Genomic DNA, 144,179 nt, shown 5'->3' on the forward strand with positions numbered 1-144,179 from the left:
TCTAAAGTAGTACATGCACTACTTTTGTTGCGATTTGCATAGACATCTGTGTCAGATGTCTTGCAAATCGCACCTCAAATCAGCATCTCACCCGACTTTGAAATCGTGCGACTTCACTGTAAGGCTGACCATACACTATACAATTTTCTGCCGTGTGCAGAATTTAAAAAACGCTTCCCAAACGCCTGTCTGTTGCCTGCTGACAAAGTTAGTGTGAACGGAGCCTTATGCAGGCCAAAAACGGCTCGAAAACCACACGTTTTTTCAAACGATAAACAAAAAATCAGTCGTTCGTTAAACCGACGTTATCACCAACGATTACAAAAATCGACCGACCAAGTCATAAATTTCACCCCATACAACAGCCAAAACTTCTGTTCCTTCCAGGTCACGGCTCATGCGCATTTTTGTTTCATTAAAACGATCGTACGCTTTGGCCATCATTGCCGCAAAAATCCACAAATTTTCCAACATGACTGATAATCCAAAAGTGCAAAAAACCCGAAAACCGGCCGACCAATTAACCCACTAACAGTGCGAAAATCAGCCAATTAATCTTTCAAACGAAAAATCGTCTGATTTTCAAACCATCTATGGCCGGCATTAATTTCAAAGTTGGGTTTGATGCGACCGGGGTGTAAAGTTAGTTTTTTTTTCTGAAAATAGGTTTTTCTAAACAGATGCACAAATATCATACAAAAAAGTGCAACTACCATGATTTTACAAGTGTCAGCTTTCAGAAAACATGCTTTGGCGTTGGAAGGGCATTTTCCATGGAAGAAACAGGCATTTATTATGGGGGGGAAAAAATGGGCCAGGCAGTGAAAGAGTTAAAAGCCAACAACAGGAAGAATTCTGAAGTCAGTAGATATAGATAATAGCGCAGCGCTTCTGATGAATGGAAATGGTGTGATCAGCGTGGACTGTGTGCAGCATTGCCAGCCAAGCACATGCTCAGTACTAGTACCAATACAAAGCACTGAGCAGGCCTGGTGTGTGGATGGAGGGGTTGTCACCATTTCCAGGTCTGCTTTGCCAGCTCTCTCTGCAGATCACCTGTGCGCTCACCTTTTTCCTATCCTTCCACCCACACTGTTGTGTCTGAGTTTTCCTCCTGTGATTGCTCATCACTTCCCTGTTCTCTCCGCCTTCCTCCCCTCCCTCATTTCCTCCCACTTGTATGTGAATAGCTTCCATTCTAGCAGACCTCTCTAGTCCCTCCCTTCCCATGTCCCTCCCTATCTGCCTTACCTTTCTACTTCTTCCCGAGTGTACATGAGTGTACAGCGCCTTCTTCTTCCCCTCCTCCTTCCCTCACCTCTCCCTGATCACTCCCTCTCTGGATGGATGGGACTTGATCCCACACACAGCATACAAGAGCGATCCTACCTCTGGGACCTGTCACTCCATGGAGGATCAAAGGACAGGGGGACTCACCTGCAATGTAAGACCTTTGTAACTTCCTTCATAGCATTGCTACCAAAAGGAAACTTCTCATCCTAAACCGATTCCCCCCCATCCGTTGTGTCTGCTGCACTTTTTATGTGATATTTTATAGAATTCCTTCTTGGTGAAACATTCCGTGGTGCCGGAAATCCAGGATCTGGGACAAGAGAACAGAGTTCTGAGAACCGTCCTGCTTTTAAAGGATCTCCCCTGCTAAGAGACTGCTGCATCCCAGAGGTATTGTAGTCCTAGAAGTCACACACCTGGGGATGACAGGGAGAGAGTGCGATCCGAGAGGGAACCAAGTCCAGCCTGGGTGTGACAGTCGCTGTTCCTGCAGGCAGGGTGCATCTGTGTGTCACATTGTCATCGTGCCGCATTCCGCATAGTTTTCTACTGACTGGAAGTGCCGCCTGTCTTCTACATCTCCGATCGAGCCGTGGTGTCACTGAGATAGCAGTGGTGTCACCGGGACCATGGCGGAGCAAGAGGGGCTACAGTTCGGGAAAGCGGACTTTGTTCTTATGGACTCCGTGACATTACCAGAATTTATGGGAAATTTAAAACTCAGGTAAGTGTCTGCTGCAAAATTCCAAGTGACAACTCCTAGAGAGTACAGGTGTCTGTAGCAGCCAATCAGAACTCATCTTTCACCTGTCTTACTATAGCAGCTGACGTTTAATTGTTTGCTATAGGTCTCTGCACTTTGCTGATTACAAGGCTTATCTCTAACCAGGGGCGGACTGACCATTTGGAAACTCAGGCACTGCCCGACGGCCCGGGATCAGTAGGGGGCCCCCACGAGATGCCCCTGGTACCTTTTTTTTCATAGGCTTTTTTTTTAGTTTGGGCAAGGACACAGGGGCCCCATAATCCCCCTATTGCCCAGGGGCCCCATGAGTTGTCAATCTGCCTCTGTCTCTAACCCTAGGTTCACATCTGGTGGCGCTGTGGATCCGCACAAAAATCTGTGCAGCCACACCACCCGCATAGAGAAATGCGGACCCGCGGCGGTACGCAACCGTACTGGGAACCGAGGCTGCTTTTTCAAAAGAAGTGCAGGGACTTCTTCCCTGCGTGTCACAGGCACGGGAGTCCATTCAAATGAATGGGCTCTCGTGCCCGTGCCAAACGCGGCCCGCACGGCCGCATAGATGTGAACCGGGGGTCAAGTCTGCCATACACGGGTCGAATTCCGAAAGTATTTTCTTTCGAAAATCTTTCCTAAGAATTTACATTCGAATTTCGCACCATTATTGGGTCACAGAAATTGCCAGTTTGCGTGTGACCATTGAATTTGAGTGATCGGGCATGTTGGAAATTTTTTAAAAAATGAACGAATTTCGAATCCCAGATGGGAGAATCGTGTGAGAAATAAGAAACTGTGACCTGGAAAGAAAAGAAAATTCTTGGCCATGAAAATTCTTTTCTGTAGCAACATTAGGTGAAATTAAAGGCTTGGTTGGTGAATTTCAAAATCAATGGTGGCACCATCGCATTACAAAATGGACTAAATTTCCGATTTTTCTAAAGAAAATTTGTTCGGAATTTGACCCGTGTATGAACGGCCTAAGGCTCCGTTCACACCAATGCGGTTTTTTTAGTGCTTTTTGCAGAAACGTACTGCAGTCCATCCTAACATGGTTTCTTATTGAACATGTTCACATCGTACGATTTTCTGATCTGTGTTTTTGGAAAGGGTAAGGAAAAATGTCACCAGCACACCAAGGATCACCAATATGGGTCCAAAGGTTTTAATAAACGGTCACATAGTTACAGCAAGGCAACGTTTCGGAGTCTCGCAGGACACCTTCATCAGGCATGTGACCTCATGAAGGGGTCCTGCGAGACTCCGAAATGTTGCCTTGTTGTAACTATGTGATCGTTTATTAAAACCTTTGGACCCATATTGGTGATCCTCGGTGTGCTTGCTGATTCTTTTCGGTTCCAGCCGATGGTCGCTGCAGCACCCACTTATACACACAGCCATATTTAATGCAGGAACGTGTGCGTTTTGGATTGTACACTTGCATTTTGGAAAGGGTCAGGGACTTCTTTAAAAAGCAAAAAGCAGCATTTTTGCTACAATAGAGTTCAATGGAGAAGCTGCTGAAATGCATGGTAGTGCTTTTTGCCGCATTTTGCATTTTTATTATGTCCAGCATGCAAAAAAATTCCACTTTAACAAAAAAAAAGCGGTAAAAACACAAAACAAACTACATAAAGCACTCTAGAAAGCATCAAACGCAAAATGCACATATGTGAACGTTGCCTAAAGCAGCAAAGTGTTCTCAGTGAGTTGTTTAAAGGGGACCTGTCATATGTACCAATAGGAAGGTAGATATAATTGGGACAGACCTATTAATTAGTAACTTCAGAGAGTTGGTTTCCAAGTAAACTGTGTAAAAGAGATGCCTTCAATGTGATGACAGGTTCACTTGGAAAAAAAAAACTCCATAGGCTTCCAGTATATCTCTTACACCGCATGGGGTACAGTTTCATTTTTGCTAGTTGGGGAAACCGTAGACACAGCTTTCTCAGGGTATTGTGAGAGCATTTCATAGACACAGCTGCAACAAGGAAAAAGAAACTGAGCATTTAATAAATGAATGCTTTAAGAGCCAGTATAGTGAACACGGCAGATAGAAACTGACATTCACAAAGCTGGTGATCTCACAAACCTGTCTTGCAATATCATATGAAGTTTCTTTGATTGGTACAAGAAGATAGTGACTGGAATGTGCTTTGTGAAGTATCAGTCCCTGTTGGGTGTTACAAGCTTTCAGTGCCGGGAGATCTGTCCTGGCAGTTATTGTATCCCAATCGGATGCAGCTGCTGTAAGGGTATTTGACAGCCAGTGAGGCCGGCTGTAAAAATACAGTAGCCACAGCAGGAGAGTCGTCCGGTTGCACTGCATAGTCTGAGGAATTGGTTAGATTTCTATCATTGTATGGTCAACTTAAAGCAGAGCTCCACCCAAAAGGGGAAGTTCCACTTTAATTCTTTGTCCCCCGCTCCCCATTAAGGATTGCCACCTTTGGGGAGCTGGGGGGGTACCCAAATTTGACAGGTACCCACTCCCACTTTTCTTGCGATCGCCTAGAAGTTGTACTCCCTCCCGTAGTCTTCTGGGACACGTGACAGGTCCTAGAAGACTACGGGGCCATTCACAAAGTGCAGCACTTCTCGCACATGCGCAGTGCGCCCCCTGCTGTGAAGCCGCAAGCTGTCACAGCCGGGTGCCCACACTGAAGATGCCGGCGCAAGGGAGAAAAGACGGCCGGTGACACCAGCGGTAGTGAGGACACCGCTGGACCGAGGGACAGGTAAGTGGCTGTATTTTATGAGTCAGCAGTTACAGTTTTTGTAGCTGCTGACTTATAATTTTTTTCAGGTGGAACGCTGCTTTAAAGTGGTTCGAAGGGCTACAGGTTTTTTACCTTTGTGAATTCTATGCATGAAGGTAAAAAACCTTCAGTGTGCAGCTCCCTCCTCAGCCCCCCTTATACTCACCTAAACCCGATTCACTGATGTACACAAGAGCAGAAGCTCTCTGGGGTCTCTCCCTCCTCATTGGCTGAGACACAGAAGCTAGAGCCATCTGCTGACTGCCCGCTGCTGTCAATCAAAAACAGTGAGGAGTGAGTGGGGGTGGAACCGAGCTGCGCTCTGTGTGTCTCATAGAAACCCAGAGGTGGCTCAGGTGCGAGCATGCATGAGTGCCCCTGAGCAAGCAGCTTTCTCTGGGGGCACTCAGCAGGGGGAGGGACCAGAAGCATCAGCTGCTTTGTGCAAAACCATTGCACAGAGCAGGTAAATATAACATGTTTTTTTACAAAAAAAATCTGAACGCTTTAACACTCCTTGTAACCCAAACACTGTCCCTCCCTGTGACCCCACATTACTCTCCATGTTACTCCACAACAGTCCTTGTAATCCTCCCAGTAACCATAGCAACGTCCCTCCCTGTGACCCTAACATTAACCCAAATGCTATCCCTCCCTGTAACCCCAAAACTAACCTTCTCTGTTAAACCACATTACTCTCCATGTCACTCTACATTAACCCTTAATGTTACCTCCACCCTAACCCACCATGTAACCCCAACACTAACCTTCCATGTTACCCCACATTACTTTCCATGTTACTCCACCATGTAACCCTCTCTGTAACCCCAAAACTAACCTCCGTTACCCCACATTACTCTCCATGTCACTCTACATTAACCCTTAATGATACCCCCCATGTAACCCCAACACTAACCCTCCATGTTTCCAAACATTACTCTCCATGTTACCCTCACACTAACCCTCTCTGTATCCCCAAAATTAACATTCTCTGTTACCCCACATTACTCTCCATGTCACTCTATATTAACCCTCAATATTACCCCAACACTAACCCACCATGTAACCTCTGCACCCTGGGCAGCTCCCCCTCCTGCCCACCCCTTATCCGGCCCTGGCAATGTCTAATTGTTGCATTTACTGGACATTTTCTCATTCTATAAAGTAACAATAAGACTGTGTGAGGACACCAGGATAACCTCAGATCCGCTCCACCTGTGAGGACCAGGGAGGTTGGAAAGTTCTTGTAAAGCTGGCCATACACAGGTCGAATTTTGAAAGAATTTTCTTTCAAAAATCTTTTCTAAGAATTTTCGTTTGAATTTCACACCATTAGTGGGTCACAGAGACAACCGATTTTCGTGTGACCAATTTGAGTGATCAGGCATGTTGGAAATTTTTTGCAAAAAAGAATGAATTTCGAATCAATGAGAATGGGATCTTGACAAATAAATCTTGCAGACAGAAACACGGACAGCAATAAGTACCTGACAGAGGTCTTTTAACCCTTAAAAAAAGGTTAGTGCTAGAGTTTTACTGTAACCCTACTTCTGACTCTACCATTGAAGACATAGCTCCAAGCAAAACAAACCAAAAAAAACTATCCAGGGCACTACAACTTGCAATGGTCTGGGCTAGAGTTTTACTGTAACCCTACATCTGACTCTACCATTGAAGAAGCATTAATGTCCATGCAATAGTTGTTAACATACACAAGGACCAATTTCGGATGCATGACAATCTACATAAAGTATAACTGAAGGCAAAACTTTTTTTTTTTTAGATTTCGATAAAGTGTAGAGCAGCCTTTCTCAACCTTTTCAACGCAGAGGAACCCTTTACATAATTTTCCGGTCCCAGGGAACCCCTGCTAAAATGACTTTATCTACAATTCATGATACATTAGTGTGATGGTCAGAGGTAAGAATGTTCCTTACACTTGTGGTCATTGGGAAGAATTACCCCCTTACAGATAGCTAAAAAGATCAATGGTGTCAGTGGGAACTTATCTGAGAGGCAGAAATAACTCATTGCTCAAGGAACCCTTAGAAACGTCTGGAGGAACCCAGTTTGAGAAACCCTAGTGTAGAGGGATTAGAATCCCTGTTTATTGCTGTCTGTGCCCCCGCTAAGGAGATTTGCCCTCTTTGTTTGTCCTGTTTTACCAATATCTTTGGAAGTGAAAGTAAACACTAATCCCAAATTTTGGGGACACTAGTTCTGGTCTCCCGGGGGATCCCCGAGGAATTCCCTTATTTGCAGGGATTTTCTCTCACTTCCTGTTTTGGCTATGGAACAGGAAGTGAAGGGAAATCTCTGCAATGGGAGACAGACAGCAAAAACTAATCCGACGGGTTATAACCCTCCCTCCCTTACAATAGTCTTGCCTGTAGTTCTGCTTTAAGTTTTTTTGATTGTGGGAGGACATTACTGAGGACATGAAAATGCAGTGTAATTGTGTCTTTGATGGGATTTGATGCCAGGACTCTGGTGCTACAATCAAGAGTGCTGATCAATTCATTAATTTGCTGCCCCTTATATGACCTCACATCGGAGCTCCATTCACTTACTGTTGCAAGGTGATCTTACTTTCCTGATGAATATACTGCTGCAGGAAGATTCGGAATCTGTGGTGGTAGGAAAGAATCGTCACTCTAGCCAGGATATAAAATGTGGAGGTGATTAAGATCCCTAGTGTTCACTTGAAGTTAGTATGCATCTGTGGAGAGGGAAGAGGTTAAGGATAAGTTCCCCTTTAAAAAAAATAAATTAATAAAATAACAAATGCACTTTTTTTGCAGGTAAAAAAATGTCCATTTTTTTATTTTTTTCCTAAGGCACCTGCAGAGTAGTGCACCCACAATCAGCAGATTGTGGGTGCAATCTCAGGCTCCTGCAGTCTCTCCGGATAGCTGCCTGCCCATGCCTCAAATGGACCGGCAGTTACCTGACAGCAGGAAGAATCCATGACCTACCAGAGTGTTCTCCAGTGCCCTTGTAGTTCAAGCCGACAGCCGCAATGCCCGCTGACACTTGTAGGCATTCATTCTCAGGAAACTGTAATGGGTGACGTGGCTACGTGGGCAGACCCCTGCACAGCTTTGTTGTTTTTAAATTGTGACAGCGGAGAGAAGAAGATCCCCCTGCCCGCTGTCACTAGAGGGGTTGAAGCAGCAGATTCTGGGACATGTTACATGTTCCACCCTGAAAATGAGTTGAACATGTAACGTGTTCTGAAGGTGAACTTATCTTTTAAGTTAGGTCAGGGGAAACGGCCAAAAGGATACGCGCTTACTGTCGCTTCTCATTGTGTGCCCGAAACAGGAAGTAAAGGGAAATCTCCCCAATGGGATGCTGACCAGGGTTCTAACCCTTCCCTTCTATCCATATAAAAAAAAAATATGGGCTATAAATTCACTTTAACCGAGTTGGTTGCCATGGGCAAGAGGCACTTTCTATTGTTCCATCATTTCTGTAGTGGGCATTCCTCTCCGAAATGAGTTTTCTAGAATACAGTGCAAGCTTTGATCTGGAAGAAGGAGGAACTCTACCTTCTCTTGGATGGTGGACGCTACCTTCTGCAAGCTGTGTTGTTGGGTCTCATCGAGCTGGTCCCAGCCTCCCGACACCTTACAACTCCAACCCTGCCACTGGCTGCAGCTAGAGGTTTTTTTAGGCTGGATACGGGAAATGAACTTGAACCACAAATGAGCTTTTCTTCAATTTATTCTTGTGAGTGCATTTTTCATTTTAGGTCATGTAAAATGATATCACTACATTATCAGTGCTCTCTCTGCCTTATCTTTTGGCTTTTAGATTAGTTTGAATATTGTAATACTCCAGACCAGTCTGCCCCTAGGGTTCCTCCCAGGGGCGGACTGACCATTTGGGAACTTGGGCACTGCCCGAGGGCCTGGGGTCAGAAGGGGGCCCCATGAGATGCCCCTGGTACCTTTCATAGTCTTTTTTTGGGTGTGGTTTGAGTGTGGGCAAGGACACAGGGGCCCATGATCCCCTATTGCCCGGGGGCCCCATGAGTTGTCAGTCCGCTCCTGGTTCCTCCAGAGGTTGCAAGGGGTTCCTTGATAAATTGGCAATTTTTGCCTCTAAGGTAAGTTCCCACTGACACCATTGATCTTTTTAGCGATCTGTAAGGGGGTAATTCTTCCCAATGACCACAAGTGTAAGGAACATTCTTACCTCTGACTATCACACTAAGGTATCATGAATTGTAGATAGTCATTTTTAGCAGATGATCCCTGAGTTATGTCAAGGGTTCCTCTGCATTGAAAAGGTTGAGATGGGCTGCTCTACAGTCTATCCAAAACTAAAAAAAAAGGTTTTGCCTTCAGTTATACTTTAAGCAGATTCCATGCACCCAAAATTGGTCCTTGTGTATGTTAACAACTATTACATGGACATTAATGCTTCTTCAATGGTAGAGTCAGATGTAGGGTTACAGTAAAACTCTAGCCCAGACCATTGAAAGTTGTAGTGCCCTGGATAGGTTGTTTCGGTTTGTTTAGTTTTTTTGTTTTTCTTTTTTGAGCTATGTCTTTCACCCTTTGAAAGATAATTTATTTAAAGGTTTTTCTATTATGCCCTGCATATTTTTTCCTATATTGGATGATTTCTGTGTAATCTCCAGCTACTTTTTGCCTGTTTTGGATTTTTACAGACAGTACTTTTATTCCTCATTCCGATTTTGAACACCCAGAGTAAATACAGACCATGTTCAGAGGGATGTTTCTGCAGCAAACCTCAGTGTTTGGGTTCTGTTTTTAGTAATTATGCACAGGCCTTCCCCTCCCTTTCTCCTCCACCGTCAGCCCACCCCTTCCTCCCCCTCTCCTCTCCTGGCACCGAGTCCTAGGTGAACGCCAGTTGGCATTTTCTTGTGATTTAATGTCTGGGATCTCAGGAACCGGAAAGGAAATGACGACTCCTGAAAACAAACCTCATATTGTCACTGTGAAACATTCATATTTTTTTTGTTTATTTTTGCAAGTTTAAAGGGTGATCCAGTCCAAAGTGTACAGATGTTGGAGAACTATTTAAAGCTCTTGCATTTACTTTGAAACAGTCAGGCCTTTTCTGTCTTTGTAACAAAGTTGACTAATGTCCGTGACATGTATGAGTGATCCGTCTTTCCAAAGTTCATTAATGGTAGCGACACACACATTCTATGGAATGGGAAGCTGGAACAAGGGAGGCATTGTCGAGACGACCACGCTTTTTTTCTTTTTAGAAAAATCCTCTCCGTCATTTGAAAACCACATATGTTCTACAGGGAGGAGGACACTGACACCAAGCACAGGCCCACCTGATCCTCATGACTTTGACACTACTTCTCTGACTCTGAAGTCAAATATTTGCATGAACTGGCTGAATGGTGTACTGTCATGCAACAGTATGATTGTGTATGGAGACCAAACCAAAGCCCTCGGATCAGCTGCCCCTGTCAGGCTAGAAATATCAGATCATTTCATACTAAAGTCTCCTATACTATGAGATAGATTTTTGGCAACAGAGAATTACACTTCTGCTAGTAAAAATAGAATTCGTTCTAAAGTCAAAACTTTTTTTATCTAAATGCATTCCCTGCATTAAGGTAAAAAAAAAAGAGCCCACTACTTGTAAAACCCACACCCCTCCCTAAACACTTACCTCACTCCTTCCACCGCTCCAGCGCTGTCCCGGCTGCAGCACTGTTCCCCCTCAGTTCCTTGTCTCACAGCATACACCTAGGGCAGCCATAGGCTCCTGCTGTTGTCAGTCAGACTCCTGTGAGCGGGAGGCAGGGCTTACCAGCTATGTGTGTGTCTATGGACGCACACAGCCCGGCTTGGGAGTGTTCATGTATGGATGCCCCCTTAGCACCCGGCTTGCTGAGGAGGCACCCAGAGGAAGTAGGAACGGACAGCGCTAGCATGGGAGTGCCAAAGAGGGGACTGCTTTGTGCAATATTGTTGTCACTACCTCCCTCCCCACCCACCCCAAGCTATTTTTTTTAGGGTTTGCTGGGTTATCCTTAAAATACATCCAGTGTTGTCCTGTTGTGACCCACCTCGCTGGGTCCTGTGCCACCATCTTCTTAACTTGCATTAGGGGACCAGTTGATAAAACCCAAGAGAGACAGTTGGCCCACTGATGATGCAACAAATGCACTGTAGAGTACCCTGAGGTCTCCTAAGATGCATGACATGTGTCCCAGCCTGCAGGTGACTAGGACATCATTCTCTTCTAGGCAAAAATCTTGGGAATGCTGGGAAGGTTATGAAAAAATTTAATTTGAAAAGAAAAGAAATGTCCAATTGTGAGAGAGGAGAGGGGCAGACGTGTAGTGAGGGAACGTGGGTGGGGGTGAAGGTCCAGTTTAAAGAGGAGTTTCAGTCCCCCCCCCAAAAAAAAAAATTAAGTCACTCACACTTACCTGTCCAGGGATCCAGCAATGTCCTCACCCAAGGCAGATTCTTCAATCGGCTTCGGGTGCAGGAGCTGGCGTTTTTAGGTAGGGGAAACCGGCAGTGAAGCTTATCTCTGGATGTCTGCTCATGCAATCCGTATTCATGCTGAACAACTTCTGAAATAATAATCAATCAATTTACAGACCACAGAGATGGGATTGTGCACAGAGAATCTCTTAAGGGTCTGAGCTGGATCACAGACATGCGTTGAAATCAGTGGAGCACTATAGGACAATCACTGTGCACTACTAAACATTGTGTGTGTGTGTGTATATGTATGTATGTGTGTGTGTGTGTGTGTGTGTATATGTATGTATGTGTGTGTGTGTGTATATGTATGTATGTGTGTGTGTAATATATATATATGCAAAATACAGCAAATTTCATGTATTAATAAGAGTACAATCCAGACACAGGGACAATTAAAAGCATATCTCTGGCTATTGGTGTGGGGAAGGGTTAGAACCTATGTCAATTTTTTTAATGTTTTATTTTTTTGTGTGTGTCTGGCTAGAAAGATTTTCTCTCCCTTCCTGTTTCAATAGCAAGTTGTCGCAGGCATAGAAAAGAACAGGAAATCTCTCAAATGAGAACAATGAAATTTTTTTTTTTTTTTCTTTGTGTTGACGTTTTTGTGTCTTTCTGTCACAGTGATCTCCATTCCACTCACTTCTTGTCCTGGTGTCACAGGGGCAGGAAGTTAAGGGAAATCCTGCTAATGAAGACATGGGCAGAATTACTGGAGAGGTTCTAACACTTTTCTATATCCAAGCTGGTAAAGAATATGTAAATATTTGAAGGTTGTTCGTCTGGCCACATTTATAATGTAACAATTGCAGGTCATTGAATCCCCCCCAAAAAGAAGGAATATGAATACTGTTATGACATGTACTGGGCTGCATAGTTGACATATGACCGTTTTTACATGTTATGCTGATGAGGTCATTACATTTTTGCTAGGTGTAAGCATACAAGTGATGTAGTGGTTTAGGAATTATATAATTTGGTGAGTTATTTAATGTTAGAAACAGTCATTTTCTTATGTACTTAACAGACAATTTAATTGATTGCAGTCATTCTGCCTTTGACATAATCAAGTCATTAAAGAGCCCATAGAAGAATGTCATAGGTATACCAGGTGTCACAATCCTCCAAATAACACCCTTTGCAAATATATCTTTATGAGAAAAATCCTTAGGACAATAACATGGTGTCTCTGAGTCCCTTGGCTGGGAAGGAATCATTTGAAGGTTGTATTATTAGTAAAAGTTCCAGTCTTTAACAGTGCATTTTCATTTGGCTGCATTAATCCCCATAAAAAGGTGCTCACTGGGAACTGCAGCTAAACTGCAGGATGTTTTCAGTTTAGGATTTAAAGAGTAGTGCAGATTCAGTGTTAAAGTGGACATAAACCTGTGAACTTTGTGCTGCGCATGTGCAATAAAGTGTACTCGCCCAGTACCTGGAAGATGTGAAGAGTGGAGCTGGATGTCGGGATGATGTAACTTCAGCACATATACACAGGAGTTTCATGACCAGTGGCAGCCCAATGGCTGAAGATGCCAAACATGGCAATAGACCAGGTGAAGATGGCAGAAGACAGATGGAATGATGGGGAGTGGTGTTCATCTTGTATCGCTGGATGAGGTCAAACTGGGGGGCAGGTCTGCAATAATGTGAAGGTATCGGTTGTATAGTTGTACATTATGGAAAATGCCCCTGAGAGAGGCCCCCACAGAGGCTTTAGATCCACTTCAAACAGATTAGCAGTTAAAGCCCAACTCCAGGAATTACGAAAAAAAAACCTACCCTTGCAGTGGGATAGCTTTTTTTTTTTATAATTTCCTCCACTGCAAGGGTTTCCTAGGCATTCTGTTCCTCTGCATGTCTTTTCCACCACCCCACACCACTTGTATGAAGGAAGAGGAGGTGCTCCGCCAGCTGCCATCCTGTTCCATGGCAGTTGAATGTAGATCTTGCCACACATCCTAGACGTAGGGTATGGGGCAGTCTGCCCCCCAGCTGTGGCCTGCATGTGAAGTTATCACACACAGGCTTCAGATTTCATTTCCATGGCACAGCACTGTATCCTAGTAGGCACAGCATAGCCTTACGCTTCAGTGCCCATTGGTAACTTCTTTCCAGATGTGCCCAAGGCAGAAGTGGGTGAAGCCTATCACAAGGGCAACCCAGCGCCAAGCAACAGAATACCTGCTTTAAAAATAATGGATAAACCTCCCTGCACCCTTCTGCAACATGATGCTGCCTGTGTGGACTTGGGCTGTGGCCAGGCCACAGAGGCCCCCTCAAGACTCTGTGACTGTCTTCCATGGTCTTCCTCCTCTGCCTGTGTGGACCCAGGAACCTCCACTTCCTCTAGGACCTTGTGACATCCTACTGGATGCTCCCTGCTGCCCTTTGATCTGTGCCCTGTTAGCACCTACCTGAAGTTTTCCAATTTTGAGATGTAGTCCTTGTGTAAACCCTGATTTGAGGTTAGACCATTCAAGAACCCTTTGATCTGCTGCCCTGTGAATATCTTCCTGCTAGGTCCCCCCAACAACCCCCCCCCCCCCTACCACCACCACCACACATTGTGCTACCCGCATGTGGACCTGAGTGGATCCTGTGTTGAGGCCAGGTCACACACTGACCCTCTGATGTACTCACAGGGCAGCACCTTCCTGCTATGTACCTGTGCTGCGATGTCCTACCTGCGTGGACCCTTCTGCGTTTCCCCCTCCTGTGACCTAGAAGCTGCCTATATCCTCCTTGCTATATTTTGTTGATGTTTGCCTCTTGGGGAGTCTGAATCCCTGTTCCATGACACTGGTCTCCATTTGTGCTGTATTCTGTTGCTGCCCACAGTCCTTAGCAGAGAAAGCACCAAAGCCTGCCCGAGTGAGGAGTAGGAACGTGGTACATCTCATTTTAAGATGTTGAGTTCTGTGTTTCTCTTAAGTATTTGCCTGAAAGATCTTTCTTAGAATAATGACACCAGAAAAAATCAGTCTGTAGAACTAGATTTTTTTAGCCGTTTTCAACAAGTGGCCTTCGTTTTGTCACTCTTCTATCTTAATGTGAACTTGTCAGCCTTTTTTTAAATTTAGGAGCAAGAACCACAAATTGTCCACTTTTTATTAGCCTGCAAAACCCTCTTCAAATCTAGTTTTTCTTTGTAACTGGCTGCATGACTTCTGGGCTAACTCCTGCCCACCTGCCATTTCCTGGACAAGGGCACATTGGTTTACGGGTCTTGGGCTGACCACACACACCACACAGTGGGATTGTGCAATTATGTAGTGGAACAGCCTAACCAATTGGATTTTAATTAACTGAATTGTTAAGATAGGCCCTCCTGATTCATAGGTGTTAGTAAATCTTAAAGTTGAATTTCAGTCAAACGCTAACTAAACCTACTACCACCCCTATTCTAAGCCTATTCAATCTACCCTGTAATGGAAAGATGCCTGTACTTGCCTATTCTGGGACCACTCTAGTCCAGTCACATGATCCACTACCAACGCAGACTTCAGTTTAGAGAAGGATCAACCGACAGAGGATACCCCATAGAAAGCCAATGGGTGACGCCATTGCCCAAGCTCCACAGCCATTGTCGGCAATCTTGCCTCCTCACTGAAACTGGCCGCTAGACAGATCATGTGACCGGACTGGAGCACACAAAGAACATGTAATATAGACATCTTTCCTTTACAGGATAGTTAGTATAGGGTTTAGAATGGGGGTGGGAGCAAGTTTAGGCTTGGTTAGTATTTGACTGGACTTCCACTTTAAGGAGACTGCAATCAGTTTGTAGTGTCAGTGGAAAGCTTTGGTCCTGAAGTTCCTTCATAGAGTGATGTATTCTACAAAGTATCGAAAAGTCTATCAAGCATTTGGCCTATGTCCTTAGTTATCCCAACTCACAAATGTGATTCAGTAGAAGAGTTCATAAAGTAACTGCACACGTGGTATGCAGGATCTTTCTGTGAGCACGTTGATTGCCCCAACCTTTCAGTTTCACAATGACAATGCCCTGCCCTGCACTGCACTGGTTCCTACTAATTGCCTAACCCTTATGCAATCAATTAGAGGGCGGTACAACTTGGTAATTCACCAGGTCCTATATACACTTTTAAAATATGATTGTAGAATAAATGGACTTTTCCCAATGAAAGCCACAGACGCTGTTAAAGATTAATGTATTCAAGAATAGTTTTCTAGCATCCTTCTTCAATTTTCTTGTCCCTATGATTGAAAATGAACCGTGATTTACTAACAATTAGAACATTGAACAAACTTTCATAAATTAAAAGGAAAAATTATACCCTGTCGTCTGCCAAAATACAAGAACAGTGGCTGCATCTCACTGAAATGGAATCGCTGTTTGGAAAACAATTCTATGCCCACCACCATCATTTTTTTTCACGTAAAAGATGGGGATGTTAGGGCCACCTACTAAGCAAACTGGACAAAATTCATACAGTGTATGGTCAACTTTACTGAAGGTTGAGGTATGTTTGTATACTTTTCAGTACTGTTCCTTTTATAGCACTATCATCATCTCTGTTACACATTGGCCTAGTTATATTGTATGAACTTGTGAAAGGTTCTTCCTAATAGATCCAAAGGTTGTATTTATTGGTGTTTTATGAGTATCAGGCTTTACATATGGTGACTTGAAAGCATGGCATCATTCTTAACTCTACGCAGTTTAGATAAAGGAAAGCTTTGATGGGAACTATTAGTGCTGTCTAAGGTGTCTAAAACAATTATAGGGTTAGTCCACCTAGAAACCCATCTTTCTGGGGCTTTGGCTGATCTTCCCAGCCTCAGTCACCCCATGAATTATCTGTTCCATTGCTGAAAAAAGCATCTCAGCAGCCTATGTGTGTACAAAATAATAATAAATATATACACACTATATTTCCAAAAGTATTGGGCCAGCCCTCCAAATCATTGGATTCAGGTGTATAAATCAAGTACCTAGGCATGCAGACAACTTCTACAAATATTTGTGAAAGAATGTGTTGCTCACAGGAGCTCAGTGAATTCAAGTGTGGTACCGTGATAGGTTGCCACCCGTGCTATAAGTCCATCTGTGAAATTTCCTTGCCACTATATATTGCACGGTCAACTGTTAATGGGATTATAACAAAGTGGAAGCAACTAGAAACAACAGCAACTCAGCCACGAAGTGGTAAGCCACATAGAATGACAAAGTGGGGTCAGCACATGCTGAAGCGACCAGAGCGCAGAAGTCGCCAACTGTCTGCAGAGTCAATAGCTAAAGACCTCCAAACTTCGTGTGGCCTTCAGATTAGCACAACAACAGTGCGTAGAGAGCTTCATGGAATGGGTTTCCATGGGTGAGCAGCTGCATCCAAGCCTTACATCACCAAGTGCAAAGAAAAGCGTCAAATGCCGTGGTGTAAAGCACGCCGCTACTGGACTCGAGCAGTGGAGACGTGTTCTCTGGAGTGACCAATCGCGCTTCTCTGTCTGGCAATCCAATGTGTCTGGGTTTGGGTTGACAGGAGAATGGTGCTTGCCTGACTACATTGTGCCAAGTGTAAAGTTTGGTGGAGGGGGTTGGTGTGAGGTTGCTTTTCAGGGGTTGGGCTTGGCCTCTTAGTTCTAATGAAGGGAACACTTAAGGCGTCAGCATACCAAGACATTTTGGACAATTTCACGCTCCCAACTTTGTGGAAACAGTTTGGGGATGGCCCCTTCCTGTTCCAACATGACTGCACACCAGTGCACAAAGGAAGGTCCATAAAGACATGGAGGAGCCAGTTTGGGGTAGAGGAACTTGACTGCCCCGCACAGAGTCCTGACCTCAACCCTATAGAACACCTTTTGGAAGACTTGCAATAGAGACTATGAGCCAGGCCTCCTTCCCCGACATCAGTGCCTGACCTACCTCACAAATGTGCTCCTGGAAGAATGGTCAAACCTTCCCATAAACACCCTCCTAAACCTTGTGGACGGCCTTCCCAGAAGAGTTGAAGCTGTTATAGCTGCAAAGGGCGGGGCCAACTCAATATTGAACCCTACGGACTAAGACTGGGATGCCATTAAAGTTCACGTGTGTAAAGGCAGGAGGCCCAATACGTTTTTGTGTGTGTGCGTGTGTGCGTGCGTGCGTGCGTGCGTGCGTGTGTGTGTGTCAGTCAAAATATGGAAAAACCCGAACCCCTTGTTTTGTATTTATTTCCCAATTGGGAGACATCCCCCTTTCTGTTTGCCATGTCACCAGGACAGGAAGTGAAGAGAAAGTGATGCAGCAGGGACACAGACAGCAAAAAGAAAGCTTCGAAATAAAGTAGAGCGGAGAAAAGCAAAATGTCTAGGCAGGCATGTGCTGCTGTTTGTGTCCCTTTTTGGTGCAATGTTCTCTTGCAGTGGAAGGAAGCAATGGCTTCACTCTAGGTATTGTACTTAGAAAATATTTATCCAGTTTCTCCCTTTTTGTAATGACATTTTCTTTCAATAAGCTGAAAGCACACTGTCAGCAACGACATACTAAACAAGGCGGGGGAGTATATATTAAGGAACAGAAGACATGGCACTTTTATAAAAAGTTTGTCCTGTGGTATCCTGTTACTGTTCCATGTTTGGAGTGGTTATAAGTTGCCATGACACATTTTTTGCATATGAAAATTCCCTTATCTCAGTGTTCTGTTCAAATAAATGGCGTACTTGTCTCATTGGCAACAGCAGTGAGGTCATCCTATTTAATAGGTTGTACAGAAGGCTTCTAGGTTAAGCCAATCAAAAGTAACAGTTAGGGCTCGTTCACACCATTTATTAAAATTCAACAAAATGACGTGATAATGCCAGTGTGATGCAATGTAATGCCTCGCAACACACTATGCAGCATAAAAATTAGGCATTTACCTTCTCTTTTTCAGTGCAGCACAGTGGTATGGACTGATCCCTGGGCAGCACAGTGGCTCTGGGCAGCACAGTGGCTAAATGGTTAGCACTTCCACCTAGCAGTACTCGGGTTGTTGGTTCAAATCCCAACCACGGCATCACCTGCCTGGAGTTTGCATGTTCTCCCTGTGCCTGCGTGGGTTTCCTCCGGGTACTCCGTTTTCCTCCCACACTCCAAAGACATGCTGGTAGGTGAATTGGATCCTGTCTAAATTGTCCCTAGTATGTGTATGTATGAATGTGAGTTAGGGACCTTAGATTGTACACCCCTTGAGGGTTAGGGACTGATGTGAATGTACAATATATATGTAAAGCGTTGCGTAAATTGACGGAGCTATATAAGTACCTGAAATAAATAAATAACTCGTAGGACTAAAGGAAAATTGCCTGGTCGATTTACTAAAGTCAAATAGACTTTGCAAGTGCACTTGCTCCAGAGTTTAGTAAATGAGGGAAAGCTCTGCTGACTTCCATCATCCAATCATGTGAAAGCAAAAGTGTTGTGGTTATTTTGGGTGGGGGTTTTTTTTGTTTGTTTTTAATTTTCCTTGCATTAGATTTGGTTTTTGTAAAGTGAAGCTTCATCTCCTTTATTAAACTCTGGGGCAACTGCACATGTGTAGTGAAATTGCACTTGCAAAGTGCACAGTCTGTTTGACTTTAGTTAATACATCTCTGTGTTAGGACTGCATTGGACAAGGCTGTGGTGTGAATGGGCCCTTTTACGTTTTGCTGGACATACGCAAATGAAAGTGGTTCTAAAGTCTAAATGTTTTTTACTTTGACGCACTCACTGCGTTAAGGTAAAAAATGCCCGACTACATATCCTACCCACCATCATCTCCAAACCCCTTCCTGATTCCATCTCACAGCTCCAGTGCTGTCCTGGCTCCAGCACCACTCCTCTCACCTTTTGGTGTCACAGCCTATTAATGTCTTTGGCATGACTTGGAACTGTAGCATGGCTATGTGGTGGCAGCTCTTGCCATAAAAAGCAAGTATGAATGCCCTACTTGCACGTTACGGTAGACTTGTATCCAGGGATTTCCATCCCCCAGTGCTGACATCTTCGCAACCTCATCTTTGTTCTGCTGCTGCCATCTTCTCTGCTGATACTTCTAGCCCAGTGTCTTCTCATATGGTGGCCACTGATGTAACATCTGCACATACTGTACATGCTAGAATTACATCATGCTGGCTCCCGGCTCCATGTGTAAGTTGCTGAAAGTGGTTTGGGAGTCTACACTGTACTGCGCATGTGACGTAGGTGTAAACAAAGAAAAAATTTACCAAGAAAGAGACGAAAATTATTTTTGTTTGCCAGAAGAGACACACATGGAATTGACCACACATTTTGTTAAGCTGGCCAATCAAAATCTTCGTGTCTACATAGCTTTAAGGCAGTATGTTACTCTCTAATGGTAGGTGCATGGATCCATTCAACTGAAACCATTGATTAATATGTAACTTTATCCTAACCAGAATATCTGTACAGTCGGATAATAAACATTTCTTAGATAGTAAAAGTGATTTTGCAATACAGGATGTCCTCCGTGATTCTCACACAGGTTTTCAGGGTTATAAGTATGTAGTGCTACACTCTATGAGAGCCACTGCTTTGGGTTCCCCTTTACTTCCTGCACAGCCAGGCAACATGCTTTTTCCAGATACAAAAAAACAGTCCATGGGCTTGTTTTTTACGGTCTGTTAGGGAATTTAACTTGGATAGGGTAAGAGGGGTTTTGGGATGCCCAACTCGTTCAAAAGAATAACAAATTGAGGACAATTTCCTTTTCTAGACTACCGCAAAAACGACAGATATTTGACCGTGTTCCAGCCAGAACCATGACAGTCTTTAGCAAAATGACAGCTTGCAAGAGCTCTGAGTCACCTTGAGTGGACTTTTAGCAAAGTCCCAAATCGTAGGAGTCCCCTAAGTGAACAAAATACCAGCCCACCTAGCTAATCCCAGGACAAGGAATTGGGTAATCTATAAACTGTCCCCCTGAAGACTTGCCAAGAACTTCTGCATCTAGCAGACTTCTCCCTTATAGACACTGGGGGTGTAGAGGTACTCATACTTTCCTTTCAAGCTTTTGTAGCTGGGATGGTTCCTCTCCAAGCTTTGCATAGAGCCTCTCCTCTCTGGTTTTTGTAAAGGTCTGTAAAAAAAGAACCTTCTTTCTTTTCCATTGACCCCCAATGTAAAGGGGCATCTCTCCCATCTACAAACACCTCGCCTATTGACAATCTATGTATGTGGGAAATCTTCCATTGAGCACCAACATAAGTGGGCACCTCTCTTGTTGGCCACCAATGTAAGGGGCACCTCTCCCATTGACCACCAATGTAAGGTGGACCTATCCCATTGATAACCAATGTAAGAAGGTACTTTTCCCATTTAGCACCAATGTAAGTGGGCACCTATCCCATTGACCACAAATATGAGGGGGGCACCTCTCCCATTGACCACCAGTATAAGAGGGATCTCTCTCAATGGCCATCACTATAAGGTACAATCTCTCCCATTGACCACCAATGTATGGAGACACTTCTTCTATTGACAATTAATACAAGGAGGCACGTTTCCCATTGAGCACCAGTGTAAGTGGGCACCTCTCCTAATGACCACCAATGTAAACATTTAAAAAAAACGATCCACTCTGATTATCAAATACTCTTGGTACACAGCATAAAAATTACTGATCACATAAGCTTTAGATATAATTTAGAATAGGTTCCCTGAGACCTGAAAATGATTTCAAGGATTCCCTCAGAGATTAAGAACAGCTGGTATCAAATTTTGGTTTGTGTAAGCTACCAGAGGAATCCATACTAACAAGATGTGATGACCACTAAGCCACCAGAGGAATTTCGTATTGCTAATGGAGTGATGAGAATCTCAAATACTCATGTGTATGGAATGGGTTACTGTAAAATTTGACCTTCTAAATTTTTGGTTTTCCACTATTATGCATGACCACTGTCCATGGTGTGTATTCAAAGCCCTGTGAACCACAACGCCAACTTACAGTATATCAATGGTCACAAAAAGAACAGTTCATATTTATCTTAAAATGTTGGATGTTACCTGTTGTGGTTGTTGCTTGTGAATTTTTTAGTTCTCTTAGAAGCTATTTGGAGAATACCTGGTCCTTCAAAAAAATAATGTAGACTCCATCTGTGTTTGGTGTCCAGATGTTCAGAACAAAGACCTGTTTTCCTGCTGACAATTCTCAATATGAGTTGCGTCCAGGAGAGCATTTCCTTCTTTTATCTTTCTATCCGATCACACAGCTTGCCTCATAATTGAAAAATGATGGTGCCCGACTGTGAAAACTGCTGACACAAGGGCAGCATGGGCACGCAAAAGGCTTCCCAGCTTCAGGTGTCTTGATTTGCAACATTATTATCGACTGCTGAATCTTGCTGATGTATAGGTTTTTGCTAACCTGCCTTTTTAAATGCAGAGGGTAATGAGCTTAATTGGGGCAGAAGTGTGTGTGTGTGTGTGTGTGTGTGTGTGTGTGTGTGTGTACATTCATTGGAAGATGATGTTCTACTCTAGATGCTAGATATCCAATTGGATATTTTGGCTTGATAATCATGGCATATCCAGGAAAAAAAAAAAAAAAGAATACAAATAATCGTCTTAGAATTTTTTTTTGAAAGTTCCAGATGGTGGTCATGTGGAAGACATCCAAAAAAAAGAGACACCCTTGAAATGCATTACCTTGCCTTCTGGTCCCCCCCATCCGTGGCAGAACATGTATGCCCTCTCTGTAGAGGTGCACACAGGAGACTGTGGATGCCACTATCATTGTGATTGTAGGAGTGGGTCTCCCAATATCTTCTCAGCCCCACCACTGGCCAAATTGTGTGAGCTAATGCTGGACTGTTCATCTCCTGGCCTAATGTAGTTTGTCCTATGTGGGAAATTAGTTGCTGCCTTGTTTTTACTTAATAAAAGATATAAATGCCATTGAACCTGTGCACTCTTCATCTGTTTTGCTCCCAGTCTACACTGTATAAGCTGAAGTAGGTGATTCAAGTTTATAGGGGTCTATGGATACATATATATACCATCACCAGAGAGGTTTCAATGAGATGGCATACAAATGAATTATGTTTTATTCATTGAGTAAGATTAATTGTTTTTGCTCGATGTGCTGTTTCATTGGGCCAAGTTGTATAACTTTTTTTTTTTTATATAACATGATGGAAAAGATTAACCTCTTTTTTTAAATACTGGTCATTGTAATTAGATAATTGGTCCAACTGGGCTTGAAGAGCAATTCCAGGTGATAGATGGCATCAACATAAAACTTCCCAGAATCTCCCAAAATGCCTCACCGAGCATATGACATCATGGACCATAGAAGTGGAAGAAAAGCACCATCATGCATGCCATGGCTGGATCAAGTGGCAAGGAGATACACTACGTGGTTTAGTTCATCTTAACCAAGTTCTTCTTATTTAGTCACAGAATGTGAAGCGCTTTTCTTCCTCTTATATGGTCCATGGCCACATATGCTGTAAGAGGTGTTTTAGGAGACTCCAGGAAGTTTTCTGCTGATGCCATCTACCACTACCTCTGAGATGACCTGTGAGGTCCAAATGCTTGATCAACCTCAGTATCTTAGGGATCATACTGTTTGGTAAGAGGCTTTGTTTGGTCACTGTGGTGGATTGGATATTAAAGTGAACACTGGCGTAGACTTTTTTCATTACTATATTTATTGACTGGACTTTTTTTTTATCACTGCAGTTACATTTTAGCAATTGATGGGGCATGGATTCTATTAAACTGGGTGTTTTCGCCCTAAATCTTGTGTAATGTACCGTCTCCCTTTTGCCTCCTGTATGACCAAGGACATTCAAACTTCCATGGCAGAGGCACCAAGAAACCTGCAGTGAGTTTGTCTGGGAATAACTTGCCTGCATTACAAGCAGGGGTTCCTTGGATCACCAGGGTGGACTAGTACACTACAACTATTCTTAGATAAATACCAAGCAGATTGGTTGTGCTCCCAGTATGCATTTCAATGTTTATATTCAGTTTTAAATGGAGTGTACCTTTTGAGTTCTTGTCCAGGGTCTGTGCCAACTATCGGCTTCAGGTAATAATGGAGAGATACTATTTTTATGTTTTTGGTTTTTTTTTTTTTTCTACAGAGTTTAAAGTTTGTCTTTGAAAGCGATTATTTGGTGCATGCCCCTTGTCTTTGTTGTTTTATGGTTGGTCTAAAAGACTTTCAGCATTGCCTCTGTATAATTACCCCTTCATCCAACTTGTGTTACAAGTTAGGTGGGGGATGATTTGTTGCAGGGCTATTTATGTAGCATTCTATGCAATCCGCTGCTTTCCTAGGAAGATGGCAAACACCTTGAAAAAAAACCTTGTCTGCAGCTACGGACAGTATAGTCTACGTTCAGTTTAACAAAGCATGAGCTTGTCAAGTTGCTAAATACCCGTTTTATATACTGTTCCATTCTACACAGTAGATTTATTGTACTTTGAAAAAAAATGGCATTAAAGTTTATATAAACACTAACAATTAAGTCTTTATTCTTTAGCTTTTGCTGTGTTAAAGCAATGAGGCATTTAGTAATATCTGTCTGAGAAGTGCTAAAAAAAAATAGCTGATTATGGAAGATAATTCAAAGTCCTGTGCAAACTTTGTGTTCTCTTAAGGAGTCAAGTCAGCCCTCAGTTTTTATCTTGGACTACAAAACAGTTCTCCTCTATGCTATGGAAATGAGGAGGGTTTTTGTAGGTTAACAATGGACAGCTGGGCAGGGCTTACACTAATTCTTGCAATTTCAGTCTAGAAAAGGCACTACCGAAAATTAGGAGCCAAATGCATTTCTGGAAGACCAATGGGAATTTTTCTGGAAGAAACTGGCCAGAGTAAGTTAGTGTGCCAATGTAGGGGTTGCCCCCCAAAATTCTTTAAGCTATAGGGTTATTATTGCAACATCCTACATTTTATTTAACCGCTTTCCCCAGGGGTGCGCTAAATCGTGTGTGTGTGTGTGTGTGTGTGTGTGTGTGTGTGTGTGTACTGCTATTCACAGCCTTGGCTGTCAATCACTGGGTCCCAGCCGGCGATTGCTTGCCACCACCCGGTGATCGAGGAGCATTACTGACGGAGGGAGAGAACTGTATGTAAACAATACAGATCTCTCCCCTGTCCGCTCCTGCACACTGCTATGCATAGCTTTGCATAGCAGAGCCATGCAAAGCAGTGTACTTACAGTGAAGCACAGACACACAGTTAACCCTTTGATCACCCCAGATGTTAACCCCTTCCTGCCCAGTGCGATTAGTACAGTATCAGTGCTTTTTACTGACACTGATCACTGTATTGGTGTCACTGGGGATGTCAGTTCCTCCCAGTGTCAGAATGCCCGCCGCAGTCCCGCTGTAAGTTGCTGATCACCGCCATTACTAGTAAAAGCAAAAAATAAAATAAAAATCCCAATATATATACTGCCATTTGTAAACGCTATAACTTTCACATAAACCAATTAATTTACATGTATTGGGATTTTTTTTTTTTAGCAAAGACATGGAGCAGAATACATTTTGACCTACATTTATGATGAAATTTAGATTTTTTTTTTTTTTAACTGGTTATGTTTAATAGCAAAAAGTCAAAAATATATATTTTTTTTTTCTCAAGTGTCGGCCCTTTTTTTTTTTTTTTTTTTTTTTTTTTTTTTTATAGTGCAAAAAATAAAAAACGTACAGGCGATCAAATACCAGTGAAAGAAAGCTCTATTCGTGGGGAAAAAAAGGACATAAATTTCATTTTGAGTGCAGCGTTGCATTACTGCCAGGGGCGGACTGACCATTTAGCCACTCGGCCACTGCCCGAGGGCCCTGGGTCAATAGGGGGCCCCCTGAGATGACCTTGGTACCTTTTCATAGGCTTTTTTGGGTTTGGTTTGAGTATGGGTGAGGACACGGGCCCCATGATTTCCTATTGCCCGGGGGCCCCATGAGTTGTCAGTCCACCCCTGATTACCGCACAAGTGTCAGTTAAAGTAACGCAGCGCCGTAACGCAAAAAATGGCCTGGTCAGGAAGGGGGGTAAATCCTCTGGAGGGCCAGTGCTTAACAAACATAATGACTGTTTGTTTATAGCTTCAGTCATAGGATTGCTGGAGAAGTTTGCATTTTATTATGCTCAATGTTTACTCACTATTGTACTATGACAATGTCTCTGGATACATGATACAATGGGATTAAGTGAGGCTTTTGTGAGTTTTTACACTTGCTTCTGATTCTTATGGATATAATAGGAGAATGGCATGTTCTGTTCTTCTTTAAGGCTGGGTTCACACTTCAGCGGTGTGGTCTATCACATCAACCGCATTCCTGTGCAAATCACATGCAAACTGTGTGCGGTGCGATTGGAGCCATACATTTTGTATGACTCAAATCATACCGCATCCGCACCAAAAAGGTGCAGGACCCTTTTTTTGCTCCGCACTAGAATCGGATCATGTGGGTATTCACCCCTATGCGATCTGATTCTGCACATTGCATTTCTGGGGGTTGTTAACTTAACATACACACCCGCAGCGGTTCTCATGAACGGGGTGCAATTGTGATGCGGTGCGGAATTCACACAGAAAACGCAGCGAATTCCGCACCACATCAGTGTGAACTAGGGCTTAAAGTTAAGGTATCTTGAAAATAAAAGTTAACCTTTCACATAAACATGATAGAGTTTGTCATTTCGTATCAGCTTAGTTAATCTTCAGCTTATTTGATCAATAAGAACAGGTTGGGTCACTGAGAAAGCAGGCACTTTGTACACGATGCGTTGCCGGTGTCCACAGCAAAAATAAAGGGATTGTGGCACCCCTGTTAGTTTCATAGTTAGGTTGAAAAAAAGAGAAAAGTCCAATCTAATTCAACCAATAGAGAGAAAACAAAGAAAAAGAGAGAACCTCTATATACACTATCCTATGTTCACAGTTGATCCAGAGAAAGGCAAAAAACCCCAGTAAAACATGATCCAATTTGCTCCATATATTCCTTCCTGATCCCTCAGGAGGCAATCCAATATTCCCTGGATCAACTACCCCTGCAGTTAATACCTATGTAGTGTGTGTGTGTGTGTGTGTGTGTTTATTTATATATATATATATATATATATATATATATATATATATATATATATATATATATATATATATATATATATATATATATATATATATATATATAGCATTTATCAGCTCTTTGTTTAATGAAAATTTAAAAACTCTACTGAGCTGGCCAGAATTAGTTCTTGAGACAGTTTCTTCCACATTATCACAACTCTTACTGCAAAGAACCCTTTCCATATCTGGAGGTTAAATCTTTTTTTCTCCAGACCTAAAGAGTGCTCCTTTTTGTCCCCTCTATAATGATCTTAAAGTAAATAACTCAACACCAAGTTCTTTCAATGGACCACTTATGTAATAATACATATATAATACATTCTGTTCAGCTATACTTTCCTCATAGCTGAGCTCCTCCTGGCTTCTTATCACTTTGGTTGCCCTTCTCTGCTTTTTACAGTTTTCATTTAATTGTTACTTGCCTTAATATGGCGCCTTAATTTAAAGTGTGGCCAAAGCTCTTATGGCTGTACTTCTGTGGATCACTGGTGTAGTTCGTTCTGCACTACTGTGACCCATTTTCAGCCGACATCAGGCTTTCACTGTCACTCAGCCGGTCCAGACTCAAGAAATCTCTTGATTTTAAGTCGGGATCCTCCCAGATGCCTGGACCTTCAGCTGTTCCAGCCTCTCAGTGAACCGCTAAAAGCTTGAGCCAGCCGTTTCCACAGCCCAGTGCTCCAGTCTCCAGCTCGCTGAAGACTGAGTATTCAGTGGTCTTTGATCGCTCAGTTCTCAGTCTCAGAAGCAGCCGGGGACAGATGCAGCATTGGACCAAAGCTGCATCCACCTAGGTGAGTATACTTTTTTTTTTTTTTTTTGCAACCCCATACTTCTTTTAAAATTGCTAACAAACTGTGTTAGTGCAGCCCCATGTGCTGCTATAACAAGCTCCAATCTTCTAGGAAGACTTTCCAGCAGATTGTGAAGTGTGTCTGTGAGAACTGGTCACTGGTCAGCCAAAAGAGCATTTGTGAGGTCAGGTACTGATGTTGGATGAGAAGACATGACATGAGAAGGATGACAAGACATGACAGGACATGACTTGCCATGACATGACATGACTTGTGTTCCAATTCATCCCAAAATTGTTGAGTAGAGTTGAGCTCAGGGCTCTGTGCAGGCCATGGCCACAGATGATTAGCCTAGTACGGGTTAGGTACTAACAACAACTTACAAAGCCATCTGCAACTCTGCCCCCAGCTGCATCACTAACCTGGTCTCAAAATATCTAACAAACCGCTCTCTTCGATCCTCCCAAGACTCCTGTGGAATTTCCTACCCCAATCTGTCCGACTATCTCCTAATCTATCTACCTTTAGACGATCCCTGAAAACCGTTCTATTTAAAGAAGCCTATCCTGCTTCTACCTAGTAAACTGCCTTTTATTTCCTCCATCAGCTCATTCCCCCCCCCCCCCCCCACAGCTATTACCTTTTGTATCACTCAACCCTTCCTCCTAGATTGTAAACTCTTAACGAGCCGGGCCCTCTGTTTCCTCTTGTACCAAATTGTATTGTAACTGTTATGTCTACCTTCATTTTGTAAAGTGCAGCGCAAACTGTTGGCGCTATATAAATCCTGTAATAATAATAATACAGGTGCCAGCTTCCCAGTGGGAAGGATCCGAACATTCCTAAACTCTTCCCAACTCCTGGCCGTAGGAGTCCTACACTTTCCCCACATGCATGTTGTGGTATAGCAGCTATTGTCATTGTATTTTCCATAAAAGATTGCATCTTTTTTTATAATTTACTTTTATTAATTTTTAAAGAAAGTACAAGTAAAATTGCATAGATTTGTGGAAGAACAATCGGCATGGATGTCACTCCACTTCCTCAAACTCAATCTTTCCCAAACTGAACTCTTAGTGTTCCTTCCAGCCCCCCCCCCCCCCCCCCCCTGACTTCTCAAAATCAACAACACAATCATCAGTCCCTCCCCTCATGCCCGGGTACTCGGTGTAATCCTAGACTCCCATCTATCCTTTCAGCTCCAAATCCAATCACTGTCCAAATCTTGTAGACTTCACCTCCACAACATCTCCAAGATACGCCCGTTCCTAACCTCGGTAACCACTAAGCAACTTATTCACTCCCTTATTATATCTCGCCTTGATTTTTGCAACTCCCTCCTCAATGGCTGACCTCATCGCAGGCCATTCTTCTCTTCAGTCTATCATGAATGCTACTGCCAGACTCATCCACCTTACTAACCGTTCTGTATCAGCCACTCCTCTCTGTCCATCCCTCCACTGGCTTCCCATTGCCCAACGGATAAAATTCAAAACACTAACAATAACGTATAAAGCCATTTATAACTCTGCCCCAAATCACCGATCTTGTCTCCAAATATCACCCAAACCGTACTCTCCGCTCCTCCCACTACCTCCTGCTCTCTAGCTCCCTTGTCTCCTCCTCCAATGCTCGTCTCCAGGACTTCTCCAGAGCTTCCCCCATCCTCTGGAACTCTCTACCCAAATTTATCAGACTATCGCCCACTCTGCCCACTTTTAGGCGATCTCTGAAAACCTATCTCTTCAGGGAAGCCTATCCTGCCCTCAGCTAATAATGCAATCTTCTACCCTTCCTACCAGTCCATCCCCCACAGTTACCTTTTGTACCACTAGCCCCTCCCTCTTAGATTATAAGCTCCAAGGAGCAGGGCCCTCCTATCCCTCTTGTATTGAACTGTATTGTTGCTGTATTGTCTCCCTTTATATTGTAAAGCACTGAGCAAACTGTTAGCGCTATATAAATCCTGTATTATAATAATAACAATGAAAGAACAAAGAAACCGGCTCATCAATTGAGTTGCATATAGGTATATACAATGTCAGTACATTACAGCAAATTAACCATCATTTTTGGACAGTTGAACAGACAAATCGGCAACAGAAAGGTCCCATGGTTCCCAAACTGCTTCAAAGATGGTGACAGAATTGGAATGTAAGGCAGTGAGCTTGTATGGTTCTTTATTGCAGAAGGTTGTGTGTTTCTTCAACATGGCCATGAAAGATCTTTCTAAACTCTAATATAATATGTGATCTCCATACATCATGTGCTACAAAATAATTTAATGGCAGCTTTTGCAACTTAAAATTAGGATCTCAAGCTCACTGAGATAATTTGTGTTTTCAGCCTTCTCTGGGCCTGGTCATCTAACGACGTGACGTAAATCTTGAAGTGATGGTTGTTTTGGCTGGCATTTCCCACTTCAAAGTCAGCATCACCCCAGACGTCTCCCTTCAGGGCACTTGTTGTTTATGGCACGCTGGCATTGTGACCGCACACTTAGCCTGCAATTAGCTGAGTCCCAAAATAGAGAAGGGATACTGTGCTCAAGGATGGGTGTGCCTGGAAAACCATCCTTTCTCCGGAGCGCATTGTAAGAACGTCTGAAGGCCCAGAAATGGCTGAGAGAGAGACAGGGAGGAATCTATAGTAGTTTAGGAAAACAATAGACTAGAAAGAAAAAGGGTTTTCAGGTGAATGGGTTACAAAGAATCGGGTTCCATGCACCTAGTTAGGTGCACTTGTGCAGGGGTGGACTGACAACTCATGGGGCCCCCGGGCAATAGGGAATCATGGGGCCCCTGTGTCCTTGCCCAAACTCAAAAAAGCCTATGAAAAAGGTACCAGGGGCATTTCATGGGGGCCCCCTACTGACCCTAGGCCCTCGGGCAGTGCCCGAGTTTCCAAATGGTCAGTCCGCCCCTGCACTTGTGCACTTAATAACTTTTAATTTCAGTTCTCCAAAGGGACATGTCCAAGAGGTAGAAAGACTTCAATACTTGTTTATACAAAGGAGTAAAGAAAAAACACACACATCTAGAGACCTCACAGCCTCTGGTTAGGTGGTCCACATACAAAACACGACTACCTTCCAATGGGTACCCAGTATTTCACAACCCCTTTAGACCTAGTTCACATTAGCATTGAAATCAGACGTTTGAGGGGCATTTTCTACACTCCTCAACCTCTGCAAATGATACAATGGACAGCACACAGTGCTGTTCACATTATCAAAACAATAAACGTTAGCATCGCGTTGTTTCAAAATTTTAAGTCTCATGTCAAGTCTGGAGGAAGAGAGAGAGAGAATAAACAGGTGGCGCACACACCTAGTGCATTATCCAAGGTTTATTGAAAGGAGTGAAAAATAAAGACATACTCACAGACGAAGCATGTATCTAAAAAGCATTTGAATAATGACGATGGCCACAACGGCAAGCAAGGTGTTCCAACTGTCAGTGCGGTCAAATGGCTGACGCGTTTCGGGGACGAATCCCTTTCCTCAGAGCTACTGACCAGCCTCTGGTGCAGATGTGTAGTGGATGGATGACGGGAGCCTTGCTGGTAATACGATATCAAGTCTGGAGGAGTTTGAAGCCTTTCAACGCCTCCAAGTCTATTGATACGCTCTGCAAACACGCTGGCAGGCGTTTGCAGTGTGGTTGCAGCACTTTGCTAACAGTTTATTATAGGCGTTTCTGGTGCGGTTTTAACGCCTGTGAAACGCTTATAAAACACTTCAAAATCTTTCATGAAGCATTTTTAATGATTGTAAAACACCAGTGTAATGTTCATACTAAAACGTATTAATGCCAATACTAACACTATAGGAGCATTTCTTAAGAGTTCAAAATGTAGTCAAGTGTGAACAAGCCCTTAATGATTCACAAAACAGCAACTGATTTTTGGGAGTCTAAACCATTCCTATAAACAACAAATGAACCCGAAGGGATTGAGTGGCGCTGTTAATAGACATTAATAAGTGACTAATTAATGAAAGTCCATAAATTCATTCCAGCGTGATAATCTTCTATTTGTTTACCAAAACCGGAATCGCCGCGTGTTCAAGAAAAAGCGTTCCCCTTTCGGGTGGACACTCACCAAATTTCCATGCCTCCCACTCTCATGGTCGGCTTATATTGCTTTAAGAAACTCAAAATGAAAAGGAAGTTTGCCAATATCAGTAAATCCACAATCCTCCTTGTTCCTCTTTTGCAGAAAATCGCTCAGTTTCAGATTCCTTTCTCACCCCTATTTTCTGATTTGAGGGACCTGCTTTCATCACCACCCATCTCAGTGCCCATGCCCGGCTCTTGAAGTCCCGAGTCCCGTGTTGAGGTGGAGGGCGCCGCTCTCATTCCTATCCCCTCTTCATCAGGTCTCTAGATAAATCAGATTTTTAACATCTTCCCGCTCGGCCTATAGCAGATTGACGCTGGGTGGGACACTCCTCATTGTGACTGGGCGTCATATGATGTCCTGTCAAAACGAGCCGCTTACGTGGCTGCAGGGCTGTGCAGCGGCGCGATCTGTCACTGGCTGCATCCACGGGACACGGCCAATGACATATCCCTACACCGGCCCATTGCCAGTGTCATGTGACCGCTGTGACCAATCACAGCAGATCACGTCAATTGTATAGAATGGATGGCTTCCTGTCATGCCATCCATGCTATACAATTTTATGTTGTTAGCTGTGACTGGTCAAGGCAGTCACATGATACAGTCATGGCCAATCACAGCCCATCTGTATCATGTGATCAGCTTTGCCCAATTACTTCTAATCACAACAACAGACTGAATTGATCAGTTTCATTCAGTAACAATGATTTCAAATATCAATGAAATACATTGGTATTAGCAATCATAATGTTTCAAAAAAAATCCTGATCACTTGCCCAGAGTAGTTCAATGTTACTATGGTAACGTTGTATTGCTTTGGTCACCGTGTGCTGAAAAATAAAATAGTAAAAAAAAGAAAAAATGTAATAAATAATAGAAACATTTGAAAAAAACAGATTTTAATATTATTATTATTATTTTCATCAAAGAAATGTAGCAGAATACATTGCGTTTTTTTTTTTTTTTTTTTTTTTAATCAAACGTTTCAGGTGTTTTTTTTATTTAGCAAAAAATAAAAAACTCGGTGATTAAATACCACCAAAAGAAAGCTCTATTTGTGTTGAAAAAATGATAATTTCATATGGGTACAGTGTTGCATGACCGCGCTGTTGTCATTAAAAGTGCGACCACACTGAAAGCTGAAAATTGGCCGAGGCAGGAAGGGGGTATAAGTGCCCGGTATTGAAGTGGTTAAATGGACTTGAATGTAGATTTTTTTATATGTACAATATATGTGGATTGAAGTCAGCAGCAGTTAAAGCGGAATTAAACTCAGTTTATATATATATATATACAGGGCTTTTTTTCTCAGAGGAAAGGTGGTGGAACTCCCCCACCCAAACCTGGCCACGCCCCCATCAAACCCTAGGACCACCCCTTTAGAGAACAGGAATGCAAGTAAAATTTGGGAGGGGCTATAAAAGTAAATGTATGGAATTAACACCGCCCCCCCCCCCACATTAGTAAGAATAGCGAGTAACACTGCCCCCCCCCACATTAGCAAGAAAAGCGAGAAAAATTGTATCGCCGCTCCTTACCTGATGCTGACGATCCGCGCTATGGTAGGATCGACGAGCAGAGGGCGTGATGACGTCAGCGCGCACCGCCGGGTGTACTAAGATACACCTTTCCTATGGGGGTGGCCGCGCGCCCCCGATGTTTACACGCTGGCGGTAGAGGGGGGGGGGTGAAGCGTGCATGTCCCCGCTCACCGGCTGTGAGCAGCGGCAGTGACAGGTGCCGGGCACGCGCAAGCATGACATAAACAAGCCGCGTCCGGCACCTGTCACTTTCGCTGCTCTGCATAGCTTGTCAGCTCTGCAGAGGCAGTCGGTGAGCGGGGACAAGAAGAAAAAGGTGGCGGAACGCAGTACCGCCGCGTTCCGGCAGAAAGAAAGCCCTGTATATATATATATATATCTTCTTTTATTGGGCAACCAGGAGGTTTATGACATAATGTAGTAGTATGCACCATATATTAGCACATTATGGCTGTCTTGCCTGTCAACAAAGCCCTCCAGCGCTGCTCTGTCCGCTCCCACTCCCACTGTTCCCAGGTGCTTTCGTGTTCTCCCGCTTCTTCCTTCTGGGTTTGCTGAGTGCTCAGTTCGGCCGCTTGAGTGGCAGGGCCGCAATCACATCACTCCCATGCACATGCAAGAGAGTCATTTCATCATGGCTCAGAGCGATGCTGCAAATATACTCTGAGCTGTGCATACAGTGGCTCAGCGTACATTACTGCTGACAGGCAGCAAGAAGCATTTATGTCAGAGACCACTAAATTCTCTTCTGTCATAAAAATGAAAGCTTAAAGCGGAGCTCCACCCAAAAGGGGAAGTTCCGCTTTAAGCCTTTGTTCCCCACTCCCCATTAAGGATTGGCACCTTTGGGGAGCGGGACCCGAATTTGACAGGTACCTGCTCCCACTTCTGCTGCGATCACCTAGGTGATCGGAAGCGGAAGTTGTCCCCCCGTAGTCTTCTACGGGGCCATTCACAAAGCGCAGCACTTCTCGCACATGCGCAGTGAGAACCTGGCTGTGAAGCCGCAAGCTGTCACAGCCGGGTGCCCACACTGAAGATGCCGGCGCCGGGGAGAGATAACGGCCAGTGAAACCAGCTGTGATAAGGACACCGCTGAACTGAGGGACAGTTAAGTGTCTGTATTTAAAAGTCAGCAGCTACAGGTTTTTGTAGCTGCTGACTTTTATTTATTTATTTTTTTTTCAGGTGGAACGCCGCTTTAATTTCACTTTTAATAGTAGTTAAAAAGAAGTAGGGCTAAAGCTAATTTTGTCCTAATTCTCCTGTAGATCACAGGAATACACTTAGTTCTGCACTCATGTGACCCAAACTCAGCTGACGTCACTGAGCTGGTCCTGGTTCTGAAGAAATTTTGACTTTAAAGTTGGGATCCACCCAGATTCCTGACCGGCAGCTGGGTCAATCTCTCAGCGCATAATCAAGAGCCTGAGCCAGCCAGTGCTGCACCCTCCACAGCCCGGCGCTCCAGTGAGAGCTGGAGGGGCAGAGCAGAGAGCCGGTGACTGACAGTCACCGGCTCTTTACTCACTGAAGACCAAGAACTGAGCGAGCAGTGGTCTTTGATCACTTGGTTCTCGGGCTTAGAGGCAGCAAGTGACAGATGCAACATCAGACCAATGCTGCACCCACCTTTTTAAGTCCCATACTTTTTTTGAATGTTATTGCCACTCATGCTGGCATATTCTGCTGCCGACTCTTATCCTACGTTCGATCCACACAGATACATATAGTAATGCTTACGTTGGAGTATTTGTCTGTAGACTTTCTTTTGTAACATACTTTAAAATAAATGTAAACCTTTTAGCACAATTCATTCTCTGTCATCGCCAGGGATGAATATACATTATCCATCTGTATATACATTCTATCACTATGGTAGAAGTGTGCACCAAACATCCACAGCTGTGGCTGAAAAGCGACTTCCCTCCGCTCTCATGTCCACTCCTGTCCGAGAAGCTGAGCAGCACATAGACTGCTGTCAGAGTTCATTTTCATGATTCTATTTCCAGATTTCACCATGGACTCATTACAATGGAATTTTAGAAGATAAAATTTGAGATAAATTGGCACTGCGCAATGAAATTGGTCTCTTGAGGCTTAGATTACAGCCAGTTCTCTGAAATAGAGATATGACCGCAAAATAAGATCCTAGTTTCGGACAGTTATAATGGAGACAGTTTACCTATAAAATTCTTTTTTTGTATGTGTGTTCCTGTTTTTGATTCATTGTTCCCCAAATTGTGTGGCTGTTTTATCACGAGACATCCACACTCTGAATTTACAATTATTTCTCTAGGGAGGGTCAATTCTGCCTTTTGTCACGTTTGCCTTACCTTTGCAAGCTGTCTATACACGCGTCCCACCCAGCATTACTGCATGCAACATGACATTTTGTTTGTCTTTGTGCTTCAATGTTATTCATTAACATGGAACTCCATTGAAAGTTATTACTTTTAGTTTTGGTGCTTGTGGAAGGCATAGATCCTATGTAAGTGTTTTTTTTTTTGTTTTTTTGTTTTTTGTTTTTTTCTTTTTAGGCTTTATCTATTTATATGTGATGGGAAATCTCTCAAATTTCAACATAAAAGCATTTATTTATTATACTTGAAAAGGTTAACAAACCCGTCAGTTTTTTGTTTTTTCTTTGGCAAATGTGTCTTTGTGTCCTGATGACACCCACTTACTTAGTCTCGGGAACCTGGGCCAGTGAAGGAGCTCTGCATTCTCCTTTTAATTCTGTGGAGAATTTGTACTCTAGAGCAAGGAGACGGAGCAAGGAGATGGATAGTGGCGGGGTGAATACAGGGGCTAGGGCAACCTATAATATTACTGCACCAAAGGTTCAGGTAAAATTTGCAGGATGCTACTGTAAATGCTATCTAGGTTTCTAGTCCTTCCTTTTTTTTTTTTTTTTTCTTTTTTTTTTTTTCATTGATGTTCTAAATATAGTATGGGTAAGATGGAGTTTGACTGCCATGTTGTTTCAAGGTAAAGTTCCCAGTGAATTTTTGCCATTGGTAAATGTGTTTGTGGACACCACAGACAATCTTCCTGGATGTATATTCCAATCTGGAGGCATGGACAATAATGGTGGCATTTCTTGGTGCATGCCCCAGACTCCTAGTGTGCACTGAGAACACCAGTGCTTCTAAACACTCACCCAAGGCAGGCCAGGCGGTTGTATTGTAATTTTACCCAAATTTAGGTTTTAGAATTTTAAAGGGACCTCCAAAATGTTGACCGGAACACTTCAAAGTAGGATATGAATGTTTTTCGTTTTTTTTTTTTTCTTTTTTTGCATTCAGTTGCTTTTACTTGCTTTTTTACTTTTAAAAATGTATGTAAGTGTAGGATGGACCAATCTGTTTTCCCCACTGTAGGTGGTGTCAACTTGAGTGGTACCACAGCCTGGAGAGGAAGTCAAGGGAAACATGGTTTCTTGGGTCACGGAAGCAGTGTTTGTTGGCTATGCTGCATCCAGATGACCCCTGGCGACCTGTTTTGGGTCAGCAGAGCCTTTATAGGTCCCTGCCTCCAGGTTTTGGCACACATTTGAGAAGAGAGTAGTGTAGGGAAAGAGATACCTTCTGACAGGGAAAGTGGTAAGGGGCAGGGAAATGTTCCAGATGAGTAGGGACTCGCTATCCTGCAAAGAAGCCTCCCCTTTGGGTCTAGAGTGTCCGGTCCACCCTCTGAGACAGACTCTGTCGGTGCACTTCCTGCTGACTTTCTGCATTTGAACTGAACTGTGAGTGTTTACCTAAGCAACGTCTGCCTGCTGGAGTGTTTGTACTCTAGCAATCTCTTCAATACAAGTTCCAAGTTTTATTGCAACCGGATTCTATGTCTTTTACTGCTGCTGCACCAAACTGCACCTTCCAATATACTTCCATTATTTCTATTTAGAAAATGTCTGTAGAGCAAGGCAGCATATTAACAGTGCAATAAAGGATATGCTTCTACTTTTAGGTGTTGTAAAGAAATGGGTACAGGATGTACATGAAAATCGTGCCGCAGTGAATGGTGTCACATGGCTCAACAGTAACTCAAACCAGTGTCTTGCATTGTTTATGGAAATGTTCCTCTCATGCGGTTTCCAGAAGTAGCCCTTCCGTTCCACATCCTCTGTGAACTGTTTCCCAGATCAGAACAAGTTCATCCCTGGAGGCACTTTAAAGCACATTACACACCTACACACAAAGAGGTGGCAATATTATGGATCTTCGACAGGTTTCTACCCTTTAACTCTTTAGGAAGTAATTGCATTGATAAAGAATGGGGTTGATTGATCATAACGTGGCTTATTTCACTGTGACGAGCATTCAGTATTTGCCTAGACAGACTTGTTGGCTGGAATGATACTGGAATACCTCCCAACTCCAGTTTGGCAGTACAACCTTGGCTTTGAGACTTCTGAAGTCTCAGACATTAGGGAAATGGGTATGATTTGGCTGAAATACAAGCATGATTGGGGTGGAGTTTGGGTGATCTCAGGTGTAGCATGACAGTGTCCTAAGAAGGTTGTAGAAAGATTCTGGTACTGCTAGGCCATATTTTTGTGGTAGCAACATCATGTTAACCTTTCCTGGAGAATTAACCCTAAACATTTCTCCTGTGAAGGAGTTAAAATCTCACTGCCAAACCTCTGTGCAGGATTTCAAGTCTCTTATGTTTTTTCCCTGTGGAATAAGCCAACTACACCACAAAAATGTCCTTCTAACTGAAAACACATTGCTGGATCAGAGGGGCCGGGTGGAGCTGTGCACGTGGATTGACATAAATAGATTTTACACATGTATAAAGAAAAGGAGAATGTGGGCTTGTTATTTATTATTTAAACCTGTTCAGGTCCAGACGACCAAAACAATGGCCTACTAGATCAGCCAAGCAGATGCTGCCTATTACAGAGAGCCAGTCATTGCCTCATTTGCTTTAGGCTGTTCTTGTGTGGGGATCAGTATTATGATGGATCAGACAAGTACTGGGCCTAATACATGTCATCCAGGAAGGGCAAAACAAATGACCCACAGGCTTTTAGCCCTGGGACTGAGCCCAAGCTCTCTTCATAAGCAAGTGTACATATAGTGGTAAAGGTAAAGAGAAATGTAGTAATATGACTACCTCCACTGCAATACCGCCATTATTTGTCCCTCCTGTACCTATCTGTGTCTGTTTTAGTGGTTTTATTACATGGTTGTAGGCAGGGGCAGACTGACCATTTGGGCCCCATGAGATGCCCTTGGTACCTTTTTTTTTTTTTTTTTTTTTTTTTTTTTTTTTTTTTTTATAGGCTTTTTTGTGTTTGGGCAAGGACACGGGCCCCATGATCCCCTATCGCCCGGGGGCCCCATGAGTTGTCAGTCCGCCCCTGGTTGTAGGTGACTTTTCAAATTGCATCTGTACTATCCAAAGATGGGTAAACTGAGGTATGTTTGAGAAGAACCTTTTTGGCCCGGAATTTAGCTTTAAGGTGATACTATGCCCACAACAGTAAAATCAGTCTGTATATGCAGCAAACTATGCTTGTTCTACTCACTGTGGAACCTAAGGGGTTAATCCTCTGCATTATGTAAAAAAGGCTGTTTGATCCTGTCTTTTTTGATCCTCCCTTTCTTCCACAGTCCCCAATTCACCTGCTGATAGTACAGAGCCCTAGGAGACACTTTGCACATGCTCAGTTTGGTGTGTATTGCTAGAGTGTTTTCTTAGGAGAGTGTATGTGATTGGCACAGGGTCAATCAGCAGTGTCCAGACAGAGTCAAGGGTCATACAGCCTCATAGAACAGTCACAGCAGAATAAAAACTCCTCCTGCAAGATTAACCAGTGCTCAGTCGGACACTAATAGAAGCCACAAGACTGCTGTATGCTGCTGATTAGAAAAGGTATTTTAGCAGTTTATATTTACTGAAATAATTGCTTTTCCATGTTCTGTACACTGTGGAAGACCAGATATAGTAAATTCGAGGTCCAGGGTTTAGTAACACTTTATGGCAGTCAATAATTGTAATGTAGGGGGGTTTGGAATTATAAAGGGATAAAAAAGTGTAAGATTTTGTTTTGAGTTTTAAAGTGCATGTAAAGCCAGATTTTATAGTTTTGGCCAGAGAAGGGAATGCTTAAAGTGGAGCTCCACCCAAAAGGGGAAGTTCTGCTTTAAGGCCTCATCACTTGTGCCTTGTTAAGGATTGGCACCTATGGGGAGCATGTACCTGATTTTTGACAGGTAACTGCTTTCATTTTCAATGAGATCTCCTAGGCAGGGAGGGGAGCATTAAAGCACATGCTCAAAGAATATGTTCACTTAATGTCTGCAGTCAGCTAAACTACTGACATCACTCTTCCAGTACTTTGCATTGTATGTTGGTAACCTCTTTGTCCCAGCCAATAACTAAAAATAATAGAAATCCCTTTTATAGATAACTTTTTACGTGCTATTTGACTCAAGTATTCAACTATATAAGAAGTCACAGGAACCTAGAAGCAGTCTATGGGTTAACTGTCGATGTTATTGGGTGGGAAACCTTAAACTACTGAGAAGGTTTAAAGAGACAATTAAAAGCGTTACAACAAGGGATGTACAGCTTAGGAGTGGTTAGAATTTGAAGGAAGAGTTATAGGATGCATTCGCTTCAGGAACCAACCCAGTCCGGGTTGGGTGTAAATATATCCATATAAATAGAAGAAAAACGAGAACCCTGATCTTATTTGTCAAAGGAGTTTCCCACTTTTGAGCCATAGAATTATAAATTGCACGGTATGCAGAACCTGTTCTGGCAATGTTTTGCACATCAAAATAGGTATACTTGTAGAGACCATGCTGTCAAACCATTTATTTCTGTTTCAGTGGATTTAATTGAGCTTACAAAGTACAAAATTAAATTGACTTTGCAGGTGTAAATTACAAGATGACTACATTTTCCAATAAAGACATTACATTCATAAAAGGTCAATTAGACTCACTGTAGTGCAACTTTATTCTGTTCATCTCCATGGTCACAATTTATGATTAAAGGAGGTTGGAGGAAGATGGACTTTATGGATAGGATGCCCTAGCTCTGCTGTGGATGAAGTAAAGAAACATAGAGGGTCACTTCAGTCATATTGAATGAGCATGTAGCATTAAGAGAATACAGTCCATTGGCAAAGAGAGGAAATGTATTGCCTATAGCATCGTCTAGGTCAGTGGTTGCGAACCTATGGCACGTGTGCCGCAGTGGGCATGCGAGCCAATTAGCCCCAGCATCTCGAGCCAATTCGCCCCCCGCATCTCCCCAGCAGCTGAGCATCAGATAACAGCGCACATAGGGGCCATGCGCATGCAGGAGTAGCGGCGCCAGATGATGACGTTACGAGCCGTGACAGTGCGCTGCCAAGGATATATATATTGGACTGGCTGTGAGTTTTAATACATTCGTTTTTATTAACACAAGATTTTAGCTTGTGCTGGCGGTCGATGGAACTTTGCCCCCTTGTTTTGGTGGTCGATGGAACTTTGCCCCCTTGTTTTGGTGGTCGGTGGGACTTTGCCCCCTTGTTTTGGTGGTCGGTGGAACTTTGCCCCCTTGTTTTGGTGGTCGGTGGAACTTTGCCCCCTTGTGCTGGTGGTCGGTGGAACTTTGCCCCCTTGTGCTGGCGGTCGGTGGAACTTTGCCACCTTGTGCTGGTGGTCGGTGGAACTTTGCCCCCTTGTGCTGGTGGTCGGTGGAACTTTGCCCCCTTGTGCTGGTGGTCGGTGGAACTTTGTCCCCTTGTGCTGGTGGTCGGTGGAACTTTGTCCCCTTGTGCTGGTGGTCGGTGGAACTTTGCCCCCTTGTGCTGGTGGTCGGTGGAACTTTGTCCCCTTGTGCTGCTGGTCGGTGGAACTTTGCCCCCTTGTGCTGCTGGTCGGTGGAACTTTGCCCCCTTGTGCTGGTGGTCGGTGGGTTGTTTTTTCTAAACTAAGACCTCGGTATTCAAGTTTAATTGCAGTGTTGGAAATTTGCCATAAATACGTTTTTTGGGTTGCAGTTTGCGCGCGCTCTCTCCCTCTCTCTCCCCCTCTCTCTCCCCCCTCTCTCCCTCCCTCCCCCCCCTCTCTCCCTCCCCCCCCCTCTCTCCCTCCCTCTCTCCCTCCCTCTCTCCCTCCCTCTCTCCCTCCCTCTCTCCCTCCCTCTCTCCCTCCCTCTCTCCCTCTCCTCTCTCTCCCCTGGTCTAGGTTGTTGCCTTCATGTACAGTTGTGTTCAAAATAATAGCAGTGTGTTGAAAAAAGTAAATAAAGCCCAAAATCCTTCTAATAGCTTTCATTTCCATCCACACAAATGCATTGGGAACACGACACATTCTATTCCAAATCAAAACATGAAGAAAAATATATCAAATTTGTGTTGTTCCTCTGAAGAAAAGTGAATATTAGACGGTTCAAAAAAATAGCAGTGTTTGTATTCTTCTTTACAAACTCAAACATTCACTATATAAACTGAAAATGTTTGAAGATTTTGCTTTCCTTTGAATCACTTAATGAATATTTGGTTGTAGTCGCACTGTTTCTGAGAACTGCTGTACATCTGTGTTGCATGGAGTCGCCCAACTTCTGGCACCTGTGATCAGGTATTCCAGCCCAGGATGTTTGGATGACATTCCACAGTTCTTCTCTATTTCTTGGTTTTGCCTCAGAAACTGCATTTTTGATGTCACCCCACAAGTTTTCTATTGGACTAAGATCCGGGGATTGGGCTGGCCACTCCATAACGTCAATCTTGTTGGTCTGGAACCAAGATGTTGCACGTTTACTGGTGTGTTTGGGGTCGTTGTCTTGTTGGAACACCCATTTCAAGGGCATTTCCTCTTCAGCATAAGGCAGCATGACCTCTTCAAGTACTCTGATGTATTCAAACTGATCCATGATCCCTGGTGTGTGATAAATAGGCCCAACACCGTAGTATGAGAAACATCCCCATATCATGATGCTTGCACCACCATGCTTCACTGTCTTCACAGTGTACTGTGGCTTGAATTCAGTGTTTGAGGGTCATCTGACAAACTGTCTCCGGCCACTAGACCCAAAAAGAACAATCTTACTTTCATCAGTCCACAAAATGTTGCGCCATTTCTCTTTAGGCCAGTCAATGTGCTCTTTGTAACCTCTTCAGCACATCTTTTTTTTTTTTTCTTCAACAGTGGGACTTTGCGGGGGCTTCTTGCAGATAGCTTGGCTTCACATAGGCGTCTTCTAATTGTAACAGTACTCACAGGGAACTTTACACCTTCTTTGATCTTCCTGGAGCTGATTGTTGGCTGAGTCCTTGCCATTTTGGCTATTCTTCTATCCATTCAAATGGTAGTTTTTCGCTTTCTTCCACATCTTTCAGGTTTTGGTTGCCATTGTAAAGCATTTGCGATCATTTTAGCTGAGCAGCCTATCATTTTCTGCACTTCTTTATATGTTTTCCCCTCTCCAATCAACTATTTAATCAAGGTACGCTGTTCTTCTGAACAATGTCTGGAATGACCCATTTTCCTCAGAATTTCAGAGAGAAATGTACTGTAATCAGCATGTACAACATTTGCTGCCTTCCTTCCTCAAATAAGGGCAATAATTGCCACCTGTTTTTCAAAGAATGACCTCACTTATAGAGCTCCACACTGCTATTATTTTGAACATGCCCCTTTCAATGAGTGATTCAATGACACAGAATCAGCAGCATGCATGTCATGACTGTTGGGTCTGTTGGATTTCTATTACTCTACTACACCTGCTAGTAAATTATTTGCCATATAGAAATATCATTTCTACCAAAAACAGTGATTGATCCGGTTAGTGATGTCTGACTGCTATTATTTTGAACACAACTGTAATCTTTCCGGAAAGATACAGGTAGTAGTCGGTGGGCAGAGACTAATGATGCTTGTGGTTCCAAGATAACAGAAGGCTTGCACTGCAGAGAACACCAGGACTCTGCTTCTAGTGTGGCCTCCATGAGGATTAATCTTGGATAAACAAGTTGATTACAGGTCTTGCCTGGTCTTGTCACAGTGGAAAAACTGCTTTTAATAAACAATAACAATGGTGTGTGATACCCATGAGCCATCACCTTGTGTCTAAGATGTTACTGTAGGCTTTGACTGTATTATGTAGCATGGTAATAGTCTACTCATGATTGTCATGTTAACTATGAATCGCGTATAATTATTTACAAATTTCTTTATGGCTCATTTAGAAAGAATGTGCAAAAAGCAGAGCAACTGATCAGCAGTCGTCTCTGTTGGAGATGACTGCGATGTTGTGTAAAATACAACTCAGGCAAAATGTAGCTTATGCATGATTTGACTTCAACTGAACAGAGCAGGGTGGGAGTGAAACAAAAGTAAGTAGAAGTTGTTGGGGTGGGATAAGTTAAAGCTAAGCTATTGCTTTGCCCTGCATGAGCAAAACACATCTTCACTCTCTGCAGGATACACTGAGCAATACAATCTGGTCCAAGATACTCCACGGCGTGTGAATAGACGATGAGGGAGAGGCGTTGCACTGATGGAATCATCACTCCCTTATGTTAGCTATACACACATAGATTATTTTCGGTTCAGCCTGCATTTAGTCATTCCTCCACCCATGCTACATAGATGGACTAATCGTTTCATCAAAATAACACCTGACCCGTCTGATCTACACTATACTGCCAAAAGTATTGGGCCAGCCCTCCAAATCATTGGATTCAGGTGTTCCAATCACCTCCATAGCCACAGGGGTGTATAAAATCAAGCACCTAGGCATGCAGACTGCTTCTACAAACATTGTGAAAGAATGGGCCGCTCTCAGGAGCTCAGTGACACCAAGCGTGGTCCCGTGATAGGTTGCCACCTGTGCAATAAATCCATCCGTGAAATTTCCTTGCTACTAAATATTGGTCAACTGTTCGTGGAACAGCAACTTGGCCACAAAGTTGTTGGCTATGTAAAATGACAGAGCAGGGTCGGCGCATGCTGAAGCAGAAGTCGCCAACTGTCTGTAGAGTCAATAGCTAAAAACCTCCAAACTTCATGTGGCCTTCAGATTAGCACAACAGTGCGTAGAGAGCTTCATGGAATGGGTTTTCATGGCCGAGCAGCTGCATCCAAGCCTTGCATCACCAAGTACAATGCAAATCGTTGGATGCCGTGGTGTAAAGCACGCCGCCACTGGACTCTAGAGCAGTGGAGACGTGTTCTCTCTGGAGTGACCAATCACACTTCTCAGGAAATCTGATGGATGTGTCTGGGTTTGGCAGTTGCCAGAAGATCGGTACTTGCCTGACTGCACTATACCAAGTGTAAAGTTTGCTGGAGGGGGATTATAGTGTGGGGTTGTTTTTCAGGGGTTGGGCTTGGCCCCTTAGTTCCAGTGAAGGGAACTCTTAAGGTGTCAGCATACCAAAATATTTTGGACAATTTCATGCTCCCGACATTGTGGGGACAATTTGGGGATGGCCCCTTCCTGTTCCAACATGACTGCGCACCAGTGCACAAAGCAAGGTCCATAAAGACATGTATAAGCAAGTTTGGGGTTGAGGAACTTGACTGACCTGCACAGTTGGGATGAATTAGAGCGGAGACTGCGAGCCAGGCCTTCTCGTCTGATATCAGTGCCTGACCTCACAAATGTGCTTCTGGAAGAATGGTCCAACCTTCCCATAGACACCCTCCTAAACCTTGTGGACGGCCTTCCCAGAAGAGTTTAAGCTGTTACAGCTGCAAAGGGCGGGGCCAACTCAATATTGAACCCTACGGACTAAGACTGGTATGCCATTGAAGTTCATGTGCGTGTATAGGCAGGCCGACCAATACTTTTTGGCAATATAGTGTATATGGCGCAAACTTTTGTCCTTTTATTAGGGAACATCAGAATTGACCTATGCAATTGTCAATCACTCACACTGACCTGGTATGGGAGGTGCAATGCATTCAATTAATTCCAATCCAATTCCAAATTTGACTATCCTCTCTCAGCTCCTCTACCTTATTCAGACAATTCCTATATACATTCCCCAAGCCTACGTTACTCATCTCTGTGCTTTGATACAATCTTACGCTTGATACCCTCCACAAATGCGATGGAGGTATTGGCCTCCCGGACATTGTTAAATACTACAAAGCCCTACACTTAGCCTGGATAGCTGCATGGTGCACTTACCTGACACTTAAAAATTGGGTACCTGTAATACAAGATTGCTCCTCTGAGCCCCCGCTTGATCTATATACAAGAGTCATGTGTATTCTTACTTGAATCTTGGTGTGAGGATTTATATACTATGTGACTGTTGAGGAATATATTTCGAGTTCAGCTTTTTTTTCCAGTTAATCTATAACTGGAATGTAACTTTTATTGTCTGCCTGGATTTCAATGTTAAATGTTGTCTTCACTTTGAACGGGAGAAAACAAGTCTCTATTCCCTATTATTATTATTATTATTATATTTTTTTATTTATTTTTTTTTGTGGTTCAGCTTAATGTGGTGACCCCCTTTTAGCCCTTACCCCAGAACAATGTATTACCTGTCGATCTATGGTAGTATATTTATAGAATGTTGCAGGTACTCTCTGTGCAATACTCCAAGATGACGTGAATACCCAGTCTATTAGATCAGATGTTGGCATGATCTGCACCCATCGTACAGACTCATTCTAGGGAGGGGAGGGTGTTCAGGTTCTGTTTTGAAATCTGGAGGGGGTTGACATCTTCTCCTGCCACACCCCAGAACCGGATGGGATAGTCTGTGAGCTCAGCATGAGATAGAGATCATATAGTGCTTACACAATCAAGGGTTGCCTGCCTTTTAACCCTCAGTTGCCCATGTGACTGGTAAAGAGGAGTGTTGAATAATAAAACATTGAATAAGGATGCAGATCTCTTATATACTTGGTTAGATATTGGTTACCTGTTTTTTTTTTCTAAAATAAGAAAAATGTATATAGTCCATTGAAGTCTAAAAACAATTATATACATTGTGGATTGACATTTTTTTATGTTTTCACCTATTTCTCATCCTTTGTTTCATCTCAGTGCTGCTGATCTTCTGTAGCCTCTTTGCAGCCACATTCAGTCCGCATATATGTGCAGCAGCAATGTTGGCACAGCATGTTGCGTGTTAGCATGTCAATGGCATACAATGCCAAGCTGCGGTTTCTAAAGTGAGCAAAATCCTCTCTTGTATTAATAGAGGTATAGACTTTAGAGAGAGAGAGAGAGATTTTATCCTGGTAAAAATCATTAGTAAGACCTTATCTGGAATATGCAGTTCAGTTTTGGGCACCAATTCACAAAAAGAACATTGGGGAACTGGAGAAAGTACAGAGAAGGGCAACCAAACTGATACGAGGCATGGAGAAGATCACCTATGAGGAGAGATTAGAGGAACTGAATTTATTCTCTCTTGAGAAGAGGAGATAAAGGGGGGATATGATCACCATGTATAATACATAAGGGGGGATATGATCTCCATGTATAATACATAAGGGGGGATATGATCTCCATGTATAATACATAAGGGGGGATATGATCACCATGTATAATACATAAGGGGGGATATGATCTCCATGTATAATACATAAGGGGGGATATGATCACCATGTATAATACATAAGGGGGGGGATATGATCTCCATGTATAATACATAAGGGAGGATATGATCACCATGTATAATACATAAGGGGGGATATGATCTTCATGTATAATACATAAGGGGGGGATATGATCTCCATGTATAATACATAAGGGGGGATATGATCTCCATGTATAATACATAAGGGGGGATATGATCTCCATGTATAATACATAAGGGGGGATATGATCTCCATGTATAATACATAAGGGGGGATATGATCTCCATGTATAATACATAAGGGAGGATATGATCTCCATGTATAATACATAAGGGGGGATATGATCACCATGTATAGTACATAAGGGGGGATATGATCTCTATGTATAATACATAAGGGGGGGATATGATCTCATGTATAATACATAAGGGAGGATATGATCTCCATGTATAATACATAAGGGGGGATATGATCTCCATGTATAATACATAAGGGGGGATATGATCTCCATGTATAATACATAAGGGGGGATATGATCTCCATGTATAATACATAAGGGGGGATATGATCTCCATGTATAATACATAAGGGGGGATATGATCTCCATGTGTAATACATAAGGGGGGATATGATCTCCATGTGTAATACATAAGGGGGGATATGATCTCCATGTGTAATACATAAGGGGGGATATGATCTCCTTGTATAATACATAAGGGGGGATATGATCTCCTTGTATAATACATAAGGGGGGATATGATCTCCATGTGTAATACATAAGGGGGGATATGATCTCCATGTGTAATACATAAGGGGGGATATGATCTCCATGTGTAATACATAAGGGGGGATATGATCTCCTTGTATAATACATAAGGGGGGATATGATCTTGTATAATACATAAGGGGGGATATGATCTCCATGTATAATACATAAGGGGGGATATGATCTCCATGTATAATACATAAGGGGGGATATGATCACCATGTATAATACATAAGGGGGGATATGATCTCCATGTGTAATACATAAGGGGGGATATGATCTCCATGTGTAATACATAAGGGGGGATATGATCTCCATGTGTAATACATAAGGGGGATATGATCTCCATGTATAATACATAAGGGGGGATATGATCTCCATGTGTAATACATAAGGGGGGATATGATCTCCATGTGTAATACATAAGGGGGATATGATCTCCATGTGTAATACATAAGGGGGGATATGATCTCCATGTATAATATATAAGGGGGATATGATCTCCATGTATAATACATAAGGGGGGATATGATCTCCATGTATAATACATAAGGGGGGATATGATCTCCATGTATAATACATAAGGGGGGATATGATCTCCATGTATAATACATAAGGGGGGGGATATGATCTCCATGTATAATACATAAGGGGGGATATGATCTCCATGTATAATACATCAGTGGTTCATATAGTAAGCTATTCACCCTGAGGTCATCACAGAGGACAAGGGGGCACTCTTCATGTCTGGAGGAAAAGAAATTTAATCTCCAAATACGGAAAGGTTTCTTCACAGTGCGAGCTGTGAAAATGTGGAATAGACTCCCTCAAAAGTTCTGGTTCAAGGTTCTGGCCAGCTCAGTGGATTGCTTTAAACAAGGCCTGGATTCTTTTTAGATGCACAGAATATAACTGGATACTAACATTTATAGGTAAAGTTGATCCAGGGAATATCCGATTGCCTCTCGGGGGATCAGGAAGGAATTTTTTTCCCTGCAGGAGCAAATTGGATCATGCTTCGCTGTTTTGTTTTTTGTTTTTTTTTCTTCCTCTGGATCAACTGTGTGTGTAGAATTATAACTTTTTTTTTTTTTTTGTAATGGTTAACTGGATGGACTTTTGTCTTTTTTCAGCCAGACTAACTATGTAACTATGTTCCATATGTATTGAAATGGCCTCTTATAGTCTCTACTGGGAACCCTTGTGACAGAGTGACAATGCAGGAGCACAATTGGAAGACAGGGACAGATTGTTGTCACCCCATAACAAGAAGTGCCTAAAAAAGGAACTTTTATGGTAGGATCACTAGTATAATGAAAACTGCAGATTTCAAACCATGAACGATGACTTGATGTTAAAACTTATATGAAAAATGTGGTAATGGGGTTAAATGTACTTTAAAGGATAAGTTCACCTTTTCTTTACGAAGAGTTTTATTGGTAATATGCAGTCAACCAGACAGAGACAACAACACCTTTTTAACAAAAAATTGTACATGCACATTTATTTTTTATTTTTTTTTTGCAGGTAAAAAAAAAGATGCATTTATTTTTTGCTTCTTGAGCCTCTAAAACATTACACCAACAATCAGCAGATTGCTGGTGCCGTGCAGGTCTCCTGCAGACCTGTCAGTATATCTGTGTGCCTGTACATCTCATACGGGCAAGCAGATATTTACTGTCAGGAAGACTCAACGAACTAATACGACGCTCCACAGTGCCACGGTAGTTCATTGAGAACTACAAGCTGACAGCCGCTAAGGCTGTTGAGACTTGTAGTTCACTCATTTACAATTTTAAATTGTGGCAGCTAGCAGGAGGAGAAGTACCCCCGCTAGCTGTCACTATGGGGAGTGGGGAGAAGTGGGAGCCGGTGCATTCATAACATGTTACATGTTACACCCTGAATATACGTGTTACATGTTACGAAAGGTGAACTTATCCTTCAGTGCCATTAACATATTAAAAATAGGAAATGTTCAATGATATATTTTCAAAAGAATAATAAATCCCATCAGAAACAACTGGACATTGTTCTTCATAACCCACTGTATCCGTTCTGGTTTTAGACCTAAAAGAATCTGAACCTCTACTCTTGAGTCGTAATAATAGTGCAGCCTTACCTCTCAGGGCTTACTTGGTTTTTGTTCTTTTCCTGTATTCTCTCCTTGTCAGGACAGAAGTATCAGGCTGTTCTTCTGAAACGCTGTCATACGAATTGTAGAGACCAAGACTCACAGATGTCAGATTGGTTCTCTTTGAGGGCAGAAGAAAGATAATGGAATCACTGATTTATCGCTTTCTCTTTAAAGGCCAGTTTGCGGCAGGATCGCACGGGGGGTTAGTTCGCGGCAGGATCGCACGGGGGGTTAGTTCGCGGCAGGATCGCATGGGGGGTTAGTTCGCGGCAGGATCGCACGGGGGGCAGTTTGCGACAGGGTGGCACGGGGGGGCAGTTTGCGACAGGATGGCACGGGGGGGCAGTTTGCGACAGGATGGCGCGGGGGGGCAGTTTGCGACAGGATGGCACGGGGGGGCAGTTTGCGACAGGATGGCACGGGGGGGCAGTTTGCGGCAGGATCGCACGGGGGGCCAGTTTGCGGCAGGATCGCACGGGGGGCCAGTTTGCGGCAGGATCGCACGGGGGGGCAGTTTGCGACAGGATGGCACGGGGGGGCAGTTTGCGACAGGATGGCACGGGGGGGCAGTTTGCGACAGGATGGCACGGGGGGGCAGTTTGCGACAGGATGGCACGGGGGGGCAGTTTGCGACAGGATGGCACGGGGGGGCAGTTTGCGGCAGGATGGCACGGGGGGGCAGTTTGCGGCAGGATGGCACGGGGGGCCAGTTTGCGGCAGGATCGCACGGGGGGCCAGTTTGCGGCAGGATCGCACGGGGGGCAGTTTGCGACAGGATGGCACGGGGGGGCAGTTTGCGGCAGGATGGCACGGGGGGCCAGTTTGCGGCAGGATGGCACGGGGGCCAGTTTGCGGCAGGATGGCACGGGGGCCAGTTTGCGGCAGGATGGCACGGGGGGCCAGTTTGCGGCAGGATGGCACGGGGGGCCAGTTTTGCGGCAGGATGGCACGGGGGAGCCAGTTCACGGCAGGATGGCACGGGGGGCCAGTTCACGGCAGGATGGCACGGGGGGGCCAGTTCACGGCAGGATGGCACGGGGGAGCCCGTTCACGGCAGGATGGCACGGGGGAGCCCGTTCACGGCAGGATGGCATGGGGGAGCCCGTTCACGGCAGGATGGCACGGGGGCCAGTTCACACCAAGGTGTGGTGCATATTGACAGCCTATTCATTTGTATGGGCTGCAAAGAGCAATAGACCTCAGAAAAAGTAGTGGTTGCACTACTTTGAAAATGCACTGCACCAAAATGTGATTTGGTGCCAGTAAACACACTGCATTTGCAATCTGTGTTTGGGGTGCCATCAACAATACATTGGCCCCCCATGAAGATTGCAAGGGCAGCACATTCACCTACAATGCACATGGAAAGAACACCTGTCTCCAAATCCTCAGGAACACGTTACCAGTTCACAACTCACAAGCTGCATTAAAGTTCTGGTTCTGTTCCTGACATTTAATAAAGGAACACCCTGGAGCTATATGTAGCTTATGAATCGTAGAACAGCAGCTTCCACCAGAGGCTTCTATTTCTTAGTGACCAGTTTCATTGACGGTCTCATTTACACAGGCTTTATTGATTTATACAGGATCTTCCTGGCAGCAAATTGTGTAATGTTTACATATGTACAATGTAAATTAAAGGTTTGGTCTTCCATTGCTGCTGAGGGCAGACATGTGAATACCAAAAATATGCAGCCACGGGACACAGCTTTGTTCAATTATTAATTTTTTTTTATGCTTCTAACTGTGGTCCAACATTACGCTGTGTGAATGGACCCATAGCCTTCTACAGTGATGTCTGCAAAATCAAACTATATACTGTGTTTTTGATGCCCATGTCATGAGCCCCGAGAGTATACCTTTTTGAATTCTCGAGCATCATCCGAGCACATTTACCTTCTTTCATAGGCATTGGGATTGCAGCACGAAGTTAGCAGAGACCCAAGAAGTTGTCCGTGCCGGGAGTTAAGTCCTTTTGCTTCCTCCAGCCCTCCCGCTGGCGCTGGGCCTCTCTCTGGATGTTCTCCTGCTGACTTTGAGGTATAAAGAGGCATTATATAAAATTGGGGAAAGGAAACATGACCTATTTATAGTCCGTGCCTCAAGTCCCTTTCCAGCTCTCTTCCTCATAACCAGTCCGCAGTGTACAGACTTAGATGTATTTTATACTGTCATCATTACAAGTTGTTATGACAATTCTATAGTTACACAAATAAATGAGAGAAGAACAGAGGAATTCCCTGATCATGTAAAAATACAAGTCTGCTGTGGGTTTATGCAGATCCTTCATTCTACAACTAAACAGTTCAGTGGCTTGATCCTCAAAAAGATGTTTTCCCATGACTGTCAATGGTAAACAATGATAGTTTTAGAACCTGGGAATGACTCTGTAACATCAGTAATGACCAAATTCCTCCAAATCCAGGGGGCGTTTTCAACTATTCTTTGCTCAGACATTTGAGGCACAAGTAAATAGTCTATAGGACGGGTGTCAAACTGGCTGCCCTCCAGCTGTTGCCAAACTACAAGTCCCATGAGGCATTGCAAGATTGACAGTTACAAGCATGACTCCCAAAGGCAGAGGCATGATGGGACTTGTAGTTCTGCATCAGCTGGAGGGCCGCCAGTTTGACATCCCTGGTCTATAGGATATATTGCTGTTTCCTTTCCCACTACTGTCTCTTTATATTCAAGTAATAACTAAAATATGTTTTGTAACACAACTGTAGCACCCCCCTAGTTCGAGTGTAGGTTACTAGGTAAATTTAGTTTGGCTCCTCTGTAGCCAGTGGAGCAGTTGTTAATTGCTGTTGCCTGCTCGGTGTTTCACAGGCTGCTGGTCTGAATATTTCCCCCTGCATTCTAGAGGGTTCTGGAATTACAGTGGGAGGAAAGGCAGAAGGGCAGTCTGAATATGGAGGCCCAGCCAATACTTTTAGAGGTGTGCCCAGTTAGTGGTGGGAGAGCTCATAAAAAGTCTGAGGCCTGAAGCAGGAGTTGAGTTGGTCCTGAGTCCAGTCTTGCAGGAGGAGCCCCTGGCCTAGGGGGCCTCTGCCCCTAGGGCAGTTCCCTGGAATGCTGTTGGATGCTCATAGAGGTCCCAGCTGTAGCATAGCTGGGCGGGCATGCTTCAAGGGTGTTAGTTTAGGATTTTGGTCTTGAAAGCTTGCTGAAGAGTGCCCAGTGGAAGTTGGAGGAGGGTGTCCAACTGTCCTGTGATATTGTGAGCTTTGTTTCTCACAAGCTGAAGAGTGCCTGGTGGATATCAGAAGGAGACAACTGATAATCCTGTGGTATTGTGAGTACTGACTTAAATTTTGATTCCTGTTGAATGTGTGCTGGTTGTCTTCCTCAGAGGGCTTTGTAATTCCTTAGTCTGCAACGATCCATTTGAGAAGTTAACTTCAGCCACTTCTTCCCTGATGCTTGAAGACTGTTAACCAGAGGACACTTCTATTACTACTTATTCAGTGTTCTTGGGATATCCCATGCCATCCTTGCCCCATCCAAGTTTCTACAAGCAATAAAAAGCATAAAAGGCATACCTTGGACTATTTAGTGAGCCAGAGAGCGAGGAAATGCTGCGTGCCTGGCCACCTCTGGGGAAGGAACCAGATGATTTACAGCGGCTCCTCTGGGGTTGCACTACACAACAAATGTTCAAATTTTTAACGGTGATAATATGAAACAATAATTTTCTGTTCACAATCATTTACTATAAAGAGATCACATCTCATATCATTGGCATAAATACATAGGGGGGCATTCAGTAAAGCAGCTGAAACACATTTCTGGCAGTTTGGATGTAGTCAGAAGGCTTGTGTTAGTACTGACACATGCAACAAATTTGGGTAGTTTTATTAAGAGGTTGAGGTGTGGTGGTTGAGCAAGGCCCAAAATGTGCGGTCCAAAAGAGTTGGCTAGTAATCTAAGGTGTGGCTTGGGGTTTCCATTGGAAAAAGGAAGGGAGGGGAGATGGGATAGCACATATATTGTAGTAAAGTGAAATGTTTCACTCAAAGAATGAAGAGTTCCCAGTGGGAGGAACAGAAAGAAAAAAATAATTTACAGCTGTTGAAGCTGCAGTCACCCAGAAGAACAAGACAACACACAACCTTCCCAATTCACAGGTGGAGAACACCCATCTCCATGTAAGGAAGAGGTGGTTACTCTCTAAGCCAGTGGTTCTCAACCTTCCTAATTCCGTGATCCTTTAATACAGTTCCTCATGTTGTGGTGACCCCCAACCATAAAATTATTTACCCAGTAATTATATATTCATGAAGTGTCGTTTTACCTCCAATACTGCTGCTTTCTACACAGTAGCTGCTTTCAACACAGTAGCTGCTTTCTACACAGTAGCTGCTTTCTACACAGTAGCTGCTTTCTACACAGTAGCTGCTTTCTACACAGTAGCTGCTTTCTACACAGTAGCTGCTCTTTACACATCGGAAATGTGTTTTCCCAGATGGTCTTAGGCGACCCCTGTGAAAGGGTCGTTTGACCCCCAAAGGGATCACGACCCACAGGTTGAGAACCACTGCTCTAAGCCCTGGGTGTTCCCATCCTGGGTCTTCTCTTGGGTTCTAGGCAGGTGCAAGGAGATGGTTGTGTGCAAAAGGAGATTGCGAAAAAGAACCCATTGGTAGTCCAATTGGCCCAAGGTGCTGGGAAGGAAAAATGTAAAATTGGGTAGGAGTCATCAGCTTTACTGAACAAGTAGTTTCTTTATTTCACCAGATATTTGGTGAACTAAAGAAACTATTTGTTCAGTAAAGCTGACGACCCTTTATGAATTCCAGAGACTGTCAGATTTTTTTGTTTCAGTATTTTTTATTGTTTTTTAAAGTAACAATAACCCTAATAGAATGTCTTGAACAATAGCACTTTCAGTGTAATAAATCACAGCTTACATATACACAATGAATAGGTGGTAATACAGGCTACCTTTTGTAGCTCAGGTCATACCACATTTACATAGCTTTCCATATTCAGTCATCTCATGCTTTGTAATTGTACCTAAATAGAGAAAAGACATTCAGTGCATAAAGATAGTCCCATATCATGTATATCTTAATCTGTCAGGTTTTTATTGTTGTATGTGCCCCTGCTGGGAGAATTTCCCCTCACCTTTCTCCTGGTGACTTTGACAGAAGAGGTATCTCCCCCAACAGGGATGAAGACAATGTGAATTAAAACCTGACAGAGGATCAAATTCTTCTTCACTTTAGTAATTGTATTGATGTGTGTGCCCTTATTAGAACTTTCCCTTTTTTCCTGTCTTGGTTACCGTTGTCACTGGGACAGGAAGAGAGTGAAAACCTCCCCAACCAGTATAAAGAGCAATAAAAAAAGAAATGTTTCCACTGTTCACATCATGCTGTATATTTACAGTCCTTTTTAAGTAAATGAAGCTCAAAGGAGATGTTCGATGAATTACACACCAGGGATATGCATGTTATTATCTTGAAGCCATCCACTTAATCTCTTGGCAACAAAACCTAAAAAAAACAAATAATATATATATGTATGCACTTTACCATGCTTTATGAAACCTGTTATGTGCGTTGCATTAAGGCAACCCCTAGAAATGCATGCGCTTCTGATACACAACACTACATTTTTGCTGCAGCATGTTACAATGCATGTATGTTTCCTTGCGTTGGGGTGCTAATAACCTCTTACTGACCAGCAGTAGTACGTGGTGACTTGAGCGGCTGGGGTATCATGTAATCGCTATGACCAATCATAGGGATCACATGATAACATGTAAACAAAATTGTCATGAATGGCAGCCAATTGTGACAGCTTATTGATCACATAGTACAAGGCCATTCACAACGTTCTTGTACCATGTGATAGCTGTAGCTTTATTGATCACATAGTACAAGGCCATTCACAGTGTTCTTGTACCATGTGATAGCTGTAGCCAATCACAGCATCACAATAGTAAGCAAGCTGTATAAGCAATAACAGTTAAAAAAAATAAATAAATCCCCCCCCCCCCCCCCCCCCCAGAGAAGCACAGTGTCACTATGATGACAGTATGTTAAAAAAAAAATAGGAACTGTAACTAAAAAAAAAAAGAGAAAAGTTAAGAAAATTGAATTCAAATATATATATATATATATATATATATATATATATATATATATATATATATATATATATATAAATATAAATATAAATTTTTATTACATTTTCTTAACTTTTCTTTTTTTTTTTTATACATACATTTTTTTTTTTTAACAAACTGTCACCAGTTGGTATCCCTTATCACCACCTCACCAGTCAGATGATTATTCATTTCTTCATTTTCAAAAAATTTTCCACTGTAATAAAATATTTCTAAAAATTGAAAAGAAAAATGTTTATTTTTTTTACATATGGTGACCAGTCAGTGTTCCTGCTCACAGCCACACCGGTTATATGATGATGCTGTAGTGCACTGGTGTCAGTATGTATAAAAATGTTTAAAATTGTGGGGATAATTTTTTTTTTTTTTTTTCATTTTCCAAAAAATTGTGACAAAAAATTACAACTTCAAAGAACTCACCATGCCTCTTACTAAATACCCCAGAATGTCTACTTTCTGAAAAAAGGAGTAATTTGGGGGGTATTTTGTAATTTCTTGGCATTTTGGGGCCTCAAGAAATTAGATAGGCCATCAGTCCATTAGGACTGATCAATGTTCAAATCTATAGTTTGTAGACTCTATAACTTTCACACAGACTAAATACCATACATTGGTTTAGGGTATTTTTACCAAAGAAATGTAGCATAATCAGGGGCGGACTGACAACTCATGGGGCCCCCGGGCAATAGGGGATCATGGGGCCCCTGTGTCCTTGTGCAAACTCAAAAAAGCCTATGAAAAAGGTACCAGGCGCATCTCATGGGGCCCCCTACTGACCCTGGGCCCTCGGGCAGTGCCCGAGTTTCCAAATGGTCAGTCCGCCCCTGAGCAGAATACATTTTGGCCCAAATTTATGAAGAAAGATTGTTTGCAACATTTTATAACAGAAACTAAGAAAGTTGTGTGTTTTTCAGAATTTTCTGTATTATTTTCATTTATCTAATGAGAAAATAAAAAACCCAGTGATGGTTAAAAACCACTAAAAGAAAGCTGTTTTTGTGTGAAAAAAATGCTATAAATTTCATTTGGGTACAGTGTTGCATGAACATGCAACTGCCAGTTAAAGTAGCACAGTTCTGCATAGCAAAAAAAAATGGCCTGGTTATGAAGGGGGTAAAACCTTCTGGAGGTCAAGTGGGTAAAAATGAATAGCACTGCAATGTATTAATGCAAATATTGTGCATGGTCGCAATGCAGACATGTAAATGATCGCTTGATTGGCCATTACATGAAGTAGTTGTCTCAAGGTAAATTCTTTAGACTTCCTCTGTCTAGATGGAGATTTCCAACTCATTTATTTATTCTGTAAATTGCCTCCCTCTAGTGACAGGTTATGGTACTGTACTACATAATCAGCAAGGAAGCTTGTACATGGATGCTATCATTTACTAATGTTTATATGCAGGATCGTGCTGGCTAATTATGTTCCATAAAGACCTCCTGTATACACACGTACAGGCATGTAAATGTGTGTACACATATACACATTTAAAATTCTTCTTCATCTTCTACTTTTTCAATTTAGGTGCAAATGCTTGCATATACCTGAGTATTACTGCACTGAAATGTAGACTTTTATTTATTTATTTTTCTACAGCTTTGAATGCATTACGGATCTTTACACAGCAGTGTGCATTGTTTCATAGACAACAATGCACCTACGTGCATGTGTACACATGCAATGCTTTATTCAGCCATATGCAGGAGGCCTACATGCTGTGGCATTAAAGTTAACTTTACTAGTATTTAAATGGATTTTACACTTTCTGAGAGAATATTACATAACTGTACACCTGCCCCTGTGCTGTGTTTTTTTTTTTTTTTTTTTTTGGTAGGTGTATCCCAGTTTCAATAAAGCAGCCATCCTAAACCAGTTTGAAACAGAAACTAGCGACAAAGGATGTATGACAATGTAGATTCTAACCAATGGGTTTTCGAATGTGGTCTGTGCTACCCAACGACAGCCAGGTCTATATACAAGGCAAAACTTATGCTGCATATTCCCACTGTCCTACTTCAGTCCTGCTCCAAGATCTCCAAGAAAGTCCTACTTCATAGTCCTGTTCCAAGATCTACTTCACGATCTCCAAGATTGTCCTGCTCCAAGATCTCCTACTTCACAATCTCCAAGATAGTCCTGCTGCAAGATCTCCTACTTCACAATCTCCACGATAGTCCTGCTGCAAGATCTCCTACTTCACAATCTCCACGATAGTCCTGCTCCAAGATCTCCTACTTCACAATCTCCACGATAGTCCTGCTCCAAGATCTCCTACTTCACAATCTCCACGATAGTCCTGCTGCAAGATCTCCTACTTCACAATCTCCACGATAGTCCTGCTGCAAGATCTCCTACTTCACAATCTCCACGATAGTCCTGCTCCAAGATCTCCTACTTCACAATCTCCACGATAGTCCTGCTCCAAGATCTCCTACTTCACAATCTCCACGATAGTCCTGCTCCAAGATCTCCTACTTCACAATCTCCACGATAGTCCTGCTCCAAGATCTCCTACTTCACAATCTCCACGATAGTCCTGCTCCAAGATCTCCTGCTTCACAATCTCCACGATAGTCCTGCTCCAAGATCTCCTACTTCACAATCTCCAAGAAGGTCATGCAGAAATCATGAAGAACAGAGATAACTTTTCTGGACAACACCTTACCCATTGTACACAATATGCCTGGGTATCAGCAGTGGCTCTTCCACCCATCCATTTCCTTGTATTAGAAGAGGTTGCTTTCAGCAGTTGGGAAGAGATTCACAGCTTTAGTGCAAATGCTGTTGCAGCTCAGGGGGTTCCAATTAGCCATAATATATTATGTGAGATAGCTGATGATTTCGTTTTCTGACTGGGGATCTGTTTTATTTAAGATGTCCAGTGTTGGTGCTTTTTTTTATTATTATTATTATTTTTTTTTTTTAAAGGTTTTTTTTTGGTTTTCGCAATATGTAGTTTGTACTGATGTTTGCTTTAAAAACTAAAGTTGGCCTGTTGTCTGCTGTTGCAGGTTTGAAAAGGGAAGAATCTACACATTTATTGGGGAAGTGGTGGTCTCGGTGAACCCCTACAAGAACCTTCCAATCTATGGGAAAGATGTGATTGAACAGTATAAAGGGAGGGAGCTGTATGAGAGACCCCCTCACCTCTTCTCTATCGCTGATGCTGCATACAAGGCTATGAAAAGACGATGTAAAGACACCTGTATAGTTATATCAGGTAATATTTTGTGAATTCTCTGTTCTAGCATCACTGTATATCTGTATATTTTACACCTGTAAAGTTATTTAATATGTGGTGCAGTAGCCCGTGACAACCAAATGTCACCTTTTACTAATGTGACTTCAGAAAACTGAATTTTGGACACCACGGTTACTCTCTCTAAATGATTAGCCCACCCAATGCTAATATTTCACTTTATTTTATAGAGAATTGAATCAATTTCTTATATCTCCTGGGGACTCCGGTGGCACGTTGGCTGGACACCTGATATAGAATATCCCTTCTCTCTGCTGAAGCTTTAGTTTTGTTTTATGGTATTGGGAATGCAACAGGAAGAACAGGGACACCACAAGGTGGGGGGTGGAAATCTCAAACCAGGCTAGAGCTGACCAAGGAACTATGCAAGTAAGATTTTGTTGCTGGGGTACCAAGATATTTTGGAGTCAGCAAATGACCTCTAGAGTCTAGAAAGTGTACCGGCTTTCCACTGTAATTTAAAGTATATAGAAATCACATTTTTTTTTATTTTTGGATAGTGTGGAAGAGTTAGAACACCTATTGTGGGCTGTCTGTGCCTCTAGAGAGATTCACCCTCTCTATTCTTCCATGGTAACTATAGCTAAAAAGTCATAGAAAATCCCAAATTTGCAGTTGTAACACTGACAGGAATAGAAGGGGAATTTTCTGAAGGCAACACTTGTTCCTATAACACTTGTTATAAGTGTTCTATCTATGTTAAATCTGTGGAGAGATTTCCTCCTACTTCTTGTTGTATATGTAAAGCTGGCCATATAACAGCAGAATTTTGTTAAAATAAATTTGTTTTAAGAATATTTATCTGATTTTCTAATCACTAGTGGGGTCAAATCAATTTTCATTTTTGGCTGCAGAGATGAGAAAATTCAAATGAGCAGGATGCAAAAATGTTCTAACAAATTTCTAACAGTGAATGCATTTTTTTTGAGAAAATCTATTCTCTTAAAAATCGAAAAGCAAATGAAAGTTGTCATGTTATCAAACATACTGAACACTTTAAAAAAAATGTGTATAAATTAACCCGCGCCTAAAAAAAGTTTTTTTTAATTATTATATACTCCAACTAATTAATGCTGCTGTTCACAAGGTAAAAACTCCAAACATAAAAATATAATATTACAGCACAAAAATCAAACACACAATAGTGATTAAATCAACAGTGATGAAACAATAAAAAGTCCACTGTCCCAAATAAGCGGTGATTCAGTGCTCCAATCAAAAAACGGTGCCAAAATGAAATGTGTTCCTTTTTAAATGATATCTCCACACCATCCGTGATCGCCTTTCGGTACAATCCACACTCACCAGATACAATGGATTCTTAGATTGTATGGCTTAAGAGTCAAAACTGACTGTTTGACTCTTAAGCCATCATGGATGGTGCAGGGATATCCCTTAAAGAACACATTTCGTTTTGGCACCATTGTTTGATTGAATCACCATTTATTTGGGACAGTGGACTTTGTTTATTGTTTCATCACTGTTGATTTAATCACCATTGTTTGTTTGTTTTTTGCGCTGTAATATTATATTTTTATACTGAACACTTTATTGAATTCTGCACCACAAATGTATAGGTGTCCTGGGCCTGAGAGCAAAAAATAAAGGGGAGCGTAGCAATTCTCCACATTGTTGAAAAATCAGTCGATGCTGGTGAAACTGTAAAAGTACAGTAAAAAAGTGAGCGCTCTCTAATCAGCAGCTAAGGCACCAAAGGCAATCAATATAAAACCTCATCCAAAACTAAATAAAATGGGTGCAGCGCTAAAATACTGAAAATATATGTAATGTCCGTAAACATATAAATATGTTAAAATGATATGCCAAAATCAAATAAAAAGTGACAGTCTGTGCAGATCTGGATGCGGAATAACAGTAGAATCCAGTAATGGTGCTCCAAATAGTGTGGTAAAATTACACACTCACCAGATGCGTAATGTATATACGCATTAACTGAATCTATAGAGGTCCCCTTTAGGAGTTGGATATGATCCTGGTCCAGGATAATCCTCCCTCTAGGCAAGGTGGTGCTGTCAGGAGCTCACAGGAAATAAAGGATCCAGCTGGCCAGAGATCCCTTTAAGGCATGGACGGGTGTAGATGACTGCTTTAAGGAACTCCCTTCTCTTGATACTTGTGGATGGCTGGATCGGATGGGCTCTCAGCTTTCTTCCACCTCTATTCTCTCTGTGATTTCCCCCATACACAACACATGGCTGGGGAGACTGCCAACAAGCTGTAAACCCTGCAATTGGGTTGTGTTGTGTACAGAAAAAAGAGCTGCAAGGGTGCCCCTTAGAGTATCAACTTGAATAATGCAATGTGAGACACAAAAAGGCTCACTAGATTATGATCCTGGAAAACAATATATTGTGTACCATGGCATCTGATATCTGCATGGAGTTGGTTCGTTCTCCCTGTGTTTGTGTGAATTTACGCTCAGTGTCACTGCATACTCATAGGTTTTCTATCTGCAATAATTATCCTTACAGTCCAACTCCAAGATTTCGAAAAGAAACTGAAGCCTTGGGGGTGCTTCCTGCAGATATGGTATTGTGAGATTTGGGCCTAGCACTTCATTGCTGCAGGGTATAATTAGTAGCTACTGTACCACCACTCTGCCCATATGCCTTTGTGTATCTTTTTCATTGTCCTATGTACTTATCCTTTTGCTGTGTGTTGCAGGGGAGAGCGGCGCCGGTAAGACTGAAGCCAGTAAATACATTATGCAGTACATAGCTGCCATCACCAATCCTAGCCAGAGGGCAGAGGTTGAGAGGTAAGACACAGAAGACCAGTTCCAAGAACATAAGACTGCCAAATATAAATTCTTTATATACTGCAACTTCAAATAGTAGCATGATGAACTTGGAAAAATATTAGTTTTGCCCAGGAAGGGTTGTGTCACAGCTACCTTCCATCTGTCTTTTATTATATTTTATGTATCTGTCAGCTGTAAACATTGTATGCACTGCAGGCACATGATGTCACTGCAACATTTTATGGGACCCAGTGAACTGATTACCTTCACTCTCTTTGAATGTTTGTTCAGTGTTAGAATGACTGCTATCTGTGCAGGTGAATTGCACCCTTGTATAACGAATGAGCATGTATACATGTGACTGCATTTGTCAAAATTAATGTACCCACATTCCCCTCTGTTACACCTGCATTCTTTTTATTCATGTAACCTTTTTGGTTTTGTTGTTTTTATTATGGTTAGAACTAAAAGTGCAATTGAAAACCATTTTTAGTGGGGTAAATACCGTAATAAATATTACATATACATATTCTGTGTCTTCATATGTATACACTAGGCTCCTTTCCACAAGCTTTTCAGGCTCCCCCTAGCTTCTCTGTTTACAGAATTCAATATCTCAAATTAAAAACCCATAGTTTAAAGAATTCATAATGGACTCCTGTGTCTCTAAACATATATACACTATATTGCCAACAGTATTGGGACGCCTGCCTTTGCACGCACATGAACTTTAATGTCTTAGTCCGTAGGGTTCAATATTGAGTCGTCCACAAGGTTTAGGAGGGTGTCTATGGGAATGTTTAACCATTCTTCCAGAAGCACATTTGTGAGGTCAGGCACTGATGTCAGACAAGAAGGCCTGGATCACAGTCTCCTCTCTAATTCATCCCAAAGGTGTTCTATCAGGATGAGGTCAGGACTCTGTGCAGGACAGTCAAGTTCCTCCACCCCAAACTCGCTCATTCATATCTTTATGGACCTTGCTTTGTGCACTGGTGAGCAGTCATGTTGGAACAGGAAGGGGCCATCTCCAGACTTTCCACATAGTTGGGAGCATGAAAATCTCCAAAATGTCTTGGTATGCTGACGCCTTAAGAGTTCCCTTCACTGGAACTAGGGGGCCAAGCCCAACCCCTGAAAAACAACCCCACACCATAATCCCCCAGCACCAAACTTTACATTTGGCACAATGCAGTCAGGCAAGTACCGTTCTCCTGGCAACCGCCTAACCTGGACATGTCAGAGAAGCATGATTGGTCACTCCAGAGTACACATCTCTACTGCTCTAGAGTCCAGTGGTGGCATGCATCCAACGCTTTGCATTGCACTTGGTGATGTAAGGCTTGGATGCAGCTGCTTAGCTATGGGAACCCATTCCATGAAGCTCTCTACGCACTTTTGTGCTAATCTGAAGGCCACACAAAGTTTGGAGGTCTTTAGCTATAGACTCTGCGGACAGTTGGTGACTTCTGTGCACTGTGTGCTTCAGCATGTGCTGACCCCGCTCTATCACTTGGTGGCTGAGTTGCTGTTGTTCCCAGTTTCTTCCACTTTGTTATAATACCACTATCAGTTGATCGTGGAATATTTAGTAGCCAGGAAATGTCACAGATGGACATATTGCACAGGTGGCAACCTATCACAGGACCACGCTTGATTTCACTGAGCTCCTGAGAGCAACCCATTCTTTCACAAATGTTTGTAGAAGCAGTCTGCATGCCTAGGTGCTTGATTTTATATACCTGTGGCCATGGAGGTGATTGGAACAGCTGAATCCAATTTATAAATAAACTAAAATAATAAACAACCCAAGACCATGGCTTGGAATGTGTGTAAATTGTAAATCTGACAAGCTGACTGTCAGGTGGAAGCAACCGGGCTGCTGTACAGCTTTCATACACAACCACCAACTCCACATGGGCCACGCACCATATTTCCTGCCCCCCCCCCCCTTTCTCCAGAAATATAAATAATATTTTGGTAGTTTTCAGTAATATTCAGGCCTAAAATTATTTTTTAAAGTGTGCAAATGCAAAAAGGGCTGCGAAAAGGGTTAATATTGTAACATGAAAATGGTTGGTTAAGAAATGCATTGATGGTTGAGCAGGTTACATTTTCTGTATAGTAATAATGTGACTGTTTACCAGTATCTAAAGATTAATTTCCACACCTTTCTTTATTTGTATAAAATTTGTTATGTCACCGCTTCAGGGTAAAGAACATGCTGCTCAAGTCCAACTGTGTCTTAGAAGCCTTTGGCAACGCCAAGACTAATAGAAACGACAACTCCAGCCGGTTTGGAAAGTACATGGACATTAACTTTGACTTCAAAGGGGATCCTATTGGTGGCCACATCAATAACTACTTATTAGAGAAGGTGAGATTAGATTGTACCTGTATATTGTTTACGATGTGTATAGAGGGTAAAGTTAGTGTTTGTGAAAAGTCATGCCCTGACCGACTGATATTCACCTCCCCAGTGCTCAGCCGCCCCTGCTTCCAATATTTCCAATATTGTTTTGGGCAATGGGGAGAGCATGTAAACTCCTTGCATGTGACAGTACTGTCACATGATGGAGGGGTGAAGACATGACTTCCTCTAGGCGGCAAAAAGCACTACCATGCATTTCAGCAGCTTCTCCATTGAACTCTATTGTAGCAAAAATGCTGCTTTTTAAAGAAGTCCCTGACCCTTTCCAAAATGCAAGTGTACAATCCAAAACACACACGTTCCTGCATTAAATATGGCTGTGTGTATAAATGGGTGCTGCAGCGACTGTCGGCTGGAACCGAAAAGAATCGGCAAGGGAGAATGTCACCAGCACACCGAGGATTACCAATACGGGTCCAAAGGTTTTAATAAACAATCACATAGTTACAGCAAGGCAACATTTCGGAGTCTCGCAGGACCCCTTCATGAGGTCACATGCCTGATGAAGGGGTCCTGCGAGACTCCGAAACGTTGCCTTGCTGTAACTATGTGATGGTTTATTAAAACCTTTGGACCCATATTAATGATCCTCGGTGTGCTGGTGACATTTTTTCCTTTTTCCTTTCCCTCTAGGTTCTGACACTTCATGTGACGCTCTGAAGTAGTGGTAGGGGATTGCTGGAGAAATGAATGTCCGTGGGTCAAGGACACATGGGTCTTTTCACAGACGCTGTCACCTTTCCCTGAACATAATGATAATTACAGAATTCAATGGATGATTGTTTGGACGTGTTTTTTCTTTCTCTTTTATTTTTTTAGTCCCGTGTCATCATCCAGCAGCTGGGGGAGAGAAACTTCCACTCCTTTTATCAGGTCAGTGTTAGATGGTGCAAGCTTTTTATGTTGTCTTCATGGACTAATAGTTCCTTCTTTTTATGATATCTATTATATTTTGTGCATAAGCCCTAGATTTAATAAATGCTTAGTCTCTGTAACTTTTTTTCATCTACATGCCCATAAAGATGGCATAGACACTGGAAACCATGTCCAGTCACTATTGTCTCCCCAAAGATAAGCCAGCACTGGATCTGTCCGCTTCCTGTGATGTCACACCATCTGTCTACATCACCTTAACTCTTGTTTGGCACATTCATTGCGGTTCATGGCAGAGTTTCTGCTTGCAGACATTGGCAGAAGGTTGAAGTGAGCATGTGTGTCTTCACCATTCTTTGGTGTCTTTGGCTAGCCACGTGGCAGAGAGGCTAGATCCTAGAATTCTTAAGGAAGTGATAGTAGCCAGTTAGATTCCTTCACTTGTTTCCAGAGCACAGCTTGGGTTACAAAAGCCTAAATATACTGTTTAGAGCAGTACCCCACATTTGCCATTCTTTTATTTTTAATTTATAAACCTGGAGTTCACCAGAGGTATGTAGTTTCTAGTTAACATTCTGGGCACACTAGTATGTTAGGATTAATTTTGTTCATATGTCTTTCCATAGTTAATCTTGGGAGCACCAGAGCAGACACTGCGTTCCCTTCATCTCCAGAAGGATATCTCTTCCTACACTTACACCCGCAGCTTGGCAGGGGTCAAGGTGAGTTCTGTTCTATTAAATTAAATATTGCCAGTTAATTCTTCACAGCTAACTAGTATCAGAGGGGCATTTGCCTACAGAACAGCCCTAATTCTTTGTAGCAAGGTCCTGCAAATGTACCTTGACATATGCAGTCTCCCTTTTCTTGCTGAAATATCTTTAATGCAAATTCGTAAAAGAGAGTGAGATCCCCTTGTAATGGCAGCAGATGGGCAGAGCTGGGAACACAGTTGGAGAAGTATTGCTGCTTAACTCATGAAGACATCATAAAATAGTAGAATATCTAGTTTTACATCATCCGTTTCATAGGGAAACTACATTTTAGATCGACGGATTCTTTTAAATAGAACTGAACTCTTGGCTCATATCGCCTCCTTTACCCACCCAACAAGGTCCTGATATATAACATGCTGTAAAAGGTTTACAGATAATCCCCTATCAGTGCTCCTGGCATAGTCCAACTGCAGCTGCTAGAATGGAACCATGTCATCTGTCATCCAATCAACAACCCTGACTGCGCACATTTTCGACCTATTGATTCTGATCCCTGCATATGTACGGAGTCAGCAGTAAATGATTATCTGTAAGTTTTTTTTCTCACAGCGCTGTACATGCTAGGTGAGGTGCCATGAGAGTTTAGGTCCAAGTCAAGTCGAATATTTATATTCTTATTTGATCCTTTCTTTTTCTCCTCCAGCCTTCAATTAATGATACAGCCGAGTTCAAAGAGGTGTCAGAGGCGATGAAAGTGATTGGGTTTAAACCAGAGGAGATCCAGACTGTCCATAAAATCCTGGCTACTATTCTACATCTGGTGAGTAGGTGTTAAACATGCGGCATGTCCATTGACCTGGTAAGAGAGGGTCATAGCACAGACAATCCTGTGTTTTCCACTTTCACCAGCTGTTCGTAGTGGTATTTAAAGGCAGACTTTGCCCAAGAAGCTTGGCAGCCCTCACCTTCAGCTGTGTAAATATCCATATACCTAGTGCAGTAAAAAATATGATGTGCTGGTATTCTCTCTGGGCCAAAACATGTATGCTGATTGTTGTAAGATGTAAAACATCAGACATTCTAGAGCCGTATGTCTGCCTGTCTGGCTCTCATATTCATCCAAACAGGTTAGAATTTCACAGAAGCTTGTCAAGTCTAGGCTGCCCTTTACCGTCATCCTTAACAAGAATTTTTTAGCAGCAAATTAACTCTAAGCTTAAAGGGGAACTGATCTCTAGAAAATGTTCTCACAACAAGCAAGCAGAGGACAAATGACTAGTTCAAAGTGTTGCCTTTAGTATCGTAGTATCCCACTAGTTGATCATTTCCCCAGTACTGGATTCCTATATCTAGTCCCTTAATGTGTCAGTGTGGAGCCAGCCTCTTACTAGAGGCTGGGCTTTGCTTCCTCATAGTTACATAGTTAGTCTGGCTGAAAAAAGACAAAAGTCCATCCAGTTCAACTATTAAAAAAAAAAAAAAGTTATAATCCTACACCCCCAGTTGATCCAGAGAAAGGGAAAAAACCCCCAGCAAAGCATGATCCAATTTGCCTCTCAGGGGATCAGGAAGGAATTTTTTCCCTGCAGGAGCAATCTGATATTTCCTGGATCAACCTTACCTATAAATGTTCGTATCCAGTTCTATGCCAGAGCAGCCGAATATAGCAGAATATAGCAGAGCAGCAGAATATATCCTGCTGGTAGTTGATCCTTACCACAACAGGTATCAGATCACCAGTCATCAGGGGGAATGACTGGTGATCTGATACCTGTTGTGGTAAGGATCAACTACCAGCAGGATATATTCAGAAAACGCAGATCTACAGAATGCTTGATGCAAAAGCAGGGAGATCCTTGCACTGCAGGTTCTCAAGTACAGCTTTCTCTCGAGCAAGGCGAACAGGACATTATAACATCACCAAAAATGACTCGCTCCAAATCTCCTGATACTAGCAGTCAGAGACAGCAATACCTTAGATGATCTCACACTACAGATATACAGCACATCTATGAGACTCAAGGCAAAATATTGGCTAGGCACAGGAAGTGCACGGTTATTTTTCAGGAGGAATCCAAGGCAACTGGTACATTTTCAGACTTTTCAAGTTTTTCCACAATTAACTAGATGTTTCTTATAAACAAATTTTAAGTTTTCAAGTTCAGGCCCAGGTTAAACTCTAAACTTGAAGTAGTAGTGCAGGTTTTGCACAAAAATATATGTGCAGAGTTTGCAAGAAGTCTGCAACCTCCAACCCCATCATTCAAATTCTAAATCTGTCAGGCTAGAAGAATGCAATTTGCTGCAAATTGTTGATTTTGTTTAGTAAAAAGGCAAGCAGAGCAAATGTGAGACAGCTGCCAATTTATCCTTACAATGAACAGTCCAGAAGAAGCAGTCAGAAGTCCCTAGTATCCAGTCATATGAAAAGCAAATTCCTGTTTGTTTCACCTGCACATGATTGAGTATTCAAAGTGCAGACAGCTACAGTTTATTAAGTTAAGATTTTCAACTCTTTTAGTAAATCAGCCTCTTTGTCTGGGCTACTAAATGAGTGTAAAACAGTCAGTTAACAGAGCTTTTGTTTTTTACATGTACCCTGGACAGCCCCTTTCTCATATGACCGGTTTTGTTAGGGGAGGACTGGTAACTAGAAGGAAAGGCCTTTTCTGTTTCAATATATTTATGACAAAAGAGTTGGTCATTCTTTAAGTAAAGAATATATATAGAAGTCCCGCAACTCAGGCGGAAGAGGTTACCAATGTCAACGTACAGAAAAAGCACGAATGGTAGATATCACAGATTTCCATCACTCAAATAGGGAAACCGATCAATACTAAACACCAGAATAATATGGATGTGCTCCAAGCCTATGAGCGGCACACTCAGAATCTGGATTGAGGTATCCCCCCCATTTCAAAGCAAGTATGTAATATTGGCGAGATGGTTATCATGAATCAAAATCTATATCATGTGACAGTACTGTTTTGTCACCAATAAGAGGAGAAAGAGAGATGGAAAAAAAGGAGAAAAGAAGAAGCAAGGCCTGTCCAAAGGCCAAACCCAATCGCCACCTCGTCAGTTATGAAAAAGGACTTTGTAAATAATGGATCCAGGGGTCCCAAACACTCTCAAACTTCAAGGTGGTATCTTGCAGTATGCTGACCATCTTTTCATTGATCATGATCCATGCCAATTAATTTTTCATCACCACCAGGTCTACCACCAGCCTATTCCAGGCACTCGCTATTGCAAGTTTAGATGCTAGGAAAATCCATGTGGCCTTTTCAAGGTATAGACAAATGTCTGTGCATAAAGAAAGTGTAGCATGTGTCATTGTGCCTCAGTGATTGGCAGGTATGGTGATAAAGAACATGGTTTATTGTGATCTTTCAAGATCAGCCTCCTTGGCAGTTCATGGCAATTGGTCAAATGACATCTCAAAGCCAGAAAGGAAATCGGCGATTGAAATTTACCCTTTGTCAAGTGCTGTAATCGCATTGAGTTCCACCATGTGTCACTGCTGTGGGTCCCTCTGTGATCGATGTCTAAAGCACGAATGGTAGATATCACAGATTTCCATCACTCAAATAAGGAAACAGGTCAATACTAAACACTGGAATAATATGGATGTGCTCCAAGCCAATGAGGTGCACACTCAGAAGCTGGATTGAGGTATCCCCCCCCATTTCAAAGCAAGTATGTAATACTGGCAAGGTGGTTATCATGAATCAAAATCTATATCATGTGACAGTACTGTTTTGTCACCAAAAAGAAGAGAACGGGAGACGAAAAAAAGGAGAAAAGAAGAAGCAAGGCCTGTCCAAAGGCCAAACCCAATCGCCACCTCGTCAGTTATGAAGAAGGACTTTGTAAATAATGGATCCAGGGGTCCCAAACGCTCTCAAACTTCAAGGTGGTATCTTGCAGTATGCTGACCATCTTTTCATTGATCATGATCCATGCCAATTAATTTTTCATCACCACCAGGTCTACCACCAGCCTATTCCAGGCACTCGCTATTGCAAGTTTAGATGCTAGGAAAATCCATGTGGCCTTTTCAAGGTATAGACAAATGTCTGTGCATAAAGAAAGTGTACCATGTAGCATGTGTCATTGTGCCTCAGTGATTGGCAGGCATGGTGATAAAGAACATGGTTTATTGTGATCTTTCAAGATCAGCCTCCTTGGCAGTTCATGGCAATTGGTCAAATGACATCTCAAAGCCAGAAAGGAAATCGGCGATTGAAAACTACCCTCAGTCAAGTGCTGTAATCGCATGTGTCACTGCTCTGGGTCCCTCTCTGATCGATGTCTAAATGGGGAAGCCTCCATTGAGGGACACTATCCCAAAATCTCTTACTATTACTAGCTCAAGGGGCAAGACAGCTTGACACTTCTGTTCCAGCAGAGAGTGAATGCAAGTTAAAAAAAAAAATCAAATTGTACAAAACAGGTAAGGATTTACTATTTTAACAGTTTAAGCGTGCAGATTCAGATCATTAGAAATACTCATTGGTAACGCTTTCTTTTTGTATGGTGACATTTTAACTTTAGAACAGTCTGCTGTTTTTACAGTATGCTCCTCATGCTAAGTTGTTCCTGTGGTCTTGAAAGAACTTGAGTTGTGGGATCCAAGAGGTTTTGCACTGATGACTGTTAATGCTAATGCTCTACATAGGTGTTGCTTTTATTTTTGTGATGCAATGAAAAACTGAACATGGAAGAAACCAACTGACAGTGCTTATTCATTTTTCGTCACTGTAAAATACTGCAAAAGACTTTAAAGACTGGTATGTATTTTACTCTAGCATTTATGACCCCTCTCTCTCTCTCTCTTCCAGGGTAATTTGAAGTTTACTGTGGATGGAGATACCCCCGTCATTGAGAATGGTAAAGTTGTCTCTGTAGTGGCGGACCTCCTGGGCTCAAAAGCTGATCTTCTGGAGAAGGCTTTGCTCTTCAGGACAGTGGCCACTGGCAGAGATGTTATTGACAAGCAGCACACCGAGCAGGAGGCTAGTTATGGCCGAGATGCGTTTGCTAAGGTGCCAAATAGCTAACTGAATTATAAAGATGAACTGAACAAAGATTTGTTGTTGGGATGATTGATGGCTATAGCTCTCTTTCTTTCATCTCACAGGCCATCTATGAACGCCTATTCTGCTGGATTGTCAGTCGTATCAACGACGTGATTGATGTGAAAAAACAAGATGCGGCTCTTCATGGGAAAAACACAGTGATTGGTGTGCTGGACATTTACGGGTTTGAGATCTTTGACAATAACAGGTGAAGTGTATTTCTGATGGAGAGCTTGCAGAAAGTTTGTAGTTTTAAGTGATACCATTTATTGGCTAACATGCAGTGACCCTGTCAGCAGAGGGTCACTTGAATGTCACATACGTGCAAAAACAAAGACTGCATATACCTGCCTTTCTGGCAGCCCAAGTCTTGAAAGCTGCTGCTTTACAGCCCAAAGTTCCTCTACAAGTATTTACATACTTACGGGTGTGTGAATAACCTGCTTCCCAATTGCTGTCTGTGGTTTCTCCTGCCAGCTCTTATGTCACTATAGGATGTATGAACTGGTGGGAGAAACCATAGCAGCAAGGAAAGCAAGCATTTGACCCATCCTACTAGGTAAATACTTAGAGAATGGCGAGCAATGAAGCAGCAGCTTTTCAAGAAACAGGCTGCCGAAAAGGTAATATTTACCTTTTCGGCAGCCTGTTTCTAGTCATAATTTTTGCAGGTATATTTTTTTTCAGACAAGTATACTAAGTTAATAAAAATGCAAGCTTTTGAAACCTGTAAAGGTCCTTTCTTCAGTCTGTATACAATTGTATAAAGTCTGATTAATCACCCAGCGGGTCCTGAAAGCTTGGATCTTCTTCACAAGTTATATTTTTATTGAGTTTTATAAAAGTTACAAACATTTAAATGCAGCAGCACTCATAAAAACTTGGAAAGAGAAAAATTAAAAGTTGTGCTTCATAAATCAAACAAGCCATCAATCACGATTATATATGGAGGTAAAGGAATAATAGTCAAATCTACTGATTTCTTGTAAAACTTGCAGTGACCAAACCCCAGTGGGCAGGGTGAAGCATGTCAGTGGGTGTAGCTAGAGTGGCGCTAGCTGAGGCCACATTCATCCATATACTAAGCACTGGGTTGGTGGGTGGCATCCTTTCTTTTCCCTGACGACAAAGTCAAAATTTATTACAGCGATGGGCAGGTACATATAGAGACCCAGGTCTACATCACGAATAAGAGATAGAAGTCCGTAAATGTCATGAGGTCTCAAAACCGCAGAGGGTGCACCCCACATTTTAGGAATATATCCAGGTCAGGGGCCATCTTGTCTGAGTGATTGTTTCAAGGTACATTTGTAGCAGGTTAGACTGCTGTGTTGAGGCTTTCCAGCCATATGGACCAAACTCCATCATATTTGGATGGACACCCCCTACTGCTGTAAGCGTCCTTTTATATAGAGGCTGAAAGCTTGAATCTTTAATAACTTGTGTTAGCCAATAAAAAGCGTCACTTTACTCTAAACTTTTTGCATGGTGGATGGCTAACACACTAAAAGACTGTACTACTGTTATGATAAAGAACAGAACCCAGCAGGAATTTGCCTTTGTAATCATTTGAATCTCCATTTTTTAAACTGTTCTAATAATGCAACCTTCTCAGTGATACTTGTGTCCTGACATTATTATAATATACAGCAATAGAGTAATTTAAAAAAGTAATAGTCTTTGAATTTTAGCAAACTTTGAAAAAAAATGTCAAATGATAATCGCTGTCTTGACCATAGCAACATCTCATGTTCTTTTGCTTGCTGTCCTGCATTAGAAAAGTGACAGTTGATTGATTTTATAGGGGAAACATTGATATTTCTTTCTTCCTTTTATAAACTGCTTCCATCAGAACAAGTTATTTGCAGTTGTAAATCTCACTTTCTGATTCTAGTACTTTTCCTGACTCTTTCAGCTTTGAGCAGTTCTGCATTAATTATTGCAATGAAAAACTACAGCAGCTGTTCATCCAGCTCGTTCTGACGCAGGAGCAGGAAGAATACAAGAGAGAAGGGATTCCCTGGAAACATGTGAGTATTGGGAGAATGTAGTCGGTGAAGCTGCTGTGATGTAATTTTTCATGTCCCGTTGACAAACGTGTGAAATAGCTTATCAGCGTGATAACATCCAATGTTCAACACTTTCTTACAGATAGATTATTTCAACAACCAGATCATTGTGGACCTGGTGGAGCAGCAACATCGTGGGATCATTTCCTTGTTGGATGATGCTTGTATGAATGTGGGAAAAGTGACAGACGCCATGTTCCTGGATGCACTGAATAAGCAGTTGGGAAAGCATGCCCATTACTCCAGTAGGAAGGTAAGAGGGTACTTATTTTTCCAGGTTTCCCTAGTATCCGTTCTTTTCAATGAAATATGGATCATAACATCACACCCAGTACTTGCATAGACAAAGTGTGCAAAGCCAAGGATAACAAGGTCTTTGCTGGACATGCCCATAGGTCTGCAGTGTATAACAAAGGCTATACTTCATTATTCAGTACCTCAGGTAAACTATAAAAATCCTCAGTAAGTTATTCTTTTTAAAGGCATAGTAGACCTTTTGAAAAAATATTTAATGCACCCATGTTGATAAATGAAAATAAACGTGCATTTGTTCATTTTTAATTGCAGGGCATTGCAACGGTGATCCGTGTGTCGCAGGTGCAAAGTACAGGCTCCTACATTGTTTACATCCCAGCCCCAGGTTTGTACAGCGTTACGGACCTACTATTATGGGGCTGGAGGAAGCAAACAATGGTTGCATCTCCGCACAGGATACACCCTGCAGTTCATGTAAATGGAAGGCGGTTTGAGAGTGGGGGGGGGGGGGGGGGGGTTAAAGAATGTGACTGTTTTATGTTGCATCTTAAATATGGATGAAACCTGAAATATGTTCCCAAAGGTAAGCCAAGCCTATAAAACAGACAACTCAGGGGTCTCTTTAAAGCTCACCCACATTATTCTTACTTTTCCATTGTTCCTTAGCTGCTCCTTCATTTGTCAAATCTGGTGCTTCTGTGTATGGGGGACATATGACCTCCTCCCTAATAAAGCTTTTGGGCCAAGTGGCCAACCTCCATGCCCAAACACTGTCACATGATGGAAACAATGACATGATTGACCCTGTGTAAGCTCTGATACCATCCAACATGAACCTTCTACATGGTTAGGATTGTGGTGGAATAAAGCAGCTGGGAAGCACAATCAGAATCAGAAGTGGGTTTTATAGAAATCTGTCACTTTGCGTAAATGGACAACATTATGGAGTCTCTTTTTAAAGCAGAACAAAACTCTCCTCTCCAAGGAAGCTGCCATCTTAGCCTCTGTTTGATCTGCAGTTGCCATGCTGCTGCACATGTGATCAGTTATGACTGCAGCCATTTAATGGCTTGACAGATTGGTTGAGAACATAAGCAACTGTGACAGTTATCATTGATGGCATGCCTTGAATTTAACTATTTTGTGAAGCCGTTAAATTGATGGGTTTAGTTCCGCTCTAAAGTTAACAGATGTTCAGGAATAAAAATATAAATATTCATACTCGCCTAGATGGCTGCAACACCGATCCCTGCTGCAGCTGTCCCCTGCCGCCTCTAAGACTGAGAACTAAGCGATCAAACGCCAGTCTTCAGCCTGCAGGGAGCTGAAGACTGTCCGTCACTAGAGTGCAGGTCAGGGGATGGGAGCGGATGGCTCAGGCTCTTGGCGACATGCTGAGAATCTAAGCCAGCTGCCAGTCCATGCATCTGGGTGGATCCCGACATAAAAGTTCAGATCATTCCAGACCCTGGACTGGCTGAGTGACGTCAGACAACAGCAGGCTTTAGCCCACCGTCGGCCGAAAAGGGGTCACGGGAGTGCAAAACTAAGGGCACTCCTGTAACCCACAGTAGCAGTGTGACATGAAAACTTTGGCTCTACTTCTCCTTTAAACTGATTGTAAAATGTATAGGCAGAGGTTACCTTTAGTGAAAATCATATATCAAAGCAGTCAGTAGAGCTGAGATTTAGATACTTAAAGCTATATGCAAATCTGAATTTTTTTCTACCAAATTTTTTGCCCCACCAAATTTCCAGGCCTTCCTATCAGTCTTTGAAGGTTGGGTGACCTCATTGGTCAATAGGTACACTTGGCAGGTACGGGGGAAGAACTCCGGTTTCCTCCCTCACTCCAAAGACATACTGCTAGGTTAGGTGGTTCCTGTCTAAATTGGCCCTAGTATGTTTATGTATGAATGGGAGCAGGGGCAGACTGACAACTCATGGGGCCCCTGTGTCCTTGCGCAATCTCAAAAAAGCCTATGAAAAAGGTACCAGGGGCATCTCATGGGGCCCCCTACTGACCCCCCGGGCCCACGGGCAGTGCCCGAGTTTCCAAATGGTCAGTCCGCCCCTGAATGGGAGTTAGGGACCTTACATTGTAAAGCTCCTTGAGGGTTAGGGACTGCTGTGAATGTACAAATATATATGTAAATCTCTGCGTAAATTGGCGGCTCTATAGAAGTACCTGTAATAAATAAAATTTAATATATATATATATTCGTGTAGATACATTGCTCCACTGACACGTTGCATCGCCTGCTTGTGATGTGGCTTGTCCAGCAGAGGGAGCCAGGTTCCCTGTGGATTCTCACCACTGCTGTGTACAGATCAGGCTTTCAATGATGATGTCATGTCTAGCCAATGGACATTGGACACAGTTGTCGCCTGATTGAGGCTGTCTGCAGCCCTATTGGTATTCAGGGGTTTGAAGCATTAGTCTTTAGTACCTAGCTGTGGAATTCTTGGGCTCTTTTTTTCCCTCTAAATTCGTCAGTGACAGAATAGTTGTGTGTGGCTCATTACATTTAGTGACCTGGGCTTTGGATATTAAGATTCTACACGTAATGCCTTCAACAATAGTAAGATGACACTATTTTATTCAGTGGACACAAGGCCTGTCTTCAGTGACCTGTGCTTCAGAGCATGCTGGGAATTGTTTTTTTAAAAAAAAACTGGAGATCTGTATGTTGCAAGGATAAACAGAAATAATACAATGTGAATACAAAATTGCAGACTTGTATTTTTTTATGTGATCAATAATGAGTTAAACAGTTTGGAGCTTCTTAGGTTTGCTGAGATTTTTTTTTATTTTAACCTGGATTTTTCTACTTGGCCTATAATGGAAATAGCTTGTCACCCCGATCACCCCAATCCCGACTTTGAAATCGTGCGCCTTACAGTGACATTGCATGATTTCAAAGTCAGATGACATGTCTATTTGAGGTGCGATTTGCAAGACATTTGACACAGATGTCTATGCAAATCGCACCAAAAGTAGTGCATGTACTACTCCGACCAACTCAGAGCCATCCAGCATCATCGGTTTCCTCCCCGGCCTGACTGTCCCTGGCCCAGCCCTTTCACTCATTGGATTTCCGTTTTTCCAATCATGGAAGCTCAGAATGACATGTAAGCATTACCCAGGGCAGTCTAAAGACAAATACAGACTCCCTAGGAATACCCACTCCTGACACACACTCAAGACATTTTGACATTTGCACAGTCCCTCATAAGAGTCACACCACTGCTTGCATCAGGGCTGATGACTCTTGAAAGGATTAATGAGACAGGGTGCTGTGATATTTTCAGGAAGCTACTGTATATACAGCCCCCTGCTGGTCCTTCCCATCAGCCATGATCTCCCTGCATTGGATATAGAAGCACAGAGACCCAGCAATGACATCCCTGGGTCTAAAATAGGGTATGTAAAGAAAACAGGGTTTCATTTAAAATGGCATTATCATGTTGATGAGGAGGGAAAGAAGGACCAGTTGAAGGCAAACTATAAGCAGCTTAAACTTCAGCTTTAAACCTACTATTGATTCTGTTCCCTGCAGGTCACTCCAACAGATAAAGCTCTGGAATATGACCGAGATTTCCGAATCCGTCACTACGCTGGGGATGTAGTGTGAGTATCACGAGGACTCTTGACTATTAAGTTGTCAACCTTGGCATGAGATTCTAGTGTTTAATAACATGGCACAGACCTATTCTCCAGAGTGGCCATTTGAATCAAATTGGCATTTGATGAGTTCCACAGTTTCCTTGTTTTGGTTCTCACCATTTTCTTTTCCTGACAGTTACTCAGTGGTGGGATTTATTGATAAGAACAAAGACACATTGTTCCAGGACTTCAAGAGACTCATGTATAACAGGTGAGACAAATCTATACTATGTGTATTACTGTGAGCATTGATTGAGGTCTCTTCTTTGCAAAATATTTTAGAGATCTCCGCAGGGAAAGTGTAAAATACTTCCATATCCCAAAAGCTAGAAAGGATCCAGTTTAAGAACAAAAATATTTTTGTCTTTTATCCCCCCGACCTTACAAATCATTTGTAAATTTGATGACTTGGCCAATGTTGTTTTGAAAGTACTTCAGAAAACATTTGCTTTTAGCATTTCATTTTTGAGTGAATGGAATCTTCTAAAGGAAACCACACGTAGTGTCACAAAGGTTGTTCATTTGAGAAACATTTCCGTCTTGCTCCTATGAATTTTCTCATCACAGTGATTGAAAAAGAACATCGGTTTGACCCCACTAACAATTAGAAAGTCAAGAAAATGCTCTTAAAATGAAACATTTCAAAATAAATTCTGATAGTGTGTGGCCAGCTTTAAGCTATTCATACCTTTAATAATATTTGTCGTTCAAACAGTGGGCTGAAAGAAAAAAAATGACCTGATTCCCCCATCCACATCACTCCTATTGTATTGTGACATTGAGGATTCCCCGCCATCAGAATACACTGATCAATCCTGCAGGCTATAGCTGGTGGCACTGATCATTTGGGAAACTGGTAGATCAACTTCTGTACAGCCACCCTGCCCATACATGAATTGAAATCCAGGGGGTCCCCGCTGAACCGGACGAATTTCGATCCCTGTATGGCCACCCTTAGTCTGCTATACACACCAAGGGGTTTACAGGAGACATGAGATGGAGCAGATATGACATTTTGGTTTGGAAGTCCTTTTTAGAATGGTCAAAAGATCTAGTTCCAGATACATATGGGAATTCAATATGCACCTGGGGCAGCCATATTTGATGATTTCATAAACCGGGTTTGCTTCCTGACGATCCTCTGATCTTACTAAAAAGGCGTTTCTGGTTTAAAACTATTGATTCTTAGTAGTAACATGCCAACAATGCACCTTAAAGACAAGAGTTGTGTCATCTTTGGCTTGGCTGTAGAGCTGAGATCATCCTTTTTATTCCCTTTTACCCACAAAATATACTGTTAGAAATACTGATATGCATCCTAGATTAATGTGATTTTTAATGCTAGCTCCACTTTAACTAAAGATGGTCATACACTGATCAAAATTTGGACAGTCCTGCAGGGAGCAGCTGAATTTCGATCACTGTGTGGGCCGCCCTGCTCGTCAGAAGTCAATTGTTCAGGTGACTTTGAAGGGGCATGTTGGAAATTTTTCCATCAATCAGCAGCTGCAGTCAGCTGCAGCCGCTGATCAGTGTGTTCTGACAGTGACAGGTACTGCTGTCAGATTACAACGCACAGGATGGGGGGGATTCTTCCATCCACCTCAGTTTTGTGGCTGGAGAAATCGCTTTGTTTGTATGTACACTATATTGCCAAAAGTATTAGGACGCCTGCCTTTAGACACACATGAACTTTAATGGCATCCCAGTCTTAGTCCATGGGGTTCAATATTGAGTTGGCCCACCCTTTGCAGCTATAAACAGCTTCAACTCTTCTGGGAAGGCTGTTCACAAGGTTTAGGAATGTCTATGGGAAGGTTTGACCATTCTTCTGGAAGCACATTTGTGAGGTGAGGCATTGATGTGGACAAGAATGCCTGGCTCACAGTCTACGCTCTAATTCATCCCAAAGGTGTTCTACCGGGTTGAGGTCAGGACTCTGTGCAGGCCAGTCAAGTTCCTTCACACCAAACTCCCTCATACATGTCTTTATGGACCTTGCTTTGTGCACTGGTGCGCACTCATTGTGGAACAGGAAGGGACCATCCCCAAACTCTTCCTACGAAGTTGGGAGCATGAAACTGTCCAAAATGTCTTGGTATGCTGACACCTTGAGAGTTCCCTTCACTGGAATGAAACCCCAACCCTTGAAAGACAACCCCACACCATAATCCCACCTCCACCAAACTTTACACTTGGCACAATGCAATCAGGCACGTACCGTTCTCCTGGTAACCACCAAACCCAGACACATCCCTTAGAATTACAGACAGTGTGATTCGTCACTTCATAGAACACATCTCCACTGTTCTAGAGTACAGTGGTACCGTGCTTTACACCACTGCATTCAATGCTTTGCATTGCACTTGGTGATGTAAAGCTTGGATGCACACAAAGTTTGGAGGTCTTTAGCTGTTGACTCTGCAGACAGTTGGCGACTTCTGCTCACTGTGCGCTTCGCCATGCACTGACCCCGCACTGTCATTTTAAGTGGCCAACCACTTGGTTGTTCCCAGTTGCTTCCACTTTGTTATAATACCACTAACAGTTGAGCGTGGAATATTTAGTAGCAAGGAAATTTCACGGATGGACTTGTTGCACAGGTGGCAACCTATCACAGGACCACGCTTGAATTCACGGAGAACCTGAGAGCGACCCATTCCTTCACAAATGTTTGTAGAAGCAGTCTGCATGCCTAGGTGCTTGATTTTATACATCTGTGGCCATGGAGGTGATTGGAACACCTGAATCACATGATTTGGAGGGGTGTCCCAATACTTTTGGAAATATAGTGTATGACCATCTTAACTGGAAATCGCACTCTGTACAGAGTCAAAGTGACTGCTGTTAACAATTGGCAGCAATATGACATAATCTAAGACAGATACACAAAACAATGGTAGTAGAATTACATAACATCCATCTGCATTGGCTGTCATAAATGCTGATGTTTTACAATAAAGGTAAAATTATAACTGAAGTGTTAACATATGAAACTGATATGTGTGTTTGGAGGGCTAAGGCCAGCTATACACGTTAGGATTTCTCTCATTAAGCCCTGTGAGCTGAACAAGTGAAACCACTAGATTCCCCCATCCATACTAAACAGCGTGGCTGGAGGAATCTTCTCTGCCAGTTGTACTCTGACAGCTACTGCGGCTGCCTGAATACCTGAGCCGTGACTTCATCTGATCGGCTGCAGTCTCTGTGCGGCTAAGAATTTTTCGCCCAGCTCCTTAGATCTTCAGATCAAAGTTTATCGGGGTGCATGGTGTCACGTATAGCTTGACTTTTGCCTGATTCAACAGGAATAAGCTGCATATCAAGCCGTCTATGGCTCAACTCACTCACCTAAATTTCTTGGGAATTGCAGTGATGAGATGTCAGTGCCAAGAGAGGGAAGCGTAGCAGCAAGAGTAAGATTCTCTGGCAGTGAATGTTGTGTGGAGGTGGAGCCGCAAACCCCGATGCAAACCCCGATCAGAATCTGAGAGACCCAGACAGAGGTGGGGTATTCATTCCATTGGAATTTTTCCTGAACTGGGTAGATTTTCCCCAAGAATTATTTACATAGAAAGCAAAGTGAAATGGACTCCATAATAGTTAAAAAGGGAGTGCTGAATACCATGATTTAAAATGGTAAGCTCTGTGGACGAGCTCAAATTCCATTAAGCTGTCTGGGCAGCTGTGCCCCGCTCTTTGTAGAAAATGGAAGCAGGAGTTTCATAAATATTCATGATGTCTTGTACACACGCCTTCTCTCCATGTCAGTCGTTGTCAGTGTTCCGAGGAACACTAAGGTACAGCCAAGTCCATGTTTCCCGGAAACCATGCCAGTGAGATGGAGGGGGGGGGAGGACAGGGCAGACCCGATCCAGCTGACTCCTGATTCAATATCAGCTGCATCCTCCTGGTTATATAGAATACAGAATCTTCTGATCCCACACAAATAAAGCGGTTATGTAATCGTGTTATTATAGAACAGATGGTGACGGGTTCATAAGGATTTATTATAAACAGCTAGTATTTATCGTATTATTGTCATGTACACCTTAGCCTCTGTGATATGAATGGTCATAATGGTTACCATGTTGCAGCATGGTGGTCAGCACGGTTGCTATGGAGCTTTGATGTCCTGGGTTAGGTTTCTACCACGGCCACTCTTAGTATAATTTGCGTCTACCTATGCATGCATTGGTATCCAAGTACTTCATTTTGCTCCCACAAGACAAAAACATGCTAAGAACCAATATCAACTGGTTGTTGTTTCAGAACTGCTTCTCTCCCATTCAAATCTATGGTAATGAAACCGCAGCTAAAGTAGGTCAAATGCACCTGCACTGAATTTTAGAAGCATCTGAAGATTGTTTTTGCATTTACTTATCAAATCCTTTTAATAGTTTAGCTGTTGTTTACTCACATTGGCCATTGTGTGTGACTGTATGACTGCATTGGGGACATTACATTGAGGGCAGTGACTGCTATGAACAGAGACTTGTCTGGGAAGGTAGCAGCTTTGGCCCCCATCCCCTCAGCATCATATTTACCAGCATTTTCAGGCTACATATCACATCAGAGTTGGATTATCCACAAGGCAATGTAGATATAAGCTCTTGGATGTCCACGGTTCCCAGCTACAATCTTCATTGTCCACAGCAATAGCAAAGCTGGTCAATGCTGTGCACTGTCGTCACTTCACAAAGGAGGATGCACTTGACATTGATAAGTATTGCAGTAGACAGAATCCACCCCATTTGCCTTTTCTGTACTGACATGGGCCTTTGAGATACCAGCAGCCTACATTGCATCCTCCTTTTATGAAGTGCACAGCTTTGACTAGCTTTGCTATTGCTGTGGATAATGAAGATTATAGCTGGGAACCCTAGACATTCAAGGGCTTATACCTACATTTCCTTATGGATGATCCAGCTCTGATGTGATTGATATGCAGCCTTAAAAATGCTGGTAAATATGTGGGAATTCTATGTATATGTAGTTATACTTTGTAATTCACACCAAAAACTGCTTTGAGAAGTTTTAGCCAATCAAGCATTACAGCTGTGTCAAAAATTGGAGCAATTTGTCACTGGACATTGCAGTCAATAGAAAGCAGCTTATTGGATTCACATTATTTTCTCATTGCGGCCGCTCATTCCAAGTCCTTTGACCTCCATATATTATCCTGTGACTTTTCCTGTCTCTTCAGCTCCAACCCTGTGTTGAAAAACATGTGGCCCGAGGGAAAACTGAGCATCACAGAGGTCACCAAACGTCCCCTGACAGCTGCCACCCTCTTCAAGAACTCCATGATTGCCCTGGTGGATAACCTGGCATCTAAGGTACCAGCTCTGATCACCCTGCTACATATTTTGATATGCCAGCAGCTCTACTGCTCATCCATGGCGACCTCCAGCTGTGAAGGCGCCACTGAAACAACACCTGAATAATATTTTCTATTATTCAGGCTGCAAGGAGCTTAACCCAGCAAACAGAGAAGGATCTTGTTCGTGACATCTGGTTGTATGTGTGTATGTATGTATAGGTATGTACGTGTGTGTATATATGTGTGTGTGTGTATGTATGTGTATGTGTGTGTATATATATATATATATATATATATATATATATATATATATATATATATATATATAAAAATTTAATTCTTTATAAGGTTTGCATCGAAAAATGACAGTAATGACATAGGTAGTTTGTAAGACATCAGAGGTGACTGAAAATAATTTTTAATAATTTTTTTTTTCCTTTTGTCCATTACCAGCATTAAAAGTAAACCGACCTGATCTTCTGTTTTTTGGGGTTTTTTGTTTTTTTTTTTACCATTAGCAATGCACAATTGAATTTTTCCTTTCTTTATTAAGATAACCAGTCATCTTTCACTGTTCAAATTGCTTCAAACCAATGAAAAATTACTTCTGAATGTTTGCTGTACCTAACAGCAATCTTTGGGTCCGGACATTGTCAGATGGCCTACTATATTTTGGCTTAATGGGTAACTTACTGCCCTGGATTCTTGGGGTTCAGTACTGACCAGGGGGGACTATCTGTATAGCATTTCCACGTTTCCACTTAGCTCATGTAGGTTCTTTTTTAATGCTGTGGTTTCCTTCCACAATCCAATCACATACTGGTTCTTTCATTGGCTTCCACCCACATCAGTCTGTTAGGGGCATTACACCGTAAGCATCTTTAGTGGCAGGGACTGATGTGATTGGTTCTGTGTACTCTGCACATAGCTGTAGCAGTGGCATATAAATAAGTAAAATTTAAAGCCCTAAAACTACCTTTGAAGCTTTAGTACATAAAAATGTCCAGGAATGTTCTTTTTTTTTTTTGGGGTGGCTGGGGTTTGTAATTATGCCAAACATGTCAACCATAAGTTGGTTTTAATAAGTTTTGATTGATGGAGCAATAATGCCTAAAAAGTCACAAAAAACTGCATTTTGCTTCATGGTATACCCAGCCCTACGGATGTTGGCATACCCTACACCTTCCACTTCACTCATCATTTCTAGAGCGGTTGTTTGATGGCTTCTTGAGCACAGATTCATTGGGTTTGTGTTTCATACTGTATTACTATTCTAGTGTAATTTCTAAAATTTCCTCCTATTCTGCCTTCTGTTTTCCTCTTCCTTGTAGCTTCCAGCAGTCAGCTGTTTTCAGGTGCGTCATTCTTCTCTCCCTGCTCATGTTCTTTCTCAGCCATACCTCTGCTGTCCTTAATGTTGTCAGGTGCCTTCTCCATCTAACTTTCTATCACTATCTGCTGACCTTTCAGGAGCCCTACTATGTTCGCTGCGTAAAACCAAATGAGAAGAAGTCACCATCTTTGTTTGATGAAGAGCGTTGCCGTCACCAGGTGGAGTATTTGGGTTTACTTGAAAACGTTCGTGTCCGGCGAGCTGGTTTCGCATATCGGCAAGTGTATGAGCGGTTTCTCCATAGGTATGGACAAGCTTTTCCTATACGGTCAGTCTATTCATCTATGCCTCATCTGTCAATAGGAAAAGTCTTTTTTGGTCAGATAAAATTAATTGTAATAGAACCATGTTACATTAGCTTTCCGTAGTTCAAGTATTACCTTTCCTACTGCTTTGATGATTTGGTTACTTACAGCGGAATTCCATCTAGTTTTTTTTTAAATATATTAAAAAAATTAATCTCCTCTGCATATGTCAATCACCTGCATATCTGTGGTGTTTAATGCAACTCTTCTTTTCATTTAATTCCTATCATTCTCTGCACCTCATCTAAAAATCCAGCCCAAGTTGACATTGTTGTAACCCTATCTTATCTGCAGCCCACATATTACTTGCACACAAATGTCAGGCAGAGTTCATATATGTCAGAAGGTTGAGATTTCTAATGAACTACCTGTAGTACCAAATTGAAATGTTCATTTTCAGGGTAAGGCAGTCCTTTTGCATGGGGGAACTTAGACAGAGGTCTGATTGCCCTAGGAAAGAACAGATGATTTACCTGCTATGAAAAATATTTATACATAGAGATAGTGTCGGTGAAAGGTTCCTTTAGGATGTAACAATATGTACAGTAGTCTGTAAGACTAATAGGCAAAAAGTCCATCTAACCATGAGTTCACAAGATGGGAAGAGCAGTCAACACTTCAAGGCAAGCCTTCTTACAGAGAGAGGAAGCGATTTCCACGAAAGTAAATGAAAAAACAAAGAAGCTCCACTGAGTGTAGATTGCAGGCCAATTTATTATTAAAACACAGAATAAAGTTGCACTCACATTGGATGTGCCTGCTTTTACTTCACCAAAAGTCCGTGTACGGTGTATGGAGAGTCAGCCATCCAGCCGGCCGCGAATACAGCCGAGTAACGTCAGAACACACATTATGGGCAGCGGACTTTCCATACACCGTACACGGACTTTTGGACGTGCCTGCCTTTACTTCACCAAATGTGAGTGCAATTTTACTCTGTGTTTTAATAATAAATTGACCTGCAATCTACGCTCAGTAGCACTTATTTGTTCTTTTATTCTGAAAAATGTTTGCCTGACTTACCTCTTAAAGCGGAGCTCCACCCAAAAGGGGAAGTTCTGCTTTAAGCCTTTGTCCCCCGCTCCCTATTAAGGATTGGCAGATTTGGGGAGCGGGGGGGAAGGGGGTACCCGAATTTGACAGGTACCCGCTCCCACTTCTGCTGCGATCGCCTAGGTCAGTGGTCGGCAAGCCGCGGCTCGCGAGCCACATGCGGCTCTTTACACACTCTAATGCGGCTCTTCTGTGTGCCGGGCGCCCGCTCCCCTCCCTCCTCTCGGTCGGCCGCCCCAAAAGTCCGCGCGGACCTTTTAATCCGGCCCGCGGATGTGGCTGTCAGGATGTGTGTAGGCGGGGCAGCGTGACGAACGTGAGGGGAGCTAGGCTCTTCTCACAGTCCGCCCTGAAGACCCGAACGGCGCGGGAACACGGCGAGAGGAACGCGCGGAGCAAAGGTAAGTGAATTGACACGGGGGGGACTTGGCTTACTACTTGGGGGGGAATAGTACTGTGGGGGATGAAATACTATATGAGGGATGAAATACTATATGGGGGATGAATTACTATATGGGGGATGAAATACTATATGGGGGATGAAATACTATATGGGGGATGAATTACTATATGGGGGATGAATTACTATAGGGGGGATGAAATACTATATGAGGGATGAATTACTATGGGGGATGAATTACTATAGGGGGGATGAATTAATATGGGGGATGAATTACTATATGGGGGATGAATTACTATATGGGGGATGAATTACTATATGGGGGATGAATTACTATATGGGGGATGAATTACTATATGGGGGATGAATTACTATGGGGGATGAATTACTATATGGGGGATGAATTACTATGGGGAATGAATTACTATGGGGGATGAATTACTATATGGGGGATGTATTACTATGGGGGATTAATTACTATGGGGAATGAATTACTATGGGGGATGAATTACTATATGGGGGATGAATTACTATATGGGGGATGAATTACTATGGGGGATGAATTACTATGGGGGATGAATTACTATATGGGGGATGAATTACTATATGGGGGATGAATTACTATATGGGGGATGAATTACTATGGGGGATGAATTACTATGGGGGATGAATTACTATATGGGGGATGTATTTTCAGTTTTAAAAATGTGGCTCTCAAAATAAATTTCAATCGTGGTTTTGGCGAGATTTGGCTCAGTTGAAAAAAAAGGTTGCCCACCACTGGCCTAGGTGATTGGAAGTGTAAGTTGTCTGGCGGCAAGCTGTCCCAGTTGGGTGCCCACACTGAAGATGCCGGCACCAGGGAGAGAAGACGACCAATGAAATCAGTGGTAGTGAGGACACCGCTGGACCGAGGGACAGGTAAGTGGCTGTATTTTAAAAGTCAGCAGCTACAGTTTTTTTAGCTGCTGACTTTTTTTTTTTTTTTTTTTTTTCAGGTGGAATTCCGCTTTAAAATCTGTTGGAAAAAAAAATCTGAAAATAGAATGTCATTAAGATATCATTAATAATCTGCATTTTAAAAAAAAATTAGCATGTTAAATTAAAATTTGGGACTGTTAGTAGAAGCAGGTGGCCTGATGTTTTTGCCCAGGCATAGTCACTGCTTTTGGCATAAGATTGTACTCTGAATTTGTTAGATTGCTGTAGTTCCAAGAAAGCTGTCTATAAATATATTGAGGTACAGGAGAAGTATGGGCTTAAAAAAAAAACATAACAAAAAAAAAAACACCTATACTCGCCTCCATCTGTGTGACGCTTCAGCTGCCCCATGCAGACTTTTAAACCGAGAACTCCGATCTTGGTCTGCTCCAAGTGGAGAGCAGTGACTGTTGGTCTCCTCTTTCCGCTCTGCTCCTCCAGCACCGAGCTGGAGAGGGGGCGGGCATGGCTGGCTCCAGTTTTTAGCCACGTGCTGAAAGGCAAAGCCAGCTGTCAATCAGGCAACAGCGTGAATCCCAACACTACTGTCATGATCCTGCCCAAGTCTGTCTTGGCTCTGCCGAGTCAGCTAATGGCAGGCTATAAGCTGACTCTGGGTTAAAGGAGTACAAAAGAAAATGTAATCCTGTGACCCACAAGAGAAGTATGGCCAAAGAGGCTTTCGCTATAGTTCTCTTTTAAGAACGAATTTAAAAGTGGAACTGTTTATTACAATTATCGTCCGTCTGCATTCTGCTGGACATAATATACATTAACATGTAGGAAAAAACAGAAAGAGAGGGCGCACCAGTCTAGTTTTTTCCTAGATGTCACAGGACATCCACGTCCTGGAGGGCAGCAAGGCCAGGGGCGATTCTCCATAGGATCTGTTGTGTATCAACAAGGCTACTTCACTTGTGCACAGGAGACTATTCTGTTTGTTGTAAACATTAACATGTGTTTTGTATTGTCTAGTTGTGTGCCAAAAGCACCACCCTTGTTCACCACCTACTCACCACTGTTTGTTTGGTTTTTTGTTTTCTCTTTATCCAGGTACAAGATGATCTCCCAGCTAACCTGGCCTAACCACGACTTGCCTTCAGATAAAGCTGCTGTGCAGAAGCTGCTGGAGGAATGTGGATTTCACCAGGATGCTGCTTACGGCAAAACCAAGGTTTTTATTCGTACCCCGCGTACCCTGTTCTCCCTGGAAGAGAAGCGGAGTTTGATGCTAATCAGGATCATTCTTTTCCTGCAGAAGGTGAGCTAGTGATAGAGGTAAAGATGCTTGTTTTACCTTCTGTGTGAAATCTTAGTGGGTATCCTACACTTTTCCTCAGTATGATATAAACTTTAAGACCAAATGTTTACATATATCTGACCATCACATCTACTAAATTGCCAAAAGTACGTGGACACCCCTCAAATTTACCAAGTTCAGGTTTTTCCATTGAAGGGTAATGTTATTACTATAACGTACAAAGACATTTTGACAATTCTGCGTTTCCAGCCATGAGGCTCCACATTGATGCCCATGGTTTTGAAACAAACTCATATAGGTGTGATGGTCAGGTGTCCATAAATGTTTGCCTATATTGTAGTTTTAGGTAATAAATCCCTGAAAATGTCTGCCAGTCTCTCCAACACCTTTTGCTTCTTCACAAAATATAAAAAGCAATAGGAAATAATTAGTGGTTCTAAAGGCAGAAGATTTTTTACCTTCATGCATTCTAAATTTTTTACCTTCATGCATGTAAAAAAACCTTCTGGGTGCAGCTTTCCCCTCAGCCCCCCTTATACTTACCTGAGTCTCATCTCGATTCAGCGATGTGCATGAGAGCTCCAGCTCTCCTGGGTCTCTCTTTGTCCTCATTGTCTCACACAGCAACAGGAACCGATGGCTCCTGCTGCTGTCAATCAATGTCCATTCACAGGAGTGCGGCTTGGAAGCAAGCCTGCCCGAGTGTCCTCATAGCAAGAGGCTTGCTATTGGGGCACTTGGCAGGTGGGAGGAGCCAGGAGCACCAGCGGGGAACCAAAAAAGAAGAGGAATTGGGCTGCTGTGTGCAAAACCATTGCACAGAGCAGGTAAGTATAACATGTTTGTGATATTGGGCATGATCATCATGAAATGACTTGCATGATCATCAAAAATCTATGAACCATAAATTAAAGTGTAGCCCTAGGCAGAAAGTTAAATGCATGGCTGAAAAACAAATACGTTTTACATGCTTAAATATTTGCCACTTTGGCCACTCATTCTACATACATACATTTATGGCAGTCGGCTAGATCACTTTACTACGTTCTGGGATAGTAAGATTGTTTTCTGGGCCAGGTACTGCATTAGGTAGAAGTGATTACACTGATTAATTGTCCAACGAGGAGGCTTGAGAACTGATTTAGGAAGTTAAATGACTGAACTGCCACCCATCTGGATTTGCATTGTTCAGAATGTGTTTACATCACAATACAAAAATTACAAATAATATTGCAGTTAAACCAGTCAGCATACATGTATTTTGGTTATGTATTTAGTATTTTGCATGCAGTTGAACACTGTATGTTTCCAAGCACAATTTCAACTTGTTTCCTTCTTCTCAACCCCCTTAAAATGTAAGTGTTCTGATTTTGTCACTTTCCTGGTTTAGATGTGGAGGGGAACATTGGCTCGCTGGCAATATAAGAGAACCAAAGCAGCCCTCAAAATAATGCGGTACTACCGACGCTACAAAGTAAAGTCCTACATCAAGGAGGTTGTCCGCAGGTTTAATGGTGTTCGGAACAGCAGGGATTATGGGAAGAATGTCAAATGGCCTACACCTCCAAAGGTGCTTCGTTCCTTCCAGGAATTCCTGCAGAGAGCCTTCCACAGGTATACAGGCACAACAGCTGGATCAAAATGAAGCACAATTCTACCATGATTTACAGCAAATGGCAGCTAAAGCTTTCTTTGTTTACAGGTGGAGGGCATACCACATAATAAAAACTATACCTCCCGCTGACATACCAAAAATCAAGGCCAAAGTGGCTGCATTTGAGAACCTCAAAGGTCAGCGAGCTGACTTGGGGCTACAGAGACGATGGGAAGGCAGTTACCTTGCTTTGGTAGGTCTGCAGTTGTAAAAAGGCAGAAGGCAAAAATAGTAAAGCTGTAATTGTAATAATTTCCCTTATTACTTGTATCAGAAACAAGAGAACAGCCAAGACTCAGAGGTGTTCGTATCCCGGGCTAATGAGCTGCAGAGGAAAGACAAGTTCATGCAGCCTCTCTTCTCCTGTCGTGTACGAAAGGTATGCAACTATGGAACTGTGTGATGTATGGCCAGTTGTATAGAGAATACAGTGAGACTCTCATAGCGGACATTATTCAGATCATTCTGCCTTACCTTGGCTGAATAGGCTTTTACTGTACCTAGTAAGCATTCATTATACCATGGTTTCTTAACCAGGGTTCCTCCAGATTTCTGCCTCTCAGATAAGATCCCACTGACACCATTGATCGTTTTAGCTATCTGTAAGGGGGAATTCTTCCCAATGACCACAAGTGTAAGGAGCATTCTTCCCTCTGACTATCACACTAATGTTTCATGGGTTGTAGATAGTCATTTTTAGCATGGGTTCCCTGAGACCAGAAATGTATTCCAAGGGCTCCTCTGAGTTGATGAGGTTGAGAGAGGCTCCGTTACACTTGTATCTAGAATAAGTTGTATTGCTTTGGTGATTCTGGCTTCCTCTTACTTTTCTCTAGTATATGTGATATATGTAACCTGTCATCTATAAAGAGAGAGAGTTCAGCTCATACATACATTATGCTACTGTGCAGGTTTGCAGATTACAGATCAGCGTGACAAAAAAAAAAGTTGGCAAGGTGGGATCTAACACATGACCTCTGCTCCTGATTGTGCACAAGAGTAACAAATGGCAAAGTACAGTAGTCAAAACAATTGTTTGACACTTTTTGAAGGAGCTGAAGTGCTTTCTGCATTTTCAGCATGGAGTCAGGCACTTGACAACAGCTTTCAGATCTTGGGGGTCACTCTGGCTCTCAGCTCAAGAGTTTCCCCCAAATACAGTAATCCTAGCTAAATCAAGATGCAAATGTAATGTTTTGTAAGTGAGCATGTAAAGTTATATTCATTCAAGAATAAATATTTAAATTATTTCTTATAGAGACACCATGGCCTTGCTCATTTAGGGCAAAGTCTCAGTCTCTTTGTCTCTGCCTCTGTTGCAGCTGGTGACAATACCTGGTGCCTCTGAGTATGGGGGCATGTGACCTCCTCCCTGTGACAGGCAGTGGGTCCCAGCACTGTCACATGACCAGAGGAGTGACATCACCGCTCCTTTTCAGATACTAGCAGACACTAGGGATTGCTGACTGTGACCAAGACAGGAGCAGTAAGGATGTGTCTTTTTCTATCCAATTATGCCAAGTTTTCTTTAATGGTCGCTGCTCTCCCAACAGTGTATGATTATACCCGTTTTCTACTACTCAGGTGAACCGATTTAACAAGGTAGAAGATCGAGCCATCTTTATAACAGACAGACACCTGTATAAAATGGATCCCAGCAAGCAGTATAAAGTTATGACTAGCACTCCACTTTATAATGTAAGTAATATGACTTAAAGTGTATACCTAAACCCAAGAACAAAAATGTAATCTATCACAGCTTATCAGTCCATAGATGTGGTGGCTGCATTTGTTTTCTTTTTTTTTAGGCTTTATTTTTTACCTGGTAATTTTGCAAGCAACACGTTTTCCTGTCTTTGGGTGACAATGGGTGGTCACTGTTCCTATAGAGGGACAGGGTTGTCACACTAGGACAGAGCTAGAGAACATCTCTTTCTCTCCTCTTTGCCATAACATAGGAAGGTGGTGTTTTATAGTTATTCAAGATAGCTGGAAACAATAATGACTGATAACCGCCAGCAGAAATGGAGTGTACATAAGTTATCAGCTCAAAATGTCTGGATTTCAGGCTCAAAAGATATTTGTTTGCACTTATCAAACCGATATTACAAAACACTTTTAGTGGTATATTTAACACACCAAAAAAGAGAAAATAAGATCATTGTTAGGGTTTACATACACTTTGATTTTCTTCAGTTTTTGTCTGTAGTAGTTGCCAAAGCCATACCTTTTATCATTCAAAAACCATTCTTAAGCTCAAGTCTAGTGATTTTGGTGAGATGATGTCATCAGTCTGCTGCAGGCAAGAGGAAGCATATCTTCTGTCTTCCCTTCCCCACTGAACAGACTACAGCATTGCAACTTTGTACTGAGCCACATAGGGAGAGGCTACAGCAAGCATTGGTCTATATATTTCTCAAATACAAAGCACACACCAAAAAAAAATACCCAGAAAAGTAGTCTACCTCCACCCTTGAAGGTTACAGAATAATATATAAAACTTTTCTTATAGATAAAGAATCCTAAATCTCAAAACACACCCCACTCGTATAAACAAATATTCAATAAACAAAAGTTCAATAAATGTTCAATAAAGTCTCTTTACTTCTTCTTTTCCACGAAAAAATTCTTTTTCTCAACACCCGTACATTCTGATGCCCATATACCTCAAAAAGAAAAAACTATACATAGTGTCATACCTTTTTAGTAATCAAAACACACGTGCCCTTAACAATGCACCATGCAATACTTGTGAAACACTCCAAAAGGAGAGAAAAAAAAAAAATAATAATATTAACTCTCTGTGAATATTAGCATATATATTATTATAGATCTCTACATACATTATGTACTCCAGGGATAGGGCATACATAGAGGTGGATAATCTGTGATGAATCGTTCCCAATATTTTATGTGATTCGGTGAGAGTGGGATGGCATGCAGATAGGTATGGGCGGCTGTTTTCCAGCTTCCAAGATGGCGATCTGTGACGTTAGTCATGGCTGGAGGGCAGTATATAAGGGGCTGATGCGCAGACATCTGTATCCTTTGAAAAAGTCACAGGAAGTGACGAAACGCGTCAAGAACACGTGACGTCAGACGCATCGACGTTAACAGGAAGTGCGATCGCGGCCATCTTGGAAGTGGGAACATGTGGCTAGTGTTCCCGAGTCTGTCTGCTTGTACATCTCGATGAGGAGGAGCTGGTGTAATCTTACTGCAATGTAAGTTGTTGAATAAAGGCTGTCATTTATTGAATCTACCATATGTAACTTGGATTTTCTTATGAAGAGAATGGAAGTCAAATCACTTTATTGGACCTAATATTGGATGGATTTCTACATCTAAGGAGACCTATATCAAGCCCTGGTTTTGGTTATATAGGGTAATTATCCATCTTACACAGGAGTTGGAGATCACGTTTTTTGGCTGGGGATGTGTGTTTGATCACTTCATATATTAAGTGCGGTGTCACTAAGTTGCAGTGTTATAAGTGTCACAGATTCACATAGTGGATGTGATATGTGTATGTCGCACTGGTTATAGATTTGATGATATAGAGATCTATAATAATATATATGCTAATATTCACAGAGAGTTAATATTATTATTTTTTTTTTTTCTCTCCTTTTGGAGTGTTTCACAAGTATTGCATGCTGCATTGTTAAGGGCACGTGTGTTTTGATTACTAAAAAGGTATGACACTATGTATAGTTTTTTCTTTTTGAGGTATATGGGCATCAGAATGTACGGGTGTTGAGAAAAAGAATTTTTTCGTGGAAAAGAAGAAGTAAAGAGACTTTATTGAACATTTATTGAACTTTTGTTTATTGAATATTTGTTTATACGAGTGGGGTGTGTTTTGAGATTTAGGATTCTTTATCTATAAGAAAAGTTTTATATAAGCATTGGTCTATGTCTGACATTTGTGAACACAGCCAAGACTAGCACAGGCACCAAGATTTACATAATTACATCATTTCTAAGCCTGCATCTCAGTCCAGGAAGTAGATGCTAATCTTGGATGATGCCTGAACAAAGATAGTGTGGTACTTCTGTAGAGAACATGGATGTGGTGTCAGGGGAAGTACTATGATCTCACACCGAGGTACACTTGCATGCACTTAACCTGAAAAAGTATATTTGATGGTACTCTTTAAGTAATTGTATAGTAAGTCAAAAACAAAACTAAAAACACATTAGCCTGGAACATTATACATGTCTTTTATAATCTCTCTCAGAAATGGAACCTATATCTGCCAGAATTATGATATTTGGTTATTTGTTTTCTGCATTGGTATATGAAAGTATTGCAGTGATTTCATGGACCACACAGATGTCTAGAGTACCTTGATGACATCACTGATTCCTAGTCCAATCACATGCTTCACTGTACCTTCAAAATGACTTTCAAGTGTTGGTATACAGTATTAAAAACATAATGCTTCTTTCATGTGACCTGTGCCTCACAGGCTTTTGGCCCTTTAACAGGATTTCACCACCACCACTCCCTGGCATTTTACAGGATCTCACCACCACCACTCCCTGGCATTTTACAGGATCTCACCACCACCACTCCCTGGCATTTTACATGATCTCACCACCACCACTCCCTGGCATTTTACAGGATCTCACCACCACCACCCGCTAGCCCTTTTTTAACAGGATCTCTCCACCACCACTCCCTGGCTCTTTATAAGGATCTTTCCACCACCATCCCCTGGCCCTTTAACAGGATCTTTCCACCACCATCCCCTGGCCCTTTAACAGGATCTCTCCACCACCATCCCCTGGCCCTTTAACAGGATCTCTCCACCACCATCCCCTGGCCCTTTAACAGGATCTTGCCACCACCATCCCCTGGCCCTTTAACAGGATCTTTCCACCACTACCCCCTGGCCCTTTTAACAGGATCTCCCCACCCCCACCCCTGGCCCTTTTTAAAAGGATCTCACCACCACCACTCCCTGGCATTTTAAAAGAATCTCACCACAACTCCCTGGCCCTTTAATAGGATCTTGCCACCACCCCCTGGCCCTTTAACAGGATTTCACCACCACCACCCCCTGGCCCTTTAACAGGATTTCACCACCACCACCCCCTGGCCCTTTAACAGAATCTCACCACCACCACCCCCTGGCCCTTTTAACAGGATCTCGCCACCACCACACCCTGGCCCTTTAATAGGCAGAGGCAGGCTTCCCGAATATTATTCATGATTATTATAATTATTGTTAGTTACAGCATGGATGAAATATGTTGCTAGCACAGTGGTCAGCTTGTTTCAAAGTGCCAAGCTTTTTGACACATGGGGTCAGAGACACTGGAAGGTCCTCTTTCCTACTGATCGATAATTACTTGATATGCCTGCTCTGTTTGTTGTATATCACACATCTGAGGAAGGCTCCCTGAGTGGTTCCAAAATGATTATTTTTTTTTTTTTTATGTGATCATACCAGAATAAAGAGCTTTGCACTTTGCAGCAAGCTTGTCGGTGTGCTGGCAACATATTGTATCCATGTTGTACATCGTGACGAGTTGGGAGTTGTTGCAGTACTCTTTTAATCACATGGTCAATTCTTTATAGTGTGCGAGAGGAAAATACCACATGACTATCACAGCAGTCTCATGATCAATTCTCCCGATTGTAAGCAATGATCAGGAGCGGTCTGTGATAGCATGCTGTGAGCACATAAAGCTGCTCCTCAGGAATGCATATGTGGGTGGTTCATCTTTAAAGCCTACCTGCCCAGCTGCCGCATAGAGTATAGAAAAGAATCACCCCCCTTTAAAATAATCAAATTTTGTTGCTTCGCAGCCTGAATTGAAAACAGACAAAGTTTGTGTTTTTATCGAGCTGTATTTACTCCTATAACGCCAACATGTCAGCCAAAATTCAAAATTCAAAACCAGAATCATTGAGTTGGAAAAAGGATCACCCCCCTCCTAAAAAATGAATTTTAAACTCAATCAGGTGTGGCTAATCACCTTCTCAACAGCACACAAAGCCATTTGACTTTCAGCTTTGAACAGCAGTGGTCACTTTGCTAAGCATGAAAAGAGCTTTCCTGTAGCATTTCAGTACCTGGTAGTGTAACTGAAGCAAACTATCAACTATGGGTGACAAGACACTGTCAAAAGATCTCTTGGATAAAGTTGTGGACAGCCACAAGTCAGGAGACTGATACAAAAAAAATCCAAAGGCTTTATCAATGCCTAGAAGCACAGGGAAGTCAATTATTAAGAAGTGGAAGGTATTTGGCAGAACACAGACCCTTCCTAGATCAGGGCGTCTTTCCAAACTGGATGAAAGAGCCAGGAGGAAACTGGTCAGAGCCACTACTAAGAGGCCTACAGCAACTCTGAATCAGTTGCAGGAAATTATGACAAAAAGTGGTTATTGTGTGCATGAGACAACAATATCACAAATCCCTCACAAATGTGGCTTGTATGGGAGGGTTGCAAGAAAAGAAGCCACTTCTCAAGAAAGGCCACATGCAGTCACCACCCAGCTTAACCAAAACGTACCTTGAAGATTCTGAGGTTACATGGAAAATAGTGTTATGGTTATTATTTGGCCTCAACACTATACAATATTTCTGGCCGCTCACCATCCAAATCCCACCATTCCTCCAGTAAAGCATGGAGGTGGTAATATCCTGTTATGGGGGGACTGGAGCACTTGTCAGGATAGAAGGAAAAATGGATGGTGCAAAATACCATCAAATTCTTGAGAAAATCTGCTGCCCTCTGCCAGAAAGTTGTCAATGGAAAGAAGGTTTACCTCCCAACATGACAATGACCCAAATCAGAAAGCAAACGTGACCACACAGTGGTTGGAGGAGAAAAAGGTGAATGTCTTTGCATGGCCTAGTCAGAGCCAGGGGCGGACTGACCATTGGGGAACTCGGGCACTGCCCGAGGGCCCGGGGTCAGTAGGGGGCCCCATGAGATGTCCCTGGTACCTTTCATAGGCTTTTTTGGATGTGGTTTGAGTGTGGGTGAGGACACAGGGTCCTCATGATCCTCTATTGGCCAGGGGCCCCATGAGTTATCAGTCCGCCCCTGGTCAGAGCCCAGACTTTAAACCCCATTGACTTGAAGACCTCAGTCCATAAACGGTCACCATCAAATTTAACAGAACTTGAGCAGTTCTGCAAAGAAGAGCGGGCAGATACTGCAAAGTCTAGATGTGCAAAGGCTGAAATGAAAGCAAAAGGTGGTTCTACAAAATACTAATACAAGGGGGTGATCCTTCTTCCAACTCCAGTGATTTTTAATTTTTTTTTCTGACATGTTGGTGTTATACATATCTTTCTTATCTTTCTTTATAAATAAATACAGCTGGATAAAATAAAACTGTCTGTCTCCATGTCAGGCTGCAAAGCAACAAAATGTGATTATTTTAAAGGTGGGGGGTGATTCTTTTCTATACCCACTCTATATGCATACAGCCAGCAGGAACAGGTTAACAATGAAGCTACACTGACCTGAACCCTAATATTAACCTACCTATAACAAATTAAACCCCTAGCATCTCCCCTAGGGAATACATATAATGTTTAACCTAATACTACACCTGACTCTAATATTTAGCCAGTCTGTACCCTAACCTCAAAAGGTTAGTCCACCCAAAACTTATACTTCATTTTATGGTGGATGATGGAGGTTTAAGCCTCAAAGCCCAACTCCCTAAGATTTCATACTACGCTTACCAATGTCAAACGTTTGTTATGTCAAATCCTTAGTCTCTGCATTGGGGTGTTAATATGATGATATCTCACAAAAGAGAGCAAACAGTTTTATTTAAAAAAAAAAAAAAAAGGCCCCAATCCTCCATGTGTAGTAGATGGAGGTATATTTGTAGGATCTCTTCTGGGAAATCACATTAAGGCAGAGAGAATATTGACATGGATGTGACAATTACCATGCCTACTGGACCATGTGCGTTATTTATGTTGCTAGTTTGTTTATTCATCTTGGGGTTTATTCCTTCCCACTATATTAGCACATCCTAACAAAACCACTATGAAAAAATGAGATGTTAACAAAAGCAACAGAGCTCTGATTGGCTCAGAGGGCTGCCCTTGACCTATGCTGCTGTGCAGGGTATTATAGGAAAGAACATTAGGGAAGATGAGCGGTATGTACACTTATTTATTTATTTCAGGTACTTATATAGTGCCATCAATTTATGCAGCGCTTTACATATATATTGTATATTCACATCAGTCCCTAACCCTCAAGGGGTGTATAATCTAAGGTCCCTAACTCACATTCATATATACACACAGTGGCATCCCTAGGCAGGTGCAGGGGGTGCACGCCGCACCGGGTGACACCTACGGCACAGGGTGACACCGGACCCGCTCTAAAGTTGTAAAGTTGTAAAGCAAGCTGGACTTGAGGATTGAGCATAATGGATAGGAGTACGATCCATTATGCTCCCCAATCTGCAGATCCGATCCATCCTGCGGGGATCGTCGGCTTGCTTTACAGCTGACCTTTTCGTGGAGCAGGTCCGGTGTCACCCTGTATAGGTTGCCTACCGACGATCCCCGCAGGATGGATCAGATCTTCGGATTGGGGAGGATAATGGATCAGACTCTGATCCATTATGCTCAATCCGCAGATCCAATCCATTCTGCGGGGGTCGTCGGAGGGGGTGTCACCAAGTGTTATCGCACTGGGTGACACCAACGCTAGGGAGGCCCTGCATACACATACTAGGGCCAATTTAGACAAGAGCCAATTAACCTACCAGCATGTTTTTGGAGTGTGGGAGGAAATTGGAGTACCCAGAGGAAACCCAAACAGGCACAGGGAGAACATGCAAACTCCAGGCAGGTGGTGCCGTGGTTGAGATTTGAACCAACGACCCGAGTACTGCCAGGCAGAAGTGCTAACCATATAACCACTGTGCTTGTGTGTGAAGATGCATTTCATCATTTTCTAACATACTGTATACATAACTGAATAAAATAGTGTTTCTTATATCTGCCTGGAATGCAGATTTTAGGAAAACCTTTCTAGTAAGAAGAACCCCTAACTGCTAGTACTTACCTTCACCATGCTCCCCCACTGCTCTGTTGCTCCATCAAAGCCCTCAGTAAATACCTGGTCCTTCTGCATATGGGGGGAACATGTAACCTCCTCCCAGGACACAATGGGGTTGATTTAGTCAATTAGACTGTGTACTTTGAAAGTGCAGTTGCTCCAGAGCTCAGTAAATGAGGTAAAGCTTAAATCTACAAAGAATACATGCAACTAAAATGAAATAAAAACAAAAACTTAATTTTTGCTTGCACACGATTAGATGATAGAAGTCATCAGAGCTTCCCCTCATTTTCTATGCTCTGGAACAACTGCACTTCCAAAGTGCACAGTCTATTTGTATTCACTAAATCCAATCAGTGCACTGGCCTGAATGGCCAACCACCAAGCTTTGAGTCAATCTAACAGAGAGCTTCCGCAGGGTTTGGAGCTGAGAAACAGGAAAGATCGGACAGGAAAGAGGACAGGGAGGTTGTTTTACAAGGCCAAAGTGACAGAGTCTCTAAAAATGTTGCAGTCAGAAAAGTAAGCTTTTATTGGGTACCTTTAAACCAAGTGGATTTTTGTTTATTTACGGTACACCCTAATGAGGTCATGATAGGCTTTAGGGAGGTGGGCGCAGCTTTATAATAAACTTTAACTAGATCAATGCTGCAGCAAACAATTCTCTTGCTGTCTGGTATTAAAAAGAAAAGCAAAAAGCAGATATACAGCATTTTGTAACAAACGTTTGCAGTAAAATTGCAGTGTGTTGGCCATAGCAGCCGATGAGAGTTCACCATTCTTCATCTAACTGCAGTCAATGGAAGTCATGGCTGATTACATGCAGCGGGTTACACTTTGCACACTGCTTTTTGCTTCCTAAAAGCAGGCCTAAGTGTTTTCTCCTTCATATCTGCCACTTCTACTAATAACTTGCATCTTATGAATTATTAATTGTAAAAGGAAGGGTGGGTAGAGCGTAACTGATGGAAGTAATGTATTTGTTCCTTGAATATGTAACGAAGTACTAAGCATAGTGCCTATTGATCACTCTGACCTATTTATGGGCCAGAAAAATGTCTTTTCAGCATGAGTATATTGCAGGACTGTGATTAGGACAGCTTCCGATCTGCCATTAAATGGAGTGTATTCACAAGTATTCATTTGTTATGCTCAGAATTAAAAAATAAACAATACAGTATATTGATTATTTTTCAGTCAAGTACATATAAATGATTGCATTTGAACATTCAAGGTCTTCTACTCAGGCAGTAGGTGGAACTTTAGGCTTTTTTTCCCACATCTCTTAACCAACTTCCCCTCCCAGCTGAATTTTGTACACACAAACATCAGTGACCTAGACTCCTCTATCCGAGGGTTCAATCCGACTGAAGTCAGTCTCAAGGCAAGCGGCTTCTGCTGTGCTGTCTTCTAAGATAACCCATGGTGCTCTGGGAACTCATTATCCTGTATCAATGTGTATTTGTAAAACATTAAATAAAATGACCCTGAAACCAATAGGTTTCCTATTATATGTCTAGATCAGGGGTGTCAAACTCCATTTCATCGTGGGCCGTATCAACATTATGGTTTCCCTCAGATGGCCGGTTGTATGTGTAAGACTAGATGTCCAGAGCACCGCACCCCCCATTACATCAGATGTCAAGAATCCCACACCTTCCCTAACATCACCGTGCACCCCCTTTGGGGACAGAGCTGGAAAGCAGACAGTGCAGGGTCTGGAGGAGGACCAGAGGAGTGGAATCAGTTGCCAGAGTCGGCTGAATGCCGAGATCAGGGGAGGCAGAGATGAGGGGGTGCTGCGGCTGCGCTGAGAGGTGCAGGATTTGGCAGAGGAGTTCTACTCTCCTCTCTGCTGCCAACTGCTGAGACAAGGTGGGGGTGGAGACAAAGGGGTACCTGCAGGAGAGGTGCAAGGGCCACAGGAAATGGCCTGGAGGGCCGGATTTGGCCCATGGGCCTTGTGTTTGACACCTGTGGTCCAGAGAGTCATTGGAAGTATATATTGGATCTCCTGTATTTGAACTCTTATAAAATTCACAAATGTTGCATAGTATAAAGTTATGTCGACTTGGACTTTTTGCCTTTTCTGTGAGTTGTAGTGATCCCTACAGTGATGGTAAGTGAACATTTCTCAGAAAACAAGAGCAAGGTTCTGGTTAATTGAAGTCAGGGTGTAAGGGACCGCCTGACAGCACCTCTATCAGTCCCCAGGTAGAGCCTCCCCAGCGTGCGGAGTCTAAGCACCGGAGCACTTGTTCACCAGGGCCCCTGATGGTGGGGATGGACTTGGAGTGCTCCGGTACCAGGTCGCAACTACCAGGTATCTCCAACAGGGGTAGAGGAGTCTGACAGGGGCTCCAGGGAGCTAGGAGTCTGATGTAAGGGAGCCTAGTGATCCCTGCGGGGTGGATGGATGGATGAGCTAAATCAGAGTCATGCAGGCCGGGACGATAACTAGAGGATCGGTAAGGTACAAAACGGTAGGCAAAGGATAGTCGGGTCACACGCAGGGTCAATACCAGGAGGTCAGATCTAAACGGGAACATCCGGGAGCAGAGTCAGGCAAGCCAAGGGGTCAGGACGGGAGAAGGCAACAAGGTCAAAACAATCCAGATCAGAAGTACTCACACACAGGTAACAGGATACAAAGACCATTCGGCAACAAGTGTCTGTGCAGGGCTAGCTTAAATAGGCCGCCCTGCACCTGACAGGCGTAGCCTGGGTCTTAGTGCCTGTCTAGTACTGTCCAGACGACAGGTACGCCTGGGTCCTAGTGCCCTGCCACCTCCTACGTCTCGGCAGACACCTACGCATGTGTAGACCCATGCGTCGCGATGGTTCCTGACATTGCCCCCCCCCTATGGGTACCCTCCGGGTGCCCAATTGATCTCTCCACTGCGGGTGACCACGCACGAATTCCCGCATAAGTCTAGGAGCATGAACATTTTGAACAGGTTCCCAAGAATTTTCTTCAGGACCATAACCTTTCCACTTTATCAGGACTTGGGTCTGGCCCCCCCTTCTACGACAGTTCAGGATTGCTTCCACCTCAAACTCTTCCTGATCCCCTACTGTAATAGCCTCTGGGGGTCTGGCTTCTCGATCTGGAAATGGGTCTGTGGCTACTGGTTTCAACAAGGAGACGTGAAACACAGGATGGATCTTAAATGTTTCAGGAAGGATCAGCTCATAAGCAACCTCATTAATCATGCGTTTCACCGGGAAGGGACCTAAGAATTTTGGTCCTAATTTCTTGGATGGACACTGTAGTTTCAGGTTAGTTGTTGCCAACCAGACCTTGTCTCCGGGCTGCAAAATTAAGTCTCCCCTTCGTTTCTTATCGAATGCCTCCTTGTTGTCCTCCTGGGCTTTAGTCATAGCTTCTTGTAGCCGTTTGTTGTTGTCCGAGAAGAACTCCAACATGCTTTGAGTGGCTGGCACCGTACTTTCTGCCAACAGGTCAGGCATGAACGTGGGATGGAACCCGTAATTTGAAAAAAACGGAGACTGCCCTGTAGCCGAGTGATTCGCATTATTGAATGCGAATTCCGCCATGGGTAAGAGTGTCAGCCAGTCGTCCTGTACAAAAGATGTATAACACCTCAGGTATTGTTCCAGCGTCTGATTGGTTCTCTCTGTCTGCCCGTTCGTCTGAGGATGGAAGGCGGAGGAAAGCGAAAGCTTAATGTCCAGAGCTTTGCACAGGGCTCTCCAGAATCTCGAGGTGAATTGCACCCCACGGTCAGATACCACATCTTCAGGAACCCCATGTAGTCTAACTACTTCTTTGATGAAGATCCTGGCCGTTTCTTCTGCTGAAGGGGTCCCCCTTAGCGGTATGAAGTGGGCCATTTTTGACAATCTGTCCACGATAACAAAAATTGCCGTATGACCCTGGGATGGGGGTAGCTCCACTATAAAATCCATGGCAATTTTTTGCCAGCATCGTGTAGGAATGGGTAGTGGGCGTAGCAGCCCCCAGGCCTTGTTTCTGGTCGGTTTATTCCTCTGGCAGATCTCGCAAGATTCCACGTATCTTTTGCAATCCTGGTTCATCTTAGGCCACCAGAAGGTGCGTTTGAGTAACTCCAGAGTCTTTGCCGTTCCGAAGTGCCCTGCCATGGGGTGATCATGGCAGTGCCCTAACACCTGTGTCTGCACCTCCTTTGGAACCACAATCAGTCCTTCTTTCCGTATTAACCCTTCCTGGCGGGAGAGTGGCATGTCTGGCATTGTGGAACAAGTTTCAGATGCGTCCTGCAACCTAGCCCTTAGTTCCGTTTGCAGAGCCAAAAAATTACCAGCAGACAGGATGGTATCCGGTTTGAGTTCCTCCTCAGGGTCCTCAAACATGCGAGACAGGGCGTCAGGCTTTGTATTCTTTGAACCGGGCCTATATGTAATGTGAAAGGTGAACCGCGAGAAAAACAGGGCCCACCTGGCTTGGCGTGGTCTTAGGCGTTTAGCTGTTTTCAAGTACTCAAGGTTCTTGTGGTCTGTGAAGATCAGGATTGGGTGAGCAGCTCCTTCCAGTAAATATCTCCATTCTGCCAATGCCGTCTTGATGGCCAATAGTTCCCGGTCCCCGATGTCATAATTGCGTTCTGCCGGGGTTAGTTTTCTGGAAAAGAACGCCACTGGGTGTAGAAGTTCCTTGGGACCCTTTCTTTGGGAGAGGATGGATCCAACCGCGTTTTCGGATGCGTCTACCTCTAGCACAAAAGGCAGAGCCGTATCCGGGTGGCCCAAAATGGGAGCGGTGGTGAACAGTCGCTTCAGAGTCTCAAATGCTTCTTGAGCTCCTGGTGTCCACTTGAAGCGATTTCCTGACTTGGTTAACTGCGTTATGGGGGAAACCAGACCTGAAAAATTCCTGATGAATTTACGGTAAAAATTGGCAAATCCTATGAACCTTTGGACGCCTTTCTTATCGGCTGGAATTGGCCAATCAAGAATAGCCGAGATCTTTTGGGGATCCATTGCGATCCCCGCAGTGGAGATAATCATTCCTAAAAACGCAATGCTTTGCTGCTCAAAGCTGCATTTTTCTGCCTTGGCATATAGGCCGTGCAGGCGCAGCCGTTCCAGAACCTTGATTACATGGTTTCTGTGGACATCTAGAGATGGAGAAAAGATCAGAATATCGTCTAGGTAGACGATAACGAAAATGTCCAAGAAATCACGCAACACGTCATTTATGAAGTGTTGGAACGTGGCTGGGGCATTGCAAAGTCCAAACGGCATGACCAGGTACTCGAAGTGCCCAAATCGAGTACGGAAAGCTGTTTTCCACTCATCCCCCTCCCGGATGCGGACCAGATTGTATGCCCCACGCAGATCCAGCTTCGTAAAGCAGACCGCTGTCCCCAGACTCTGGAATAACTCTGGGACCAGAGGTAGAGGGTAGCGGTTCTTGATGGTCACCCGATTTAATTCCCTATAGTCAATACAGGGTCTCAAGGTTTTATCTTTCTTCTCCACAAAGAAGATACCCGCCCCTGCCGGAGATGTGGAAGGGCGAATAAACTTTTTCTGGAGGTTCTCCTCAATATAGTCCTTCAGTACCCCTAATTCCTTTTCCGATAGCGGGAAGATACGGCCAAAAGGAATCTCAGAACCTGGCAATAAGTCAATGGGACAATCATATGGTCGATGTGGTGGTAGTGTATCAGCCCCTCGTCTACTGAACACGTCTAAATATTCATGATATACGGTTGGTACAATCTGTCTTAGGTTAGCGTCCTCTTCTGCACATAAGAGGATCTGGGGGGCCCGGTGCCCAGAGGCCTGGCAGTTCTTCTGACAATAGTCTGAAGAAAAACTAAGGGACCCGGTTTTCCAGTCGATCTGGGGGTTGTGGGCCTGCAGCCACGGAAGCCCCAGGATCACTGGAAAAAGGGGTGACGCAATGGCGTCAAAGTGTAGTAATTCCCGATGGGAGCCCATTACGGTGGTGAGTATGGGAGGGGTCTCTTGGTCCACTAAACCTGATTTTATTTGGGAACCATCAGCCAAGAACAAATTGAGCCCCCATTTCCTGGCCTGTAATGGTATCTCCTGCTGGCGGGCAAAGTCAAGGTCCAGGAAGCAACTGCAGGCCCCCGAATCAATGATTGCAGTGGTTACCACGGTTTTCTCTGGCAGCTGAAACAAAAGGGGTACCGCTAAGTAATTGGACTGACTTATATTACTCAAGGAAACAGGAACCGAAGATCGAGACTTACATGTCTTCACTGGACAGTTTCGCACTGCATGTCCAGCTCCCCCGCAATAGAAACACAGGTTCTTGGCCCGCCGTCTCTGGCGTTCTTCTGGAGTAAGGGTCTGCCGCGCCAAACCCAGCTGCATCGGTTCTGGCACATCAGTGGAGACAACTGGTGGAACAGGAGCAGGGACGGAATGACCTGTGCCTTTGGGGGGTATCCAGGTAACTCCTTGACCCTGGCCTTGACCTGTCCTCTCAGACCGGCGTTCCCTTAACCTGCGATCAATCTGAATCGCCAGGTCGATCAACTCCTTTAGAGACCCGGGGAGGCCAACCCGAGCTAACTCATCTTTTAGGCCCTCCGAGAGTCCGACCCTAAATTGGTGACGTAGGGCGGCGTCATTCCAGTGTGTGTCCCCCATCCATCGCCTGAACTCGGAGGCGTATTCCTCCGCAGCTCGACGACCCTGTCGTAGGGCATAAAGGGTGGTTTCAGCCGAAACCGCCCGCTGGGGGTCATCGTACAGAACTGACATGGCCTTAAAAAATGCGTCTAAGGTCTGTAACTGAGGGTCCTGCGTTTCCCTTAGTCTAAGGGCCCAGTCCTGGGGCTCATCCTGTAGAAGAGAAATTACAAATCCCACCTTGACCGACTCTGTGGTAAACGCACGTGGTTGCAGTTCAAAAAACAAGTAACATGCGTTTTTGAACGTTCTAAAACGTGCTCGATCTCCCTGAAAACGTTCAGGCATGGGAACACGGGGTTCGGCTGGCGGAGCTGCAGCCGCAGCCCCACTGGGAGATTCAGAAACCGCCCTAGTGTCAATAGCTGAGGCCTCACTCTGAGGGGACACTCCAGATAACGTTAGGGTGTCAAATTGATTTTCTAACCGACTACACTTGTCCTGCAGGTTAGTTACTGCCTGGGTCAGTCCGGACAAATGTTGGCACATCTCATCCCATGGAGAAGGCGACCCTCCAGACTCAGACATGGCCGAATGGTACTGTAAGGGACCGCCTGACAGCACCTCTATCAGTCCCCAGGTAGAGCCTCCCCAGCGTGCGGAGTCTAAGCACCGGAGCACTTGTTCACCAGGGCCCCTGATGGTGGGGATGGACTTGGAGTGCTCCGGTACCAGGTCGCAACTACCAGGTATCTCCAACAGGGGTAGAGGAGTCTGACAGGGGCTCCAGGGAGCTAGGAGTCTGATGTAAGGGAGCCTAGTGATCCCTGCGGGGTGGATGGATGGATGAGCTAAATCAGAGTCATGCAGGCCGGGACGATAACTAGAGGATCGGTAAGGTACAAAACGGTAGGCAAAGGATAGTCGGGTCACACGCAGGGTCAATACCAGGAGGTCAGATCTAAACGGGAACATCCGGGAGCAGAGTCAGGCAAGCCAAGGGGTCAGGACGGGAGAAGGCAACAAGGTCAAAACAATCCAGATCAGAAGTACTCACACACAGGTAACAGGATACAAAGACCATTCGGCAACAAGTGTCTGTGCAGGGCTAGCTTAAATAGGCCGCCCTGCACCTGACAGGCGTAGCCTGGGTCTTAGTGCCTGTCTAGTACTGTCCAGACGACAGGTACGCCTGGGTCCTAGTGCCCTGCCACCTCTACGTCTCGGCAGACACCTACGCATGTGTAGACCCATGCGTCGCGATGGTTCCTGACACAGGGACTGCATGGGAAAGTTTTTTGTTTTTTTTATACTTTTTTTTTTTTTTCTTTTTCGATTTCTGCGGATAAATGGTGGTGTTTTGCCTCCCTTTGGAGATGTGGGTTGCTATCTTACTGGTACTATGACTGCAGTGTCAGTTCAATTCAGTAACAGAGGTATTCAGATGGCGGAGAAGAGCGCCCAATGTCCAGAGTAATATCACATTCGATGGAAAAGTTTTATTGAAGATGATTGATATACAAGTTGAGCTAACACGTTTCGGGAGAATTGGCTTCCCCTTCTTCAGGGCTTTAGGCACATGTGACTAGAGGTAGGTAGACTCCGCAGAGGTACCTGAGTTTCTTGGGAGATGGATGTCTGCATTGACAGGTGCGGTAACGGGAGAACGGATGTCTGCATTGACGGGTGCGGTGACGGGAGAACGGATGTCTGCATTGACGGGTGCGGTGACGGGAGAACGGATGTCTGCATTGACAGGTGCGGTGACGGGAGAACGGATGTCTGCATTGACAGGTGCGGTGACGGGAGAACGGATGTCTGCATTGACAGGTGCGGTGACGGGAGAACGGATGTCTGCATTGACAGGTGCGGTGACAGTCAGACCGTTTCTGTTTAAAGCATGTTGTGGAAGGGGAAGGGATCTGTGCTGGATGGAGCTACATGGAGTAGAAGGACTAGTTGTCCTGAACTCACAGACATCGGTTCTGTTTCCTGCAACAGACCCAAATCTTAAGGAGCATTATTTCTTCAGTGCATAAATAAAAACAAAACAGAGGCATGGCTATTTGCTTTCTTTATGATACTTGCAATATTCATGGTATTTTGTCCTCTAGCATGCGATAGTCCTCTGTGTCCCTTCTGTAGATAAATTTGATGCCAGAAGTTGTTTTTGAATTGTGTAGAATAGTCCATTGGGAATGGATTTGTCGGCATTTACTGGAAGATAATTGTCATGAATAGAAGTGTGGGGGAGAACAAGATCGAATGAGGTGACCCGTATAAAACAATAGATAGAAAGCAGGATAGAGGGTTGCACTCAGTCACATTTGATCTTGCAGCCAGCAGCTACTGGCATCTCTGCATCCAAAAGCATCCGATCACCGTGACAACCATCGGGGGATGGGGTTGCCATGGAAATCTCCATGGAGACTGGATCAGCCGATGTCTGGTCCAGCGCAAGCTCCATTCAGCTCTGCTACTCAGCTTGCTGAGATTATGTTGTTGCTTGCCTCTGCTGTTCTTTGCATCATTGTTTTCCTTTATACCTCCATTTTGTCTGTGTGTTCCACTGTATACCTTTTTATTGTTCTTATAAGGAAATTGCACATTACTGGCCACAATCTGGGAAATTCTATTTCTGAAACATTCAGGCTTTCACAATAGCATATTTATGTCAATCCAAGCGCCTGGAGATTGTGTGGGCAGATATTCAGTTGAAGGAGTCCACTTTATACATGCTGGAAATAAAGAAAGCTGTGACGTCGAAGGGTGCATTCCCGTGTATAGTGACGTCTCCCCAGTGCTACAGTATGTGAGAAGTGCAGTGTAAAGGACTGTTACAGCTAAAAGTAGATCTAAACCCCATCACTAAAATTCTATAGTATGATATGTGAGGAATGTGACCGAAAGCTGAGCAACTAGCTGGGTACAGCGAGAAAGGTGCTCAACTTGCACCTGCCTAAACGCTGAATCTTCATCTGCTACCCATACATACACCTAGCCAAAAAGTGGGTCTAGCTGTCAAAATTCAGTCGGCAAAGCGGGAGATTCATCCATCTGCACTGTATAGTGTTTTAGTTTAACCTGCAGGTATATGGCCAGCTTAACCCTATTGCACACTGCCCACAATACCCAATTTCCAACTCCACCCTTTCCAATCACTAATCCCACTGCAGACTGCTCACGTCTCCCAATCATAATCCCACTTCAAACTGCCCACTCTTTCCAAGCACGAATCCCACTAGAAACTGCCCACCCTTTCCAATCACTAGTTCCTCTACAAACTGCCAACCCTTTCCAATCACTAATTCCACTACAAACTGCCCACCCTTTCCAATCACTAATTCCACTACAAACTGCCCACCCTTTCCAATCACTAATTCCACTACAAACTGCCCACCCTTTCCAATCACTAATTCCACTACAAACTGCCCACCCTTTCCAATCACTAATTCCACTACAAACTGCCCACCCTTTCCAATCACTAATCCCACTACAACTGCCCACCCTTTCCAATCACTAGTTCCACTACAAACTGCCCATTCTTTCCAATCACTAGTTCCACTACAAACTGCCCACCCTTTCCAATCACTAGTTTCACTACAAACTTCCCACTCTTTCCAATCACTAATCCCACTACAAACTTCCCACTCTTTCCAATCACTAATTCCCCTACAAACTCCCCACTCTTTCCAGGCACTAATCCCACTACACACTGCTTACCCTTTCCAATCACTAATCCCACTACAAACTGCCCATCCTTTCCAGGCACTAACTCCACTGCACACTCTAGTGGGATTGGAAAGGGTAGGCAGTGTGCAGTGGGGTTAGTGACTGGAAAGGGTGGGCAGTTTGTAGTTGGATTAGTGATTGGAAAGGGTAAGCAGTGTGTAGTGGGATTGGAAAGGGTAGGCACACTGCTTACCCTTTCCATTCACTAATCCCACTACAAACTGCCCACCCTTTCCAGTCACTAACCCCACTGCACACTGCCCACAACACCAACCGCAGTGCATGCTGCTCATAACGCCTGATCACCAAGCCTACTTCACACTGCGCACATCTCCCAGTCTCCAACCCCACTGTACACTGTCTATACCTCCCAATTTCCATCCCCATTGCACACTACCCACATCTCCCAGTCTCCATTCCCACTGCTCACTGTCCATACCTCCCAATGTTCTACCCCAGTGCACACTTGTCCATACCTCCCAATGTTCTACCCCAGTGCACACTTGTCCATACCTCCCAATGTTCTACCCCAGTGCACACTTGTCCATACCTCCCAATGTTCTACCCCAGTGCACACTTGTCCATACCTCCCAATGTTCTACCCCAGTGCACACTGTCCATACCTCCCAACCAAAAAAAATGACACGTGCCTTATTCAGCATCACCTATTGTTTCAGTGGTGCTTAATGCAAATTAATGTCCAGAATAATCCTGCCCCCTAGCACTCATCAATACATTCTTTAAGCTGGCCATGAACAGATCAAAATTTGGTTTGTTTGTCAGGGACCATCGAATTTCGAACCATGTGTGGCTGCTCCCACTTGACAGAGAGAAATCTTGACTTTGGTCTAATGGGCTTGTTGGAAAATCTTTTTTGATCAGCGGCTGCAGCCACTGATCCATGTTTTCTGACAGCGGAGGAGTCCTGCTGTCAGAATACAATAGCACAGTGAGGAGGATTCCTCCATCCATCTCACTTGTGTGAATGGGGGAATCTATTTGTCTTTTCTTTTTTTTTTTTTTTTTTAAAAATGTGTCCCCTATGGACAGCCTTAGGCTGGCCATCCACTATACAATTTTCTCAGTTTTCTGACCAATTTCAGCCCAATTTCCTTTTAGATTTACCTTCCACTATGTAGTGCAAGTGCCTGCCTAATTAGATACAATTGAAAGTGTTGTTTAGGTTTGACCGCATATTATATGGTTTTTGGTAAATCTAAAGCAAAAATCTCTAGAAAATTTGTATAATGTATGACCAGCCTAAGTCTCTATAAACTTAGCATGGGACCGGCAAACTGATAGGTAACCAGTTCATAATGAATGTAGCTCATCAACCTACATGGCTTCCTCCATATCTTGGAGGAGAGGTACACTTTTACCTCGTTCAGAGGCGTAGTACAGCATACACCCATATGAGGGCCATGTGTACCCAACAGGGGCGCACTGGTGGTCTGTGCATCCCTGTGCAGATACTACCATACATGTCCATTGGGATGCAGGGGCTGCAGAGTCACATCCACTGTCCACAATTTGACATCCATGCGTGTGCACAGCCCTGAAGGCTTACGGTCTATGGTCGGAGCCGTGCACCCGCATGGATGTCAAATTGGGAGCAGCGGCTGTGTCTGTGCAGCTGCTGGATCCCAATGAACATGAATGGGGATGCGCAGACCACCAGCGCACCCCTGTATGGGTACACATGGCCCTCACATTGGTGTACACTGTATGAGAATGGGACTGTCTGAAATACCTGATCAAAGCCATAAGGTAGCTGCAAATTGCAACACTAATGTGCTCATTGCAGACAGTCAGAATTCATAATATACTGTTCTGTCTCCAGTAAATGATAATGTTACGGTTTGCTGTGGAACACTGTACTTTACCGTGTTTAACAAGCCAGAAAACGTTATAGACTGCTATTTTTGTATAGTACATTACCAAGCCAAGGTTCGAAGATTTGATGATGATAATCCATTGTTAATAAAGATAATTGTCCATTCTCTCCCCAGCATTTATAACTATCGACTCACAAGAAGTAATGATGCATAATGGGCTTTGTTCATACTTTTTCATTTGCAGGTTATTTAATAAAGCAGAGCTTTACAATAGCAGTCAGAGTATTCAATGATATGTGTGCGTCAGGTTCCATTCATCTAATGCCGCCTGGTCATGTGACTGTCGTTTTCTCCACATAGAATATATACTATATATAGAAGATGGAAAACCTATACCATGCCAGTGATATTTAGGTTTGGTCCAAAGAGACCAATGCAACAACTGTTGTCTGTATGTGGTGAGGAGGTAGAAGGGACTGTATTAAATGACTGTATTATCTTTCAACCACAAGGTGTCCGGCATCAGTGTGACTAATGGGAAGGACCAGCTGGTCATTTTTCATACCAAGGACCGGAAAGACCTTATCGTATGTATGATGTTTGCTGGACAGTCAGCCCAGGAGAGTCATGTGGGGGAACTTGTTGGAGTCCTGGCCAGTCACTTTAAGAGGTAAATGTGTCCTAGTAGTCTGAGTTGATGCTCTCTCTGCATTGACAGAACCTGTGTCATTAATATGTGTTTGGTTTTAAAGGGATGAGGTGGCAACCCTAATGGTAGCCAATCGGCTTCTAAGTCCAGTTTGGTCAATTAAGCTTTGACAGAAAAACCTGGAAGCTGATTGGTTTCTATGCAGAGCTGCACCAGATTTTGCACTCTTCAGCTTTAGTAAATTAACCCCTGTGAGCAGAGGCGTCCCTAGGGTTGGTGTCACCCGGTGCGGTAACACGTGCTGTCACCCCTCCAGAGAGGAAGGAGCGGTGCGGGTGTAGCGGTAAAATGAGCATCCCGGACCCGTGAAGATATGTACCCCCTGAAGAAACTGCGCATGTGCTGGTTTCAGGCCGAAGAAGCCGACTTTAGCATAGGGTTGCCACAGTTAACCCCTTACAGGCTGCAAACTGCTGACGCTGATCCGGTGGATCACTATGGGTTGCAAGATCAGTTAACCCCGTATAGGTTCAACCTATATGGGGTTAACTGAGTTTGCAACCCATAGTGATCAGCTTCAGCGGTTTGCAGCCTTTAAGGGGTTAACTGTGGCAGCTCTGTGCTAAAGTCGGAGATTGGCGATCGGCTTCTTCAGCCTGAAACTGGCACATGCGTAGTTGCTTTAGGGGATACATATCTTCACAGGTCCAGGATACTAATTTTACCACTACACCAGGGGCAGCTGTCACTGTGCCGGGAATCCGGGATCACCCCAATAACTGGCCAGGACCTTCACAGAGCCCAGAAGCTCTGCTGGCATCCTGCTCCTGCCTCCCCTGTGATGATGTCACCTGGTGTGGCCCACACCCCCCTAGGGACGCCACTGCCTGTGAGTGTAAGCCTTTCTATGTACAGACTACACCTATAATAAGGCCCAGAAATATGTACTGTACTGAAATAAACCCAGTGACATCCTAAATGCATTAGGAATTTGAGGTACACCACCAAACCTCAGAAGGTTGTGATATTAGTTTAGTGCTCCTGATGAGCCCCAGAAATTAATAGATAATTCTACAGTGGGGGGGGCTTGATTTCAGTCCATGTGCCATCTAGCAGCAAGCTGGTAACTGAGGTAAGGGTGGGATTGAGGGGGCAAAAGGCTATTATGTACATCCATGCCTGGTGGGGTACTGGTCTTATGTGGATCTTAAGTTCCTCAGGAAATCGAAGGATTCATACAGAGTTCCTAAACACATAAATATTGCACTGGGTTCTGTGGGCAATGTTATGGGGTCCATCTCAGCTATATCTATTGTGTACCAAGAGGGATATCTAAAACTGATGAAGGGCATTATCACTCTTTGGGATTCACTAAAACTGGAGAGTGCAAAATCCGGTACAACTGTTTATGGTAGCCAATCAGCTTCTAACTTCAGCTTGTTCATTTAATAAAACCTGGAAGCTGATTGGCATCTATGCAGAGCTGCAACCGATTTTGCACTCTCCAATTTCAGCAAATCCCCCCATTTGTGTTATAATAAATGTGTATAGTAATCTCCAAAGGGGTTGAGATCACTTTCATTTGCCTACCATTGAACGGAGTAATTGGCAAGTAGAGCCATGTAAACTGTCAATGTAAAATGCTATCAGGACATTGGCATTCCTGTCTGTACTGAACTAGGCTCAGTGCTTGTAGGCCAGGCTGGTATTGGTATGCAATTGTATCCTGTTCAGTCAGATTGGGCCACTGCAAAGAGATTTAAAATCAAATGACATTTGCTTTTGACCGTGGATTTCACCGGTTTTAATTTTAAAGCAGTATTTGTCTTTTCCGGTACACTGGAATTTTCCCTTAAGATATTATGGTAAATGACACATTGCTTGTTACAGAACTGGGAACATTTCCAGGCAGTATTATTCCTGTTTGTTTCCGTTTGTTTTCCTCCATTCACTGATCCTTAGTCCTCAGGAATGATGGGTTAGAGCTGGGAGTTCATTGATTTCCATGGAAACAGGCTCAGCATCTGAATAGTTGAGTGATGAGGATGAAGGGTTTAATGAGCTTTGAAAAAAACAGGGTTAGCATTAGGCAGCCGTCCAAGTTCTTTTTAGTTGTCAGCCCCCCTCCTCTTCTCCTCCACAACCCTCTAGAGTGGATCTGTCCTTCCCCTCCTCCTCTCTTGCTAGCTTTCTCTCCGTTCTCCTCTCTCATTCACTTCCTTTCCCACTCTCACCCTCTGTCTCTCCCTCTTATCTCTCTCTGCCTTTGTCTTCATTCATTCTCTTTTCCCTATTGTTGTTTCCTTTTCTCTTCCTCCTCTCTCTTCCTGTCTTAGACAAAAAAGCAAGAAAGAAGGAGTGAGAGATGAAAAAAGGCTTTTTTTTTTTTAAATTTTTACTCTCATCTACTCTATTCTCCTTTCTCTCCCTCCTCATCCTGTCTCTCATTCCTCCTCATCCTCCTCTCTCTCTTTCCTCATCCTCCTCTCTCTCTCTTTCCTCCTCATCCCCTCTCTCTAGTTCCCCCCCACCCCCCCCCCTCTCGTTCCTCTTCATCCCCCCCTCTCTCTCTCGTTCCCCCTCACCCCCCCTCTCTCTCTCTCTCTCTCTCTCTCTCTCTCGTGCCCCTCATCCCCCCCTCTCTCTCTCGTTCCCCCTCATCCCCCCTCTCTCTCGTTTCTCCTCATCCCCTCTCTCTCGTTCCTCCTCATCCCCCTCTCTTTCGTTCCTCCTCATCCCCCTCTCTCTCGTTCCTCCTCATCCCCCTCTCTTTCGTTCCTCCTCATCCCCCTCTCTTTCGTTCCTCCTCATCCCCCTCTCTTTCGTTCCTCCTCATCCCCCTCTCTTTCGTTCCTCCTCATCCCCCTCTCTCTCGTTCCTCCTCATCCCTCTCTGTCTCTCGTCCCCCCTCTCTCTCTCGTCCCCCCTCTCTCTCTCTCGTCCCCCCTCTCCCCCTCTCTCTCTCGCCCCCCCTCTCTCGCCCCCCTCGCCCCCTCTCTCTCTCGTTCCCCCTCGCCCCCTCTCTCGTTCCCCCTCGCCCCCTCTCTCGTTCCCCCTCCCCCCTCTCTCTCTCTCTCTCTCGTTCCCCCTCGCCCCCCCTCTCTCTCGTTCCCCCTCGCCCCCCTCTCTCTCTCTCGTTCCCCCTCGCCCCCCCCTCTCTCTCTCGTTCCCCCTCGCCCCCCCCCTCTCTCTCTCTCTCGTTCCCCCTCGCCCCCCCTCTCTCTCGCCCCCCCATCCCCCCTTTCTCTCTCGCCCCCCCATCCCCCCTTTCTCTCTCTCTCTCTCTCGTTCCTCCTCATCCCCTCTCTCTCGTTCCTTCTCGTTCCTCCTCATCCCCCCTCTCTCTCTCGTTCCTCCTCATCCCCCCTCTCTCTCTCGTTCCTCCTCATCCCCTCTCTCTCGTTCCTCCTCATCCCCTCTCTCTCGTTCCTCCTCATCCCCTCTCTCTCGTTCCTCCTCATCCCCCCTCTCTCTCTCGTTCCCCCACGCCCCCTCTCTCTCGTTTTCCCACGCCCCCTCTCTCTCTCTCTCGTTCCCCCTCACCCCCCTTTTCTCTCTCTCTCGTTCCTCCTCATCCCCCCTCTCTCATTCCTTCTCGTTCCTCCTCATCCCCTCTCTCTCGTTCATCCCCCCCCTCTCTCTCTCTCTCGTTCCTCCTTATCCCCCCTCTCTTCCTCGTTCCTCCTCATCCCCTCTCTCTCCCTCGTTCCTCCTCACCCCCCCTCTCTCTCTCGTTCCTCCTCACCCCCTCTCTCTCCCTCGTTCCTCCTCACCCCCCCTCTCTCTCTCTCGTTCCTCCTCATCCCCCCTCTCTCTCGTTCCTCCTCATCCCCCCTCTCTCTCGTTCCTCCTCATCCCCCCTCTCTCTCGTTCCTCCTCACCCTCTCCCTCTCTCTCTCGTTCCTCCTCACCCTCTCCCTCTCTCTCTCGTTCCTCCTCACCCTCTCCCTCTCTCTCTCGTTCCTCCTCACCCTCTCCCTCTCTCTCTCGTTCCTCCTCACCCCCTCTCTCTCGTTCCTCCTCACCCCCCTCTCTCTCGTTCCTCCTCATCCCCCCTCTCTCCCTCTCTCTCTCGTTCCTCCTCACCCTCTCGTTCCTCCTCACCCTCTTCCTCTCTCTCTCGTTCCTCCTCACCCTCTTCCTCTCTCTCTCGTTCCTCCTCACCCCCTCTCTCTCGTTCCTCCTCACCCCCCTCTCTCTCGTTCCTCCTCATCCCCCCTCTCTCCCTCTCTCTCTCGTTCCTCCTCACCCTCTCGTTCCTCCTCACCCTCTTCCTCTCTCTCTCGTTCCTCCTCACCCTCTCCCTCTCTCTCTCGTTCCTCCTCACCCCCCCTCTCTCTCTCTCTCTCTCTCGTTCCTCCTCATCCCCCCTCTCTCTCGTTCCTCCTCATCCCCCCTCTCTCTCGTTCCTCCTCATCCCCCCTCTCTCTCGTTCCTCCTCATCCCCCCTCTCTCTCGTTCCTCCTCATCCCTCCTCTCTCCCTCTCTCTCTCGTTCCTCCTCACCCTCTCCCTCTCTCTCTCGTTCCTCCTCACCCTCTCCCTCTCTCTCTCGTTCCTCCTCACCCTCTCCCTCCTTCGCCCCTCATTCTGCCCCTCTCCCTCTCGTTCCTCCTCACCCTCTCCCCTCTAATTCTCTTGTTTCTCTCATTTTCTCTCGTTCCTCCTCTCCCTCTCTCTCTCTCTCGTTCCTCCTCACCCCCCTTTTCTCTCTCTCTCTCTCGTTCCTCCTCATCCCCCCTCTCTCATTCCTTCTCGTTCCTCCTCATCCCCTCTCTCTCTCTCTCTCTCTCGTTCCTCCTCATCCCCCCTCTCTCCCTCGTTCCTCCTCATCCCCCCTCTCTCCCTCGTTCCTCCTCATCCCCCCTCTCTCCCTCGTTCCTCCTCATCCCCCTCTCTCCCTCGTTCCTCCTCACCCCCCCTCTCTCCCTCTCTCGTTCCTCCTCACCCCCCCTCTCTCTCGTTCCTCCTCATCCCCCCTCTCTCCCTCTCTCTCTCGTTCCTCCTCACCCTCTCGTTCCTCCTCACCCTCTTCCTCTCTCTCTCGTTCCTCCTCACCCCCCCTCTCTCGTTCCTCCTCATCCCCCCTCTCTCCCTCTCTCGTTCCTCCTCATCCCCCCTCTCTCCCTCTCTCTCTCGTTCCTCCTCACCCTCTCGTTCCTCCTCACCCTCTCGTTCCTCCTCACCCTCTCCCTCTCTCTCTCGTTCCTCCTCACCCTCTCTCTCGTTCCTCCTCACCCTCTCCCTCCTTCGCCCCTCATTCTGCCCCTCTCCCTCTCGTTCCTCCTCACCCTCTCCCCTCTAATTCTCTTGTTTCTCTCATTTTCTCTCGTTCCTCCTCTCCCTCTCTCTCTCTCGTTCCTCCTCACCCCCCTTTTCTCTCTCTCTCTCTCCTTCCTCCTCATCCCCCCTCTCTCATTCCTTCTCGTTCCTCCTCATCCCCTCTCTCTCGTTCATCCCCCCCTCTCTCTCTCTCTCCCTCGTTCCTCCTCATCCCCCCTCTCTCCCTCGTTCCTCCTCATCCCCCCTCTCTCCCTCGTTCCTCCTCACCCCCCCTCTCTCTCGTTCCTCCTCATCCCCCCTCTCTCCCTCTCTCGTTCCTCCTCATCCCCCCTCTCTCCCTCTCTCTCTCGTTCCTCCTCACCCTCTCGTTCCTCCTCACCCTCTTCCTCTCTCTCTCGTTCCTCCTCACCCCCTCTCTCTCGTTCCTCCTCACCCCCCTCTCTCTCGTTCCTCCTCATCCCCCCTCTCTCCCTCTCTCTCTCGTTCCTCCTCACCCTCTCGTTCCTCCTCACCCTCTTCCTCTCTCTCTCGTTCCTCCTCACCCTCTCCCTCTCTCTCTCGTTCCTCCTCACCCTCTCTCTCGTTCCTCCTCACCCTCTCCCTCCTTCTGCCCCTCTCCCTCTCGTTCCTCCTCACCCTCTCCCCTCTAATTCTCTTGTTTCTCATTTTCTCTCGTTCCTCCTCTCCCTCTCTCTCTCTCATTCCTCCTCACACTCTCCCTCTCTCTCTCGTTCCTCCTCACCCTCTCGTTCCTCCTCACCCTCTTCCTCTCTCTCTCGTTCCTCCTCACCCTCTCCCTCTCTCTCTCGTTCCTCCTCACCCTCTCCCTCTCTCTCTCGTTCCTCCTCACCCTCTCCCTCCTTCTGCCCCTCTCCCTCTCGTTCCTCCTCACCCTCTCCCCTCTAATTCTCTTGTTTCTCATTTTCTCTCGTTCCTCCTCTCCCTCTCTCTCTCTCGTTCCTCCTCACACTCTCCCTCTCTCTCTCGTTCCTCCTCTCCCTCTCTCTCCTTCGCCCCTCATTCTGCCCCTCTCCCTCTCTCTCCCCCTCCCCTCTAATTCTCGTTTTCTCTCAATTTCTCTCGTTCCTCCCTCTCTCCTAATTCTCTCTCTCATTCCCTCTTCCTTTGTCTGTATACCCTGACCAGAGATGGGAGTGGATTTTCAGAATGCTTTCTGCTTGTCCACAGAACAGGTTCTCATTTCCATAGATTAATTACTTGCATAGAACGCTGGCAGTCTTATCAGAGCATCCATATTTTTAGTCCGTGTTCACGTGTGACTTGTACCTCCCAGCAATGTAAATTTTTCAGGTTCTAGTCTTTCCTGGGAGCTGATCTAGGCTGCTGTACTGTCAGCCTTGTAATGGGGCAAGGACATTACAGCTGGGGGAATTGTCCTATCACAGCGAATGCATTCAATGCAGTTAGGAATACACCTGTCTGATTATACAGGTGGGTGTCCAATAATGTCCCTACCTTCCTCTAAGGAGAAGTCTGCTTAATGTCCCTCCATCTCCTTGTAAAACATTCCTCCATCTGCCATTGCCCCCTCCTCTCTCCCAGATTTGACAGCTGTCAACCATGTGCTGCACAAGTGCATAGCTTCTAACAGGCATAGGTCTTTGGAAAAACGCAGGACACCTTTTGTTATTTTTATAGGAAAACAACACTACTTGGTTAGGGTTGAACAGGTATACATACACTACCAATCAAACGTTCTTGTTGATTCCATGAGCCAGCTCTGTTGGCACCATGTTTGATGTTCTTGAAAGCTCTCTTCCATTTTTTTTTTTTTTTTGTTTTGTTTTACAAGGTAGATGGATTGTTGGTTCTTTCCTCAACCCACTCCGAATGCTCAGGCTTGGCATCAATGTGATAGCACATGGGCATATCCAACACATACTGGGGCCAATTGTAGACAGGAACCAATTAGCCTACCTGTATGTTGTTGGAATGTGACATTCAGCATATGAAATGACATTCCAGTTTCTTTCCAGTCAGCAAAATTGGCCAAAATATGGGCTATTGTGGAGCGGGGTCAATTTTAATTTTGTTTATCATCTTGAAAGGGAATTTTTCACAGTTTAGACCACAGCAACCTTGTTGAGTTTCCTTGGGAGTTTTTTTTTTTTTTTTTTTTTTTTAATGGGCATTTCCCTTTTGAAATACTGAGAAGGCGAATACAATGGACTATAATGAAAGTGTTTATACTCTGCATTTCCTTCTGACTTTCAACAATAAACATCATTTCTCCTAAAATGTGGCTGCTAATGACAGGGGGTCATGCAATGCTTTTTACCACTCCAGGATATTGTACATACAATGTGTCAACACTTCCTCTGCGTTCTCAATGATGTAGCTGTGTGTCATCTGTCATTATGAAGAGGACGAGTAAGCACAACGTATTTAGGTCACAGAATGTAGAGCAAGCCAGGCACAGTTGATTAATAAGCATTTTCTACAGCTGACAGAAGCATTGCACAACCAACTTTTTCCTAATTACAAAGTTCCTTGCAGCACATCGCATAGTTCTGTGCCTCATAAACGTCTCTAACTGCAAGACCAGCACATCTGTGATTGAGTAGTGAACATAATGCTGTGATGTCGGACGATAAATGATGTGCTTGGAATTTCTAGTGATGGCTACAAATGTAGCTAAAGTCACAATGGTTTGTTTTAGAAAGTGCGGTGAGCAGTTAGAACCTCTCTAAGGGTTGTTATTGTGGTCTGTGTGCCCACGAGGGAGAGTCGCCCATCTCCATTTGTCTGGGCGTCCCATTGTCATTGCATTGAAAAGCAGGTTGCAAACTTTTAAGCTATCACTCGTTTCAAAGAAGGACACTTTTCAGGTGACAAGAGTGCATTTACTTGAGGCTGCATTCACACTTGAGTGTTAGCAAAATTCCATTCATTTCAATGGACCCTGATCACGCTCAGATGTCAACAGCGACTGTTGAAATGAACAGGATTTTGTAGCTCAAAGATACTCAACATCAAAATCCTACTCATTTCAGTAGTACCTGTTGACATCTGAGTGTGAATAGGGTCCATTTTAAATGAGTGGAATTTTTCTTGAGTATCTTTCACCTACAAAACACTCAGGTGTGTATGCGGCCTTAGTGAAATTTCCTGTTGTCTGAGACAGGAAGTGCTATCAATTTTCCTCAGTGGGAAACATTGAAAAAAAAAACAGGTACAACTATTCCCTCTGTTATCCAAAGTTTTGGCTTTTGATATACATTCATTGTACTCAGGGAGTGTCAAAGGTTGGGTAGAAATAATGGCGTTGCAATTACAGATTTTTGGGACAGTCGTCCTGAGCACTAGGCTGAAACAAGTATGCAGGATGACATGGGAGTTCATACTTTCACAGGCTGTAGGCTTGTTTCAGCTCAGTGACTCATTAAGTAGTACAGGCAGAGTCAGTCTTGCAGCCTGCATCTTTAAATGCAAGCTGAAATCAGGCTGACAGCGCCAGAGCCTGCGCCATTGCATCCAAGAGAGTCTCTGGGACCTGACGGCCTCAGAGCCTGCGCCATTGCATCCAAGACAGTCTCCGGGACCTGACGGCCTCAGAGCCTGCGCCATTGCATCCAAGAGAGTCTCCGGGACCTGACGGCCTCAGAGCCTGCGCCATTGCATCCAAGACAGTCTCTGGGGCCGACTGTCTTGGATGCAATGGTGCAGGCTCTGAGGCAGTCTCCTTATTTCTGACCTCACAGGTTCAGTTGAATACCTACTCAAAACATGTGTAGCTCCATATTGTAGAACTGTGAGAGTCAGCTAGGATGAGCTTAACAGTCCCTCAGTATCAAAATGCATTGCTAGTGCTAAAGCTTTACAACCCTTACATGATGTGCAAAATGGGGGGAATATTACTTAATATAGTAGAAGATGCTGAATGTTACCCATTCAGAACACTTTTTTTCTCCTCTTTTTACCCCAAAACTGACACGCTTTTTAAAAAAAAAGCCAACTTTTCGTCTCAAAAAAAAAAAAATTGCTGTCCTAGTCATTATCATATTGATTGAAGCAAAACAAGCTCCTCTTTCTTAAAAAAAAAAAAAAATCTTAGTTCCTTTTGTCCTACACCTTAAATTTGTGAACTGTGTCAATTTACTCTATCAGCTTGTGTTCGTTAAATATGTAAACTCTGCAGCAATCCAGTGTTAAGGCATTGTTTATGTGGTCTCAGCTGATGTGGAAGGTCCAGGGGGCCCTGCTGACCAGGGGACTGTTCAGGGAGCACCAGTGCCAGTCAGTACCTATGCCTAAACAGTGGTCCTAAAGGATCTTCTAGTTCTGGGGATCTAGGTATTAGAGATGCAACATATCCTTTTCCTAAAGGGTGACTGTACCATATGTTCACTCTACCTAAAGCCACCCCACTTCACAGCTTACTTACCTCCATTCCAGTATGTTCGGTGTTTCTCTTCTGATGAAAATCTGTGCAGTGCTGGGGGTATCTCTATGTAGGCTTAAATGGAGCTATACTGAATGCTCAAGCCTACAGAGGTATATACACGGGGCACAACCATGGCCAATGATGGCAGATTTTCATCAGAGAGGATGTAAACAGTGGTGTAGGCCATGACACTGGAATGGTGATAAGCAGCTGCTATGAAAGGGAGGATGACTGTGGATTGAAGGAGCATGAACAGAAAGGTATTTCAGGTTGAACTGGTGTGTTTTAATCATCTATGTAATGATGGAGAGGTATCATTAGTATAATGGTTTTTCATTTACATATTTTCATGTTGGAGAGTGAATATTTAAATAAAAATGTCTAACTTTAAGCTTGCTTGTCATGTCATAAATGAAATCTGTTTTCATACTGAATATCATTCTTGTATCCATCTAGTGAGAAGAGGCTCCTCCCGGTTACCGTTGGGCACCCAGTCCAGTGTAGCCAACATGGCAAATCCTGCTCCATCATCGTGGAAACCAAAATCAACCAATCACAGCCTCACTTCAACAAAGGCCGTTCCGGTTTTACCTTGAGTGTGCCAGCCAACTAATGTGCGTGTGCCTGAACCATACGATGATACTGAGTATCTATACGTCTACCAATGCCTTATACAGCCAACGATACCTTGGGTTCATATTGCAGGGACCGGTTCCCTCAGAACATTTTTGTCAGTCCCTGAAGGGAATACATTTAAACCATACAACATTACTGTTCAATTTTTAACCCAGACTCTACAGTCTTTAACTGCCTATCTTTTTAGATTCCTTCATATAATTTGTCTTATTTTCAATTTCACAGGATTTAGTTCTCAAAAGAATAATTAAAAAATTAATCTAGATTCATAACTTCCATTGTTTGTGGTGAAAATGGCATGTTTGTTGGGTGACCGTTTGTTTGGGAGCACTACCTTTTATAGTCTGGTGCACACAAAAACCCCAATCACATTTGTGCATTGTGGCCATGTAGGCAAAGACATTAATGTACATTACCACACCTGCTATGTGCGCCATTCATTGTGTTGCACTACTGTCCAGTGTTGAGGTAACATTTATTTCAGGTACTTGTATAGCACCGTCAATTTACACAGCACTTTACATATATATTGTACATTCACATCACATTCCCAAACCATGTGTGCTGCATTTTGAAAGGGTCATGCATGGGGGTTCCACTCCCATCTGCTGTGGGGTGTTGACAGCCCAATATAAAATGCAACACAATAAGTCTACCCTCCCACCCCATGCAAAATAACACACGTGTGGCACATAGAATGTGAGTTTTTTATTTTATCCTCACAGTACAAAAATAAATAAAAACACAGAGTTAGACACAAGCTGGAGGGTTTCTGCATTGCCTCCATACCCTGCATTAGTGTCATTCACACACAAACTACACAACGACTTCATGTAAACCAGGAGATGCTACAAGTACATTAACCTGATGCCCACACCCGTACTGCCATGTTCAGGCCCAGATTCCAGTACGGGAACATGCATACCCTGTGTACATGGGTGGGCTACAGGCGGTGGTCATGCACTCAGTCACACAAAATACAGATTTATATACATCTATGTATATTAAACAGGCAGAGTCCAGGTACCATGCCAGGTCACATAGCCTGCACACAATAGAAGTCTGTGTACACAAAGGCCCTCTCCTTGATTGTAATCTAGATCCTGCTCTCCACTACTGGCCCTACATAGAACCCGCCATCTCCCTTCTAGCAGATTACCATGATCCATAGGGCTCGAGCTGGTAGTGTGATATTAAAGAGAGCCTGCTTCAAGGCAACATACTGGTGTGGAAAGCCTCAACTGTAAGTTAATCTTCCTTTGACTTATATGTATGCAAGGTATACCTGAAGATGCCTATCTTGTATTACAGATGAGAGTAAGTGTTTTATGGAAGGTATCAAAGTGTGCGTACTAAAGTTTCTCACAGCAACCAGTAAGATTCAAACCTGACTTGAAAGCTTGAATCCAATTGGTGATGTATCCGGCAGAGGAGAGGATTGAGGAAGCAGGCCTCCCACCTCACATGCCTTGGAGAAGACAGACTATGCTAAAATTTAAATTTTGTCTATTCCATTGCAGAGTCTGCTGGCTATCAATACAACTCACTTATTGGTTTTACTCATGGCTTGAAACTGGCATTTAATGTCATTCTACCAGGTTACACTGCTGTTGAGCCCTTACTGCTTTTAGGACTTTTGTTATACTGTACGCTTCTATTTTCGCATAGCACTAGATCTATCCACACTATTGACTCTAATGGCATCTCATAAATGGGAACTTCTACTGCAGCAGAGATGCTCCTAGCAATGAAGAGCGCACCTGATGCAAACCACAAGGTAGGGTAGGTAACTGAGTAAAAGCAAGTAGCTGCAGTTCTACATTCTCTGCCCTCCCGTGTTCACATTGGGATGCATGGCAGTAGTTAAGTCTAGTAATAATTACACTAAGACTAGATAGCCATACTGGGGATCGCAGATCCTCACCCACTAGCAGGCCATAGACAGTTTTTGGCAGACATCTGGCAAGGAGAGTTTCTAAATGTATCATCTATCATAAAAAGTACAAGCCTTCACTGTATGGACCTGGATGGGAAACCTGCATCCTACCAGCAAAACACACAAAATGAAAAAAAGTCTCCACAACTCTCTTCTAACACTGCACATGTAACAAAAAAAAACAGGGAAATCGAACTCCTCGTCTGCTAGAACACATTGTGAAAACAAGGAGTTAATGGCACATATTGTACAGGTAATGTTATCATAGCAGGCTATTCTAGAACAAGCACCCAGTACATTACAAAAAGTGCATCTTTTTCTTGCTCATGAGGGCTTATTCTATACAGCTGTCACTGGGGGAATGGCCATCTTTCACATGTCTCTCAACACAGATGTAAATGTGGTTGGCAGTACCTTTTTTTTGAAATGATTCCTTGAAATAGGGCTTCCCAATTCCATTACCAGAGAGCCATAAAAACAAAGATTTTTGGAGCACACTTGTGTTCGGTGAACTGATCCTTTGCTTAGTTCATTGTCTGCCAATTAGAGGAATGCTAAAAACATTGGGATCCTGGCCCAAGGGGACTGGAGTAGTTTAACTCTAGATTCTACTGACTGTGGAGGCTGCTGTATTTGGAATTTCTAAATTGTCTGAAATAAGAACTGTCTGGGTCTCATGCAGCTGAGCAACACCATTTCTTGTCACCTAATACGACACTGAAAATTATGGGCCAACTGGTATCCCTGGATGTTTTAATCCAGATCACCATTTTTCACCATGTAAGTGGCAAACTACAGATGTGGGCTGATAATTCATGGTAGAGAAAGACTGCTATCATCTATGTCCCCCCACCTTACCAACATTGGGAGCTTTTACCCATAGACTGGATTTTGTCCAAGCTTTGCTTCACAGCCCCATCTTTTCTGATTGGCTTCATCATTCTTGGTCACCTGAGTGGGATGAACTCCTGCAAGCAGAAAGCTATTGGCAGTTTGGCAGAAATGTGTCATGCAAAGCACCTTATTGGTAGATATTTTACTGGTATTAAAGCAGAGCTCCATTCTCCTGTTAGAAAAAAAACAAAAGTCAGCAGCTACAAAAAAACTGTAGCTGCTGACTTCTGTCCTCACCGCAGCCAGGTTCACCAGCCTTCCCCTGTCCCAGCACCTTAAGTGTGGGCATCTAGCTGCAACAGCTTGCAGCCTCAAGCCAGGTGCCCACTGCGCATGCACGAGCAGCACTGCTTTGTGAATGCTCCCGGTGGTCTTCAAGAACTTGTCACATATCCCAGAAAACTGCGGACAGGAGGTGAGTGGGTAGGAGAGCTCTGCTTCCGTTCAGCTAGGCGGTCAGAACAGAAGCGTGAGCAGGTACCTGTCAAAATCGGGTACTCACTCCCCAAAAGGTCCCAATCTTAAAACGGGGAGCTGGGGAAGAGTCCTTAAAGCGGAACTTCCCCCTTTTGGTTGGAGCTCCCCTTTAAGAAGACTACATCCATCAAGGTTGGCAGAAGCATTTCTGCCTTCAGAGACTTATGTGATTTATTTTATAAATACATTGTGAACATTGCCAGTGATCAAATTTAGCTTCTGTTCATGGTCTTAGTACTGAACCTTTTGGTACAAAATTCCTCTGCAGTGATAAGATTACTAGTTCCTCACAGCATCCAATTAAATTCCAGCTTTCAGAGCCTAACTTTTCCAGAGCAGGTTTGAATTTAGTTCATGGTTTGGGGAAAATATGCCAATACATGGTCCAGCTCTTTGTATTCCATGTTAGGTCAACAGGGTCCACATTAAGGACTTGGCCCAAGGGTTGCAAGACAAAACCTGTGATCTAATGAACTGATAATCTTCGTATCTGTACAGTCAATAACATGGCAGCCATCACACTGTTTGGGTTACAGATTAAGTGCCTGAACCAAAAACTGCCTCTACGTCCCTACGACAGATTCAAGTATTAATGCAGTCGTTGTAGGTTTAATTCAGATGGTCCTTCTTTCAGACCCCTTAAAATAAGATGCAGTAGAGCAAATACTGCCATGGATACCAGACTAACAACCATCTGTGCAATCACCAAGCCTCAACAAAAGATTCACAAAAATCCAGCCCTGCCTATGAATCCCAACAAGAAAATGCCAGTCAGTTGGTGAGCCTCCCCAACTAAATATTCATTGTATACTTTGCTTGGTCCTTGGCTATTGCTAAATGTGATTCCTACAACAAAAGAAATATTTTAACACTCAATTATCCAAAGATATGTCTGTTACCAGCAAACCATGGTACCACCATTTTGTACCTGAACCATTTAAGAGATCTGGTTCACTACAAACAAGTGGCATCATGTAATTCGTTCTTCTGACCTTAACAGGTACACGGCTCAAAAAGGCTGCCACCAATATGCCTGCTGGGTGACAGTAACACTATAGCCAGAGACCCAGGAAGGCAGCTTTACATCTGCTCTCGGACATATAAACCTGCTACCCTGAGCCATTTCACAGTGATGCGATTCTGTTCCTGCTTTTTGAATGGTCAAGCCAACATAAATCATATTCACATTAGAGGGATAATATAGACAGAATCAGAGAAATGACAGAATGCAAAGTGCACTAACCCAAAGCAACCGATAGGAATTCGCATTACAGGAATCTAAGTCTGATAACTGCTAGCAGCCAATCAGAACGGGTCTTCCACCAAGCTGACCCATTCAGTAAAGTTTGGTAGGTTGCTATGGTTACTGCATTTTGCATATCCTCATCACTCTTTTGCCATCATCAAACAGGTCCATGAGATTTAAAGAAGGGAATGTCTGATCTCAGGAATTAGACACTAACTTGGCCTGGTCAGGTTGTTCATTCCGACATCTAGAAGATACAATGAATTTGCAGTTGAATCCTATGGGTAATGGCCCCTTGAACTAAAGAAGTGAGTTAGGCTGTGTACAGTTAGTGCAAAATATAGGGTTTTATAACAGAAAAAAATTTTGGTAAACCAAAATGGAAACTATATTCCTAATAAAGCAAGTCCATCCAAAACTGAAAAAAGTAGTTCGGAACAGAATATTCTGTCAGAAACAAAGTGCTCAATAGGAGAGCCCCAAAATGTCTGTGGGGCTCTTAGTGGTGAAATAGGATTATGACAGTATCACACAGTTATGGGGTGAACGGAAAACAAAAAAAAAACAAAAATAATCCCATAGCAGGACTTAGGGACAGAATATTCCAAATTTGAATCTTCAGTTATGGGTGAATTTCCTAGGAGCTGCCAAAGTCACGAAGGCCCTCCCAATCTTCATTGAAAACAAACAGGCTGCATTGTTACAATTAGCCATTCATCCCTCAAAATTGCTGCCCTTTTTCAGGTGGGTTCCCTACTAGGATTGATAATATTCTACAGGTCTGCAACTTCAAGAGGAACAGGCAGGGCAGGAAATCAGTAGCTGCCCTTGCCGACTTGTTTTTGATGATGCAGGTTCTAAGGTTGCCATCCTTGCCCTTCCTTTTCTACTTGGTAAGGTGTCAGTTCTGAAAGAAGCGTATATCTTGGGTGCCAGACACCTACCATGCATGCTTGTTCCAGAACAGAAGTGAAGTGAAGCAAGGGTAAGGATCATAGCCTTGGAACATGCAAATGCAAAACCAAGTTTGCAACAGCCGCTCCCGTATTCCCATCCGATAGGTTCCCACTAACAAAATGCATGGCCTCTTAGCTTTATTATGTGTCTCAAGCCAAAATGTTTTCATTTTCCCTGGGATAATAGTCAGCTCTGCTGCACAGTATCTTATAATGGACTAAATGCAATTTCTCCTGCGCTCCGGGACCCAGGCCGGTGGTGAGTAGATCAAATCCCAACAAAGAAACCACCGGGGCATACAAGGTCGTGCAGCTCCAAACCAAGGCTGGGGAAGCCCGACTAGAACTGTGAAGTAAAACAAGAAGAAGCGCACCAACCTTGCGCATTACCTCAGTAACCAAAATTTATTTAGTAAAAGAATAGTACTCACAAACAGCGAACAAAAACAGGCATGCAAGTCCTCCCAGGGACTTCAAAGGCAAGAGACCAGCGCGAATCCCATCATGGGGGTAGACACTCAGTACAGCTGACGCGTTTCGAAGGTCATGAGCTCTGAGGAAGAAGGCATGACCTTCGAAACGCGTCAGCTGTACTGAGTGTCTACCCCCATGATGGGATTCGCGCTGGTCTCTTGCCTTTGAAGTCCCTGGGAGGACTTACATGCCTGTTTTTATTCGCTGTTTGTGAGTACCATTCTTTTACTAAATAAATTTTGGTTACTGAGGTAATGCGCAAGGTTGGTGCGCTTCTTCTTGTTTTACTGCACAGTATCTTATGCCCTATCTCAGCAACAATAGACAGATAACCAACCAGTTTAAAAAAAAAAAAAAAAAAAGTTTCTCCTCTGGCAATCTTATACAAACCAATAAACAAATACGTTGAAAGCAGAAACCCTCTTCAAAATGATGGAGATAGGGAAACATAAAAGCCTTGCATCTGCAATAAGCTCTGAATGTGAGGATCTGACTTATTTCTGTCTCTAAGCAGTTAATACCCAATAAGAAAAACCATTTGCAAATCTGTCATGCATTGCATGGCCTTCAGTCACCTCAGCTGTGCCAGTACAGGGTTAATGAGATTGCACAATAACTAGCAGGTTAATTAATGTGATAGCCAGATATTTCTTTAAGATAGGCGCAGACATGAAAATGGAAGTTAGACTGGTGGATTATCGAATGAACAGAGTCTCTTTATACATATCACCAGAACCTCACCAATGCTGCCTATATTCAGACCTGCAGAGCATTTCCACACAAAGGACTGCAGAACATTGCACCATGTAAACTTTTTCTTGCTTGAGACCTGCCAAGCACACCAATGTGACAACCTCTTCTGGCTAAGACCTGAAAAGGGTTTTCAAAAATCAAACCAGAATTCCAGTGTTTAAACCCTGCCAGGGGCCACAGTTATATCACCAGTTTGCAGCAGAGCTTTGCTCTGTACCAACTCTTCATCGGCCGAATACTCTCATCTCTTATACCTTAACATCCTCCCAGCCCCAACTTTCCATAGAGTTCACCGATCCAAGCCTATCATCAGCCTGTTCTTGTCCTCTTGGATGCCCTCAGCTTTCAGATCAGCAAAGATCTGAGTGAAATACTGGGGGTCTGCATTGATGCGCAGCATCTTGGGGCTCATTAGTCCAATGACAGACAGGCATCGGTCCCAAAAGGCCTCTTTAGAGCTTTCCACTAGGAAGGGCTTTAATGGGTAAGAGATTTCATTGCCCATGTAGGAGTAGGACAGGTATACACAGGTCAGTAAGGAAGCCTGTAATTCTTGCTCGCTGGCCAGCTCGGAAGAAATGACGTCTCGGCAGAGCATGTACAAAAAGACCACATTGGCTGGGGTGATGAAGCCTTGGTCCTGCCACCCCTGGAGAAGTAGAGATCGGTCTACACTTCTCAGCCATAGCACAGGGTCTGTAGGTGAAAGATGCTTCAGCTTGTAACACCTTCTGCAGAGGAACTCTCCGAGACATTTCAGCAGTTCACTGGTGGAGGCCTGCACCACCACGCGTTTCGGAGAAGAGTGCACTTGCTGCTGCTGAGATGACTTACTGACAGAAGACACCGGGTCCTTAGAAACAGAATCTTTTGAATCCTGCGTGAAGCTCGACAGGTTAGCACAGGAGAGGGACTTCTTAAGATTCTCACTATTGAGATGAGTGATGTTGTTCTGGTAACCAATGTTGGTCTGACTCTTTTTCGGTTGCCTCTTTTTGGAAGAGACTGCCACAAGTCGTTTCCATGGTAACACAGAGATGAACGAATGTCTCTTGAGAGATTTTCCATTCTTGCTATTCTGGACGGCAGTGTAATGAGCCACGCTGGATGAGCTGCCTTCAAACAGTCCCGCCTTGCGGTAGCTTGGGGATATGGAGAGGACCGTCCCCATGGTTGCGTTGAGTCTGGCAACGAAGCTTTTAAAAGGGGCGAGTCAAATTTCCAGCATCATTTCAGGTTATTGCTTGAATGAAAACCTAAAAATGAAAAGATACTGCAATTGGTTATTTGTTTCTACTTATAACATATGTATCAAATATATAGAAACATCTTACCTACCACATAAGGGCAACACATCTAAGCCCCTACATTAACTTTTGACAGACACCATATAGCAAAGTGGGGGTGTTTTATTGTAATTAGAACTTTTCATTGTCATTTTGTTAGATCAATCACACCAGCCTCTGGCCCTGAAGAGGCTTATGGCCTGTGTCAATGGGCTTTTGATCACTTCAGGTGGGTTTTGTATTCCCATACAAGTCTATTAGAATGCAACCCCTGCCCAAAGCAGGCGAAATGTAGGTCAGAAGGAGGTCAACTGCAGATTAAAAAGCACCTGTCAATGAATTCTTAATGATCCCAGAAGCATGTTTAACCTATGCCATCAAGACAAACCCAATGCCCATCTACACAGGCCCTTAGGGGTTGATTTACTAAAACCAGAGAGTAGAAAATCTGGTGTGTAGAAACCAATCAGCTGCCAGTTCTTTTGTCAAAGCTTAATGGAACAAGCTGAAGTTAGAAGCTGATTGACTATCATGCAGAGTTGTACCAGATTTTGCACTCTCCAGTTTTAGTAAATCAACCGCTTAGTGCAGTGGTCCCAAAACTGTGGCCGCTTGCTTGCCTTGAGGTTACTATTCAATCTACAAACACAGACGATGGGGCAGAATTCCTTCCACCGACGATGGGGCAGAATTCCTTCCACCGACGATGGGGCAGAATTCCTTCCACCGACGATGGGGCAGAATTCCTTCCACCGACGATGGGGCAGAATTCCTTCCACCGACACCGACGATGGGGCAGAATTCCTTCCACCGACACCGACGATGGGGCAGAATTCCTTCCACCGACACCGACGATGGGGCAGAATTCCTTCCACCGACACCGACGATGGGGCAGAATTCCTTCCACCGACACCGACGATGGGGCAGAATTCCTTCCACCGACACCGACGATGGGGCAGAATTCCTTCCACCGACACCGACGATGGGGCAGAATTCCTTCCACCGACACCGACGATGGGGCAGAATTCCTTCCACCGACACCGACGATGGGGCAGAATTCCTTCCACCGACACCGACGATGGGGCAGAATTCCTTCCACCGACACCGACGATGGGGCAGAATTCCTTCCACCGACACCGACGATGGGGCAGAATTCCTTCCACCGACACCGACGATGGGGCAGAATTCCTTCCACCGACACCGACGATGGGGCAGAATTCCTTCCACCGACACCGACGATGGGGCAGATTTCCTTCCACCGACACCGACGATGGGGCAGAATTCCTTCCACCGACACCGACGATGGGGCAGAATTCCTTCCACCGACACCGACGATGGGGCAGAATTCCTTCCACCGACACCGACGATGGGGCAGAATTCCTTCCACCGACACCGACGATGGGGCAGAATTCCTTCCACCGACACCGACGATGGGGCAGAATTCCTTCCACCGACACCGACGATGGGGCAGAATTCCTTCCACCGACACCGACGATGGGGCAGAATTCCTTCCACCGACACCGACGATGGGGCAGAATTCCTTCCACCGACACCGACGATGGGGCAGAATTCCTTCCACAGACACCGACGATGGGGCAGAATTCCTTCCACCGACGATGGGGCAGAATTCCTTCCACCGACACCGACGATGGGGCAGAATTCCTTCCACCGACACCGACGATGGGGCAGAATTCCTTCCACCGACACCGACGATGGGGCAGAATTCCTTCCACCGACGATGGGGCAGAATTCCTTCCACCGACGATGGGGCAGAATTCCTTCCACCGACACCGACGATGGGGCAGAATTCCTTCCACCGACACCGACGATGGGGCAGAATTCCTTCCACCGACACCGACGATGGGGCAGAATTCCTTCCACCGACACCGACGATGGGGCAGAATTCCTTCCACCGACACCGACGATGGGGCAGAATTCCTTCCACCGACGATGGGGCAGAATTCCTTCCACCGACACCGACGATGGGGCAGAATTCCTTCCACCGACACCGACGATGGGGCAGAATTCCTTCCACCGACACCGACGATGGGGCAGAATTCCTTCCACCGACACCGACGATGGGGCAGAATTCCTTCCACCGACACCGACGATGGGGCAGAATTCCTTCCACCGACACCGACGATGGGGCAGAATTCCTTCCACCGACACCGACGATGGGGCAGAATTCCTTCCACCGACACCGACGATGGGGCAGAATTCCTTCCACCGACACCGACGATGGGGCAGAATTCCTTCCACCGACACCGACGATGGGGCAGAATTCCTTCCACCGACACAGACGATGGGGCAGAATTCCTTCCATTGACACCGACGATGGGGAACTTTTCCTCCCACTGACACCAAAGATAGGGAATTTTTTTACTCCTACTGGACACCAGGACATTTTCTACTCCCACTGGTTCTAGTCTGGCCCCCCTAAAGTCTGCAGGACAGTAAACTGGCCCTTTGAGTAGAACATTTGGGGACCCCTACCTTAGTGTGTATAGAACCTCAACAATGAATGCCTCTCATTTTCTACGATTTGGTCTGTTAAATACACCATCAAAAGCAGTTTTGCTATATGTTAGAGAACTGTAATGAAAAAAAAAAAAACACTGATCATAATCAGAAATTCAGAGTTGTCCTGTGCACACTTCCTGTGTAATCTCAAGTGTAATCTCCCAGTTCTTATCACACAACAACTGGACCCGATGTTGTGGACATGACGATAGCGGGTGGTTTCAAGTATTATAGCAAAAGAATAAACTAGTCAGGGCCTACACCACTTAGTCCACAAAAAGTCTGTCCTGACACACACTCTACGATGTAACATCCCTGCTAAGTCACTCACATACACCCAAGCCTGCTGGATGGAGGCCAATTAACATTTTTGGATGAGTCCCTAGAAGAAACCCCCACAGACATGAGGAAAACATACAAACTCCATGAAGAAAGGGTTGCTTGTGGAAACTGAATCCAGAAACCAAGTACTACAATGCTGCACCAGCCTTACCATGCTGTTCTGCTACTTTTTTTAGGCACACGTTATACAAAGTGGATCTATGAAATGTATTTTATGGGACGGAGTGACTATTTTTTAAGCAAGTCTCATTGGTGTCAAAGGATGGCACTTTTTTTTAATAATCCATCCATGTTATTTGTTAAATCTTGCAAACTCAATAGGAGCGATCCCATTATTCTATGTTACCTGAATATGTCATATTGTCCGGATAATTCAGCATTGAAAGTGGCTGGGGGCCCCATTTGTGACATTTTTTGAGTGGTGGTCCCAAACCATTTCCTCAAGAGTCAAATGCAGCTCTAGGCTAAGTTTAATATGAACCGCAAGAAGTAATCAGAACTGAAATATCGAAGCACCTGCTTAATTAAATATTTTGCCGAAGTAGTTAAGCAGAAGTCGGATTCATAGAATTACCATATTTCACAACACTAGATATGGGGGTGCAGTTTTTCCATGCCTAGTTTGACTAGATTGCTGGCTGTGACTTTGACATGTATGTCAACAAAAGGTTGATGAACTTCACAATAATTTACATCTACAGTGTGTATGTTTATGGGGAACGCTCCAGTCTATCCTGAATAGCCTGTGTCTGGCTGTCTGCATTCCTATGTGTGTATGTGAATGGATGACACCCACAAACCTGGCCTGGGAGTGAAAACTACAATGAGTCAGCTGCAAATTGCCATCGTCTGCATTGTCCCATCTACAAGATTGTAATCCGGCTGCATCTGATCTGGGTGCAGCTGATGGCTGCTTATTTATAGCCATCACTATTTGAATGTAAAATTCCTATTTACTTCTGACCAAATAATTATCGGTTATCACAACCTTATCCTCAGCTGGGGACATTACTATTTTAAAACCTTCAGTATGTCATTACAGCTCTCCTAGTATAGAATGGGTGACGGCTTTATTGTGTGTTTGTGCATGAGTGCAAGAAAAAAAAAAAAAGTATTACTCATCTGATTGTTAAAGTATAACTAAAGGCAAAGTTTTTTTTTTTGCAGTTTGGATAGAGTACCAAAAGGGGTTAGAACCTCTAAGATTTTTACTTGCTGCCTGTTAACCAAGACAATTCGGATAAATCCAAAATGTCAAGCTGCTACCAGAACGAGAAAATAGGGGAAATCTTTCCAATAGGGATACTGCTCATAACAACTAAGAGGAAATTTCCCTTACACTGGAAAGATATCTTCTCACATCCTGTTGGGTCTACAAGAAGTGAATTGAAAAGAGACAGACCAAAACAAAAAAAAAACAAAAAAACAAAAACAAAAAAACCCCAAACAATACAAAAAAACAAAAACACACACACACCTTGACAGCAGTCTAATTTTCTAAATAAAACAGTAGCTTTTAATATACTTTAACCCAAAAGCAGACCACGTAGCTCTACCTACAGTTCTAAAGGGATATACCCCGATCAGCCACAACTTTAGGACCACGGATAAGTGAATAACACTGATTATCTTGTTACAATGGCATCTGAAAGATCGGAAATATTAGGCAGCAAGTAAACATGTTGCCCCTGAAGTTGATGTGTTGGAAGCAGGAAAAGAAAAAAAACAAAAACAAAACAAATGGCCATTGTGTATGGGGCTGCGTAGCTGCAGACCACTCAGGGTGCCCATGCTGACCCATGTCCAAAGCCAAAAGCACGAATGATGGGCACAAGAGCATCATAACTGGACCACAGAGCAACTGTAGAAGATGGCCTGGTCTGATGAATCACATTTTCTTTGTCATAAGGTCGATGGCCGGGTAAGTATGTAATGCTTAGCTGGGGAAGTGAGAACACCACAATGCAGTATGGAAAGTAGGCAAGACGACAGAGGCAATGTGATGCCTTATACAATGGTCTGCTGGGAAACCTTGGGTACTGCCATTCATGTGGATGTTGCTGGACAATTACCACCCACCTAAACATTGTTGGTTACTAAGTACACCCCTTCATGGAAATTGTATTCCCTGATGGTAGTGACCTCTTTCAGCAGGATACGGCGCCCTGCCACACTGCAAAAATGGTTCAAGAATGGTTTGAGGAACACAACAGCGAGTTTTGAGGTGTTGACTTGGCCTTCAAAATTCTCCAGATCAGAATCCAATCAAGCATCTGTGGGATTTGCTGGGAAAACAAGTTTGATACATGGGAGGCCCCACATCACAACCTACAGGACTTAGAGGATCTGCTACTGACATCTTATTGCCAGACACCACAGCATACCTTCAGAGGTCTAGTGAAGTCCATGCCTTGATGGGTCAGGGCTGTTTCGGCAGCAAAAGGGGGACCTACTCAGCATTAGTGGATGGTCATAAAGTTATGTAAATAGTTTCTTCTGTGCAGATCAGAATCTGAACATCCACTAAAACTGCACGCTGAGCGCCTTGGTCTATTCTTTACCACCACAATGCTTTCATGTCTGCATTCACAGTATGTTGGTTTAGCCCAAGTGTGTGTTGGGGTGCCATTCACAATTTTCTGTATGTGAAGTTCAAATGTTATTGGACAGCGGCAAAGGCCTGGTGCACTTTATCAAACATAACTGGGGTACTGGCTGCAAAATTCAATTTTATGACATGGAACAGGTTTTTCAGGGAAATTGAAGTTATGTAGCAGTGCTGCTGAAGATCACTGGAGCAGCTGAACTCCAAATGGTTTACTATAGGCATCTAGAAATAACAGACCAAGAGGTTTAAGCAGCTGACCCTGGGCTGTACTTTCTCAGCACATATGTGTATTGTTGCTTGTGGTAAGATGATCCTGTGAAACAATGGAGTGTGTGAAAGCTTGCAACACAGGTTAGAGAATGGGCCCGAGAAAGCCATCAATCAGCAGAGGCAATGGCCCCCTACTGATGCGTCCTTGTGAACAGCCCCCTTTTACTAGGGATCAAACCAGGCCTTTTTTTTTTTTTTAATAAAGTACTTTTCACTTTTTCATCTTTATCCTTCGTCATTCTTCAGCATGGCTGATCAGCTTCTTGGCGGCTACTTTAGGTCTAAAATGGCCACAGAAGCTTGTGGGACAGGGTGACAGTACACAGAAGCACAATTGGGACACAGAAGCAGAGTGTTGTCACGCTATAGCAGGAAGTGACTGAACGAGCATTTTCAAGGCAGATCACCAAATCACAGAATGGACCAGGTTACAGAATAAGGAGACAGAGGCAGAGTGTTGTCACCCTATAACAGGAAGTGACTGAACAAAACACCATCATGGCAGGATCACCAGGTTACAGAATAGGCTGTGTTACAGAATAAGGAGACAGAAGCAGAGCGTTGTCACCCTATAGCAGGAAGTAACTGTACAATCATGGCAGGATCACCAGGTTACAGAATAAAGGAGACAGAAGCAGAGCGTTCATATAACAACCGACTTAAAATATACCCAAAGTCCAAATAAATGTCCCAAATCGTGAAAAACTGTGAAAAATTGTCCAAATTGCATCCAGATCTTGACAAATAGGTACCCACTCGTACACAGTGAAGATGAATCCCAGATGCTTTTCAAATACCTCAAAAAAAGAAAAATCTAGACATAGTGTATTATCTTAGGTCTTAAAGACAGTGCCACACGTGCAGCATGCAAACACTACAGTGCCACAGCAATCGTGTAAACATACTCAATATACACCACTGCAAACCATATAGTAAGAATGCATAATTACCCTCAATTCGATATAATCAAACATATAATCCAAAATTTTAGGCATGGAATATCCTCAGATAGACAACCTCTTCTCCAGACACTTCCCTTAAACCTCACCACCCCCCAGGGGGAAAGAAAGTCAAGAGCAGAATGGCAAGATCAACCTGGACCAGAGCGTTGTCACCCTATAGCAGGAAGTAACTGAACAATCACAATCATGGCAGGATCACCAGGTTACAGAATAAGGAGACAGAAGCAGAGCGTTGTCACCCTATAACAGGAAGTAATTGAACAAGCACCATTATGGCAGGATCTCCCAGTTACAGAATAGACCAGGTTACAGAATAAGGAGACAGAAGCAGAGCATTGTCATCCTATAGCAGGAAGTAACTGTACAATCATGGCAGGATCACCAGGTTACAGAATAAAGGAGACAGAAGCAGAGTGTTGTCACCCTATAAGAGCAGGTAAATGAACAAGTACCTTTATGGTAGAATCACTAAATTACAGAATAAGACAGAGGCAAAGCGTTGTCACCCTATAACAGGATATGAGGGAACAAGCACCATCATGGCAGGATCACCAGGTTACAGAATAAGGAGACAGAAGCAGAGTGTTGTCACCCTATAGCAGGAAGTGACTGAACAAGCACCATTATGGCAGGATCTCCCAGTTACAGGATGGGACAGATTACAGAATAAGGACACAGAAGCAGAGTGTTGTCACCCTATAAGATCAGGTAAATGAACAAGCACCTTTATGGTAGATTCACCAAATTACATAATTAGCCAAGTTACAGAATAAGAAGACAGAGGCAGAGTGTTGTCACCCTATAACTGGAAGTAACTGAACAAGCACCATCATGGCAGGATCACCAGGTTACAGAATGGGCCAGGTTACAGAGGCAGAGCATTGTCACCCTATAACAGGATATGAGGGAACAAGCACCATCATGGCAGGATCACCAGGTTACAGAATAAGGAGACAGAAGCAGAGTGTTGTCACCCTATAGCAGGAAGTGACTGAACAAGCACCATCATGGCAGGATCTCCCAGTTACAGAGGCAGAGCGTTGTCACCCTATAGCAGGAAGTGACTGAACAAGCATCATCATGGCAGGATCTCCCAGTTACAGAATGCGCCAGGTTACAGAGGCAGAGCGTTGTCACCCTATAGCAGGAAGTGACTGAACAAGCATCATCATGGCAGGATCTCCCAGTTACAGAATGCGCCAGGTTACAGAGGCAGAGCGTTGTCACCCTATAGCAGGAAGTGACTGAACAAGCATCATCATGGCATGATCTCCCAGTTACAGAGGCAGAGCGTTGTCACCCTATAACAGGATATGATGGAACAAGCACCATCATGGCAGGATCACCAGGTATAATCTTACTGAAAGCTGTGGATTTTAAAGCGCCTTTTAAAAAGTGACTAAATGCAAAATCTTGCGTAACTTTTTAGTAATTGGGTTTACTATACATTAAATTATAGAGTAATGCTTTCTAGGCTTCTAAAGGTGATATTTAACGAAAAGTCACTATTAAAATTCCTTCCAGTCCAGTAAAAATATAATTGAAAGTCTGGCGACTACGGTTCTTCCACAATGTAGGCCACGTAGTCTCAGCAGTAAAGTGTCTTTCAAAAGGTCACTTTGGGTTTAGTATTTATGGATAAAAGGAACACAAATTGGTTCACCTATTCAGATCCTTGGCGGCATTGTCCCGGGGGGGGGGGGGCACAAAGTATAAATACTTGTATAATCGGTTGTGATAGGCAGCAGCATTGTGCGTTATTTATGCACAAATCTGCAACAACAAGCCAGTGGTGCCCCATTTGGGATTTGATAGTCAGCCTTGGACATCCATCTTGCCTGTCCCCGTCCCTGGCCTTATTTCAGCAGAATGGAAGAGATCTCGGGGGGGAGAAAATCGCTTTTTTTGCCATCTCAGTGTAAGGTCAGCTGTGAAATAATCTGTGCAATGTGAATCAATCAGCATTTCTAAGCACAAGTAGATGCTGACCATCAAAACACAATTCAATGTAAAATGCATATTTGATTGCAGTATAAAATACACTTTGTAGAACAAAATTGATTTCTTCATTTAAATGCATTTTGGAACCAAAGCAGATTGGCTGATATTGATTAGTCCATCACAAAACCGATAACATTTAATGACATTACATTAGCAAAAATGTGTACTACAATCAGATCTGTGCTCCAAATTTGATTAGGCTGCAATTTAGCCCTTTTCAAACGAAAAAAAAAAAAAATCTGTTACATCCGTTTTGGTTTTGTTGCCCAAATATGACAAAACTAGGTTTTCACAACATTTGTCTTTGTGGACAAAAAGTTACTAATGCCAGTTGGTGTTCCAGCGTAACCCAAAATACAAAATATATTGCAGACTACCGGTCCTTAGATGTGATGGTTTTCTTATTAATCTTTTTCCTTTATTTGTTACCTGGTGATCCTACCAGTAGCACACTTCCTGTCCTAGGGTGACAACACTCACCATACCAGGGGCAGACAACTTATGGGGCCCCCAGGCAATAGGGGATCATGGGGCCCGTGTCCCTGCCCAAACTCAAAAAAGCCTATGAAAAAAGGTACCAGGGGCATCTTATGGGGCCCCTACTGACCCCGGGCCCTCGGGCAGTGCCTGAGTTTCCAAATGGTCAGTCCGCCCCTGCACCATACTGTTTCAGGCAAACCAAAACAGGATAGGACTACAGAACACCAAACATCGACATCTCTCTTTGTCTCCAAAATATGGATAGAAGGGGTTCTGTAGTCTTTAGAGATACACAATGTAGCGAAGAAGAGTGTCGAATAGGAAGTTGTCAGTTTTCTGGCAGGAGTGAAACGTGTTGGAATGTGTACCTCAGATGGATTGGTTGGTGGACAGATGAACAAAACAAAAAAAAAAAGGGAAGGAAACAAAGCATCTTCTACTGTGAAGTTTCTCTCTGTTTAGAATGACTATTTATCCAATAGTTGATGACTATAAAGAAGCTGCTCCTGTCATCGGTGAGAGCGGAGGATAAAAGCCTTAAGTGGGGAATTCACAGGAAAGTTTGTTACTGTTTACATGTCCTTTTGGTAACTTTTATGGCACCACCAATCTTTATCAGGATTCCTTGTCTTGGCAATTGATGGGAAAACCATGTGTTAGCTGAACTACAGCAACAACACCCCTGACTGTTCTGGAAACATTGTTAGAAGGCTGTCAGTTGGAATGAGATGTCGATTTAGACAAGTGGGTAAGATCGGAAAAGATGGAAACAAATAAAATATCAGTAAGATTATAGGGAAGGAGGATCCTTAAAACTCAGATGGGAGATGTGCGATAACGACAGGACAGAACCCCGGGTGGGAGATGTGCGATAACGACAGGACAGAACCCGGGGAGGGAGATGTGCGATAACGACAGGACAGAACCCCGGGTGGGAGATGTGCGATAACGACAGGACAGAACCCCGGGTGGGAGATGTGCGATAACGACAGGACAGAACCCCGGGTGGGAGATGTGCGATAACGACAGGACAGAACCCCGGGTGGGAGATGTGCGATAACGACAGGACAGAACCCCGGGTGGGAGATGTGCGATAACGACAGGACAGAACCCCGGGTGGGAGATGTGCGATAACGACAGGACAGAACCCCGGGTGGGAGATGTGCGATAACGACAGGACAGAACCCCGGGTGGGAGATGTGCGATAACGACAGGACAGAACCCCGGGTGGGAGATGTGCGATAACGACAGGACAGAACCCCGGGTGGGAGATGTGCGATAACGACAGGACAGAACCCCGGGTGGGAGATGTGCGATAACGACAGGACAGAACCCCGGGTGGGAGATGTGCGATAACGACAGGACAGAACCCCGGGTGGGAGATGTGCGATAACGACAGGACAGAACCCCTGGTGGGAGATATGCGATAACGATAGAACAGAACCCGGGAGGGAGATATGCGATAACGATGGAATAGAACCCGGGAGGGAGATATGTAATAACGACGGAATAGAACCCATGTATCCAAGGTAGAAAGGATACTCAAGTTAGAGAAAGAAAAATACATACAGGAGGTCGAGGAGATTGGAAATACGTCTCTTAAATAAGACCAATAACAGTTGTAGAATAATTGGAAGTTACAGTAATTAGATACACAGTGAGTAAATTAGCATCTTATTCCAAATTGTATATAGGTAGGTGCAATAAAAAGAAAAACATTTGAATGAATAATAAATAGTTGATTTTACATTCTCTGATGGGGTGTACATAGAAATGACTAGTCTATGTCACATCCATTATGCTGGTTAAATATATGTCTTGAAAATATCAGACCCAGGGACAAACAACGGAAGCAAGCATCTGATTGGCTGCCATAAGCGTCTCCATATTGCTTTGCACCATATCCTAGAAATACAACTCACAATTCTCATCATAAGAAAGGAGAATTGTTTCTGGTCTGCACGGCAAACACATTCTTTCCTCCATTCTCTATCCTGCACCAGAGAGAAAAAAATGGAATCTGGTTGCTTGGGTAACAATTCCATTTTTGTCTATTTCTAAAGGCAGCCAAGTACAATTCTGCTTCCATGCTGCTGGAATCCCGGCTGGGCTGCTGGTATATTGCTGTAATGCAGTGATGTGTAGTAGATCGTACCGTTCATTTCAATGAGGGCTCATTCACATCAGTGGCTGAGCATTACACTATGCAGAACGCACCCCTGCCGGTTTGTATTGTGAGGGGACAGTGTATTATTACAATGCATGGCACAACGCACCAGGAAAACCCTTGGATTGCCACCCTGCTGTAAATACATTTATTTTACAATAGTCCAAAAAACAGGCATTTTGCGCTCATAACGTTGTAATAATATGATGTTATGAGTAGGTGCTAGTGAGTACAAAACGGGTCTTTTCCCCCCTCACGGCCTGATGCGATTGCCGTGGTTTTATGGACAATAAAAATGTCACAGAAATGTGGTTATTCAGAGTTTTGTCAATCAAAGCCAGTGAGGAGAGGTGGGGGTGGGGCTGAGCTGCACTGTGTGTGTGAATGGACACAGAGAGCAGGGCTCGGGAGTGAGTAAGCACTAGTACCCCCATAGCAAGCGGTTTGCTATTGAAGGAACTCATCAGTTGGGAGAAGCCCAGAACGTTGGCAGACCCAAGAAGAGGAGGATCCAAGCTACTCTGTGAAAAACCACTGCACACAGCAGGTAAGTATAGACATGTTTGCAAAGCTTGATCTTTTTTCCCCCCATTATAATAACAATCACTTTGGCACAATACACTTGTATTGTGTGGACAGGGCACATAGAAAACTATTGTTTTCAATGCTGATCAATGTTGCCTGGTGTAATTGAACCCTGAAAAGGATTCTGTTGGACAGTGACTATCTACTAATGCTGACTTCTTTTTAATACTGCAGGTTCCATGGCTGTCACTTTAGTCCTCATGCACACGGGACCTTTTGTTAGCAGCAGTTTTTGGCTTTTGACATTCTTTTCTACAGCCAGTAAACCCCCCAGCATGTTATCCTATGTGTCCATGCACACACAGACTGTAATCAATGTTTTATAGCAGTGAATATATATATATATATATATATATATATATATAGCATTTTTAGGATTTGTGTGATATGGGTTATATATGTTGTAATGATATACATTCTGCTATTGAAACCACAAATTAAATCTTTTTGGGCAGTTTTGAAGAGTGCCATTACACGTTAATCCGCCATGTGTGAACAGGCCCTAAAATTAAACTGCAAGCTTTGCTTTGTTCCAGTTCTCCTTTATGCTGCTGCTAGTGGAGGACTCCATTGGCCTGAACAGCTACAGTGAGATCTCGGAGGTTTTTGTCAGATGGACGGAATGTCAGTGTTTTGATGTGGGAATGACACTATATACAAAGCCGGCGTTCACACAATGCACCGCAAGCCTCCAGCCCGGGGCGCCAGCTGCCATAATGGTTGACTGGCTCTAGCAGGCAGGCACATTCACATGGCTGAATCCTCTTGGCTGTGGTGTGGTGGGGGGATGCTGATGTGGAATGGAGGAGGAAAATTGCTCTGATGAATCATTATTGATGTGGAGAGGGAAGAATAATGGAGGGCTGTTGGAGGAATGCTCGAACAATGGCGATTTGGAGAAGTACATACTGTATGGTCGATGACGGCACAGGGAGTCATTGGGGTTAGCGGGAAGCATAAATATTATATTAATAGCATATGAAGAAGTGATTGGTACTGGAGAGTGACTCAAAAGACTAACATTGCTGAGATTAACCCGATTTACAGATATATGGATTTATCCACATACACTATACCCAAATATACAAGACCATGCAGAAGAAGCACAAGGTATCAAATTTTCCATTATTATATACTGCTTTTTCATAAAGAAGCAACATTTATAGCTGAAATACATAATAATTTAATATCGATTTTAGGCAAACCCATAAGTAAATGCATACACTTGTAAGTATTCTGTATGCAAGAGAAGATATAATTTGTCTTCTTATTTAAATACAACTGACCTTACTGAAAAGACAGAAGGAGAAATGTGCAGAAACCAACAACATCCAATCAGCACCCATCTTTCATGGTTTTGACTTCTGTAAACTGATGAAAGGTGAACTGCGGTTGGTGGGATGATCATTATTAGTGCTGCTCTATAGAAGAACTGATCAAAAAAACTCCCTTCCTTCAGTGTGTATTTTCAATGGTAATAACAGTCACACAGAAGCCAATTTCATAGCATCTTCGATCAACATATGACCATTTCTTTGTTCATAGGCTTCGGAATTAGTCAATTTTGACAAAATTGGTGAAACAGTATTATGGCATGGCAGTGTACAGTGGGGCTAGCGGGCAGCATGGCAGTGTACAGTGGGGCTAGCGGGCGGCATGGCAGTGTACAGTGGGGCTAGCGGGCGGCATGGCAGTGTACAGTGGGGCTAGCGGGCGGCATGGCAGTGTACAGTGGGGCTAGCGGGCGGCATGGCGGTATAGAACATGACTAATGGATGGCATGGCGGTATAGAACATGACTAATGGATGGCATGGCGGTATAGAACATGACTAATGGATGGCATGGCGGTATAGAACATGACTAATGGATGGCATGGCGGTATATAGTGGGGCTAGCAGATGGCATGGCAGTATATAACATCTCCTAGATTGTAAGCTCTAAGGAGCCGGGCCCGTTTCCTCTTGTACAAAATTGTATTGTAACTGTAATGTCTACCTTTATATTGTAAAGGGCTGCGTAAACTGTTGGAGCTATATAAATCCTATATAATAACTAATGGACGGCACGGCAGCACACCGTGGGGCTGGCGGACGGCACGGCAGCATATAATAGGTCCCATGGACAAGATACTAAATATGTTCTTTCGTCTATGCATTCAGCCCGGCCATAGACATAAGATGGCAGTCAGAAGACCCAAACATGACAGAATCCTTCCTTGTAGAGCAAACGTAATATAAATATACATGACAGTGTTGGAGAAACATGCACATTTATGTGCTGATAGTTTATATCAGGAGTACAATTAGGATTGTCCAGACAAAAAAAAAACAAAAAAAAAAAAAAAACATTCTTCATTTACGCTTCTCTGATTGGTCAGGGAAGAAGGGTCTGAAGATACCCACTAGCATAGCACTGTCCGTGATGCCATCAAAAGACCAATCATATCATGCTGATGAGAAGCAAGATCTGACCATGCCTCAAGTTGGCACCGGTACATCAACGATTCTATACGGTGATCAGTGACTGTTGTGTGCGCAACCAGACTGTGCTGAGCCACGCAGAATCCTGGCCCTGTGCAGTGATCACCATCCAGACTCCATACTTGCTAACATAGCGTGTATGTATGTATGTATGTATGTATGTACGTACGTACACACTATATATACACACACACACACATATATATATATATATATGTATATATACACACACACACACACACACACACACACACTATAATATATATATATATATATATATATATATATATATTATACACATACACAATATTTTCTATATATTCACAAACAAAAACACACACACACACACACACATACATACATATATATATACACATATACATACACACACACATATATATATATATACACATATACATACACACACATATATATATATATATATATATATATATATACACACACACATCTATTTATCATACACACATCTCTCTATTTACAAGAACAATACACAGAAGGTTTCCCCCAGCAGTTACCTTACTACAAGGAGCCCCCATTGTTCCCCCCCATCACACATTCTATGGCATTTTAAAGTTAATGATCCTGCAGGCATATGA

The 144,179-nt window shown here is 43.7% G+C and overlaps 2 protein-coding genes across 3 annotated transcripts in view; one reads left to right on the plus strand and one right to left on the minus strand.

Moving 5' to 3' along the window:
• Positions 1–1,237: 1,237 nt before the first annotated feature.
• MYO1D (myosin ID) lies at positions 1,238–121,396 on the plus strand. Of its 2 annotated transcripts, XM_089674589.1 has the most exons (23): positions 1,238–1,444; positions 1,559–2,017; positions 58,446–58,654; positions 61,379–61,472; positions 63,666–63,831; positions 64,705–64,758; positions 65,385–65,480; positions 66,178–66,294; positions 70,319–70,522; positions 70,618–70,763; positions 72,471–72,585; positions 72,707–72,877; positions 76,440–76,510; positions 76,683–76,757; positions 81,753–81,885; positions 83,340–83,506; positions 87,055–87,262; positions 88,653–88,876; positions 88,965–89,109; positions 89,191–89,295; positions 90,501–90,614; positions 110,665–110,822; positions 120,945–121,396. In XM_089674589.1, the coding sequence occupies exons 2-23, from the start codon at positions 1,923–1,925 to the stop codon at positions 121,099–121,101; spliced, it is 3,024 nt and encodes a 1,007-aa protein (XP_089530715.1). In that variant the 5' UTR covers positions 1,238–1,444; positions 1,559–1,922; the 3' UTR covers positions 121,102–121,396. The 2 variants fall into 2 exon arrangements, with proteins under 2 accessions (XP_089530715.1, XP_089530713.1); XM_089674587.1 differs by having other exon boundaries at positions 1,238–2,017.
• Positions 121,397–127,367: 5,971 nt separating this feature from the next.
• The window catches only part of CDK5R1 (cyclin dependent kinase 5 regulatory subunit 1), a 17,319-nt gene continuing 507 nt past the window's right edge, over positions 127,368–144,179 (minus strand). Inside the window, exon 2 of the mRNA XM_089674590.1 lies at positions 127,368–129,116. Coding sequence (XP_089530716.1) covers positions 128,150–129,031 — 882 coding nt within the window. The 5' untranslated portion in view covers positions 129,032–129,116 and the 3' untranslated portion in view covers positions 127,368–128,149. The remainder of the gene's footprint in view (positions 129,117–144,179) is intronic.

This window comes from Staurois parvus, unplaced genomic scaffold (assembly GCF_062004578.1).
Source record: "Staurois parvus isolate SC_StPar_1 unplaced genomic scaffold, SC_StPar_1.0 ptg000151l, whole genome shotgun sequence".
NCBI classification, from domain to species: domain Eukaryota; kingdom Metazoa; phylum Chordata; class Amphibia; order Anura; family Ranidae; genus Staurois; species Staurois parvus.

What these genes read in the sequence shown, in the direction of transcription:
- MYO1D (XM_089674587.1), top strand. Translation starts at nt 1,923, where the DNA reads ATGGCGGAGCAAGAGGGGCTACAGTTCGGGAAAGCGGACTTTGTTCTT. An exon ending in CACCTGTATAGTTATATCAG is followed by an intron (nt 58,655 to 61,378) that starts GTAATATTTTGT and finishes TGTGTGTTGCAG; the next exon opens with GGGAGAGCGGCGCCGGTAAG. An exon ending in CACTACGCTGGGGATGTAGT is followed by an intron (nt 76,511 to 76,682) that starts GTGAGTATCACG and finishes TTTTCCTGACAG; the next exon opens with TTACTCAGTGGTGGGATTTA.